Source organism: Symphodus melops (genome assembly GCF_947650265.1).
Source record: "Symphodus melops genome assembly, chromosome: 20".
NCBI lineage: Eukaryota > Metazoa > Chordata > Actinopteri > Labriformes > Labridae > Symphodus > Symphodus melops.
The window spans coordinates 3,733,509-3,837,863 of record NC_136710.1 but is presented as its reverse complement, the minus strand read 5'-3'; the positions used below and the strand labels follow the sequence as shown (position 1 = coordinate 3,837,863).

The 104,355-nt window shown below is 41.0% G+C and overlaps 6 protein-coding genes across 6 annotated transcripts; 5 read left to right on the top strand and 1 right to left on the bottom strand.

Moving 5' to 3' along the window:
* Positions 1-5,766: 5,766 nt before the first annotated feature.
* On the top strand, positions 5,767-37,112 carry ndrg2 (NDRG family member 2). Its single transcript, XM_079371700.1, has 16 exons — positions 5,767-6,164; positions 25,065-25,147; positions 28,150-28,191; positions 28,907-29,012; positions 29,180-29,300; positions 29,906-29,968; positions 31,087-31,147; positions 31,428-31,514; positions 31,739-31,795; positions 31,887-31,990; positions 32,084-32,122; positions 32,234-32,285; positions 32,764-32,811; positions 32,897-32,932; positions 33,311-33,362; positions 33,653-37,112. Exons 2-16 carry the CDS (start codon positions 25,076-25,078, stop codon positions 33,814-33,816), a joined length of 1,104 nt encoding a protein of 367 aa, XP_079227826.1. The 5' UTR covers positions 5,767-6,164; positions 25,065-25,075; the 3' UTR covers positions 33,817-37,112.
* A 1,156-nt stretch (positions 37,113-38,268) lies between these two features.
* On the bottom strand, positions 38,269-41,585 carry LOC306841640 (uncharacterized protein; the record flags this gene model as incomplete). The annotated part of the gene is made up of 1 exon (XM_079371587.1): positions 38,269-41,585. One exon carries the CDS (start codon positions 41,583-41,585, stop codon positions 38,457-38,459), a length of 3,129 nt encoding a protein of 1,042 aa, XP_079227713.1. The 3' UTR covers positions 38,269-38,456.
* A 4,394-nt stretch (positions 41,586-45,979) lies between these two features.
* On the top strand, positions 45,980-70,749 carry LOC306841639 (uncharacterized protein). Its single transcript, XM_079371586.1, has 60 exons — positions 45,980-46,053; positions 46,229-46,300; positions 47,702-47,767; positions 47,863-47,913; positions 48,208-48,279; positions 48,448-48,495; positions 49,262-49,315; positions 49,432-50,370; positions 50,498-50,617; positions 50,740-50,832; positions 50,941-51,003; positions 51,358-51,417; positions 51,523-51,558; positions 51,648-51,710; positions 51,797-51,847; positions 51,922-51,990; positions 52,074-52,142; positions 52,231-52,338; positions 52,500-52,556; positions 52,762-52,827; positions 53,148-53,213; positions 53,299-53,349; positions 53,435-53,494; positions 54,055-54,117; positions 54,311-54,409; positions 54,502-54,567; positions 54,639-54,719; positions 55,216-55,308; positions 55,385-55,432; positions 55,557-55,619; positions 56,402-56,470; positions 56,794-56,833; positions 56,922-56,979; positions 57,529-57,874; positions 58,383-58,783; positions 61,282-61,329; positions 61,941-62,010; positions 62,106-62,171; positions 62,243-62,287; positions 62,381-62,437; positions 62,793-62,858; positions 63,631-63,690; positions 63,776-63,838; positions 64,048-64,107; positions 64,173-64,241; positions 64,331-64,393; positions 64,482-64,544; positions 64,633-64,695; positions 65,121-65,198; positions 66,083-66,142; positions 66,257-66,328; positions 66,537-66,608; positions 66,944-67,018; positions 67,116-67,169; positions 67,296-67,331; positions 68,785-68,859; positions 68,949-68,988; positions 69,066-69,111; positions 69,627-70,041; positions 70,127-70,749. Exons 1-60 carry the CDS (start codon positions 46,015-46,017, stop codon positions 70,607-70,609), a joined length of 6,099 nt encoding a protein of 2,032 aa, XP_079227712.1. The 5' UTR covers positions 45,980-46,014; the 3' UTR covers positions 70,610-70,749.
* Positions 70,750-83,224: 12,475 nt separating this feature from the next.
* Positions 83,225-88,296, top strand: LOC306841729 (uncharacterized protein). Its single transcript, XM_079371688.1, has 7 exons — positions 83,225-83,370; positions 85,052-86,187; positions 86,301-86,492; positions 86,885-86,980; positions 87,186-87,318; positions 87,472-87,642; positions 87,755-88,296. The coding sequence occupies exons 2-7, from the start codon at positions 85,054-85,056 to the stop codon at positions 87,796-87,798; spliced, it is 1,770 nt and encodes a 589-aa protein (XP_079227814.1). The 5' UTR covers positions 83,225-83,370; positions 85,052-85,053; the 3' UTR covers positions 87,799-88,296.
* Positions 88,297-96,555: 8,259 nt separating this feature from the next.
* Positions 96,556-97,880, top strand: LOC306841638 (fucolectin-like; the record flags this gene model as incomplete). The annotated part of the gene is made up of 2 exons (XM_079371585.1): positions 96,556-96,655; positions 97,585-97,880. 2 exons carry the CDS (start codon positions 96,556-96,558, stop codon positions 97,878-97,880), a joined length of 396 nt encoding a protein of 131 aa, XP_079227711.1.
* A 1,533-nt stretch (positions 97,881-99,413) lies between these two features.
* LOC306841637 (rheacalcin-1-like) lies at positions 99,414-102,057 on the top strand (the record flags this gene model as incomplete). Its single annotated transcript, XM_079371584.1, has 4 exons — positions 99,414-99,534; positions 99,843-100,086; positions 101,732-101,910; positions 101,996-102,057. The coding sequence occupies exons 1-4, from the start codon at positions 99,447-99,449 to the stop codon at positions 102,055-102,057; spliced, it is 573 nt and encodes a 190-aa protein (XP_079227710.1). The 5' UTR covers positions 99,414-99,446.
* Positions 102,058-104,355: the final 2,298 nt, after the last annotated feature.

Genomic DNA, 104,355 nt, shown 5'->3' with positions numbered 1-104,355 from the left:
TTCCTCCTCTTCCTCCCTTCTCTCTGTTTCAATTCACCACCGTCAACTCTCACCAAAAAGCCTCTTTGCTTTCTAGAAGCTTCCAAAGAGGACATCTGCCCGGCACGCTCTGGTGGAGCTATTTCTGATTGTTGTTGTGATTTTTTTTTTTTTTTTTTTTTTTGAGTCTTTAATCAAGACTTGTAATAAATCCTGAGTTTAGTAAGAGAGAGAGAGTGTGTGTTAGTAAGTCTCAGCATTTAAACCGACCCTGAAACCTAAAGCGGTAAACTCTTCCATTAGAAACTACCTTCGGTGACTGGAGCTGTTTTGTAATGTTAAGGTACAGCGAAGGAGGAGCGTTTAAAAACGTCAAATAAAATAATTGTCGAAAGCCTGCGAGGTCAAATCAGAGACGGCGTTTGTCCTCTTCTATTCAGAGACGAACGAGGACGTGATGAGACAGCTGAAGTCAGATTGAGACAAAACCAGCGAGAAGACTTTCTCCCTGCAGTCAGAACATGTTACTGAAATGACACTCTCTCCGGCCCAGAGCGTAATCTGCCCAACATAAACAGAGTGCTGCGTGAGTATGCATGTGGCCTTGCTTGACACTGTGTGTGTGTGTGTGTGTGTGTGTGTGTGTGTGTGTGTGAATGTGAACGCTGTTAATCACTCTGGAAAAGTGTGTCAGCTCGGCGCCTGGAAAGCAAATGTTGTGTCTGTATTAAAAGGATTGTGTGGCGATGAGGAAGTGAAGGGCATGGAGTGGATGTGAGAGCATGAATAATGCATGTGCTGGATCCAGTGTGCACAAACGGCCACGGACGAGTAAAACCTGTTTACATGTACGATTCAGCGTTCAACACTTATGATGAGGTGTGTTTGATTGTTGGAACCTCAAAGACTTTTCGGTAACGGGGTTGCAAATATTGGGAGTAATCACAAAGTGAAATGTGTTAAGAGACCGTTGGATACAGTAAATATGAACATTATCTTTCCCCACAGCTGCCTCTGGTCTTCTGAGATTAACACTGGCCATGATATTCATTTAAGGCTGGTTTACTCGTAATGTGGAAAGCAGAAATAAAGCCAGACGGTCTTTGGATCATTAGCGTTAACGGTTTCTTTCCACTCTTGTTCTCTCAGTTTTCCATCAGCGTTCACCTCTTTGAGCTGCAGCCAGCAGGAAGTGAAATAGGACGGGTTCGAGGGTAGATGGGGTCAGTAGTTCAACTGAATCGATTGAAAGGAGCCCGATCGGGGTCCCCGATGACCCTGTGGAGCTGCAGCACGTGATCCAGTCGGACTGGAAGGAGACGTGGAGCCAGCGGTGAGATTTTTATTCACAAAGAGAAGAAGAGCTGAACGTCTGGTTTTGCATCCACGAGATGACGACGACGACGACGGACAGCCGGCTGGCTTTTGAGACTTAACAAAGAATGATGCGTTTAATCGAAAAATGAGAAGCTGAAAGTCCAACAGGATGAAAGGACTCGACGTCGGTGATTCATGTCAAATGTAAAAGGAAAAAAAAAAAAAAACGTTCAAAGTAAGGGGGAAAAAAAAAAAAGTCTGAAGTCTTTCATCTTTTCATCTGTAACCACGAAACCTGAAAAGAGTGCAGGACATCCTGTTGGAGAGGATGAAGAGGAGCTGAGGATGATGATGATTGTCCCCCCTCGGGCCAGAGGTGCTGCTGATTGGAACAGAAACAGTGATTGAGCGAAGATGACTGTGGACAAAGTATTAAAGACGTCAGCATTGCTCCCTAAGATCTTTGGACTAAAGCTTGGGAGGACATGCAGGAGCCCCCTCAGCTCCATCTATTGCAACAGTCACTTCCTAAAAGAGAGACATATGGCTGCGTGCGGGGATCTTGGAGGTCATGTGATCAGGAATGTTTCAGCATTCGACACCTGCAAACAAATCCTGATCAATGCCAAAAGTTTCTAATGTATGTTTGTATTTTACTGAAATAATTCAACGTTTTCATGGAGAGGTCAAAACTCCAAACATGTTATTCATTGTGCTGCAAGTATTTTTCTTAACCAGTCTGATGGGTTCTTTTCTTTTAATAAATATGTTTATATATTTTGGTTTTATTAAAAAAAAGTTTACTTTTTTTTTGGTGCGGTCCACCATTTTTTTTTTTTTGTGGAGCTGCTTTATTCAAATTTTAGTAATCGACAGAATATTTAAATCAACCCCAAAAAACCAGCTCATTTGGAAGTTGACACTTTTTTTCTGTTTTAATGCGTCTCTTTATTGGGATTTTAAGAATTGTTACAGGTGGAGTTCAACATCACTGACCTTGTTTTTTTGTTGAGCTTCTTTATTTAAAACAGGGCGTCACCACTGATGCTAAGCCCCCATAAACATACATACAGTATGGATACACATGGACATGCACACATGCAACCAGATGTACATAAACCTCTACCACAGCATTTAGCAAGAGAAAAAAATGAATAAAATGCAATAGATAAAATAAATAAAAAAAAGATGGAAACTGAAGGTGCAAACTGTAAAGAGTTTCATTTTGCACGTAGCACCAGTGAAATGCTCTGCAGTCACATCCTGCTCAGTGTGAAGCTGCTGGCTTGTCTTTGTCAAACGGCAGCCAGAGTTATATCAGAAAAACAAACATTTCCAGCCTGATTGTTCTCTGTGAGTTCCTTTCGCTAACCTTTTCATTGGCAGCGGTACAAAACAAAGATCTTTGTACTACTAAATGGCATGTTTACACTTTGAGGTATTTTTCTGTTTGCTCCAGTGCTGCTCGACTCGAGCTGAAAAATCCCCACAAACCGCACGCACGTTTTTTTCATTTTTTTCTGTAAAGCTCACAGAAAACTCATGAAACGTATCATCGTTGTTTAAAGGAGCACAGGTGGTATCGGTTACGCCACAGCGATCGCTCACCCGGCAGCCTCGACCCCCGGGGACTGATTTAAAGGTTGAGGCTGGTGAAGGTCACACAGAGGTCACCAGACATGGAGGTAAACACGTGCACAGATGATTCTCAGCTGTGCAGCGGCTTTGTGTCTTTAACAAATATGACTGGAGCAGAACGATGAAGGAGGGAAAGATGCACGGTTAGAGACAGAAGAAGGAAAAAATTATCAAACTGAACATCTCTTCACTCGATCTGACAACTGCCAACTTTCCTAGCTCTATGTTTGATCTGTAGAGACATAGAAGAAATGTACACAGTACAGCATAATGAAAACTAGATGGTCACTTAACTTAAAAGTAACAACGCGTCCACTTGCATCCCCATTTGACGAGTAATAATGCTTGTTGCCATCCATATAGCGCCCTCTGCTGGTGAAAGAGAAAAACTCAAATGAAATGCATTTTGACTGGTGAATAAATCTAACATGGCTGACGTTAGCAGGCACCAACCACATGCCTGTGTTGAATGTGGTTACTCGGTTCCTCTGGTCAATATGCAAGATTACCTGACGCAGCCTACAAACGTTTATATCTATATTTTCTAGATGAAAATACCCGTCAGACGGACTGCTCCTGCAGGAAGATAACATTTCTAGTGCTTGTTTACATCCAGGCAGCAGAGTGGAGAGAGTAGGCCTAATAAACAGAGCTACAGCGCCCCTAATGGCAGGTGGCTGTGTTACAGTTTGAGCACATCATTTGATTGGCTTTGTGGCTTAACTCATAAAAATGTTATTAGTTGTATTATTTATTTGTTGAACTGACCAGTAACTGGAGCAGACATGCGAGTGTGAGCTTGTTTAACCGTCAGCTAGCTGCACACATCCATCGGTTGCAAATGCTTTTTTGCAAAAGCGTCGACCATTCCCTTTGCTTTTGGGTAGCTCCCTTCATATTGAAAGACGATTTGAGCTCATACTCAAAAAATCATGCGATTTTGACGTGCATACTGGACTTAACATTAGGGGCAAAAACTGTGTTATGCTACGTCACCTGAAAGCCTTCTAATCCTGCCGGGCTGCACAGCTGGTTTGCCAAGATAAGTGATGACAAGCGATAAATAACTGTAAGCAGCCGCTGCAGTTCATGTCTTCAGATCTTTATGCACATATACCATTTCTACTTTTAAAGGAGCAGAGGGAAACCTGTTTTTTTTAAATACAAGCAGGTGAACAAATAGATTGTTTTTTTGTTTTTTTAAAACATTGGTGTAAGACTTTTTTCTGGTACCTTTCAATAAGTCTGGGATTTCACTGTGACACCAATACTTGTCTTAATGTGCGTCAGTGAGCTCGGGTGGAACAAATATCTGGCTCACCCCATCATGACAAAGGCAAGGGCCGGAGGATCATTACGTAAGGTGGTTAATTTAGGGACATGGAGGGATTTTAAACGACCAACTATGATGCAGATAACATTTTGAAGGGGTAGCGCTCCAAATCCAAACACCGCAAAAAAAACGTCCTATCATCGAAGGGAAATCATTTTCTCCCTCTAATATTTGAAAAGCACGTTTAAGATGTAGCACTTAGAGAAAAATCCTGCAAAAATTCTCAGAATTCAAAACATTCAAAGTACTTTCATATTAAGGATGAAATGAAAAGGAGGCATTAACCACCTATTCATTACAAAAGCATATTGTTGTCCTTTCCCAGTCTATCTGCAGCTGGGAAGCTCATTCAGGAAACTATGTGGTGACCCAAAGGCAACACAAACAAAAGTGTAGTGTATGTGTGTCACTCGGGGAAAGTATGAGCCGACTTACATAAGCACAGAGATGATGAGTGATGGTCTGGTTCTCAGCAGCTCTGCTCTGGATCTGGAATACAGTGCAGCGCAGTGTCCGCTGGGATTAAGTGTGTCGTGTTTGTTTCTCCCTCTCTCTCTCTTCCTGTATTAAAGAGCTCATGTTGTATTCCAGCGTGGAAAAGAGATTTATGCAAGTTCAAGTTGAAGTGGAAGAACTGGGGACATTAAAGCCGGAGAGGACTGGAGGAGGCGAGTTGAGAAAAATAACGTTTTTTTAAAAATGCTACAGGAATGTTTTATTTTACACTATTTGGTTACCATAACACATTATATAGGCCTACCATAGAAACATGTATCAGTGTTATTATCAAACCTGTTCATCCATGTTTAATAGGCCGACTGTAAGCACTACATTAAGTACTCTAAAAAAATTGCTGGGCCAAAGTTAAGATTTTCTGCATCAAGTCAAGTTAGCAAGTGAAACTAGTCAGTATAATCAGTTATAGTGTCATAACAGGTAGGATAATGTTTCAGTAAATATATTTAATTTAGGCATTTCCCTATTATTGTTTTTTATTCAGGTAATAATGATACATTTGTGTTGCCTTTTTTTGCACCTTCTAAATACTCATGGATAACAAAAAAACAAACAAGGAAGTAAACAGCCATCTCTTTGACAAAAGGGTGCTGACTGGGGGGGCCTCTGGGACCCAAGTGGCCTTGGTGACCCCCTATGAAGACCAGTCAGAGTGCAGGTTTGGACCACCCAAGTTCCCATTGTGTGAAGGTGTCATCGTTGGGGTTAGGGTTCTAATGCAAAAAGGTTTCCATCCTTTCACCCCTTTTTTTGACCACTAATTAACTCCAGGTGTGTTTGTTTACCTGCTGGCTTCTGCCCAGGCGGGAAGCTCGCGCGCTCGGCTCAGTTCCACTTGCTGAACAAGGGCGGACTGTACCACTGTGAGGTCTTGGCGGAGGGGGAGCCAGAAAAGAGAAACATAATATTGTCTCAGTAAACAGTGTCAGCAGCTCTATTTGCGAATCCTGCACGGAGAGAAAGTGTATCAAATGCAATAATTTACTTATTTGGTTCTAAATACAAAATTGGATTTGAGTTAATTTCTGATTTATAGGCTGATAACTTTATGTCACCCCTAAAAACTCCACCACTCCGTCTCGTCTTTTGATTGACCGCTCCATATTTTTTTCCCCTGTGCTGAATTTTCCTCCTGCTGGAGAAAGGAGAAAAAAAACAATACTGACTGAGGGGGAAAACTGAGCGCAAGAAAGCACAGCAGAAAAATAAAGGAGGTGGAGGAAAAAAGTGAAATACCAGGAGAATAGCGGGAAGATTGGAGGAACAGGTTTGCATAGAGAGCAAGACGTCGCGCAAGTGGAGAACGAGACTTGCAATATATTTTAACAAGTCCTTGCCTTATTTTGTGATCTTTTGTTTTTCTCATCTGAGGAATAAAAAGGTGAGTTTATTCTTTTTTTATTATTATTTTATTTTTGAAGCATTAATGCAAAGCTGTGGTGGATTTTTCGGTTTTTCTGTCCTTCTGGAGAAAGTCAGGGAGTAGCCTGTGCAGATTTTGTCATTGATCATTCAACAGTCGTGCAAGAAGGCAGCAAAACGATTTATTTTTCTGGAGGGAACTCTGAGTTATAAAACGTGCAAGGGATGCAGCATGGTTCCCTTTTTGCATTTTGAAAACAAAGTAATCAATGCCCCCTATTCGGTGTTTCCTCTTTGTTGAAATCCAGAAACATGCTGCTGTGCCCTGTCAAAAAATAACAACAATAAAAAGACATGAAACTCTGCAAGAAATTCACATTTCAAAATCAGTTTGCAGGCACACAAAGCTTGCAAGCATACTTGAATATAGCCTATGTGGATATGTTTTTGTGCATGACCTGGATAAGTGTCTGGTAGAGAGAGTGCGTGTTATTGACGCGCACATGTGGCATAGCCAGCGGGTCTTTGTTTCCCCCCCTCCCTCCCCCTCTCTTTAGCAGACCCAGGCATGACAGCTCAATGCATGGCCGACCGAATATAGGCCTATATTGACATATTGTGTCGCATAAACTTGAATCATAAATGAACCTGAACGCCCCTTTTTCTCTACCTCACTGCTTTGTATTTCCAGCCAACCGGTGCGTCGTTGCTCTTCCTTTGTGGTGTTTTTTAAAAATGGGTGTCCCTACAGAGATGCAGCAATTTCATGGTAAATTACTTTATTTAGGGTTTACCATCATTTAAACGTTGTTTTTCTCCAAGAGGAGACAGTGAGGTAGGGGGAGGGGGGTCAACAGGACTGTTTTGACTGTTGGCTCGCCAGACTTGTGGGGTATAATGTGTGTCAATGTCAAATGGAGGTGTGTCCCCCCCCTTGTGTGTGCGTTCAGCAGCCCCGCATTGACTCGGATAAAACGTGAGAGGAAATCTCAAAAAGAGAAAGACACAGCATTGCCCTGAATAAGATGCGTTTCATAAGAGTCTCCCCATATGGAATATATGAGAGCCAGGCGCGCGAGGCAAAAAAAAATGTTATGGTTCTGTGTGTCGTGCCAGACCAAGGACACACACACACACACACACACACACACACACACACACGTACACACTCTCGCACATCTTTCCTCTGTCTACACGCACACACACAGCTCAACAGACAGCTTTTCACTATGCTTGCACGCACGCATTTCCAACACGCTCGCGCGCAGATACTCTGTGAGTCATGCCGCATTTGGAGACTCGCGGCCTCACTGCTCTTTGAGTGGAGTGGAGCCCCTGCTGATAACGTGCACGCGCTGCAAACTCACACACACACAAACACACACACACACACACACACACACACACACACACACACACACACACACACACACACAGCAAGGCTCTCGTGAAGGAGAAGACATTGTTCCAGGATCGTGCGTTTAGATGTACGAATGCAGAAGGCACAAGGAGGCACGCGCATCCTGCTCTCCAAGAGCTATGGCTGAAATGAGAGTGTGGTGAGACACAGAAATGCAGCCACACACACAGATACAAACAGAAAGTACAGTGTTGGTCTTTGTTGGTTGGGTGTGGTGTCAGGAATCCTGTTTTATACTTTTGTGGTATCTTGACATTTATTTTTGGTTTGACACCAGAATGAGAGCTGCCCATTGAACATTTAAATCCCCCCAAAATACATTTACCTATTTGGACATGTAGGGGTCAGTTCACGCAGATTTGAAGTTTGGGATTTACATGACATTTCTTCTGTGTTTGCTGTAAGTTTTATGTTAAGTTAAAGATTTTCTTCTATAATACTTTCAATGTGTTCTGGAAATCTTGTAGTGAAGGTCTCAATTCATCGAATGGTCACTGTGGACAGGTGTTTGGGACAACTTCATTGGGGACAGGAGTTCCTAAAGACTGTTTGAATCACATTTTTGATCAATTTCAAAATGTCTGGTAATGGGAGGGGTCAGATATAATAAACAATACGTAAAAATAGAATATCTAATACACAGTGTACTTGCTGTACCTCCAGCAGGGGTCAACAGGGACGGATTCTGCTTTAAGTTGCTGCTCAGATCGTCCAGCGTGCTGAGAGGGTGGGTCCATCATTGTCAACAGTTCAGTCAGTTTTCTGGCCTTGACCACCTCTTCCAGTCTGACGTGCTGCGAGCCCACAACAGACTCATTTATCAGTCTGTTGTTGCCATCTTTTGCTCCTCACGCCAGCACACAACGGCAAAGGAGATTGTGCTTGCAATAGCAGACTGGTCGAACATGTTGGAGCATTTTAAAGCAAACATGACGTGACCCAAGCCTCCGCAGGAAGTGAAGCTGGTCTAGGCTCTTTCTAGTCAGTGTTGGTGGACCACTCCAGTCTGTGATCCAGCTGTACACCCGACGAGCTCCACATCTGTCCCACATATGCAGATCTGGAGGAGGAGAAGTCTTGGCTCTTCTTAGGTCCAACACCATCTCATTTATCTTCCCCACGTTCGGCTGCAGGTCATTATCACTCTTAATGCATTGATGTAAACTGGTGACAAACATGGACCATGATCAACATGGGTAAAACAAGTCTTGTTAACCAAAGCAATGGACACCTACAAAGTGAAAAGCAAAGATTTGAGATTAGAGCGATGAATAGATAGAGCTTTATTAATACTGATCAAGTACCTTTTAACCACCTCATTATACCCTAACTCTTATTAAGAGTTGTTTTGATATCCATTCCACGTGATTTAATCAAAATATGAATGCCTGTGTAAAGTAGGAATATAATAGCACTGCAAGGAGCATTGCCAACATTTATTGGGCTGCTGAAACATTAAAAGATAAACACTTAAACAGTTAAAATAAGGCTTTTTATAGTACTCATTAAGTGCATATTTATGTGTTAGGTGCACACCAATGATCCCAGGAAATGAATGCAGGATATAACTGCTCCACTTATATAGTTTTGACATCATCGTTCTCCTTTCATTCTGACACTGTAGATGTTTTGAAAGTCTCTGTCTCCATGTTCCTGCAGCTTATCATGTTGGTGGGAGGACTTCAAAGTCTCTCCCTTCACTCTGTTCCAGCATTAGATATTACACATCATAGGGTACTTGTGGAGGTCAGGATAGCACATTGTTCTGTTGTGCCTTTTTTTTCCCTTTTTTTTTTAAACTCGATGAAGTGTCGAGCTGCAGAGCCGATCTTGTGCAACACTGACTTACTGTACCAGAAAAGTCTGGCCCATAGTGAAGACTGTCGGTATAGAGAAAAGATAAAAAACATGCCAATGTTATACATATATGAAATCCACTATTCAGGTCATTCTTCAAGGGAATAAAGACTTAAATTAATGACTTTTAATAACCATTAGTTCCAGTTACTGCTCTTCCCGCCATATTTAAGGCATTGCTTTTTGTTTCATTTAAACACTTTATTGATTTTGTACACTTTAAATTGATTCAATAGAAAGTATGAATACAGAACGTTGCCATTATTTATTGAAATCTTAAAGTTTTATTTGTGTAATAAATCAAACTGTTGACAAACCAAGCAGTACATTATTTATAATGAAACATGAATCCAACTATCTTTCAACTTTGTGTAAATCAGTCACTTCCCAATCACTTGAGAATTATTTCATTTATTAACTGAAGACACTTTGAACTGTGAAGTTTGTCTTGATGTCTTCTACAACCTCACAACCATCAAACATGTCTTATTCAGCTGACCTATGAGAATGTCAAGGTTTAATCAGGGTGCTCTGACTTTGAATGATCTCTAATGTATCACAGTTTGGAGTCGGGAGATTTTTTTTTTCTTGGCTTTTCCAAAAATATTCTCTGTAGTCTGAACAGTTGCCTTTTGGTCTGATGCTACATCGCCGAGTGTTTGTGTTCTGGCTCATAATCCAAGAGATCAACTTGTTGACATCATTAAACTGTGGCGGATGGGAGCATTTCCCTTCTGAGGCATCTGCTTGAAAGCTTGCAAACATTTCCGAACCAACCGAAAAACACAAAATATCTGTCAAATTTGGAATAATATTTGAAATGTTTCATTCATGACTTGCTTTTAACCTATTTTGACTTTATCTGAAGTTTGTCCTTGTTTAAACTGTAGATGGGGATGACCTTGTTTGTAAACCAACATAGCCATTTTAAATTGTCTCTGCACCATTGACCTGGTTGCTATGGTTGCTATTGACCGATGTGGCCTCATTACAGTCTAGTTGTACCGTCATTGGACATCCCCTGTTGATTTGGATTATCAGTGACAGTTTGACCTTTTGCTCTCCAGGCAGAATCAAATCCATTTGAAAGGGTTGCTCGGGTTTTTAAAATGACATTCCTCCAACACAGGGAACACTTTTTTAATGCTTACTCTCGAACACCCTTGTTATACTAAATATAGGTAATTTATAAAGTAAGAAAGATGCAATATGACCATTTTCCTCTGTCAAATTAAAGTATATCACATATAGAAAGACATTTTCCAGATTGATTATATGCAGACAGTTTGTCTCTACAGCCGTGTTTGCTCTTGTTTCACCATTAAAGTATTGCAGGAATGTTTTTTTGATGTTAGCTTAAGGCGTTAAGGTTAGCCAAAATATGCTAGTTATTTAAGTAAATGAAGATACATCAACGTTTTTCTTCGTTTGCTTATTTTATTAGCCTATGAGATTCTTGCTTTCACTGCTTACAAGCTTATGAGCGTATGAGCAGGGAGAAGTTAGCTAAGGTTAGCATAAATAGGCTAGATATTGCTGTGTAATTTAAAGTCGTCAAGAGAAAAGATACACCAAGTGCGCTTTCCTTTTGTTGAATTCATAATCACACTTTGTATTTCTGTTTGCTAACAGCGAAAGAGGTTAGCTGAAGTTAGCAAATGTTAGCTAGGTACTGTTGTGTACATATTAACTTATCAGTCAGTGAAATAGCATACCATTCCTTTTTTTGTTTGTGAAGCAGCTTTACATAAAAGCAGCTAATATATACATTGCAACATTTGCTCCATCTGCCGAGGCATGAATCCTCTAATATTCACTTGGTATAAGTGGGAAACTTATTCGAGCATATTCAGACTGTCACCTCGCCTTGTTGACTCTCCCAATATTAACATTTACTCCCACAGTGTTTGCTAATGCATCAGGTTAGACTTCAGGGAAAGGTGATATATGCTTCAGCTGTCAGAGTGGCAGATTTGTACGGCGTTGAGATGTTTAAAGTTGAAATTGTAGTTTATTTTGACATTCAGCGCTGGAGAAAGTGGATATGGAGATTTGAACAAATAGCAAGTCATGTGTTTTATCAGCTAATATAGCCTGGCATTAAGACATTGATGACAGTGTTGAGAGGCAGATAAATGTGTGGATATGAATAAAACTAGGCCAGTAAACAGCTATTATTGGAAGAGAAGCTTCAAAGGTAGATTCAGGTCCCAGAATAACATGGAATCAAATGATGTTGTCATCTTGAAATAGTCTTTGCCCTTAAGTTGAAGAGTTAACAACACTGCAATGATCTCCATTCTAAGTGCACGCCAGCTGTCGGGTTAATACGGACCTGTCGGTGTTTTGACATGGGCACTGCATCTCCGTACAGCGTCCACCTGAGCCGCTGATTAAATGTGAAGTATTGTTGGAACAAGTGGACTCTGTTATGGTGTTTGATGGCGTTCCAGTGGTTGTGGTGTTATTGAGCTGAGCTCGTCTGTGGGTGTAATTGCCTCTTTGGAGTAAGAGTTTTGTTTACTGCTCAGTTTGATTGTCGCTGCTCATTTATAGCAGTGATCCTCAGTAGTGTTGGAAAGAGCCAGATCGGATCGACATTGTAAAAAAAGCAGCATTTAGTGTTCATGACGCATGGCCAAATTCATCCACTTCTGCATTGGCTGTATCAGCCTACTTTATAGTTCCATGTCTCAATTCAACCAGGAGTTTTAACCTCTTTCAGCTAATTGTGTAGCTGAAGTTTTCCAGCCACTAAACTCTGCTCCTAACAGCCCTGTTAGCAGCCGCTGTAGACTTCAGGTTAAAAGGCTCTCATCTATAAACTCTATGCTGCTTGTCCTGCACCCAAGGAAGAAATGCATAATATGTTTTAGCAGGTAGTTGGTGGAAACCAAAACTGAGCTAAAAGCTGAAAGAATATTTGAATTTCAATAAAAATGTCAAATTAAAGACTCTAATTCAATGCCAGTGTTGCTTTATGTTTCAGCACACACCTGAACAGTAACATACAGGTTTTCTCTGTTTTGAACATGATTGAAAACATTCCAAACAGAAATCATGACATTGCTTCTATTAATGTGTCATGCTACTCCATTGCATAATGTAAAGTGTGAACAAATAGCACATTAGCCAATAAAGTAGATATTTGATGTATTATTATTGTAGGCATAACTTGAAATGCAGTGTATATTTACAGTATAAAAATGAAATTCCCTTCCCGTCCCTTATTCACATGCTCCAGCTGTATCCAGTACGGCTCACCTGAGTGCAGCTGCTGTTACTAACACTGTCTAATGTTGCACCTCTGCCTGTTGGCACCCACAGAAACACTGATTCTTCTCTGTTGACAGTAGATTGTGTGCAAACACGACAGGAGAGACCGTGGCAAAACAAACGTTGAGATTTGTGCTTCTGGGTTATTAAAAATGACTAATTTGGATGGAAACCAAAGCACAGCAAACAGCTAAAATGTCCCCCCCCCCCCCCCCCCCCCCCACACACACACACACACACAGTCAGATCTGCATCTCTCACTGTATAAAGAGGATTTACTTAATTTTGGTAATAGCTTACGAGGAAGAAAATCAAATCAAATCTCATTTATGGATAGTAATCCATTAAAATTGTTCAATTTGTTTCACCATTCTGAGGAATTTTGATATTCCTCGTAAGTTTTAACATTGAAGACCAGCGAAAAAAACAGCCGAAGATTGGTCAGTAATATTTGAACATGTCTCCCTTTTATTCCCCGTGTGGCAGCCGTGTACACTCGACCAGGTTTTCGCAGCTAGTCTGTATTTATAGTTTAAGTTTAGTAAGGAGAACACTGAGTGTGTAGGAGATCTGTCTATTCTAAATCAATTCTGCCCATGTGAGTGTTTTTTTTTTTTTATTATCATTATTATCAGAATTGTCATCATTATGTCTTGGCCAGTTGTAGTGTCTGAGAGTCGGCGTATGAAAGTATGGATTTTTAATTTTTTTTAAATAATCTGTGTAGGTGTGCTGGTGCGTAAATCTCTCTGCATCTGGGTCAGTGCGTATGGATTTTATACTGTGGAGGTGTGTGAGAATACAGCAGTCACATGCTGGGCAGTGTGTGTGTGTATGTGTGTTGAAATGTGTGTGTTTGTGGGTGCATTGCTCAGTCCGTTGCCTGATGGCTTGAGGCCAGATACAGATAGGGCAGCCCTTACAATACCCTGTCTGTTCCCACAAGTCCAAGCCGCCCTTCACAACAGCCTATTTATAGACAAATGCTCCAACCAAACACCATTCATATTTCTGAGGTGGGATGTGTGGTTGTAGATTGTGTCGATGTACCTTTTTTTTTTCTTCTTCTTCTTCCTCCAAAGCTGAACTGCGTGGTGCAAATTTCACACTCTCTGATTTTGAATCAAAACGACCCGAGTGCGCCTCGAGTCTGGTGCTGTCAGAGGTGGCGGGTTCTTAATGTGTGTGTGTGTGTGTGTGTGTGTGTGTGTGTGTGTGTGTGTGTTTTAGCATTCCACAGCACGCAGTTACATAATCAGAAATGTTTGTCAATAGATCCACGGGCACAGGAAGAGCCAGGAGGGGCGGAAAATAAACAGCGCAAACATGCTCGCAGGGGTAAAACGTTCAACCCCCCGCTGGCCCGAGCAGTATCCATGTGGAGTGCTTCTATACGGAGGAGATTGTCTGCAGTTGTGTCACGGATCTCCTAGCAACAAGAGCTGCCGCCTTGACGGGGGGAAAAAAATGGCTGTAGGCTAGTGATGGATAAATATGTAAGTGCAGGAAAACAGCTACCTGTAACTGAAACCAGAGATTCAGTTGTTCAGTTAAGGTCTAAAAAATGAAACGTTTACTGGAGCTGTACTGAACATGTGTGACCTTATTGAAGAAAGTCGAGATTGCAGGTTGTTGGATCGCAGAAACAAATTTCGAAGGGCAATGGCTGGGTCGGAGTGTCCTCTCAACAGAAGTGGGTCTTTCTTTAAACCATGAGCATAAATGGCAGAATTTTTCACCGCTGACTTTTCCTCCCAGCCCCCGATTCAAAACCACCGTTTGGACGGATGTACTCGTAATGAAGCTGCTTCATACTCTTTCCTGCTCGCCAGGAATGTTCCTCCTCGCTCTTTTGTTGATACTGCTGTTATATTACATGACAAGAAGCAAAAGGCTTAAAATGTCATCGTCCTGTCAATTTGCCTACCGTGCATATTTGATTCCAGTTTATAAAAAAAAATAAAAAATGGCAGAATCATCAACTCTGGATGACCCCGATGAAGGCCACAAGCCGGAACGCGCCGGTCTAATTTGTTCATAAAGTTGATCTTCATACTGAAAAGTGCTGCTGAAGCTTTTTGAACTCTTCTAGCCTTTCACTCCTCATGCACCTTGATAGTTGTGCCAGAAAAATCCCACTCTGCTTCTTCAGACTAATCGACTCAGACAGAAATAACTTCACACCCTGATTTCTACCAACACCATACATCAGTGACTGCTTCGTTAAAACGTGTTATAATGAATGGAGTGATCCTTGTGCTAGTCGACTGACTAGTACTCGACAACTCAAGTTTTTTGAGTTTATAGAGGAGGGTATGAATGACTTCTCCAACATTTACACCAATAAGAGGAATGTTTTTGAATCTGCACATGGGAAACAATCGACTTCATATTCAACATCAGACACCAGGAGGGACTATAGGCATGAACCATTTGTTGTAGCACGACTCCTGTGTTTTCAAATGGCGCCAATTAATCTGAAGGTAGCTGTCAGCTAGCTTTATCCGACTCCATCAACGTGATTGAAGATCACGGCCATTTTCCCCAACCAAATTTTCCACCACACACAGAAACCGATGCAATCCCCCTTTTAATAACTCACAGGGTAGCAGGGTCATTAACTCGTGTGTACGTTATTTATCCGTTAACTGTGAAGTGAACGCAGTAATCACAGTAATTAGTCGCCTGCTGTAATATTAGCTGATAATTATTATTCACTCTACGTGGTTCAGTCGGCGCTGAGCTCTCAATAAGTCATGGTAACAAACAGGAGGATATTTAGTGTCTGTTAATCTGTTATTCATTTAAAACATATTTCATTTGTCTACATGATCAGCCACCAACACTGTTAGCGCTCGGTTATCTCCATGTGTTCCAGTCAGTAACAGACGATGTTTAACATGGATTAGTCGCGCGTTGGAAGCTGCTCCACATCTCCAGTAACCATGAGGTCTTCTGTTGTAAGGACGAGGCACCGGAGTGATGCTGGAAGATGCAGCAGCAGGCGGCCATCTTCATGGGCTTTATTTAGCGCGTGATCTATGGGATTAGCATGACTCATACTGTAGATACTGGTAGTAGCTCATGTTCTGTAAATAGTCCATGCAGTGTTGGGAAAGCTGCTTGTGAAATGTAGAGAGAGCTAAGCTACAGGTTAGCTTCACTACGCCAAAGCTAGCCACGGGATATCCATTTTGTCCTATTGTAAAAGTATCACCGTTTTAGTTTTTTGGAGGTTTGGTAGGACAAACAGTTTAGCATTTATTTTTCAAATGTTGAATACAATCATTTAAATAAAATACCACAGTTCTACAAAGAGGTGAAGTTGACACACTTGGATTAGCACTCGTCCCAGAGCGGCTTTGGCGGCAGGCCTGCTCACTGGCTGAAACCTTTTAGAAGTAAAACTAAAAAAAGCATTTTAAAAAGTCCTGATAATGTTTGCTAAATGTAAATTGAGGCTCTAAATATGCTTCTAGAAACCCGCTGAGACTTCCATTCTTTCACATGCAGGTACTGATGTATTTTTAAAACTGCGTGTTTTTGAAGTTGCTGCCTTTTTAGAAAATCTCTTTAATGTTTGGCCGCAACAACAATGAGCTCACCATCAATGAGCTGATTCTCACTTTCACCTCTTTGCAAATGGCTCCAGACGAATACGAATGTACCCTTGCTTGAAGGTCATTTTTGTGTGTTGTTTGTGTGTGAGGGGGAAGCACACAGGGAATCATGCGCTCATCATCCGTTGATTAGCTCGGACCTAAATCGAATCCATCGATCGGGCTGTCTGAGTCTCCCATTTTCTGCACGTCATGAACACACTCACAGATCTGACGTGAACAAAGGACAATGAGCTGCTGTCTTTAATGTATTTACATAATTAGTCATGCTAATTAGGCGGCTGGTTTCACTTCATGCTTCACCGTGACGCATTGTACACATTGTTGATCTGACAAACCTAAAGGCTTATGTGCCAGACGTCGTTAGGAGTCGACGTCGCAGAAGGAGAGAGAGAATTTGAATTTCATAGATAAACCAGAAACCAGTGCTGTTGTGTTTATCATAAAGAACATGTCCGTACTGCAAGTTCACCATAAAATGATGTCGAAAATGAACACCATTCCTTTGAACAGTAACAGGAAATTACAAACCCCATTTAATGTGTTGCTTTGACTTTTTCATGTTTCTTCTGAGATGCAGCAGACGACCGTTCAACACGACTCTGCTTCTGCTCCGGCTGTGTGCCAGCTGAAAGCGAGTTTTTCCTTGCCACTGTTACTTTAATGTTTCCAAGTGCCGTGTCTCATAGTTGATTAATGTTGAGTCTCCGTGTAACAGTGTTTGTATTCATCCCAAACATCCACACTGTCATGGTTCGGATGTTAGTTTAACAAACACACCTGAGTGGAGAGAGAAAAGGCGAACACACGTGATGATATTGATATTTCTTATGCTTCAGGCTGCTTCAACTATCACCAGACGTATTAAATGGTACAAGATGGGACTAACTATAACATGCACTACTGTCAGGATGGGTTAAGATTTGAGGCCAACATTTGACTGGCATTGAGGGCCAACATATAAAAATATAAATCATTAGATTAACCGACAAATTATTCAGGTGCCGTCTAGAGGTTAATTTAGTTTAATCATTTAGTTATGGGTTTATGCTAGTCCAATACATCCCTACTTCCACTGAATCATCCCATGTAGACATCAACAATGTAAAGAAATGAGGGCATCCAAGAGTTGAGCAGTGACACTTTTCTGAACAAATGGGTTCTCACTCAATCAGCCAAAGTATTTATTTTCAGTATAATCTGATACTTTGAGTATCTGAGTACTTTCACAACAATCGGTTTGATGATGTATGGGTAATAACTATTATTTGTCAAAGAGTACTTTCACTTTAAAACAGGCAGAGAGACTGGATGTCTGAGTGGAGGTGAGATCATGAGTGAGTGAATAAAAGGCGGTCTGGCAAATGGAAAGAAGAACTGAGCTGTTCTGCTGAGTGATGGACGATCGAGGATTGGAGAGGACAAGAGGACAAAGCTATCTGCTGAGGGAAAGAGGGAAAACAGGCTTTTTCTAAGCTGCTCTTTCGTTTGTTCGAGGGCCTTTGGAGAGCCAAGGTGATCCACGTTTGCCCATCCAACGCCGTGGGAATCTGCACAGGAGATTTAAAGAGGGATGGAGTGAGCTCAGGCTTGGCTCAAAGAGGAGACATGGGGAGCTTTGGTCTCCCCTCTCCGAGTCTCCATGCTGGCGGCTGCTGAGCGTCCTCTCTCTCTCCAGATATTTGTCACTCATGTTTCTGTCTTTCTTATGCTCTTTGGTTGTGAAATGTATCCAGCAGACTGAGCAACTGAACTCCCCCCAAAAAAACTGATGTTCAATGTGTTTCCTGGGGAATGGGTATGCTTACAAATGCACCGTACCCGTTGTGTATTATAGTGTAGTTTGTTAAAAAAAAAAAAAAAAAAAAGCTTCTTCCTGAGAGATGAAGTGAGGTTTGTTTCTAGTGAACAAAGTTTGATTTACTTACTTCACGACAAATGTTACAGCTCGCTGTTTTAAAACGTTCTTTGTATTGATGGAATACATTTATTAAAGGATACGCTTTAGAGGCTCTACTTGGTAGATTTTGGATTGGACCTACTTTCCACATGCTTCCAGTCAATATGCTAAGCTAAGCTAACTCTTTATGATGCTTTTTTGTAAAACTTTTTTCTTTGAATTGATGAAACAATCAATAACAATTTATGCATTTTCTTTAGAGGTGCTAGTAAGTGGAATTTGGATTGGAGCTGCTTTCCCCTTGCATTCGGTCATTATGCTAAGCTAACTCTCCACAGGTTGCTTTTTCTTAAAGCTTTGTTCTTTGTCTTGATTAAGTCATTATTATAACACATTATGTATTGAAGGACTGGCTTTAGAGGTGCTTGTCGGTGGATTTTGGATTGGAGCTGCTTTCCAAATGTGCCTGTTTATAATGCTAAGCTAAGCTAACTCTCCACTGGTTTCCTTTTTCCTAACTGGACAAATATGACTGTTATGTGGCATTGATTCCTTCTTTAGACCTTCTGCAAGGCAGCATGATATTGAGCATTAACAAACTCTGCTGTTTCAATGCATTACTGTGAAAATCTACACGTTGACGCCTATAATGCAGAAATCTACGATCCCCATACAAAATATACTGTTGTTTTACACTTTGACTTGTAAGTGTTAGAAACTTGTTTTTAGTGACTAGCGATGAGGTAGAGTCATGATACCTGTCGACACTTGCTTTCAGTTAAGCTAAGCTAACAGTCTATTTGCTGTAGCGTTTTATTAATGGAAAGACGAGTCAGATGGAATATTTCCTAAAATATCACTGAAATCTTTTCAACCACAGCAATAACTGGCTGCATTATCAATCAGAGAAGTTCAACTTCACTCTTGACACTAAAGCTTGATATGACGTTCTTTGTACGGGGGAACATAACTCTTCGAATTTCCATCTGAAAGAGAGCACAGGAGGGGAGATAGTGATTTATAAAGCATGGAATGAACCGCCATGCTTTCTCTTACATCTTGTTATTTCCACGTGTATGGCCTCCATGGATCATTGTGCTGAATCGTAAAAAAGAAATTTCATCCTCGGCAGACGGGCCTCAGGCAGAGCTGCACATCACTGTGGTGCATATAAAACTGACACCGCGGTACCCAGGTGTGACAACGGCGACGCTCTGCAGACTAACACGATTCGCTTCAGGACGGGGAACACATTCGGTCCTGAGTGTGACGCCCGTAACACCTGGGTCTCCTTACTGTTTCAGTGCATGTGTGTCAGCAGGGTGATACATATGTGGGACAAAGGACACTGCATGCTTCTACCTCCGCCCCTTATATAGTCCTGACCGATTAGTAGATTTGATTCCACGTTGGGTTTTTTTTCCGTATTTATATGTCCGTGGTGCATTGAGTGCTTTCTTGAAATGAGAAATTGTCAGGGTCTGAATACAGGTCTACATGAACCAGAGCCACAAGCGTCCTTGACGTTTGAGTCCTCCTTTGCTCTCTGCCTTTTAGTCATGCAGCTATAAACACCTCAATATTTACTGCCTCACACATTCAAACCTCTGTCCCCTCTGGATGCCCCAGGTTTAACCTTTCAGCAGGTCAGCCTACATACTCAATATAGGGGACGCTAACGCTCAGTGCCCTACTTCAGCACCCTGTTTACATGTCTGGGTGTGTATCTCGGTGTCTGGACACATGTTTTTGTTTCCGAGCTGCAATCACTGGTGGCAGCTGTACTGTTTGCCCGTTTCATTCCTGCAGACAAAGGCCTGCAGTGAGACAGGGAGACTGGCAGAAATCAAGAGAGAAACACAAATGGAAAGCCAGACGCTTGACAAAAGATAGATGGAGAGAGACCGGGGGAAGAAGTGCAAAGCTGTGAGAAATATAAAGAGGGAGAGGGCAGATGGAGAAGGGAGAGAGAGAATTTTATTTTTATTTTTTTTCTGTGTTTGACAGCCGCTTGTTACATCATCTCAAAGCACAACAATGTAGTAGATGATTAAAGACAAATAAAAGTGCATTTGAAGTTGGAGAGCTTTTCTTCCAGAAGTGCAAGGCTTTGACAAGAACTCATCTGCCAAGCTATGTGAAGTATCAGCTTGGTTAAAGGGCCCAAATTATCAAAATATGAAGCTTCGGGTGCCGTCTTGCTCCACTTCTAGACGCTGTGCTCGAGCTTATTGTTGATTTGAAGCTTCAAACTGGACTGGTTGAAGACTCGGCTAATTGCTCTAATGCTTGATCATTAGCATGCTATCGATCCACAGAAGCGTACATTTCTCGCTCCGTCCGCCACATCATTTAGAAAGAAGCCTTTTGGAGAAGAGGTGAAATATCTTCAACATCTTCAACCTGTCCAGTTGCCTTCGGACCAATTCATCAAACGACACAATTTGGCTTTTTCTATTCTTTTGGTCGAAGCTTTAAACAGAACTGAATGTCACTTTAAAAAAAAAAAAACTCTCCTTCACTAAAAACGCTCAACTTCGACGTTCTATGTTTATCTTCCCGAAAAGCGTCGGCCTGAGCCAAACATTTGAGCGTCATCATCGTCCTGTGGCAGCCAATCCTGTGCTGGCTTTTCCAGTGAATCATGGCAAGCCTTGTGCAGCCTAATAAAAAACAAAATCAGCTTCTGGAGGGTTCAGAGTGGCAGCCTGAATGTAGAGTAACCGTGTGGTGACATTGCATCAAAGGATGAAGAGAAGGGAGTCAGCGTGACGGAGCAGGAGTCGGGGGGATGGAGAGGGACCGGGGGAGGGGGGGGGAATGAAGGGATGGATTGACGAAAACAGATTGTGACAGGCTGGAATTAAATGGCCTGCTAACAGTGGGGAAATGAAATGCCATTGCTTTGCAATGATTATGAATGCGAGTGGATTAATGCAGCTGGGTCAAGTATTTAAAGCAGACTGATATCTGAGACAAGGAGCCTGTTTAGTGCAACAGATGAACCGAGCAACTGTTGTCCGACAGCTGAAATGTGGACGTAGAAAAATGGCGAACAAGAAGCAAAGCATGCTCGAGGGAAACGTTTCTCCTCCCTGGTTTACAACTCTCCAACCCTTAATGCTCTTCATGCGAATCTGTCTTTTCCTCTCCATCCATCTCCCTGCGTCTTTTTCCAACGGTGACAGACGGTGCCCACTGTGCAGTTTAACAGTTATTACATGCTTGGAGACACACTGACTCAGAGACAGGAAGAGGCAGAGATAAAGGAAGATGGAGTTAGGCCGATTAAAACGTTACAGCACCAGGAGACTGTACATGTGGTGGAGAGAGAGGGTGTGTCGGGGTAGAGTTGAGCGACTGTATGTAAGACCTGTATCAATGCCGAACGCACGGCGTAGTCGTGTGACTGTTGCGTGCCATCTTGTCTGCTTCGTAGCTTTTCTTAGCGTAGCTGCAGCTCCGTGCGTTTCCTCGTCTCACTTCCTGTTTGGGTTTGTTCCATTCTGTCCAGCTCGACGCGTGCCCGCGGTGTACGCCATTAAAAGTTGACTAGCTTAAAACCTGAGCAGAGCGTAATGGGGCTAATAGGTTCCAGCGATGGACCGCGGCGCTCGCTGTGGAAACGCAACCATCGACTACAGTGGCAGCTAACGCTAGCTTAGATCGCGGCGTTCGCAAAATATCTGTAAATTGGGGGCAAGATATCTATCCTAGTGCATTGACTAACTACACCTATTGGTTGATAAACAAACAGACAACCAACCGTTTAATAGTGAATTCCTTAAGACCCAAAAATGGAGCTAATAGAGAATTTAAAATAGGTTATATTTTCTGGTTGTTGAGCTTATGAGGCCAAACAAATTCTAACCTTTCTCAAACTCGTTGACTGAAAACTCTGTAAAACTCTGAAATTGTGCTTATTATTATATAGTATATGTTGTACTTTTTTTTTCTCAAATGGATGTGCAGATTCACACATTGACATCACACAGACTTGTAGCACAAGTTGTCCTTACCAACGCTCACATGGAGAAATACCAGAGGCCTATTAATAAACACAGAGACTCATTTGTACACGTTTACTCTGCAGTCATGTCAGGACATGCCCCACCTATAAATAAAGTGTGTGTGTGTGTGTGTGTGTGGGAGGGGGGGGCGGGGGTCAGTCAGTGAGGTCAGAGTTCAAGCTACTCTTGGGCGAGCAGCTGGCTAGCTATTTACGTTTATAACAGAGTGTCTCTGTGGTACTTGTTTCACACTCTTATAGCTCGGGGACCCTTGTGACCCTTGTTGCTAATAACGCCAGCAGGGTTACAAGGGTCGACCCCACGCTAAATTCACTCACTGTGGCTGGATTCAGTCTGTGCACCTTTGCTCCTCATTGCTTGTAGCTTTAATCAGACGGCCCATTTCAGTCAGGATACTTCAGAGAGATGTTATAAAAACTATATTTTCAATGGAAACCCAACAGTATCACTCCCTGCCGCCAACACTAAACTAAACAATGTGAAGCTTATTTAAAAAAATATCTAATCTTCATGTATAACGTCTCAGTCTTTGAGACATTCAGAAGCTCGCGCTCAAGCAAACGGCAGCTACTTTCACATAGATTGGTTTCAGCTTATTTGCATTTAACCCACACGCACACAATCTCCTCTTGTCATTCATTTCAGACGCCGCTGATTTAATTAAGCCCAGGGTGAAGTTAAAATGTTGCGTCGCTTCCGTACATCCACGCGGCTGTGTGTGGGTATCCAGAGGAAGTGCTTGTATGTGCTCTGGTGTATTTGTGTATGTACGAGATGCTACGAGCACATTAACTGAAGCGGAGCCACCAAAGTCCTTGGCAAAGCCGCGGTCCAGAAACAGGCTGGATAAGCTCGTCGGTCACGGAGGAGTTTGGGGGGAGGAGGGGGGGACAGTAAGGAAGAGCACACAGTCACTCAAATGGTTTTGGATTTGTTGGTCATGTGGTCAGGATTGTCAGTGTTAATGTCGTTAAAGATCCTGATATACTCCAGAGGATTCTGTAAATACTGGACTGCAGCTAAAGATGATCTCCTCATAAAACTCATCTGACATTTTGTTTTTCTTTATCAATGGATTCACTGCTCGGTCAAGTTAAGATTCAAGTACTTTTTTCCTCCCCTAAAATCAGATACATCAGTATTCAGTTCACAGATTCACTAAACATGGTGTTGAAAGAACCAATCAGGTGCCACTGAAAGTGGTGGGCAAGTCTAAAATAGTGATTGCTGTGTATTTATTTCAGATAGCTTCATCATCATCTGACCAAGTTGCAACATTTGACACGTGTGTGTGTGTGTGTGTGTGTGTGTGTGTTTGTGTGTGACAGAGGCTGCAGCAGCTGTCTGCATGCTGGGCAATAAATCATTGAATGTGGACACTTACTTTGAAACAGAGGAGCAATAAATATATGAATGTACAAGGAAGGCGAGGAGAGATGGATGACAAACAAGTGTAGTGACGAGTGTGTGTGTGTGTGTGTGTGTGTGTGCGTGTGTGCACGTTTATGTGTATTTGTGGGTCCAGAGGTTGATGAATCATTTCCGTTGGAGACAAACTAAGACACAGCTCCCCTGGGGCAGCACTTCAGTTTCTGATGAATGCACACGGACACACACACACACACACACACACACACACACACACACAGTTTATAAGGGCATGAATTGTTCAGACATAATAAAAGGTCCCTTATTTCATCTTGAAATGTCAGAGTGGATGTAACGCTGTGAACTGGACACAGTAACGACCTGTGCTATTAAAATGCCCTTTCAGCTTGAGGCAATTCAGAAACAGAAAAATTGTTGATGTATCACAATCAAACTCCTCAGCAAGAGAGATTTGAAAAAAAAAAGAGTTTTTCCTCAACGTTTCGAAAACAAACGGAAGGATTTTTTTAAAAAGCAGGGGAGCACATGAGCTGTTTGCTTCTTTAGTAGCCTGATGTGACAAAAATGGCTGCCCAAGTCATCAAGTTGCATAATGTGATTTGTTATCGGCGAGAACTGAGAGAGCGGTGACAAAAAAAAAAAATCTAATTTATTTCAATCTTTCCCGGATACAGGCTCCGTTAGCCCGTCGTTTGGAGGGATCAATCACGCGAAATTAACTTATCTCAAATTGACCTTCAACCTTTCTGGTGCCTTTGGGCGTGCCGGTTAATGTGCCTCTCCTGTAAGCTAACAGTGACACGCGCTGTTAGCTGTTAGCTGTTAGCTGTTAGCTTTAGAGTTAGCTGCTGAGATGAAACTCTTTTCGTCGTCCTTATCAGTCACTTATTTGTCACAGTCAGCCTCCTCTCTGGTTTGTGTCTCTACCTTCTGTGTTGTTGTTTTTTTACACCTTCATCTTGCTTTGCTTTGCGTCCTCCTTTCTCATGTCCTCACTCCTGCCTTTAATCCATCCTCCCGCTTCCTTTCCTTTGTTATATCGACCTCTTTTTTTTTTTGTCATTAAATCTGAAAGCTAGCTTACAGTCTGTGTTGTTTTATACGCTTCATGTGTTTCCAACACTCTTCCGACCCACAATCCTTTTCTGCACATTTTAGCATTTCAGCACTAATTAACTCCCGTGTTAATCCCAGAGGAAACATCTACATACTGTATTTAATCTCTTGCTGTGTGTGCGTGCCTGTGTCCACATGTGTGGGCCTTTTTTTTTTTTTTTTCATGTGTGTTTTGCGCACCTGTTCCCTCCCTCACAGCGCCGTATGTTTATGAACGATGACAGTTCAGGTGACGTGTGTTTTAATGTTGCACTTCAACACACAGAAGAGATGTGCTTCATGCTGTGCTTCTCTCGTTCCGCCTGTACAGGACGCGACGCCATGACGACAGAAATGCAAGAGATCGCCATCACGGAGGAGAAGCCTTTACTCACGGGTCAGGCTGAAGCGAAGGTCAGAGACGATGCAGCGCTCACACATCGTACACACTGTTTGTACACACACTGCAGACTGCATGTCAACAGGCACACAGGGCTGACTTCCACCCAAGAATTGAGACATAAGGGCTTTAGTTAGTTGCATGGTCGTCGGTGTGTAATGGGCTTGATCTGAAACCACAGAGAAAGTGTGTGTGTGTGTGTGTGTGTGTGTGTGTGTGTGTGTGTGTGTGTGTGTGTGTGTGTGTGTGTGTGTGTGTGTGTGTGTGTGTGTGTGTGTGTGTGTGTGTGTGTGTGTGTGTGTGTGTGTGTGTGTGTGTGTGTGTACGTGTGTGACCCAGGAGTGCAGAAAAAATGAGGGCTGGTTTGTGTCTGTTACCAGTTGTGTCCTTTCTTTGTATATGAATGTGGGTTTGCCTGTTTCACATGTCAACATGTGCTGCCAACATATCTGTTCGTGTGTGTGTGTGTGTGTGTGTGTGTGTGCGTGTGTGTACAGCTGCAGTATTGGCTTGGATGTGCGTTGACGTCAAAGCCCTCGAGGGAGCACGAGCAGCTCCTCTGCTCTGCGCGCTGATGTTGCCGAGCAGACGCGGCAACGCAGAGCACAGCTGTCTGTTTCTCACTGCTGACACCTGCTGGTCAGACTGGGAACTACAACACTTTTAAAAACAAAAAAACAGCTGCAGGGGCCAAAATATACACTATTGTGTTCTTGTAATTAGGAGTTAGTGAACAGGTCGAGGATTGATCATTCATGCAGCTTGTCAGCTCATCAAAGAGTTCAACCCATCCGCTTTTCTTTTTTTCTTTTCTCTTAATGTCGACAAATCTTCAACAAAGATCCAATTTGAGCTTCATAAGTGAATCATATCTGAGTCACCACAGTGCCTCTGTCTAACCACACTCATTGTAACTGTGTGGAACAGCTGCTCAAACATCTGGGCGCTGTAGTTTCTAGAAATGAAGTTACTCAAGCAGAGGTGAGAAGTGAATGTGTTGGGAGTGTGTGTGTGAGTGGTCGGGGAAAGTTTAGAAGAGAAATGCAACTCAAATTAAAGGAATGATGCTAAAAAGAAGAAGGTCACTTTTTGTGTCATTATGTTTTTGACTTTTCTCCATCTGAGAGCTACTTTAAAAAAACTGAAAGAGGCCAAGAGCTACGTGCTTTTATTTACACATCAGCTGAATGAAGCTAACGTTTGTACAACTACTTATAAATAATCTTAACTTCCCATCAAGGTTAAAAAATATATATATTTTACACTTCTTATTGTTCCACATGGTCAGCTATGTTACTGGAAATTGCGTTTACTGTCATCCAATTATTATTATTTTGCGTATTTGCATAATGTATTAAAGACAGTAGGAAACCTCTGTAATGGGCCCCCGTCTGACAACACTGCCCTGCTCGGCATGTGTGTGTGTGTGTGTGTGTTGTTAAAAACAAACAAACAAAGTTTGTCAGTGAAAACGACTGAAGGGGAAAATGAAGAGGAGATCTCTGTGTGGGAGTGAGAAACGAAAGATGAAGAGCATCAGGACACGGGTAGATGTGATCGTGGTTGGAGAGGCCGATGGGCCCCGACAGAATCTAGAATCACCACACGCTGACAGGATTCAAGACTCAACAACAAATGGTTTGTTGGCATTTCAATGTTAAAAAAAAACAAAAAAACGTTGACCTCTTCCCGTTGACCTTAAAGGGATACTTCACCCATTTGCATGAAGCTGTGTATCATTAGAAACATGGTAGTAGTGTTGAATGGTCGTGAATCCAGCCCTCATATTTTTCTCACCTCAGGGCAAAATGAGGGCTGGATTCACGACCATTCAACACTACTACCATGTTTCTAATGATACACAGCTTCATGCAAATGGGTGAAGTATGCCTTTAATTTAAACTGGAAAGACACCAATGGTCTGCTGCGGTGATGAATGCTCACTTTTGCTTTATAGTCGTCATTCTTACTTGCGACGTCTGAGACACGATGATGGGATGTGAGTGGCAAACAAAAAAAAATCAGAAGAATTATCAAGACGTCCATCTGTCATTTGACGTCCTGCCTCCACCCCACATGCATCGGCCCTCACGTGCTGAGCGAGATGGTCGACTTCTTTGGGTCGTACCCGCGTCCTTTCATCATACAGCCTCGCCACCAAACACCCAGGCCTTCAGGAGGACACGCCCTCCTCCATTTCTGCTTCCCACTCGAGCTAATTTCCGAAAGAGCGTGTGATGTTAGTAATTCATTAACGAGGGGAAATGGATCAAAGGTTGCAATCGAGCGTCCCATTTTCAAACCTCCCACTGACTGACTTCCTCCGACTAATCCTCCGAACCCCACAAACACCTGCTCCTCTGAAGAGCCGCTGCACGAGCTCCACATGGGGCCTGAGTGGCTTTGAATTAGGAAACAAAGGCCATATGCTCTCTACGTTAATTATGCACACCATAAAGACCCTAAAAGACGCGTTTTCATCCTCATATTCCTCATCGTGATAGTTTGTGAGAATATTGGATCCTTTAGATTTCACAGATCCAGAGATGATATAGAAATGAGCTGATGTAGGAAAGTTGTGCAAACACTGTTGCCCCTTGGCTGAAAAGGTACTTAAAAGTTGGTGTATGTAATCACGAGAGCCGGCTACTTTTTTTTTTTTTTTTTTTTTTTTGTTCATATGATGAAAGTAAAAATTTGAAGCTTCTGGGTTTGCAAATGTAAGAAAACAGATTATTATTGAGTTCTGGATCATGACACTTATACGAGGTCACATAGACTAAACTGTTTATTAAGAAGTAACGACCCTAGTGCGATGTAGTTTATGAGACCAAAAGATGCATATTTTAGACTCTATTTATCCCAATTTGGGACGACGAGTTGGAAATAAGCAACAGCTCTGAATTCTCTGTGTAGCTCTGCACTGTCATTCTTTAGACTGAAATTATCCCAAAATGAATAAATCCATTCAAGTTGATTTAGTGTCTCCTGATGAACTCTTCTTCATTTGTCACAGGACGCTGAGGCTGCTGCCAGGATACTGCTGGACCAGGGACAGGTAAGACTTCCTGTCTTTATGAACTTTATGGACTTAAGAGAACAATCAGAGTTCTTGTTTGTGTGAAGTCATGAATCGTGTCGGAACTGTTCCAAATAGTCCGTAGCATTGTGTCAGATTCTGCGATTTTGGGTATCAATAAGTCTGAGTAGAATGGTCCAATGGGGTTTCAGCAGCAGGTATTGATCGTAAAACATGAAAGCGATCTGTGCAAAGGAGACGGAGTGCGTGGGCTAACAACTGACAACATCGGAGCTTTTCTTGATTAAAAACCAATAAATCCCGCGGTGAGGGTGCACATCCCAGAGGCTGTAGTCCTCCAAGTGGACGGCCCGGGTTCTAATCTGACCCAACTCGTTCTATTCTACCGAAAAACCCAAGAACAAATCTTGAAAATCAAAAAAGAAAAAAAATCTTCTAATGTCTTCTTACAAGTTCAGCGAAGAATCCGGTCATAGACTCGGTCTGTCTTGTCGACTGCAAACGTTGATTATTAGAGCACCAGGAAGGAAGTCTTGTCCAGTCCGATGGACTTCTGATGGATCGTGTGATATAAGACGGACAGGACTTCCTGTTTCAGGTCTTGTCCAGCTGAGATTTGATCTGTGGAAGAGGGGGGGGGGGGGGATGAAACTGTTTGATAAAGGAGACTTCACTGAATGAATGTCAGTCTTGCATATTGACTTTGTTGGGGTTTCCTTCGCGCTCTCTGCAGGAGCACAGTATCGAGACCCCCCATGGTGTCCTGCATGTGACCCTCCATGGCACCCGCACCACCCGCAGGCCCGCTATCCTGACTTTCCATGATGTGGGTCTGGACAGTAAGTCTTTTTCTCTCTCTCTTTTGTCTTTTTAGTCTTCTGAAATATTTCCCTTTTTTTCTTCAACCTCCCGTTTCTGACTTCTCTCTCTCTCTCTCTCTCTCTCTCTCTCTCTCTCTCTCTCTCTCTCTCTCTCTCTCTCTCTTCTCTCTCTCTCTCCCTGGCAGGTAAGAGCTGCTTCTCCCCTCTCTTCAAGTTCGAGGAGATGCAGGAGATTGTCAAGAATTTCACCCTGATCCACGTGGACGCTCCGGGACAAGAGGAGGGAGCTGCCGCCTACCCCGTCGGGTACGAAATCCACTCTGTACTCACGTGCCGGTGTCCCCTCCTCCGTCCTCGTGTAACCTTTTTTTTTTTTTTTTTTTTTTTTTAAGTAAACTTCTCAGAAATGGAGACAATCCTCTGCGGAAGGCTTAAACCTAATCTCCTCCAAAAAATACCCAACAGTCCCATCGCTCCTATCTCCCTCTTCACTGCTCTCTAATGCGCTCTCGTCAGAGATTTAAATAAAATCCAGCCCTTTCTCTGGTTCCTCTCATTTCTTCCCCCGACACTTCCTCTATCACTTCGCGTGAGCGTTTTAAGGGCTCAGGAGGATTTTGACTCGCGCATTGTCACGGCAACGCGACTGTGACCCTCGACTCCTGCTGGCGATTCCAGGAAACGAGGCTTATTCTTCTATGTCATCTCGGTTTTAAACCCCTGAGGGTAAAAGCTACCCTATGTTCCTACTGTGAAACCACAAGACATGAAATCATCTTTTGTCATTTCCGAGAAGTACAAAGAGGTCTGTGTGGACGTCACTTCTTCGCCAGGGGAAACACTTTTCCTTTTTTGAATTGGTAATAAAAAATCGGGTTTGGGTTTCAGTTCACTTTCCTCTTCTGTTGTAGATACCAGTATCCCTCCATGGACACCGTCGCAGAGATGATCCCTGCCGTCCTGCAGTTTTTCAAGTGAGCCAACAGGATTTCTTTTGACCTCATCACTTGTAAAACATTCTTCTATTCAGCAAATGCAAACAAAAGGAATTCCCCTGTGATCCTTCCTAATGTTTAAAGGTCCCATATTCTGCTTTTCCTGGTTTTAGATGATCTTCAGTGTGTTTTCCAGGAGTCTCGTGCATGTTTAGACACATCTATGTGCAAAAATTCAAAGTCCTCAGAAACACAGCTTCTCCTACCTCCTCCTGTTAGCATTAGCCTCATGAAACACTTGGTCCCGAGCCCCCCATCCCCCCCCCCATGAAAATGGGTTTGTGACATCACAAGACAAAGATGTCACTGATTCAAGCCCATTGGCTCGTTGTAGCACAAGCTCCCCTCGGACTGACTGCAGCATTCCCAATATGGTAAAAGGGGCGGGACTTATCCAAGAACAAAGCCGAACGACTGACCAATTACGACAAAGCAGATCCGCCGACTACATGTGTAACATAAATAACATAAATTAGATATATGAACCCCAAACAGGACATAATATGGGTCCTTTTAAGTCAATGTGTTAGTTTACTGAAGTGAGACGATGTTTTTCTGCTGCTGGCACTTTGACTTTTATATAAATACAGGGCGGGGAAATCTAATCTACTTAACTCCACATGTAACCATCATGCAGTGCGTCTCAAACGTCCTCTCCTGCAGTGTGACAGGACGGCACTGTCTGGAGTCAGCTCGCACACTGAGGATGAAAAGAATCTCATTTGCACATTAATTTACGTTTCATTGAAAATTAATAGGCCAAATAATGAATTTCTTGGGAGAGACATGATCTGACTACGTCCTTGAGTGGACTCTACAGAGAGTCCCACCATTTCCTTTTTTTATTTATTTATTTTTATTAAACAGCATTTTTTGGCTACTTTCAACCTTTGAGGATAAATGGATCGATAGTCTTGTCTTGAAAACTAGACGTCATCTTAGACACTTTTTTTATCTTATTTTTTGAAAGCTTAATTTTTTTTTTTGCATGTTATAGATCTAAAATTACTAGACTGAAAATGAAGTTGTCTGTTGTTTAAGTTGTGAGTGAGCTCCATCATTATACTCTGTTATCCACTTGTTATGTCCTTTTTCAGCTTCCGTACTGTCATTGGCGTGGGTGTGGGAGCTGGAGCGTACGTCCTCTCCAAGTTTGCGGTGAGTCTCGTCTTTTGCCAATTTTTGAAGGTCTCGTCTCGGTCTCAGACTGGACGGAATCCAGATTTGAAATCAAGACGAAGAAGGAAAACGGCTCATGACTTCATGCATAATAATGGTCTTGACTACAACGCTGGCGTGTTGTTCCTTATCGTATCTGAAAAGTGTTTATTTTTTATTTTTTATCCATAACCCTGACTGATGTACAATCTGGACTATTTACAGAGTTGAACATGTCCACATGTCTCATCTGTGCTGTCCTTCTTGTCCCTCTCTATAGATGGCAAACCCAGATTCAGTGGAGGGTCTGGTTCTGGTCAACATCGACACCAACGCCCGAGGATGGATCGACTGGGCCGCTCAGAAGGTACCTTTCCTTGACATCCTTCTTCATTTCCTTTCCTAGACCAGACAGCATTACCGACTGGACAGAAACATTTACTACTTGAATCTAATTTAATCACTGTCCTGAGTTTTATGACATTATGTCTGCATGGTTTTGTCCCGAGGTTGATTTGACTGAGTCGTTGTTTATCACATTACATTTTATAAATGATGACCAGTCGCGTCGGTTTCTCCTTCGTCCTCCAGCTCAGCTCGGTGACTTCCTCCCTCACAGAGCAGATCCTGTCCCACCTTTTCAGTCAGGTATTAAAATACAAAACCATTTCCTGACCTTTTTTTTTTTTTTTTTGGTTGCAGTTTGAAAATGTGTTTTTAAACAAGTATCTTTCTGTAGGAGGAGCTGTCATCAAACACAGATCTAGTGCAGTCTCACAGAGAGCGCATCTCCAAAGCCTCTAATCTGATCAACATAGAGCTCCTCTGGAAGACTTACAACAGGTTCAAAAACACAGCTGCACACATCACTGGATAAACACATTTACACTTCACATCAAACAGGCAACAACAACAACTCTTTTCTTCTCTCTCCAGTCGCAGAGACTTGAACATCGACCGCAACAGCAGCTTCAAGTAAAAACCTTCTTAAACTTTTACCTTTTTTTTTTTTTGAAGAATTTTTTTTTAAAAAGCTGTGAAAATTGTCAAAGCCAAACCCCTGATCTTATCTTCTGACACCCTCAGATGCCCAGTGATGCTGGTGGTGGGAGATCAAGCTCCATATGAAGAAGCAGCCGTAAGTCTTGGTCACTCACGTTATGTCTGATGTGATCCTTCTAAGTCTAAGATATGTTTGGTTTATCCAAGATGTGTCCAACAACGACCTTATATGGAGTAACACTCACTGTGTTGGTCAGTTAGCTACATGGCTGGGGTAAAGTTTCAGATATATAGTTACTGTATATTAATGGTGCTGTGTTAATAAAGTTTATTGGAGAAAAAGACGTGAACATGACAGACAGCGTCCTTTGCCCAATCACATTCGAAAAAATACCAATTCTCTGCTAATAAGAGTGGGAGTGTCTGAGAGCTTTTCCATTAAGCCAGATAGTTTACTTATTCAAACAGAAATAGACCAGATTTGGAAAATGGAGATTACAGGCACTGACAGACAACCAGGTGCACTGAATGAATGTTTTTATTGTTATGTAGACTTTTTCTTTTTCTGCTGTTTGAGCAGAGCGTTATCAAGTGTTCCCTTTTGTTACCACTAGGTGGAGTGCAACAGCAAAATGGATCCAACAACAACCTCATTCCTAAAGGTAACTAACCAATCATATCCATCCTTTATTGGCTCGTTGTATTTTTTGCATACATCTCTTGACTTCCTCTCTCCGTCCCTCACAGATGGCTGACGCCGGTGGTCTCCCTCAGCTGACTCAGGTAGCCAACAAAAACAACAACAACAAAAAACACTTTCAGTCTGATTTAAAACACAGATGTAAAAATGTTTGACATACATGTCAAACCAGATACACACAGGGCCTTCAACACAAAAACACAACAAAAAACATGCTGTCACTTGATATTATGCCTCGTGTTAGCTATCAACAACAATATTAATTTTTTTTGCAAATTGAACAAAACCAAACCAAACACACCACTTGATCAAATCTAAATGTTTGAGCAGACCTTCATTCAAATAATTAAAGTTTCACTTGGCTGCTACATGAGTCATAATTATATCTATGTGATACAGCAGAATGGTTTACTTGTAAGTTAACCTGAATGTAAAACTTTTTTTTTTCTTTGTATTTGCAGCCAGCAAAACTGACTGAGGCGTTCAAGTACTTCATCCAGGGAATGGGCTACAGTAAGTTTTATATACAAAATGATCCGTCATGTTATAAACTCAGAGGGCTTGAATGTGCCTGCTCAAAATGTTCATTCACACATTTTAACAAATCCAGTGAAAAGAGCAAGACAAGAAGCCAAATCCCAGTGGAGTTTATTCTTCCTGTGAGATAGTGGTCCATAGTGGTCCAAATCAAGATCTTGTAAATGTAGACTAAACTGCTACATCATAATGAAGGCGTATTCTTTCAGTGTTTAGTAGCTTTCCTAATAAATCTAATCCTTTTCTGTATTTCTTTCCCTCCACAGTGGCTTCATCCTGCATGACCCGCTTGTCCCGCTCACGCACCACCTCCCTCTCCTCCTCTTACTCCATGGAGGGGTCCCGCTCTCGTTCTCGCACCCTGTCCCAGGGCTCGCAGGGCGGTCAGATGCCGCCCAGCCCCTCCCAAACGATGGAGGTGTCTTGCTGAAGCAAAAAAATAAATAAAAATTAGTGAAAGAGAGAGAGAGAGAGAGAGAGAGAGAGTGAGTGAGAAGATGTGAAGGGCTGAAGGAAGGGAAAGATGAAGCGTGATAGTAACGCAGGAACAAGATGAATGGGTTACTTATGTGTCACTAAACAACTACTGTACCATCATTCCCCACAAGAGCAAGATAGGAAAACAGATGAGGAGAGGGAGGGAAAGGTTTCTGAGGAATATCTTCACACTTTACACACCACATACAAGTCCACTCCTTTTCCTCGCATCTGTTTTCCAGCTGTAAACTACAGATTGGGCTGTTCTAAAAATAATCAAAAAAGATTTATATAAAAAAAGGGTGGTAAGATTAGACACCAGTCCTCTCTTCCTCCCTCTATTTGAGCAGCCAATAGAGCCCTTTAATTTAGATAAGGAGGCCTATAGAGACCGCACACTTTACATTAACCATTAGTAATAATCCTGATTATGACAATGTTCTTGATGCTGATAATGTTCTCGATGATGATATTACAGCTAATGATGATGATGATTATGATGTAACAGAAAAAAACTGTAACACTTTTCTCTTTATTAAGCAATGCGTTTAAAATGACATAGATAAAAAAAAATACTATAGCAGATATAACAATGTGTGTCTACTACTTTTTAAGCTAGTTTTTACTGTGTTTTTTTTTTCTTCTTATAATCGGATTTAATTTTTCTTAACTGTAACCTGCCTCAGCAAGGGGCCAAAGCTACTGGTTGGTTGACCTTTTTGTGTGGTAACAGCCAATGAGAGCCATTATAGTGACTACTTCCTCCTTGATGTTGCCAGGTTGTTTATGTCTTCCATTCGCCCCGTCTATAAGTGACCGTTTTGTTTTCCCGTTGATATGAGGACTCGGGCAGGAAGCTTTTTATTTTTCTTTTGCTAATTCTTCTTCTTTTGGACAGTTTGGGTAGTGCATGTCTGTTATCAGCCCATGTGAATATTGACTGGATAATATGTTTCTTTTATATTTTGGATTTGGGTGCGTATGCGTGTACGTGTGCTGCGTTGTTAGCTTTACGTGTTTGGCTAACATGGAGTACTGAGAGAAAAGCACATGTGAGACTGAGAGATTTTGTGTTGCTTTTAGCTGGCTAGCTTGTACCTGTAGTGAAACTCTCTGTGTCCCAATTCAGGGGCCCCAATCCTTGAAAGACCTAGCTTACTAAGGCTAACACTTTGTCGCCTGTGTAGACCGCCCAGGCCAAAGTGAAAGGAGACCGTCTGGTTTGCGGAGGATTTCCTGTTAGAAAGTGTATTACTCGACCACTTCAGAATCCGCCATCTCATTTGAATTGGCGTTCAATGAATCTCAGGATATGTTAGGCTATAAAGGAATGCACAGGATGGATCCTTTAGTCGCCAGGATTAGAAGGACGCTTTTGTCGTCTGCATTTGATGGATCTTCGGAGTGCAACATGGCCCCTAAATTGGGACATGGCCCAAAAATAGTGCTTCCAATATTGGTGGCAGTCTTGCACTGTGTGACATAATATTCACGTACGATGAACGACTGAACATGAAGCATTAGATCGCTAAAGTAGCATGCTAGCACGGATATTACGCGTGGCCAGAAAGGATTACTGCGTATCATCTCGTAAGCTCTTCGACTTGCCCGTGGATACCTCCTAAAATAACCAGCTAGCATACTTGATTTCAAGTGAGGTATATTGAACACACACTCTTATCAGCGAGCAGCTTTATTTTAAGCTAAAGGGGTCAGGAGAATTGTGTTTGTATGTGATCGTTTGCAATGTGTGCGTATGTCTGAGGAAAGATATGTGTGGTGAGTGGAAGTCCTTGTATCCTATAAGCACAAGTAATGCAGCAAAGAGGGCCAGGGTCCTATAGAAAACTTTAGTTTTGATTCGTGCTGAGACCAATAATGCCCCCTGTGACTTATTGATGACAATGTACCAGCCCCTTCACTGCCAAAACACTCAGAATAAGAAAGTAAAACTAGGGCTGCACCCTCTTGGAACGACCCCAGTGTCAGCTTCAAATATTTAGCCTGTTATGAGAATGAAAACCGCCAATTGAAATTGGCCGCCAATAAGAATTCTTACTGCCAAAAATAAGAGGCTGAGTTTTTCTGGGGGGTAGTGTTTCTGTCCAAATCCTGCCATGAGCAGTGATGTGAGCTAAATGTGCACCTAGCTAGCATCTTTTTTAGTGTCTCACTGAATCCAATTTTGTTAAGTGATATTTCAAATGCAAATAAACAAAGCTTACCACTGCCCTACATTGAGTAGCTATTTTTAGAAGGACCATACTCTTAAAAGTGGCCCTAGTTGGACCCGAACTGATACCCTTGGAGTGCATGTGTGGGCTATTTTTTTCTGATGCACTGTTGCATCAGATTTTTTTTTTTTTTTTGAGTGAAATAAGCAGTATCATTTTTAGTGTTGCCTATGTCATATGCTTTCTAGTTCTCTTCTCCTAAATTTATTTGATGAAGCAGAGACCGAGCAGAGTCAGATGAAGGGCCTCAGATTGGAGATCTCAATAATATGGTACATGGGAGGTATTAATGATGACAACTGTAATCTGTTGGTAACATCCCCTCTGGCCCATCACACAGTGCAGTTCACAACCAGCCTTTAAAAGGTTAACAACTGTTGCGTTAAATAAAAGTAACGTAAATCGTAAAGTTAACATGATTTGTGCTGTAAGTGTAAAACCTCGATGCTGCCATGTTTAGGGACCTTTGGTCATTTTGCAGAAGGCTGAAGAGTAGAATGTAAATGTTTGGCTTTGTCCAGACTTCAATTTAGACTCAAACAACAGGGTGCTGGAACATTTACCAAATAAGGGATAATGGGCGGAGTCTAGGAAATAAAATTGCCAAATAAGGAAGAGGAGCGGTACTTTTTTGTTCAGAGTTGAGCAAGGCTGTGCGATTGTAAATGCTTGTCCAATTTGTCTTTTGTTTGTCTCTTTTTTTTTTTCTTCCATCATATTTTTCTTTCCCCCCTTTCGTTTCTGGAATTTTCTTTTTCGGGTTCTTACCCATGTGAAGTGTTAGTTTTACCGTCCAGATGTGCTCACAAGTTAGTTAACCGTGTGATAGTTCTTGTGTAACTTTTTTAGCATTTAGAGCTGATAAGGGAGAATAAAATGAATAACAATTTTAAAAAAAAAGATAAAAGGTAAAGAGAATACAATCAGATTTACTTGTGTGGCTAATTTCTCTGTGTAATACAATGGACATCCTAAAAAAAAGCAACCTTAAATATTAATAAAAGGTTATAAGAAACATCCTGTCTACTGTCGTGCAAGTTCAAATGTTTTTGATGTAAAGGAAAAAGTATGTTTGTTTATGACAGTTTACCTTTGCCATACTTGTGTTTATTTGTTTTATTCTGTCCCACACAAACACACACATCAGGTTTCCAACTGACTTCTCATATAGTGGTGAAGTGGTGCCTGAAGAAGTAGCTGTTCTTAGCTTCCTAGCTAGCTTTTCCCCAGAATGAGTCTTTTACTGAGTCTGTCAATCAAATGATAAACGGCATCTGTTGAGAACACAGTGGCTTTTTAGACCCCTTTTGAATATTTAGTCAGTGTATACTAGCCAATTAGAGGCAGAGTATGGAGAGTCATTCCTTCACCATCCTATGAAAAAAATATATCAGCATACCACTGAATATTGTCAGTCAATGAATGGTGTGAATCAAAGGAGATTTAGAAGTGGGTATAATCAGTGTACCAGCAAAAACCCCACACTACACCTCTGTATACATGTATTAATATTTGTTCTTAAATTCATTATTATATGTAATATATTTATATTATCTATTCATGTATACTTCTGATGCATCATTTTGACCACACAGTGGCAGTAATAACATGACTTTATCTACCTACCCCTCAGCATTGTTCTGCAGCCTCAAATTTCTAAATCATAGAATTTGATCATACAATTAAATTGTTTTCTAAATGTTTAAACTGTGTAGATGTGTGTATTCTTCAAGTGGCAATGAAAATGGTTTAGATGGTATCACAAAGTGCTTTTGAAATTTCACATACATGCAACTTTATCTAAAAAATCTGTAATTACAATGCAAAAATGTTTCAGAGTTTTAAGTGCTTTTTAAAACATTAAAATGTTGCATAGAATAAAATGTAAATGAATAGTCAGTATCTGTTAATGCTATTCTGTCATTTAATGAATATAAATGATGAATTAACTAAATAATCTGAAAACCAAAATATAGTAGAAACTGGTAAAAAAAAAAAAAAGACACAACAAATGTTAAACTGCTAAATATAGAGATTTATGTGAAAAGCACAATAAAAAAGATATTTGTAAAAATATTAAATTTTTCTCATTTGAATCAACGACATCAGTTTTACCATAAGTTTTACCATAAAACTGAACAGGAGTCTGTGTGGATGAACATGTAAAAAATAAAATTAATGACAGGGTTTTTTTCTTCCTCTGAGTTTCAGTTCCTTTGGTATCACATGATTTCTGAAGACAGACACAAGTCTGATGAGGAAAGATAGAGGTTAGCTTAAAAAGCCACAGCAAGCTGGTGGTGCATGGGCCTTGTCTTTAAGTTCCCGTTTGCTAAAGATCTACATTTCCTGTCATCCTTCAGGAGTCAGAAAACAATTTCCTTTTTATCTTTGAGAAAAATCCACCCAGGGAGAACAGAGTGTCTAAAGTATAGACATGAGTCAGGCCCAGAGATTCAAGACATCTGAGTTCAAAGACAATGTCAAAGGAGGGATGACTGATGAGCTGCAGAATCTTCAGAGGGTCTCTGGAATAGATTTCTGACAATGATTGAGTTGAGAGTATTGACAAGCGCAGCAAATGCACAAGTGGAACCAGGAAGTAGACAAGACTCTCCTCCACTTTCACAGTCCCACCTAAGTCACTGGCCCTGTCTACCTTCTTGATGGCCTCATAGATGTTTGCCTTGAAACACCGCCACACTTCTCTTCTGGCTTGCATGTGACTCTCAGATCTCAGGCCCTGGATTTGGTGCTTTGAGTATCTACACATGACCTCAGTTTGCTCGCAGTACAACTCAACAGACTTCAGTGCGTTCTTCAAATCATCCAGAGCTTGGTCGATGCATTTTGGATCCTGACGACCGTTTTGTTGAGCTAAAGATGCAAAAGCACGGTTGTAATATGCAACTGCCGCCCAACAGCGATCTGTCTCGATGGCCTTTGTGTACATCTGGATACACTCTGCAAGACGTCCCTTTTCACGCAGCTCATTTCCAGCTGCAGTGTAGTGGTGGAGGTTTGATAACGGTGATTCTCTTTGGTTGAGCATTTCCACAGCTTTTTTAAGGTCTTTATTCAACGTCTCTTTTAAGACTGGACTGGACTGGTCCACCTGGAAGTTTGTGAGCAGCCACATTCCCCAGAATTCATTCAGTGCAGACAAATAAGAATCCTCTGGTTTGTTGCCCTGACTTTTGTACACTTCCTCAAGAATCTCCAGATACCGGTTGAAGAGCTCTTCCTTCTTCCTTATCTGTGGGATATCATTCTCTGAGAAGCTAGCTAGTCTTTCAGCTACTGACTTATCTCTCATCTTTTTAACTGTCTTTAATTCTGAATTTGAGTTTTCAGACAAAATATCTGACAGCATTGAGGACAGAAGTTGACCACCACCAATACCTCTTTGATAGATTCTTAAAACCCTCAAAAATAAAACCTGAAGTGTTGAAGTGACATCTATAATATCCTCCAGACAAGACTCAAGTTTCTTCAACAAAGTAAGCAACTGGAGTGGTTCTGACAGATGTTTGGAGCAGATGATGAGTTGAGCAGATCCAGGAGCTCCTTGTCGAGCAGTGCGGCCAAACGCCTGGGCCTCGACGCGGGCATTTTTCGGCAGGAAGGTCTGCACAACAAACAATCCTCCAGCTGTATTCACTGGTTCAGAAACCCTAAGATCTGTTCCCCGACCTGCAAGGTTAGTTGCTATGATGACTTCTCCTGCTTTAAGATTATAAGCAAAAATTGCAGTATTGTCACTGTTGTTGCTTACATAAAGCCTTTTCTTAGAGACTTTATCTAAAGCCTGGTGGAGAACCTTTGCTCGACTGATGGTCTCACAGATGATCAAGACGGCTCTCGGACCCCTGAAGGGTGTAGGATTGGTTTGCTTGTTTACAACATCACAGATCGTCTTAATCCATTTATCTTCACTTTCTACAATCATTCCTTCAACCTCAAACAGCTTCCTGCGCTTGAATGTTGGTATCTGGCATGTTTTGATTCCTTTGTAGATTTTCTGCAAGGTTTCAGTTTCTGCCTGTTTGCCAAGAGTCCCAGAAATTCCAAAGATCTGATCTCCGTACTTCTGAAGCATGCCAACATTGGACATGTAGTTTGTAACGGCTGTCATGTCACTCAGTTTGGACCCGTGTTTCATTTCAAGAAACTGCTGAAGCCCATCCGTCCATTTCATGTTGTTTTCAATAACACCTGTGCAGCTGTAGTCGACAGGCACTACCCCATGTTTTTCAACAACATATTCATGATCTGCTGACATGGTTTGAGCAATGAAGGCATTTTTAATCCAAACCTTGAGCTTAGATTCAACCAAATCTGAGAGGAAGCCTGGTACATAGCAAATACCTTTATCTTGGCTCAGATCACACGGTGTGTAACGTATGGCCTGTTTTATTTCTTGTTCTGCAGTTGTTTCTCTGCCAATCTCGCTGTACTGATTAACAGTGGTCCATATGAATGCCAAGAGTGGACTGAGGTGTTGCAAAGCAGGCATTTCACTACTTAGATACACCATATGAAGACCTTTATCTAGCATCAAGGAATCAACCTCATCCACTATTGCACATTCAAATTTCCGTTGCCCAAATATGTCCTTCCTTTGAAAGTTGTGCCTGAGCCAGTTTCCGGCAAAGTCCTCCACTGTACCATAAACAACCTGAGACTCAAAGCATTTCTTTAATGCTTCATCTTGTTTGTTACAGTTGCAGCTGACGGTGACTTTCAGTTCCTTATAAAAACCTTCCCATTCCTTTAAATCTCTCTCTGCAAGAACTGACGAGCTGGACATGACGTCTACCGTTTTCCCTGGCATTGCTCGAAAAGCAGCAAACATGGCCACGATACACGACTTTCCCTCTCCAGTGCCAACCTGAACTAACCAACCTGTGTTGGAAAGAGCCATTATACACCAGCTCACCATCTGCGTCAGTCTGGGTCTGTATTTCTTGACTTTTTCTACTGCCTTACAGAGCTTCAGCAGATCTTCTTTTAAGCCAGTCTCCTGTGATGCATTGTTGCACTTGCCTGCAAGATGTTTATGAACTGATGATACAATGTCTTTCACTTTACTTAAAAGATTTTCATCAATTTGGTTTAACTTTTCCTGGCGGATCTCCTGAAGAATTTCTTCCAGTGTTTTTTCGTCGTCCTTTGCGAGACATTTTTTGAGTTCTTCATCTGTCACGTTCTTGTCTCCAACCAGTTCCATTAGTGTCTTTTTCTTTTGCCAAGTGGGAGTGATGTAGTTACTCTCGATGCAGTGCAACATTTGCATCATCCATGAGTGGAAATGAGAGCGGTCATTTGTTGTTGACTCGAAGCGCTTCAAGAGAGCAGCGAACAACTCAGCAGCATCATTTGGTTTCCATTCGATGTTTGTGACCAGCCCTCTAAGCTTGTTCAGCAGACGCTCCTCATCAATATTTGGTGTCGACTGACTGTGAGCAAGGACTAAAGCTCTGAACATGCTGCTAAACAAATCTTCAGTATCTGTCTCAGAATCATCCATGTTGTTGACCAGTTGTCAAATCTGCTAAAAAAATAAATGGAAAAAGATTAAGACTTTAGATTACTTCTTTCAACACAGACACACCTTCCTACAAACAAAGAGCTGCAATCCAGTCCAAATCGGACCGCAACTGGCTTCTCCAGTAAAGTCTTATGTGTATAGTTGTATTAGTACAAAATGATCTGCACAACACATCTGTGTAGACTGAAACTGAAAATAATTACTTTAATGTATAATTTTACACTCAAAGATAGAAATGTGTCTTTGACTTAAATGTTTAAAACACATGATAATACATTCAAACAGGGTGGCCCATTAAAAACCAATAATCACACTTTTCTACATATCATTACAGATGCACTGTGGAGATTTTGTGGTTAAATTTTGATGGTTGAAGAAGTGAAACAACTCAATGCTATATTTACTGAACTGAATTCACAAACTTAACTCAAAGGAAACTCTGGGTGCCTGAACACAGTGTAGAGATAAAAAGCATAGAACCGGAGAGTTACGGGTTCACTGGTGCGGACCAACAAGCGTAACTTCTCACGAAGCATTTCATATCTTCAAACAGTGTTAGAGGGAACACATTTTCCTCTGAGAACAGTTTAAGTTTAGATTTATCAACATGTTCCAAAGAATTTTTACGTTTCTTTAAGTTTCACATTTCTCTACCAAAACGACACAATGCACCTTCAAAACAAGACTAAAAACACACAAGTTAGCGTTACAGGACATGACAAAGCAAGGCAGCAGATTCTCTTAAAGTATATACTGAAGGGATGTTAGTTCATTAATTAATAATAAAAATCACATAAACAAGCTTGGCTTTATACTGTCTTACTAATTGAGATATTAAATAAAAACTGGAAAGTTTATTTTTAAACTTTTTCTAGCTCTTTTTGTTCGTATAAATCCAGCAAATTCCCTTAAATTTCAACACATTAACAATAACTGTTACTGAAGTTTGAAACTCACCTGTTAACAAGCTGGAAAAGATGATGAGCGCTGAGAATACCTGGGGCAGTTGTGCACCACTTTTATGTGCCTTTGTTATGGTTTCTTTTTCGCCAGCCTCGCCCACACAACGCACCGAGGGAAATTCCAAGACCCAAACCTGAGACTTCTTGTAAACCGAGTTGGTTATTGTAATCATACATTTTATTATTATAATACTAGCTTGACCTTATATGCATTATTAAAACAGAACACACAAAGACAACAACTTTGTTCAATGGTGTTTGCAGATGGCAATGAAAGTGAAACTCCATTGCAATTTTTAAACAAAAACATTATTCCTCGTTCAACTTACATCTTGAAATTATCTGCTTTTTAAAAAGAGCTGCAAAAGAAAGTTGTTGTTTTTACATGAAAGACTCTCCATTGGCTGTGGGAATAAAAGTCAATGAAATTACCAAAAAAGCAGAAAAAACACTGAACCACCTGGGGTTGTTTTACTCTGTCTCAGCAACATGTTGCTTTACAGACAAGTAAGAGACATTTACCCAAACTGGAAACTAACTTTTCCTTCAGTCAACTTTCATCTGTATATTTAGAAATGTCATTAAACCAATGTTGTAGTTCTCAAATACTCTTGGTGTCAAGACCAAGACCAATTTTTACAGTCTCGTCTCGGAAAGTCAACGTTTTTCACTGATCTTGTCTGGACCTGAGATTGGACAGACTCCAGATTCCAGACCCCAGACCGAGGTGCTGCTTGTCAACAGGCAAGGCAGACAACTGTTTGTTGCCCCAGACCAGTAGAAGGCCCCCAACGGCTGACAAACTTTAAACCACAGCATTGCCTTAAAATGTACAAATTTTGCAATGACAGGAAACCCCCCTAATGGGGCCCCATCTGAAAGCACTTACTCTCAAAGCACTGTTTAGTGTTGCATGCATTATTGCTATGAAATAATAATAGACACTGGTTGGAGGGGCCCCCGATGAATGTTTGCCTAGGGCCCCAACAGACCCTAGAAGCGCCCCTGTATAAAGACCAGTAAAGACCACCACTGACAGGCCATTTTTCCACATCACTACTGGGATTAGAAGGAAACAGCTGAGTGTAAAACAACATTTTAAATTAATGTTTCCCCTGGTTATGGCTGGAACCTTCTTGTTGTTGTGGTCTGAATGAGTGAGAGGCTCTGAACACAAGATGAAGATTTTCAATGATATTTATGGCCTTGGTCTTGCCCTGTATTGGTCTTAGTCTTGATCTTGGTTAGGGTGGTCTTGACTAAACCACTACATTAAACATGTTACTCGTTGACACAGATACATTGTAACAAGGAAATGCACTCAGATCAGTTTTAAAAGCTCACCGCATCAAACTTTTACTACCTGCTGCTGTTTGAACTTTCTGTCTTGCTCTCTGCTTTTCTAAAGAGGAATTAATGACGACCAAATGTCGTGAGAAGGGCTGATAGCAAAAGTCCCGTCATGCGTTACATCTTTTATTTTGTTCCAGGGTGTTTCTTTTTCTTTCACTCTGCTAACAATCACATGACTTTCTGTTAAAAGTGACTGTCCTTTGACTCTTATGTCAGATTTCTTCAATTCAAATGAAAACTAGACTTTTTGGTAAACCTGTCTTTCCATGGATCATTGCACACTAGATTACATCAAGTACAGGGACTATTCTCCAGTATTATTTCAGTCAAAAATGGTTAAACAACCTATCTGTCAAGCTTTATTTGCATAGCACCACGACATAACAAAACGTCATCTGAAGACACTTTACAAAATAAGCAGACCGAACTCTCTGTGGTATAATGCACTTCATTGTTTGAATGGTCTCTTATTAAGGCATTTTAAAGATAGTAAATCCATTTATGAAATCAGCAATAATAAAAATATATACCAACATGACTAACATAAGCTTGATTCTCATTTACAGGCTTTAAAGATATTCTGACATCTAGTGGACAAATATTGCAACTGTGCCTCTAAATATTACTGAACGGCTGTGATATCATGACTGTTTGCATGGTAGTACTGTAAATATGTAAATGATGTCATATTGCATTATAACTAATACAAACCCAGTGTTTAAATAAACTATAAAGACACGTTTTTTTGCATTCACTTTCCCTTTTAAGGAGCATAAACAATCACTGCTTCTCTCTCTGAAGGTCCATCTGGAGCTGCCCTGAGTGTTCGTATGATCTGATAACTTTCATCAAGGAGCCGCTGTCCTTGAATGTTTTTGAATCTATAATGAAAGACATGGATGTCCATGTCTTTAGCGTGACTCCTTGAATGTCTGACCAGATTTGACAACAGATTTTTTTTTTCTCTTTTAATGCAAATTGTAGTGTTTTTGCTAATCCTACTTTCTCTCTGCCTGTAACTTTATGTTTTTTGCTGCGGACTGTTTCAGTGTCTCGTCTGTATTTACGCTCTTATGATTCATTTCAAATTTCAAAGTCTTTGTCCGATTGAAAAAGCCTGCTGAGTTTCCTCATCCATCAACACACCAGCACCACCACACCCCCCCCAGTGTTGGGCTGGGCGAGAACAACCGGTCTGTTTGCATTGAGATGCCATTCTGTGGAAAGATAACGTCCTCCTGTCAAGTTATTGTAGACAGGAAAAGTGAATTTACCTTCAAAATAATATCGCAAGAAGTATTACAGGAAAATGTATTAAAGTTGAATACACCAAATGAAAGGGGTCTGTTAAGTACACATTATGGGGTGCTGGTTGGTCTGAAGATAAACTTAAATTAAAGACAAGTGACCATAAGGTGGGTGGCGAGACTTCAGTTCAAAATCTGAAAAGAAAGTTTTTTAATATTGAACCTACGGAGGCTTTCTGGGCTTTTGCAGCAAGCTGAGAGTGGACAATGAACTACAATTTTGTTTTTTTGGGGGTTTTTTTGGCAATTCTGCATTTGTATCATTTATAAACAGAGCTACTGCTTCTGTTTGTCAAAAGACAAGGCAGGCAACTGCTTGGGGCCCCAGCCCAGAAGGTGGCCCCTAACAGCTGACAAAGTTTAAACTACAGCATTGCCTCATATTGTGCACATTTTGCAACAACAGGAATCCTCCTTCATGGGGCCCCATCTGACTGCACCAACTCTCAATGCTCTGCTAATTTGAAAATGAATGAAGGGACGCTGGTTGGAGGGCCCCCCCCCAATGTTTTGCCTTAGGCCCCAACAGACCCTAGAAGCGCTCCTGTTTAAAATCCGAGGTGGTGGTTGCAGCCTGGACGGTGCGTGCACGCTAACGACTCTTATTTTGAAATGTCTTGACGGGGACGCGCTGACTTCACACAGGTGAATCAAACCTGGGATATAATTACCTGCGTGAACGCTGTCAGTCCTGCAGACCCGCTGAGGCGTTTCATTGACTCAAACGAGGTGTGAATCAATTTGATGCCACTTGTTGTGACCATGAGAGAAGATACAACTACGGTAAGAACTGAAACGTTACATTTACGCAAAAGGTGGGATTGAGGAAAGCTTGTTTTTCATGAAGCAACAATTTTAAGTTGTCAAACATTTCTGTGAGTTTATTTGATGATAAAAGAAAACATTTAAGCTGGTGTATTTGTTGTTCTGTAATTTAATTGTGAATGATAATAATTAGGAGAACGAGGTCGGGTCTGACCAACATGGAGATGTGGCAGCAACAGACTCTGTATCCAGTGAAAGACGACCTGTAAGTCACTTCCTTTAGGAATAAATCTGTCGTGGACTCAGTTGTTGTTGTTTTGATGGTGCTGGGATTTCGGAGATTTGATTGAGAGATTTGTCAGTAAACAACACAACCAGCGTCCATGTTTATTATTTTATCCTCAAGCAGAACAACTTCCAGTTCACGACATGTGGCTCTGCACTGTTGACATTTATAACTAACATTTACACAGCGGAAAGTTTTAGCAAACAAAACCTAAAAAAACAAAAAAATAAAAACACGTAAATATTGTCATTAAACATATTGCTGAAGTACATGCTGCATCTATGCAATAGGAAAGGAGACGCACATTAATCACAATCAAAACAATTGACGTCACCAAACGTTGAGTCTTTTTTTTGGTTTTGTAAATAAAAGTGATAGTGTTCCAATAAAATAATGTTTTACTTTTTTTAACTCCTGTATCATGTTAAAAGTGTTCTGTGTAGTTTTGTTACAGAAATGTAAAAGTACAAGTACTACATGAGAAGTCATGGTGAAACTAAAAATCTCCTTGCAGCTTTTTAGCTCCCCCCCCCCCCCCCCCCCCTTTTTTTTGAGTAAAGTTCGTGTATTTAGTTTAGAAAATATAGCATCGAATTGTTTCATTTCTCTTTTTAAAAATTTCACAACCAAATCTAAATGATGCACTTTTAAGGAAAACAGACCGAGAAGCCCTAAGGAGCATAATGTCAGCTGTTGTGTGTTTTATTTTTTTGCACTGTCATGTCTGTGATGGCTGACGGCTCTTTTTGTTCAAGTTAAGCCCTCAGGGCAGAAGGAATCGTCTCTTGTCACACCTTCATTAAAATGTTCCTCTGAGTTTAGATTTATTTGAATAGCAAAGCCTAAAAAAAGACACAAAGGAACAACTTCTGATCAAAGACTAAACAATTTAGACTATAGGGTTAGTCATTAGCAATTACCTTTTTAGGATCTAATTATGCTGTTATATCGGAGTACTTTAATTAAAGCTCCTCTTCCAGTGACCAACACATATTTAATTCAATTTTGATTCTTCATTCTAACAACCAAACTTTGATGGCATCAATCCCGTACAGCAGCGTTTACAGAGATTCATAATCCTATTTGAATCTTGCGATATTAACCAAAGTTCTTGATCGTAAATAAAAGCAGTCTCATGTGTCTCTCTTTGTGCAAGCTAAAGTTAAAGTTCGGGATATGTTTGGATCTGTTTCTGGTCAGTGATTTGTACTTTGACTTGAATGGGGAATCTAGCGAGCACAGAAGTAGTTGAACTAGTTCACACATGCGCTCCATTCTTGAAGGTGAGTCTGTAGCTAGACAAACTTTGACCTCAGTCAGCTAAAAAAGAAAGAAAGAAAACGTGATCAGCTGGTGATATTGTTGGGTTTTTTTCTTCAGAGTCTTGTGACGCTACAACATATGCTAAAGAAAGTTTCCCAGAGCCCTTTCCAAAATCAATACACGGTGAGTGACTACACTCTGCTTGCACTACTATCACGTTTTCACTGAGAATACATATTTGGAAGAAATGACTATGATTCGTTTCTTTCCATACTCAGACTCTTGTTTCATCAAACTCTGAATCCAGTGGATCGTCTGCCAGCAAACAGGTCAGAAGGCAGCGCTAAGCACCAAGAGAAGTGCAGGCTGAGTGCCTTAAGTCACACTTTACCTGTGCATTGTATGGACACTCCCAGTTATTGTTTTCACAAAGGCAAGAGCAAAAAAAAAACAACTTCAAGGCTGTTGGAGAACAAGCAGCCACTTGCTTGTTGTATCGTATGAAGAGCCAGTTTACATTTCTGACAAGCAACGCGTGACTTTCTCATCCCCATGCGTGACTTCCGATGTTTACCCCTCCTTCACTACGTTGTCGCTCACCATAACATTTGCGTTGTCCGCAGGATGGCCAGTCTTTCAGAGATCTTGTAGCGGCTGCAGACGAGACGGACGAGCACAAGCTGCACTTTGGACAGGTGAAATCCACCATCTACTGTATAGAGGACACACAAATGTCACGCAGTACAATTCAAAGACACGCGTGCTGTGATTTATCTGAGAGCATGAATCTAGCAGTGTGTGCGAGAGCGCTACATTCCTGTAACACAAACATGTCTTTGTGTTTAATGGTTGTTTGTCCTCAGAGCGGCTTGGAGGCAGAGGGTACAAATATTTCTCCTGCAGCGGCACAGGTATAATCTACTCCCTTTTGACACATGACAACACATTTGATGTGACTCACTGTTATCAGGAGATCTCTACATAGTGTAGGCGTGTTTAGTTTTTGGCAGTCTAAATATATTTTCGTAGTAATGAATCATGATCAGACATCATCTCCCATGTCAGTTGTTAATGTTTTCAAAGAGATTATCTTGGAGTTTTCTCTAAAATTAACCTATACTACTTTATGTAGTTCTGAAAAATTAGGCAATTACTTTTTTTGGAGATACATTTAGTATTGTAGGAGGCAAACATTTTGCTCGGGTAGTATTTCATTCATGCAGCACAGCTTTTCTGGAGACACTTAAATGTAACATTTCTTATATGTCATTATTGAATTCTTATCCAATGGAGAGCAGGAAGTTCTCCATTTACAAGTGGTTCCTCCACAAAGTATCTAGACAGAAGCTTTGACGAAAGTCAATCTTTGAAGTCTCCCAGACTTTCTTATTCACGTATATCCTTCATAGCGGGACGTTTTCCCTGTCGGACCGGACGGGCGGAGGCCAGATGAAAGAGTCCTACACTATAACACTTACTGTAGGGGGCTGTCAGGACAAGTTTCGCTGAGGGTGGAAAACTCAGCAGTTTGAGTTAAAAAAAAAATATAGCTCATTCTGAAAACGTTGGAACATTTCAGGAGTTTTGTGCATGTGTAAAAACGTGATGATTTTTAAAATGTTCAAAGTCCAAAAGAGATATTCTCAGTCTTTATCTTCCATCTCGTTTCAATTTCAGAATGGACTCAACAGAGGTTTTGCCAGAAACAATGCTTTGTATTCGTATTATTTGGTGAGTAACAAAATTCCTGTTTCTTAAGCCAGATTACAGTATTATCTTTTTAAATACCTTCATTTTCTCAAAACATGTTCCTAGTGACCTTGTGGGTTTTTTTTGTTTTTTTTAAGGAATCGGGCAGCAAAGGCCATCTGAAGGAAGACGCAGGGAGCAAAACTTCCCAGGAACCCAACCTTGACAACATTTTTTTCCCACCACCTGAATTCCAGAGTTCAGCTCTGGATCTTCAAGCTGAAATTAAAGTTGTGGAAAATGGAGCACATTTTTCCGAACCTCAAGATGCCGTTACCCCAAACCATGTAAAGGGGCTTTTCCAGAAGTCGACATCGGCCCAAGACACATCTACCAATGGCGGTTTTCATGATGTAACCCTGAGTGCGACAGAAACACAGAATCTGTCCAAACCTTTACTGTCCCGTGCTGGAGACAACATGGAGGAGAATTTTTCTGAAAAATCTCCAAGTGCCTTTGCCAACCCATTTAAATCTCCTTCAAACTCCAAGAATCATCTGTCTGAGTCTACTCAGCCTATGGGGGCAAACCCCTTTTACACAGCCGCAAACAAGGAAGTAGATTTGTTTCAAGGTGTTCCCAATAAGAGCGGGGAACTCGCCAACGAAGAGCAGGATTTTAAAAGGTCTTCCAAAGAAATTGTGGATATATTTTCACCGTCATCCACATCTACAGTTGACCCATTCCCAAGCCCAATTCCAAGTAATTTATTTCAAGACACTTCCAGTTTGGAGGACCCCTTTGGTACGACTCCCTCAAAACAATATGACCCTTTCCAAGATGTTTCCATTGGTTCTCCAGACATCTTCCAACCACTTCCATCGAAGACTAGCTGCAAGGATGGTTGGTCAGAAACAAAGACGGATATATCTTCACCAGATCTCGTCAAGGCAACACCGTTTGATTCCAATCTGGACACCCGAGCCTTGTCTTATGACTTGCAAACTCCTGAACATAACATCGCTCAGCCATCTCCCTTCAGTCGGGCCAGGAATCTGTCTATGACACCCAGCCAGTCCCAAGCTCAAATGAACCATGTAGGTCACCAGTAATATTTTACATTTGGCCGAATATTTAAAGCCAAATGTACATTGTTGATAATCTGAGATGTATTCTGATTTATATGGCATGCACCTTTTTACCTTTTTATAACAAATCCTCCAGGTAAGAACCTTCAAACGTCCACCAAAGCCGCTTCCTCGAACCAAACTACAGAAGACCAATAAGCCACCCGTGCCCGAAAAGCCACCGAAACCAGAAAGACCACCCTTACCAGCAAACATTGTACGCTCAAAACAGAGTCTAACTTTTAAGATTGTCTGCTTGTTTACAGAAACTCACTTATTCACTTTCTATAAGTGTTGTTCTCATGGTTGATTTAACTTGTTATTTTGGGTTGTGTCTAGATTAAACCTGATCCACCTGTGCCAAAAACATCACCAAAACTATCCTTCAAAGGAATCCCAAAACCGGTTATTCGACAAAGACCCAAAACACCGGTCGGCATTCTGATTACATCTAACCTCATTATAATTACCACAGGCTACAGTTTGTGCCATGCTTGGGAAGTCTGTTCAGGTTTTCAATGGGAGTGTTTCTTCTTACAGGAAAATAAACCAACGGACCCTGAAAACAATGTTATCTACGAAGACGTCCTGCTTATCGGACAGGTGTGTTTGCATGATTCACTATACAACGTATAAATAAGTTTGTCACAGTTATTTAGTAATTAACAAGACAAGAGAGAAACTGCATTATAAATGTGAACCCCTGAGGCTATGTTAATAACACGGATGGTTGATCATTAAAAACTGAAGTCGTGGTCGTGCTAAAAATGTGAAGTTTAGTTTGACAACAATAAGAAAAAAACGCCATGAGGTCATTGAAAGCGAATAGCTGCTAGTGTGATGGCGTTTTGCCAATCAGACTTTGAGAACATTTGAATGCAGATTGGCCCGACATTAAGTAAACATGTTGTATTTCTTTGCAAACCATCTATATATACGTTTGCTTCACCGACATAGGAAAAGTGTGTTGAAGACTGGCCCGAAGACAGTCCAGAGCTCGCCCCCGACTTCAAACCAGTAAAAAACATTTTCATATTTAACCTGATTTATTATATCTTATATGTCAAACAGCAATGTTTTCTTTGAAATCCATTCTTATTGCTCTGTTCTTTTCTCATTAAGTCTGGAACATTGAGACTACGCCGAGAATCTGTCAAGGTTGAGACCCCGTTTTTTTTCTATTCAGCTTTATACTGTATATTATGAAGCACAATGACAATTCTAATACAGGCTATCATTGTTCTTAGATGAAGGAGAACTCTGATGGTGGAAGTGGGGAAGATCAAGACAGCCCCGGCAGTCATGGCAAGGTACCATTTATAACAAAACAAGCCGGCTGAGTTTTTTGATTATTTAATGTCTTTCGGTTTTCTGACCAACTTTTGCTTTCTTACAGAAAAAGGAACGAAAACTCAGAATGTCCCTTCTCTCCAGAAGAGGGTCGAAGGTAAATGAAGCAAACAGTACAGTGGTTCTGCCTCGATCGTGTGAAGGTGTTCAGTCATGATTTTGGTTTTGTAGGGGAAGTTTCCTGATGACGGAAAAGAAGGCAAGAGCAGGACGCTACCCACTTCACGTAAATCTTCAAAGGTAAGATGAAAAATATAAAATCTATAAGCATCTGTCTGTATTAAACCTGTATTTGTTGACCTGTGATTCCTTGTGTTTGTCAGGATTATTATTCAGAATGGAATTTAGCTGGAGAAGATGAAGACGGGGAACAGAATGGGATGGACTACAGAGTAAGTCAGCTTTTAAAAAGAGATGTATATTCTGTTACCGAGGAGCATCTCTAAACCAGTCCTGTTTAAATCTCTTCTTTAATAACAGAAGAAACCACTGAAGACCAAAGTCAACCAGCTGCTAAGAAGAGCATCCACTAATTCCTCTGTGCCAGATGGATCGCACATGGACGGACATTTACTCCAAGAGTCGAAGGTGAGATCGTCTGAGGCAGTTTATGATTTATTCTGTCTTTGAATCGGCCCATGAAATCTGTTGGTTTCCAGCCATCCTTCAGTCTAAAACAAGTGCATACACCTGACTTCTAAGAACAATGTCACAAATGTGCTAACTTTATTTAACCAATCCCACAACAGGAGGTTGATAAGAAAAGTCTCGGCAAGAAAAACTCCACCATACGTCGATGGTCAGAGGTAATGAACCAGCAGCTTCCAGACACTTAAAAGTCTTTTCTCTGGACTTTGAGCTTCTAAATAATTATACTTATTAAGTACTGGACAAAAATACTCATAATAAATCAGGAAAAAAAATATTAATCATGAACTTTTATTCCAAAGTACTCAAAGACCAATATGAGTCGTACTAAACGTCTTTGATTCAGTGTATCATTGTCAACAGGGGACCGTTTTGGATGGCAGCACTGGTGAGGACGAGGAAAATGGAGGAGAAGCCCATCATGTAGAGGTTGTTATAATTATATATTGTGAAGGAGTGATGTCTAAAGGGAAAACTTAGGGGGGGCTCATTGCATTTAAAGAGACAGACACCAAAACGGAGCGTTCTGAGAGTGCTGGTTTCTGCAGGGTCACAAACCTCCTCTGGTGCTTGATTCATGTTATATTTGGACCAAAGCACAGCACAGATGTTTCATTTAGAGCACAGGGGGATTGACTGAAAAGGTTAAAAAAAAAGGGGATAATATGTCCCCTTTAAAGGTAGACTTATGAATATTCTGGCATGCACTGATTTGGACAGTCTCTCTCTCTCTCTCTCTCTCTCTGCAGAAGAAGACAAAGAAGATGAAGATCAAGTTTGTACCACAAAGGGGATATTCTATCATGGTAGAAAAGGTATCAGTCTTTTACTTTACCGTTTGTTATTTCATAGATTTTTGTTGAAGACTTAATGACATTTTTTTATGTTCAATTTCTCCAGACTGATCAACTGAAGGGAGCGCACGGATACACGCCTCGTAAAAGCTCAAAGGTAGGACTCTGCATGTTGGAGTATGATGGGTTTGAACAGTGCCTGCTAAGCAGTTCAACATTTTTGGGTTTTTTTTCCTCCTCAGGATAAATTACAAGATGAGGATTTGGGTGCGTATGGCTACACACCCCGAAAAAAGTCCCAGGTAAGGATCTCCTTCAGTTCAGTTACCTTAGCTTCACCTCGTATGACAATGACTTCATTTTTTTTTTGTGTGGATGACTTGATTTGCCCAGAAGAAGTCGGCAAACACACTCATCACTTATTTAGGTGCTGAGTCGTAAAAAAGAAAAAGACTGGATATCAGTGCTAGCACCTGATGAAGAGCCCGGTCGGGCTCTAAATGTTTCCTTCTTTAATGCGTATAGCAAATAAATAAGTAAATCTTTGGGAGTGATAGCAGTGCAAACCTTTGTGCACCATATCTGATTACTTAATATATTCATGATTGGAAGTTGTTGCCTTCCATAATTATAGCAATGGGAGTTTAAGAATAGCATTTGGTACCACTTGTTTAATCCTCTCTCCTGACTCCCGACTCTATCCACTGCTGTGTCTCTCAATTGGGGGCATAGAAAGCACCAACATAGATCTAATAAAAATGATATTGTGACATTAATTCCCTTTTTACATCATGAATAACTCCCATCACGTTTCTTGGTTTTCCATATCTACATGATCACTTTCTTCCCCCCTCGATCTTAGGACGATGCTTTTGAGAGTGTAGAGGAGCTGAAACGCCAGAGTCGTCTTCAGTCAACAAGCAAGGTACCGTTATCCCATTGATAGAAATGTGGTACGTTTGCATGATGTGTTCAAACTGTACATTTTGAGTTGTTTTTTTTGTAATTATTTGCTGACTTGACTAAAACCTAAAAATACATTGTATTACAGTCTTCTGTGCTTTTAAATCAGAAGATACTGTTTTCACTCAGAGTAATGGCTTTGATTTGTTTCCTAGGCTGATATTATGGATGATGAAGAGTTACAGAGGGCGCTCCACATGTCTGCTGGATTGAATGGAGATGGGGACCCATATGGAATGGAAGATGTCAAACCTGTATGTTTCATTTGTAATCATACAGAGTTTTATTAACAGCTATGTAGCCTGTCATCATAACTTGGTTTTTTTTGTTCCTCCTTCATCCACAGAAGAAACCGACAAAGATGAAAATGCTGCACGTGGGTCGTCGAAGCTCCAAAGTAAATCATTTTTTCGTGAGATGTTTGGAAGGGATCCACTCGAGGCTTAAAATAAATGTGATCAAATGTTATTTTTGAAACAGGAGGACATGCTTCTCCAAAAGAAGAAGGGCAGCTTCTCCGCAGAAAAGTTAGATGATGACGATTTAGAGGGGATGGATAAACAGGTACATTTCAATGTGATGTGAAAGTATCTTTTTAACAATGGCGTCAGTAACAAGCTCACAGAAGCAGCTGTTTGTGTGTATAAGGGAAGTGTCTTCTTTTTGTAGAAACACCCTGTTACCCAATGCAAAGACCAAAGAAAGCACAGATCATTCTGACAGAGAAGATTAGCAACAAAACAAAGTTATCAAAGGTGCTTGTGCTGCTGAACGCATCACTGAGCTGAAAAGTCTCATTTCACAGTACATGACTCCTTTCAGACTCCCTGAATGAAAGAGCAACTCTTCGCTCAACACCAGACTGTTTTAATGAGACTGTCAGTGCAACAGAGAACAAGATTGTTTTCCAAAATAGATGTCTTTTTTTTTTTTTTTTTTCCTCCTTTTAAGAAAAAGTCGAAACATAAGAGTGCTGATCCCCCACCATGCAAATCAACGACGGCCAGACTGAACCCATTTGTTTGTTTGATGGATTACTAACTCCTCGTATATCTTGCAGGATGACTTTGAGGATTTTAACCAAAAAGGAAAAGAATTCATGAGTCCGGAGATGTACGACAGCGACCAAGATGAGCAGGACACCTGCAAACCGGTATCCACGTCACTCAATTTCTCACATTTTGATCTTTTACTTTGGGGTTTCTCATCCTTGTGTTCTTGTTTAACAGAAGAAGTCATCTAAACTGAAACACTTGAAGAAACACTTCAAGCCCAAGGTGAAACTCAAAACGTTTTGTTAATCCAGTTAAAAAAAGAAAGATTTAGCTTTTCTTGCGAGCACATCTTTACAAAAAAGTCAATGCTTTTGCTTTCCTTTTTTCTATTCCATAGTCTTCACAGAGCAAAGCAATGGATTCAGAGTGTGAAGAGCCACCTGGAGACTACCCGTCTGAGGCCGCCAAGGTGAGTTTGCGCTTTTTAAAATGAGTCAGTGCGAAGCTTTGGACAGTGATTAGTGTCAAAATGGTTGATCCGTTGATTAGTTTTGTTTGGCTCAAAGAGTAAACGACCTTTAAAAAATGACCTAGATTTCAGGAATGATCTGACTCCACCTTTGCTTTGTTTACAACGTGAAAAATTATGCAACTGGAACTCGCAATGAAGCGAAACACTGTTTAAATCGGTCAACAGGACTGCTGGCGTTGATGAGAATACCTTTGTGGTTAAAAATGTTCCAGTGAGTCAGACCTGGCAAGCCTAATGGAAAAACACAAGATCAATCAGGTTGAGAGTAATCTTGTGTTTTTAATGTGCTTGTTCAGCATTATTATCTTTGTCGAGGTAACGTAGAGCTTACTATGAAGCATCTATCATTTTACTCTTATGATATTAACTTGTTGTGCTCAATGGTTGAATATGATTTTTAGAACTCTTGCATAGTCATGTTGTTTACAAAGCAGCTACCATCATGATACTTCACGCTTTTTGACTTCAAGCTATTTTAAAAAGTTGTTTTCTCTGTTCCTGATCAGACACATTCCTTTTTAACATGTGACTGAGCCAGTTTAGCAACATAGCAAACATGCTAGCATATTAGCATCAACTTGTTTTGTTTTTTTTAAATCTTGATGTATACAAAGGTCTTGGCTAAATAAAGTCGTGTTTTGATGTCTGATCTTTGAATCTAAGTATGAAACAAAGAAGTCTTGACATATTTCCTGGTTTGTTTTCTGTCTTTGTTTCAGGCCGAGTGGTTAGCGGCTCAGATGGATGAGCAGGTTGCTGCAGGTCTGGAGGATTACGACGGGGAAGGGGTCAGTTTGTCTTCAAACTTGGACTAAAAATATGAGCATTGTTTTTTTTTGTTTTTTTTTCAAAGATTTCTTTTTGGGTTTTTTCCCAAAAGCCCAAAGGCTACCCGGAGGTCTATCTTTTCCACACTCGAGGCCGGACCTTAAAGCTAGTCCATCTGCATCCAAAACACAATCTTTTTTTCTTTTTTTCTTTTTTATCCACTACTGTATCTTTTTAATCCTGGCAGTTTAGTGTTAATCTGTTTTTTGATTTCAGAAACAGAAATATTTTATGAATCCCAAGAGGCAATTCATTTGTCATCATGTTGTTTGTTTTGTCACAGGACACGGACAGTCTGATGGAGTGGTGGAACACTGTGGAAAGTGAGTCTCAAACCACAACAGCTATGACGGGATTCTGAACAAAGAAAAGAACAAATACCAATAGTATTGTAACCTGACTTTGTTTCAGAATGGGATGAGGTGCCATCAGATGACGAGGACCAAGTCTTAAAGGAGGACGAAGAGAAGTACTTATACTTATTTGTATTTGACAGAATTGAAAGTGATAATATTATAACCAAGCTAATAGTTTAAAAAGTGTGCGAGATGATTTTTAAGTATTGTGCTGAAACAAACTGAACGGTTCAAAAGTTGTGCAAAGTGTTTTTGTGGATCGACAGAGAATATATGCTGCAGCTAAATTGATCATTAAGTACAGTCAAGCCAAAAATACCAACATTTTTTGATTGTAGCGCCCCATCATCTTTAGGACTGATGGATTTTTGATCTGTAGCGGGGTTAGGTGAGTTAATTGATTTGACTGATAGCTTGACTTATCTGGATCAGTGACATTGTAATGTATTTGACTTGGTCAGCCATGAAGGATAAGCAACCATCCAACCTCAAGATCATGAAATTTAGAGTCAAAAGAAGATATTAAGATGTGTTTTAAGGCAGCATTACGCTCTGGGTTGTAGAGTTGATGGAATATTTGTTGAGTTTGGTAAATATTGGATATATTTCTGTGTTCACACTAAACCAAATTTTGAATTTTTTCCCTCTAAAATGACTCTCAGGTCATTCAGCATCTTGGCTGATAAAGTTCAACGCGGCATATGCGTCTACAACAAGGTCTTCACAGAGCGTGCCGAGGTCCTATGGCAGTCTGTCATCAAGCTCCACGCCATCGCAGACAACATCAGCACTTTCCACCACAAGGCAAAGATTGCTGGCATCACCGGGGGCACCACCACAGCTGTCGGGGGTGTAGCAGCCATTGCCGGTTTGGCACTGGCCCCCGTTACTTTGGGGGCCTCTCTCATCATAACCGCTGTTGGTGTTGGCGTGGCAACAGCTGGCGGAATCACATCCGCCTCTGCGGCAATATCGGATAATGTCAACAACATGCACGACCGCAAGAAGGTAAGCCCCGAATTCGATGGTAGATATGTCGTATGTACATTGACTGGCAACATTTACAGAAAAAAAAATCATCACAGGACCCTTTTTAAAAATCTGGGTTTATTCAAAAGACAAAACGCAAATGATTTCTGTTGAATTTCACAACTCCAATATTGACCTTATACATGATACACTGTCTTAATTTGCGTCTCGACAAGGCTGAAGGTCTCAGATTGGGAAGCATTTTGAAAGTTCATCAACTCTAAACCATTCAGCCTAAGATTTGTCATTACTCTTTGTTTCAGATAGTTAGTCTTTGTTGGATTATCGGCAAATATTGTAAGAACATTCAGAATAACCACGATCACAATTCTAATACTTTAAGTGTTTACACCAACAACAACAACAAAAAAAGAGTTAAAAATGCCTGACAGGGGCGACAGTGACCAGGGTTGACTTCCTGGTTAAACTTCCTGTTGACTTTTCCAAGCTTATCAAAGATTCTGATGTTTCCCTTCCACTTCCCAAGGTGGAGACAGTTCTGGAGGAGAATGAGGCTCACCTTCTGGACATTGGGAAGATCCTCCACTTTGTGAACCAGGGCCTGTACAAACTCCGCGGCCATCCATTCCTCAGGTCGGGCACCCAGCACTACTCAAAGGACTGGGAGACCCGCCGGGCAGTTCAGATGATCAGCTTCGCGGACTCGCCTATTATGCGAGCGACCGAGATAACGGATGCGTTGGTGGCCGCGGTTCAAGGACTCTTTGGAGGCATGGACAAGTACTTCATCAAGGACACCAGAGAGCTGAAGAAAGGATGCAAGAAAGAGGTGGTGTCTCAGATAAAGGAGGTGGCGACTGTGCTCAATGATGGAGTAGTGGAGCTAAATGCAATCAGAGAGGAGCTACAGGAGGCTACTGGAAACGTGTGAGCCAGATTGTGATGAAAGACGCCACTTTGACTTACAAAGATCGTTGACCCCCTCTACTGGCTGAAGAAGGGAACTGTTGATTTTAAAGGAATTCATGGCAACAGACGGACAGATCTGCTGTTGAACTGACAGTTGAGGACATTAAAAGTGGGTTCAACTCAAACTTTTCTCTTAACATCCTGCTAAAAACAGACTCACGATTTGATAACACCTTTTTATTTATTTAAAAAAATCACTCAATCGCAAGTTCACTGAAAAAAAAAAAAAACAAGAAAATCACTGGCAGTAAATGAAAATCACAACCAAATAATGACTAAGAAATGTTGATTAAACCTTGGTGACTTTTGTATTTGCACTATATTGTAAGATGTTTACTAAACACTCGTGGGCTGGGCCAAGTACCAGGGAAACTGACACCTTTTTAAATTGAGCACTTTACACACTATTGTATCAATTAAGAGGTTAAACATGAGGTGAATCTAAATGTTGCACTTGAGTCCAAAGTTGTTTGATGGTTTAGACATCTGAACTGTGTTTTAGCAGCATCATCACCATCATCCACTACAGTGAAGATAAAACAAACCTTTCAGTATCATGGAGGCCAGTGAAGCAGTACTGCAATCACATATTTAATCCATATAACAGAGTTGATAAAGAAGTATATTCACAAAGTAACGATATTAAAGTATATTTTAGCTCTAAATTTGTGGAGTGTAATCAATGTAAAGATTTTATTTTAAATGTTAGATAGATGATAGATAGATAGATACTTTATTGATCCCAAGGGAAATTCAAGCAAAATTTCAATCAAATGTTGAATCAAATGTTGACGAGAATTGGGGGGGAGGAAGGAAACTGCAGACAATGAAACAAAATATGCATTGCCTTAGGGACTGTTACAGGGTTGAAGTTGAAATTAAAATAATTAAAGTTGCCATTTTTTTTAGCCTCAGGACTCGGCGTGTAAATAGTAACCTTCTGCATACTTGTTGTTCATCTGTTTCTCTCTGAAACTGAAGATAGTGATCCACAGACCAAAACTAAACGATGCTTTATAACCAGATTTCACGGCACATTGAACTCATGGCAACTCCCCTCATGCTAAATTGGTGGAAGTGGTTGACTGGTGAGTCAGTAATACACAACCTTCACCTGTTTGTATCACAGCGATTTTATTTGTCTTTTGGCGTAAGCTCTCAGCCCAACAAAAGAAAAATGGGCTCTTACCTGTCCATAAAAGACCTCTAAACAAATAGTTTTAAAGATATTGCAGGTGAATTGTTAGATGAGTGCCGTATAACGTTTGAACAAAAACTTGGTACACTTTTGGTTTTACCTTGTGTTGTCCTTTTAAATGTATGTACATGTGCAGAAGCATGAAGGTGTGCCGAGCGTCATGTTTTTATCCTGTATGTGCTCCTGTAATATCCTGTTCTCACACTTAGCTGTCGATGGGTTCAGATGCTGTAAATAGACTGTAATTATTACTCGTCATGATTGAGAAATGTTTAAGAAAAAAGTGTTGTTCTCGTACCGTTGATCCATTATCTCAGTGGCTTATCTAGTTTTGGGATCATGGGTTGGTTGGAGCCGATCCCAGCTGTCATTGGGCGAGAGCGGGGTTCACCGCCAGCCAATCACACGACCCCCACTGTATATAGCCCCTGCTTTATCTTGTCAGTGATCCACACAATCAGTGTCTTCATCATAGTAACCTGATGTTACCTGTATTAACCTAAAAAGAATGCAAAAAAAGGAAATATTGTCTTTAAATATATTAAAATATTGTGATTTAATGGTATTTGTGAATAAATATTTTATTTCAAATGAAACTGAGCACACGTGACTGATACAAGAGGATATGATGAAATTATTATAGTTGATTCTTGGGTCAAGACTTGATTCGGAAACTAGTTTTGATACTAAATTATTCTGGTTTCAGGGATCGTTGGAAATCTATTACTAAGGTAATGTTTCTTTAAGACGTATCCAATAATTCCCATTAAGGTATTTCCTTTCTTATAATACTTCCATTATTATATTGTTATTGAAAAGGTGAATCAATAATTTCTGAATAAATAAGAAACAGGTTGGTGACAACAGAAGCCTCAGCATGAAGCATAAACCAGAGTTAATGATGCTGAGGGTTTCGAGTGAGGCGGTCAGGTAAAGATGGGAGCCAATAAATCCCGGAGGAAAGAGGCCACGCCCCCAGCTCAGGAAACACAGGTGTCTCTCATAAACCATGGGACTCTCTTAACTATGCGTAGCTTGAGGCCCAGAGTGAAGTACTTGTAGGAGGTACTCGCTTTTTTTAAAACTGAATGTTCACTTGAAATCAGAGCTTGGAAGAGTGTCATTATCATCGGTAATCAAACACCTGTGAGGTATCTACGCCCTCAGTTTACGCCAAACCAGTTTGACGTCTCTGTGATGAACGGGAAGTGAGTTTTTTTTTTAATAAACTAGTTTACTCTTCTGTTGTGTGTTGAAGCAACTCAGAGTTGTCTTTTCTTTTTTATTTTTCTGGCGCAACACTGAGGTAGGCACCCTGCTTCTTTCATTGTGTCGTTTCGTGTTGTCAAACATTCCTCCATGGTCGCTCGTGCACAAAGAGCGACGCTGTTTCTGAAGCCTGTATGACGTTTTACGCCAAACTCAGTTCAAAATTCGACCAGTTCAAAGATTTGTAGTGTTTGTTTGCTCGATACACGTCGATGAAAGCGATTTCCTCACTCATCCCCGCTCAGTTTGACGGGTTTTTATGAATTCGGCTGAATCTTTTTTTTGAGTAAACCCCTACAGTACCGACACTTTGTAACTTTCCTGACCGGCTTTCATGCTCAGGCTGAAACTGACGTAAGCCATCAGCTGACGCAGTGTGCACACAGTGGAAACAACCGGTTCTTTCAGTGAAAGGTTGTTGTTGTTTTTTTACAGTTTAATGTTATTTTCCACGAAGCATCTTACACACATTGAACAACTTATCCCACACATAGGCTCACGCATCTAAAATACTAATATAATATGAGTGGAGTTTGGTTTGTCGGGCTGTCGAGATTGGGGTGAACAAGGGACCACGTGACTGTCAGAGTTTCTGATCTGTATCCTGGACTCACCACCTGCTTACCTTTTCAAACTTTTGTATTTCAGAATGAACATGTTCAGAAGAGACAAAGGCCCTCCAACAGCTCCAGATGTGACACCGAGACCCAGCGAGGCGGTATGAATGACTCGGGGAAAGGGAAGGAAGGGACAGTGTTTTGTTTGTCTTGATGTGTTTGTTTAATTCATTGAGGGCGTATTATTCATCACCAGGAACTAGACGGCCCCATCACACACAGCATGGGCGGACCTGATGCTGGGGTGGCTGAATCCAGACAGGTGAGTGTTAAAACCCAAACGCGGACCAAAAGGTGTGTCCCCCACATTCTGACTGTTATTCTCTCTCACAGGAAAATAACAATGAGGTCACAAGTGAGACGAACCCCAAAGCGAAGGTAAGAATCAGAGTCCCGCATTTCTAATATCTCAACATCAACTTACTGCTGAGTATGTCTGACCTTATTTAATCTGTTTTGTATCAACACCAGAGGACTGGCGTGATGGGTGTTATGCACAAGGTCAACCCTTTCAAATACACGTCACAGGTAAGACATGACAACAGGAGGATAAAAGCAACTTTTAAACCAACTCATTTGAGGAGTTTTTGGGCTCGTTATAAAACTGATGCATCTTTATGGGCTAAGAAAACTGACTTTTAAGAAGAGGAATAGAAAAACAGAAAAGGCAATTATATAAACAGACTTTGTTTACATTCTCTGCTGCAAAAAAAATTCCCCGTGAGTTTTGACTGGTAATAGACAACAGGGAGGTATTTACTCTGTACACGAGCAGAATAAGATGAGCAAAGAGATAGTAGGTTCTTCTTTGTCCAAGAAGAGGGGGGGACAAAATAAACCCAAAGTTCCTCACTCAAGCAGTATGTTTTTATTCTTCATTCAGGCTCCTTCCACAGCCAGCAAAGCTGCTTCCTCTGATTCACTAGATCAGGGAGCAGACTCCACACAGGTAAGAACTACAATAAAGAACTACAATACTGGTTAATGCTATTCTGAGACCTCTATCTTATCACTATGATCAAAACTTTCTTTAAAAACCTTCTGTATATGATCAGATGCATGTACTCTGCTCTCTAGTGGATTATCAGTATACTGCAGGCAGTGTAAGGGCTTTTGTTTTTTTGACCTTTTCAAAATGGCCGATGTCATGACCTCATCCGCACACTTTTAGCAGGAAAATCTTTGCTAATTTTTAAAAAGTTACAGTAAGAACAATATTTATATTGTTACTCATTATATAAAATGAATATCTTCTGTGTTGAATCAATGCATCATTACCTAATTGATTCTTTTTTTTATTATAGTTAAAAATGTGTCGGTATATACAGTCAGGTGTTTTGTCACATTTTTTTAATGTAATCTACATTAAGCCTTACATAATACCAACACACTATTTTCATGATTTAATTAATGACTGAAATGCCTTAAATCTTAAAACACATTTTTGGGTATTTTCTTAACAATTCCTCTGAAATCAAAGCCAAAAACCCTGATGTATCAAATGTCATGAAAAAAAAAAAAAAGGGATTTTGTCAAAACCTTTACTAAACGTCTCGGTTCTAAAAAAATAAATAAAAGAATTTTCTGGCTGTTTTTTAATGTCAGGCTTTATAGGGTTAAATGTATAAACCGGTGACCTGAATATCATGAATCTGCATTTCTTCAAGACTTGTATGGGGGGGGGTGCATCCAGTTCTAAATATTTGAGACGTGTGTTTCAGAACCCCGGCGTGCTGAGAGGGGTCATGCAGAAGGTCAACCCCTTCAAATCGACTCCACAGGTAAGCCGAGCGTTCTCTGCTCGTCGGAATATTAACCACGAGAACGAAGCGTCTGTGATGGACTCGGCTAAATGTTCCGACGCAGGTCCCGAAAGCTTCGTCGTCGTCGGAGTCACTGGAACAGGGACGAGGTTCAGACTGTAAACAGGTGGGTGAAAGAAGGCGAGCGACGTCATTAAGAAACCCAATGAATCCCTTTTTTTTGAATCACTTTTTTTTTAATTTTTTTTATTCAGCTTAGTTTCTTTTATTTATTTTTTTTATTCATGGACGGCTCTCGATCAGAGGACGATCATTCTCTGTCGTAGTGAATTTAACTGGACGCAGCTCAGAGTTAAGTTGGAGCTTCTGTTTCAGAACCCCAGGATGTTCAAAGACGTGATGCAGAAAGTGAACCCGTACAAGCCTCTGACACAGGTATCTGCTCTCTGCACGCAATATACCAACACCTGTCACTTAAACCACCATCTTTGTTCTGTCAGCAGCAGGTTCCAGAAAACGAGGCTCATCATCAGTCTGCAGAGACGGGAAAAGAAAGTGAAGCTAAAGAAGTAAATATAATCCCTGGATTTTAAAGTTCCAGTCTTAAAGCTTCATTCAGACGGTGTTTGATTGTGCTGTCGACGTCTCGTTTATCTAGACTCCAGGGATGTTTGCAGGAATGATGCAGAAGGTCAACCCGTTCAAATCCTCCCAGCCAAAGGTACCAGAGTATAATACTGAAGGGAAGTTCTCCTCTTCTCTTCTTTGCACTCTCAGTGACTTTGTTTGTCTTGCATGTTGACTCCCAGGTTCTCCACAACGAACTCTCCTCCAGCACTGGAAGCTTAGCAGACAGCAACACAGAGAAACAGGTAGAGCTGTGCAGTTCAGCAAAACCGGGTCTCGTTCTGCTCGTGGAGGTCGCTTGATTAAGAACAGGATGATGTCTTTGTGTTTCAGAATCCCAGTACGTTTAAAGACAAGATGCAAAAGGTCAACCCGTTCAAAACCTCACAGCCAAAGGTACCAGGACAGATATCAACGAAGCCTTTCATTCTCATCCTCACTTTCTGTTTGTAACTCAAAAACGTTCATGTCTTCAATTACGACGGGCGTTTGTTTCTTTTATCAGACGTATAGTATCGGAGTAGTTGTAGCTCTTGATATTCGCCGTCAGGGAAAGAGCGACATCTACTCTGATACTACGTCTGAAAAAAGAAACAAAAGCGCCTATACTTTGTTCGGCTGTTTTTAAAAGTTCTCTCTCTCTCTCTCTCTCTCTCTCTCTCTCTCTCTCTCTCTCTCTCTCTCTCTCTCTCTCTCTCTCTCTCTCTCTCTCTCTCTCTCTCTCTCTCTCTCTCTCTCTCTCTCTCTCTCTCTCTCTCTCTCTCTCTCTCTCTCTCTCTCTCTCTCTCTCTCCCTCTCCCTCCCGACTGTCGACGTTTCAGGACTCCAAGCCTCTCAGCAATGAGCTGTCCTCGAGCAAGGGAAGCTTAACGGAAAACAACAACCTCCCGGAGAAGCAGGTAGAACTGAATGTCCAAATAATAACAAGAGCAGACTGAGCCAGAAACAAGAAGAGTTCTCAGGGGGTCGAAGGATGGGAATACAAAGTCACCTTAGATCGTTTTAATAGGGAGTTTTTGGGCCAATTAAATTTTATTTATATATTAGCATCCTTAATGAGTCCAAGGAAATGTTCCCACTGGAAGAAATAAAGTTAATCTTGTGAACGGCTGTATCAAAGGTGAGACGGCCTGGATTTAGCTGTCTGCAAATGTTTTTTGTCCCATCTACCAGCAGATGGCGCCAGAGAAGAGGATTAAGCCTTGTAGAAAGTCTGCTTTCAAAATGTGACCTTGTTTACACTCAGAATTCAAGATTCAATTATTTGTCATTTTTCTCATGTATATGCACACATAGAAAAACACAAAATGATCTTCTCCCAGCCCCGCGTGGTGTGACATAGATGCATAACTAAAAATCTACTGAGGGATAAAATCAGATAATAGTTACAATAAAACTAGAACAGGTCAGCAGCTGTCATTGAATTTTCCAGTGTAAAGTGCAGCACATGTCCCGCTCATACTGGCACTGGTCAGTTTGTTGGTGGTCCTGATGGAAGGAGGTCAGACAGTTTGAGGCCTTACGAGCACAGCGCTGATCGCAGGAGCGAGGAACGGCAATAACTCTTCACTACCCTGCTGAGCTGCTGCTGTTTGACAGCTTTAAAACCGCCAGAGCAGGAAGTGAGTGGGAATGTTGGGTCGGATTCAGTGGTGCCCGGGATGAATGCAACACACACACACACACACGCACACTCTGCCTGTTCTTTGTTGACTCCACAGAAAGTGATGAATGATGGGTATTAACTTGTATCTGTGGTCTTTGTTGCTGGATCGTTTTGTAGAACCCGGGGATGTTCAAAGGGATGATGCAGAAAGTCAACCCCTTCAGGTCTTACACACAGGTACGGTGCAGAGCGTCAGAGTTCGTGATCACACGTCAAATTGTTGAAGCACGTCATTCTCCAAGACACGTCGTGTTAGCTGGATGCATTTCTGTTTGTTTTGTGGCGATGCAGATGCCAGAGGAGGAATGTGAAACGGACTCCGCGGAGTCCAAAACAGAGTCGTCATTGAGGACGCAGGTGAAGGTTTTACAACACACCTCACCACCAGCTTTTATAGCTAATGCTCATTTCCAATGCCCGTCCCTTTAGTGTAAAATACATGATGTATATGCATGTGGAGAATCTCTGCTTATGTAATTTGATCCTTGGACGCTAACAGTTAGCTTACTTTAATACATGTTTTTTTTTTAACAACAAAGTAAGCTAAGTTTTTTTTTTTTTTTGTTCTCAGGAACCCAAAAGTTTCCAGAAAGAGCTCTCCACCAGCACTGAGAGTTTGGACGACAGCACCATCGAGAGACATGTAAGACGTTCGGCTCCGCCCCTCCATGTGTTCGTTTACTTTCTAGTTTGAACCTGATCGATGGGATAAAATGTGCACAAGCTGCCAAGTGAGAAGCTCCTGACGAATCACCGATGACTCACAGTTCAGTGTCTTATCATGAGTCTTTTGTCGACAGTTCGTATTAATTCATGCGTCTGATCCCGGATTACACTTTTATCATCACAAGGTTTCAAATGAAAGGCTCATTGTGCTGACCTGCGTCACTGTGGGACATCCCAACAGAGCTAGTTCATATTTCAAAATAAAGCACCTGTCAGATAATCTCAGTAATGTACGCTCTTCCGCCTCTCCAGTCTGTTTGGTACACTGATGGCGACGCCAGCTGCGAAGTGAAAAGCCAGCCAACAGAGGCGCCAAAGAGAAGGATGGTACGTTCACCTGTAGTTACTGAATCCAAGGTTGACCCCTGACCTTCACACTCGTCTGATCACACCTGAAGTGACGTGTTCTCCATTTCCTCTCCAGACGTTCAAGTTCAAGAGAATTCTACCCACGGCGTTGTTCGGGTCGGGAACAAAGGTACCAGTCGGTACTTCTCCAGTGATCCACTTCATCAATCAGTGACACTACTGTACAACACGTTTGCTTTAAACATGACTGTTTGAGTTTTTACATCTTTTGTTTTTTCATCTTCTTTCTCCACAGGACTCTGCATCGTCTGAGTCCCAGGAGCTGACCCAGGTGAGAGAGAGCTTTATGTTGAAACGACCTTTCCAATAACCAATACAGCCCCTTTTTTTTTTTTTTTTTTTTTTTTAACGTGAGCTGTCAAAGCTCATCTTGGCAGAATAGACGACACGATGCACCTTCAGTTCCAAAATAAACACGAGCACAAATAAAGAGAACCAACGTGCAGCACAGACGAATGAAGCGCACGACGGTCCTCTACGTCGTCGTGACGATCAGTCGTCGGTGACGTTTGAATGTCGATGGTCCACTCTGAGCGACTTAACGTTGACACAAGCACTGATCCTCCTGCAGAGAGAAACCTTCCGGGTTCGTCCTTCAGCTACACTCGCTGTGGATGCTTGAAGCGAGGACGCCTCATTCATTTGCTTCTTAAACGTCTCGAGTGAAAGGAGCTCATGAGCGGCGGTGTTGAGAGATGTCTGCTGGAGACTCCCTCTGCTGTGATGGCATGAATTAATCCCACATGTGTTTGACTCAACTGCGAGTCTCAACCTGAAGAGAATCTGCTTGAAACATAGAAGCCGTGTTGGCGTTGTCGTGTTTCCTGATTCACTTTTTTTTTTTGTCTTTTTTTCAGGACACGAAACAAATAGTGAACGTATCGCTGCCGTGTCCACAGTCCACTTTACTCTCGCTGCTTGTCCAAGTAATCATTTCCTCTCATGCGAGTCACTTTGCAGAGACATTATGAAAGCGTGTCAATAAAAGCATACGCAGCTCACGGCGGCCTCAATAACCCAGGCAGACTCGTGTATTTATAAAGGGTGTGTAGAGACGGCCATGGTTCTATTTGCCCATGTCGTTCAAACGCATCTCTTTGTTGGGACGTTTTCTGTCCCGTTTGAACGGCATCAGCTGCCTTTTAGCTTCTCAAGTCCACTCTATTGTGCCGAGGTTGTTTTCTTTTTTATATATCGCTTTTATCATGACAACTCGGAGGCCTACGGCACATGACGAGGGAACTTTTGAAAGAACAATGAAGAATGAAAGGACAGCTGCTCTGGATGGCTTCTTGTAAAGAATAGAAATGAAGAACTCACGTCGGACTGCAGAAGTTGGTTTATTCTCTCTGTCAGGCGGCTATTTCACCGAAGTTGGATTAAAATAAAGTGGCTTCTCTCCAATTCAAGTCACAATAATGAGCCTGTAAACAAGATGGAAGACGTTCATCTTCACCCTTTAATAATGTGCTCTGAGCTTGTCTGTCACGACTCCCTGAGGCAGCTCACTTTGACTTCAAATGTTATTTCAGTCCAAACATTGTTTCTTTTTTTCTTCTTTTTTTTTTGAAAGGCAAATCTGAGTCGGATTTAGTTTTTAATTTATTGCCAAGCACATTGTCACGCACGAGGAATGTGACCGCAAGTCTTACCCCAATAAAACTGAATTGTACACTAATAGTGCTATTTAACTATTGTGACACACGTGCTCTGTGTTTGAGGAGACGGTGGAAGTTCAGACTCTAGAGATGGCAGAGATACCCGTGCCCAGTGAAGGAAGTGTTCCCGACCCTCTCGACGTAAGCCATGAGACACCACATGACGCTTTAACTTAAAAACCCTGCACATTACGTTTTTTTGTAAATGTGTTATGCTTGGTCTTTTCCAGGATGAGGACGGCCTGGTGGCGTGGTGGAGAACAGTCGAGGGTCTGTGATGAGAATATTTGATGATCTTTTGGTGATTATTGAATGCTGTTGCTTAAAAGAATCTAATTTCTCGTTAGGATGGGACGAGTGGAACGTTGCTAACCAGGATGATGCCGCTGAAGAGTAAGTATGACTACTGAAGGTATTAATTTGGACACTTGACCACTTTTTTATTTATTTTTTTAACCCATCACATTACTGCGGTTAATATTCCAGACAACGCTGTTTCACGAGCTGTTTAAATCTTCACTTCTTTAAACGCAGGGTTTGGTATTGTTTTCGATAAGCTAGCATGACTTTGAAAGTGGCTTTCCCTCAGTGCTCCATCTGAAACCACGCCCTCCTCTCGGTGCTAGCCTCAAAAGCCACGCCCCCTCACTTGCATGCACCAACGCCATTGGTCAAGAAGCGCTCCTCCGCTCGTTTTAGCAACCCTGCCTTTAAACGATAAATGGACTTCTGACTGTCCCAAACGTGCTAACGCTACATGTCAATTCACACTCTGATATTAACGCCAGCGGGAGATTTGGCGCCTAATGATGAAAACAAATGTTAAGAGTAAAAACGTTCTGCTTCTTGCTTTAGTTTGAATAAAGTTTTTTTTTTTTTTTTTTCCCCCCCTTGTTTCCTCGCCTCAGAGTGGTGGAACAAGCAGCTGACCGCGTCTTCATGGCGGCTCGTCTTTTCGTGCGCTTCTTCAACCAGCGAGGCGCCTCGCTCCAGCAGAGGATCCTGGAGCTGCTCTGCTTGGCCGACGCCGCCGACGTGTTCCACAAGAAAACGGTCACGGCCAGCGTCGGCGGCGGCGTGGCCAGCGTGGCGGGCTCCATCACGACCATAACCGGCCTCATCCTGGCGCCCTTCACCATGGGTACGTCGCTCATCGTCACTGCCGTAGGCATCGGCGTGGCCACGGCAGGCGGCGTGACGTCGGCCTCGGCGAACATCACGGACACGGTGCATTCAAAGACGGACCGCAAGAAGGTGGAGAAGATGATCCAAGACTACGAAGAAGAGATGAAGGACATCAAGGAGTGCCTGGAGTTTTTGCAGGTGAGAAGATGTTAAAAAAAATTTAAAAATTCAAAAGTTTGTGAAGCGTAAAAGCGCTTATAAGTTACCATTACTCGCCTAACAGGAGGGGATGGAGACGCTTGATGAGTGGAACTTTGAGCAGTACGCCGAGAGCATCTCAAAGAAGCACCTCAACCAGAACGTCAAGCACGTGATGAAGGAGGGGGGCCGCGCCGGGAAGGCGTTGGTGATCAACACGGAGAGCCTGATCGGCACCGTCCAGGTCCTGGGCGCCGCGGGAAGCGCCGCCAAAGCCGCTCAGGTGATGAGCGTCACAACCGGAGTCATGTCGGGTCTCTTCCTCGCTCTGGACGTCTTCTTCCTGGCCAAGGATTCGGTGGAGCTCAACAAGGGAGCCAAGACGGAATTTGCGGCCAAGATCCGCGAAGTTTGTAAAGACCTGCAGGACGGGCTGCTGGAGCTGAACCGCATCAAGGAGGAGCTGCAGAGAACCATGGATGGGGTGGAGGTGGAGGTAGAGGAGGAGGAAGTGGATGAAGAGCTGTTGAAATCTGATCTGAAGAAACTCCTTGAACTTGAAGAATGAAGGACAGAAGTTTATAAACCAAAAACAGATTATTCTGCCAAATGAAGTTTTAGCTAAATCTTATAAAGCTGTAGTTTATTTTTCTTTGTATATTTAAATTATTTAAAGTAGTTTTAACAATAAAAGTGGTTTTATGCTTATTTTTCCTCTTCCTGTCAGTTCTTCAAGTTGTGAAAGATTGGAACTTACGGGGGGAGGGGGCTCAGAGTGATGAGCTGATGCAAAAAAAAAATGCAGATAATCCTGCCCCTCCGCATTTTGAAGCACTTTAAAAAACAAAAGTCATCATTCATTACTTTGTTCAACAAGAATTTGAGGAACTCCAATTTCAGTAAATTAGAAACCAAAAGAAAACCTTTTAAAACAAAAAGTCCTACAAACGGCGTCATGTTTCTTTTTTTTAAAAAGGTGAAAAATAACCTTTTTATTTACCTATTTGTGTCTGCATGAGGAAGTTGCAGGTAACCTGATACCTCTCCACTGACGCGAGAATGCGCACGATAAGCATGCATGTTTGTCTTTGAGGTAAAGTGAGGTTGAGAAACAAACAAAGGAAGGGATGGGTCTGATTAAATGAGCTTGTGACATAAAGTAGTCATTGTTCTCGACTTTGCCCGCTGTAACCTAAGATGGTCTCAGACTAACGTCAATATGCTGCCAGCTTTTTTAGCTGTTTATATACCGGCTCCATCAGCCAATGTTCATCGAAACTGTTTGTGGTCGTGCTTTGATTTTCAGCCGGCTGCTTTATTGTAACACTGTTTTCACAGGTCGTTCAGAACGCTGCTGCCAAGAACGTAGAACCCGGATCGCTCGTCCTTACAGCTCTGATTTCCTGCTCCTCCTAAATGGTCTTGTAGTTCCTTACGAGGCATCCAGACACCCCCCCCCCCCCCTCTCCCCAGGTCCTCAGGGACGGGCTTACCCCCTCTTCCTAGAACCAGAACCAAGAAGAGTCGGGCAGCTTTTAGCTTCTCTGTCCCGTTAAACGACCACATCACATCACAGCTGTCACAGTTTGGCCAAAAATGAAAAATGTATGAAATATTATTTCAGGTCAAACGAGACGAAGAAAAGTGGCGATTTTCTCATCAGATGAGTCAATTCAAGGTAAGTAAATAGTGAGGTTTATTTATATCACATTGTTCCCAGACAGAGGCCTCAAAGTGCTTCACATCAATCTTAACATCCTCCTATAAGCAGTCACAATAATCGCCACAGTGAACCATAGAAGTGTCGGTACACTGGGTGCTGACCTGGTGGACTCTGGCCTGTCTAAAGAAGCTTTTTAAAGACGGAGTGAAGATGGGCAGGGAATTCCAGAGGACTGGTGATAAGGACTCGAACGTTTTATGATTCACTCAGTTTGAGTCACACGGTGACTTTGAGCAGCTCGACTGACCATGTGAGAGATTATAACTTCCTCGATTGATTTGACTTTGAATGTTGACATAGTATAATTTAATTCTTTTATTGCCTTGAGCTACATATATATATATATATATATATATATATATATCAACTCATATATATATGAGTTGATATGAGTTTCCATTCGGCGTTTAATAATTAGACATCTGAGTAATAATGTTCAACACCTTGTGAAATCAGTAAATGTGTAACCTTTTCTAACGCGTATGTTTATATTATTTCCTGGCTCCAGCTCTGACACCTTTCCTGACTCATAGAAGGAAGAGCTCGTCATTTCTGATAACAGTGCTCCGCGATGGAGCTCAGTAACTTCTATAATGTTGTATAAGGTTTGTATTTCCTCCTCGTTATTTAACTCGGAAAGAATCTGATCCAGCTGGTTTATATGCCTGCATGATTGATTGTGCATGAAACAGTCACACACACATGCCACCTCGTTTCTATGTGATGCCGTTTGACTTGCTCTTTTTACTGAACTCGGTAAATCTGCGTTTTTCTATTAATGCGTCGAACTCTAAAGATCCGAGTTCTTCCCTCTCTTCCAGGGTTTTAAATTGAACTGCTTTGAATGGACTTGGACTTTTATTGGGGCTTGTAGTCTTGACAGCATTGGATATGAGGGAGACCTCAGTGTCCTTTTGAAATTAAATAAAGGTTTGAATTGAATTGAAATGAAATTTCCCTATGAACTGTCGTCAGTGTTTCCCACACAGACGATACCATACATATCAGCTCTCCCTCTCTCTCTCTCTCTCTCTTTCGCTTGCGAGTGTGTCTGTAATCTGTCCCGACCCTTCTTTTTAAAAAAAGCCTGAAAACGGGCTCATTGTTAGATTTTTTTTTTTTTTTCCTGCCAACATTTCTCTTGTTTACATCTTTGGTGATTGGAAGGAGGAGTGACAGGTTCATGTCTGCTTTTGCCCTGGTGCTCTAAAATACTAGAAAACTAAAGTCCTGAATTCAGGGAATCATCATGCGGCTCTGCTCTCACTGAGCGACTTTGTGCCGTCGTAAAAAAACCAGAATAGAAGCTGTTCGGGCTGAGGCATGATACGCCATCATGCCCGACTGCACGTAGCACCCAAAATAAGAATCCAAGTCAGACAAGATTCTTACAATGTACGTCATGCTTTATGCAGAAGGATTTATTTAAAAGCAAAGCTGTTACAGGCAGGTAAAAAGGTGAATCGTGATTTAGCTTCATTAGCTTTAAAAATACTGAGCGCTCACGATGAGCAGAAAGATTTGAATTTACGCTCGACATAAAGGATGATGAAACGCATTTCTAAAAATGTCCCATTAAAAATCCTTCTCACAATTAAAGAGTGTGAACTCCTTCAGTCCCCGCAGAGCTGGAGCTTTAGTCTGACGTTGTAAACTTGGTACCAAACGTTCTTCAGTGATGGCCAACTAACCAACGCACGATTCAGCCGTCTTTGAAAATATGAATCTGTCGACGACTCTGGGCAGAATCCACTTGTGATTAAATGGTTTTATTCTTCAAGTGTAAAATACGAGCGGTTCATCAAATAAATGTCTTTATGAAAGTTAAATTGAATAAGTGAAACAGATACCGTCTTGATGACGAAGCTTTAGCACAGTCTTGCTAATCATGAGCAAACACGTCTGTTGTCCTTAACGCCAAGGGTGTGAAATAATTAACTCTTTTTACAAGAGTCCTCAAATGCTCCACGATGTCAACTTGAAAACTACAATAAAACAAAACCTACAATCTGTGCACGTTGTGTTCACAGTTACGCAGACCTATTTTGTCTTGTGCACTCTCAACAGAAACACAAACTGTGGCTTCGTTTGCGTCAGTGTGAATTCCATTCAGACAAGTTCGCCTGGTTTGGACATGAGTTCGATGCCTCTCACACCTACAGGTGCAGGGAGATAAAGGAGGACGACGGCTTTTACCCAGTGGATGCCAAACGTCTTCTTTTCAACGTTTATTGTAAACCGACAAGGAAGTGTAACGCCATGTGGCTATGAGGCCGAGCTGCATTTCTGTGGTTTCAAAGTTGTTTTAGAAGCACATAATTACAAAAAGCATATTATTATTAGTAGCATATAAATACCTCTCATGAGAAAGAACCACTCCTGTGCACAGCGAGTGGTGTGGCAGAAAGTGAAAAGCTACGGACAGAATTGTGTCAGTAATTTATATATATATATATATATATATATATTTATAAGGACAGCTGAATTGTGCGTAAGAGTTAAAGCACTTTATTAATGTTGTCTGAATAAGATTTTTTTTTTTAAAGCATTTTCCCTGTTTGTTATGAATCATCAGCGCAAAACATGAAGTGTATCCTGTGAGTCAATTCCAGAAACTTTAGAGATAGAAATAATTGTCAGGATAATCTCAAACTGGTTGATTAGAATCACAGTGAGCAAGATTTAGTGATTAAAGTTTCATCAGATGCACGTCGCCCTGGGTTTGCGCTTTGATTTAATTAAATAAAATGACTTTACTCCCACAAAATGATTGAGCAATTCTTGTTTTTTACGGTGCCGTTCCTTCACCTCCACACCCTAACCCTAATCAAAGTGCCCTGAACTTGGCATGGGATCAAACTGCAACTGTTTCAGTTGAACGACGACCTGCTTTACCACTTAGCCATGCAGCAGAAATGACTGGAATCCACAAAAGCTATCCAAACACTCCACAACTGCGTGGTGTGGCTGTGATGAGAGTCATGAGATAAGAGAGAGTGTTTTCTATTTTCTACAACTGAACTTTAGCTGAACAAACTTTTTTTTCTCCTCCATCTTAGTTTGGCACCTGTATTTAAATCACGACCTTTCAACTCAAATATATTTGAATAAACACTTGAGGTCTCTGAAATCCTTCCAAGGAACGCCTCTTTCATGTGACATTAGTGAAGTCTTTACAATAAACACCTGCCCATGAAGGCATCTGAGGTAACAGTTACAGCCACATAACTTCATACGCCCATACGTGTGACGGCTGTCAGAGTTTGTTGGGTTACATGGTTTTTAAAGCCAGTAATGGTGGAGAGCTGAAGGTGATAATGAAAAAGATTGCTCGATTGTTTAGCTGCCTTGTATAACCTGTCTGTGTTGCTTAGCAGGCTGTGTATGCGTAGGCTGTAATTATGCTTCAGGCAGCATGTCAGATGCTGTTTCAACACATTCGTTTACGTTGTGTCTTTACAAAGGTATAGATTGAGGCTACGTCCAGGTCTATTGGAGAACAGAGACAAGATCCCAGACGAGGCCCCATTTAGAACCCAGGCTCAGTGAGCTGCACCAACAAGGAGACCACAGAGTTTTTAAAGTTATTGAAGTTTAATGTTTTATTAAACACTGAGGCTAATCATCCCAATGAAAGAATGTGCTGTCTGTTATTCAGTGGTGGTTGCATAACTCTACCTGAAGGCAACCTGAGTGGGGAGAAACAAGGCAGCAGGGGAGAGCACTGACAGTCAGTCGTCACAGCCACAGTTTAGTGCAGGGGTCTCAAACAAGGGGCTCGCCAAGTAAATCCAACATATGAAGAAAGAAAAGAAAAATAATCTACCCTATGCATAAAAGAAAACTCACTCATAGAAACCTGCAACTCTAGATTTATCTAACCAGATTACAATGCCCTGGTCGACTGGTGTCAGAAATCTCATTTAAAGATAAGCATATAATAATATTAATGTACACTGCAAAAACAAAACAATAATAGGGGGAGTAGAAGTAGCTCGCGATATGTTTTATTTTTTGAAAGTATCTCTCATCCTAAAAAAGACCTTTACAACCAGCTGTACTTTGACCAGTGGTCACCTATAACAGCATTCATCATGTAGGTTGAAAACTTGTTTGTGTTGCTCCACAGACACTCCAGACATAGGCATCAGCCCTGCAACATAGACTGTATACAAGATGTGGATATTGAGTCTTCAGAAGTCAGACCAATGACAAAGGACTTTAAAACTACATTCTTTCTGTTGGTCAGCAGGAGCGAAAAACACAAGATTGAAACATCCAAAATCCAAGATTCACATTACAAAACATGTCAACAATTTGTAACAAACTGCAGTAATTCATTCGCTTTATACAGGAAAATAGTTGTCTGAGCCACGCACAATGACTGCTCTCCACTCATCGATCATAATCTCCCATTAGCGTAGACGCCACATAAAGGGCTGCACCTTATTCAGTACGCCCGACCATCCATCAAACTCCATAGCAATATACAGTCACGTACAGGTATACACACAGTGTGATAAAGAGGAGCAGATAAATATTTGGTTTTCCATATTTGCATAAGGTCTTTGATTTGTGGTTGAAAGTAAACAGAAAGACGACTCCTCTCCCAAGTGTTTGTGAGCTCTCAGTCAGAGCGTATAGAGAGTACACTGACTTTAAACATTAAAATGACAGCGATATATTCTGGTTTAGTTCTGTTTCTCAACACAGGAGTTTCACAATTTAGATTACCAGTCTACAATCTATCATTAGCTTCCAAAATGTAATAAGATTAATGATTTTCCCACTTCATTCTGTATGTCATTTATCCACTGCAATAAATGATTCTGTAGTTGAGTACATTTAACTTAATATATCTGATGAAATGTATTCAATATAAATGCGTCCTTCATTTTGAGGCAATTATTTAAGTAACTTTCAAACAAAAAGTTTGAGATAGAATCTGCTTTTTTTTGTTGCATTAAATATATATATATATTTATTTTTTTATATATATACTTTATTAATCCCACGAGGGGAAATTCGGTTTTCACTCTGCATTAAAGGAGAGGTCTCAGAGTGAGGGTGCTGCCCACAGCGGGCGCTCCGGAGCAGTTTTTGGGGTTCGGTGCCTTGCTCAGGGGCACCTCGGCAGTGCTCAGGAAATGGACTGGCACCTCTCCAGCTACCAGACCAGTTTCCGGACTTGATCCGTGCCGGGACTTGAACCGGCGACCCTCCGGTTCCCAACCCAAGTCCCTACAGACTGAGCTACTGCCGCCCTTTTTTTTTTTTATACTTTATGGTCATGTAATTCTAAATTACTAAATGATAAATGTCAATGTACTGCAAATAATACTTAGTTGTTCTAATGATTTGCTACATTCTAATGAAGGAGTTTCTTGACCGTTAAGCCCAATGGTCAGTAATGGACACTCGTTTTATGCTTGTTAGATCACGTATGGATATTTTCAGCTCGAGGTTTCTCCTGCAGTACGTTATTGTAGTACTGTGAAACAGGTTAGCACACGGACATTTTAGCATTTGCTAGCTCAGTGGATGCCTCGTCCAATAACTAGTTTAGCTAACCTGTTAACACTGTTAAGAGAGATCTGGGAGGGTGGGATCTGTTAACGTTGTATTCTGTGTCATCCAGATGAGAGAGCGGCTGGCGGACGACTAGCAGCAACAAGTCCTGTTATGACAAGTCAGCCAGGCGGAGAACCTTCGACCCAGGACAGAAACTCCTGGTGTTTGGAGGTGTGTCGTTGGAGGAGATCAGAGGCTTCGGAATAGCCGAGGTGTGGCCAAACAGCAGTTTGTTTTGGTTTAATGCTGGTGCTCAAGGGGGGCGACGCCTACTGCTTCACACCTTCTTAAATTACAATAAAAAGTTTAAATTTATGCTTTTAAGAGCAGTCTTTCTTAGAAATGTTGGACAGATGAAAACCATCCTGTGTTTGGTGGTGTAGATTTTTGTCACACTGTTCTCTTCACAGGGCGATAAAGTTCTGACTCAGTGGATGATGGACCCTCATCAGGCTGAGAAGCGTTTCAGCATTTATTTCAGTCAGCTGCTCTTTACAAGTATGTGTGTAATTCCAGGTGAACTCTCCGGATGATATCCTGCTGCCATCTCACATCAGCTCACTCTGGCTCGCTGTGGGAAAAAATACTTTGAGTCTGAAGGAGAAACTCCAGGTGAGGTCCAACTGAAAAATGTGGCCCTTTGTGTTCACACATTCAGCTTCTTTGGAAAACATCAGGAGTTTTCTGCATGTGTGAAAGCCCTATGTAATCTCTTTTTTGGCTACATTTTTGTTTTATTAAATCTTTGTGTGTTGTCAGTTTCAGTACGTTTTGTAAAGAACTTTGTAGCGTTGTTTTTTGTGCTCTGTTAACAAAGCTAATGTCTGTTTGCTTTATAGGAGTGAGGGACATTTTCTGGAGGAGAATCTCCAGTATGTTCCTGACAGTGAGGTGAGTTCTGTGCTCTCACTTAAAGCTGTGATAAACCTCTGGATAAGTAAATAACCCTTTTTTTTGTCTCCTTCTACTTAAAGATACCCTGAGTGTCTAGGACCTTCACTTCCTGGTCATGATTCACTGTTGGCCCGATCTGGTCCTTCGTGACTTTGAACTCACCACAGAGTGCGACTCTGCCTCCATGGTGACGTATGTGTTTTAAAACGTACTACAGTTGTGATTTGTGCCGAGGAAAGGGACTCGAATGATGGTTAAATATCTGTTTCACAGCCCAGACCAAAGCATGAAGATCAAGTACACTAACAAACAAGACATCTGTCAGGTATTTAAACAATTCCTTTTAAAGAACTGTGACATGTGATTTTCACGATGCTGTTCTGAACTCATCGTAAAGCTGCAGATATGATGGTTTGTTACACTCTGGATGTATCTCCTGTCTCGTCCAGACAAAAATAAACACAATCAATACTTATTACAGTGCTAAATGGATCTTCTATCCATTAAATAAATGCATGCCTGCACATCTAAGTAACATATTTTACTCTTTCTGATTTCAGGATACCATTTATTTACTTTACAGTATCTGTGTAAACCCAGAAAGGAAGGATGCATTTTATTATTGACGTGCTGCTTGATAACGATTAAAAATAAAGACAGACACACAGCTGTGTCCAAAAAAAAGTTTAAGGAAAGCAAAATAAGATCTGCACACGAAGAAGCTACGTTTTTGCTTTCCTTCCCCCGCAAATAACTACTCAGAAGAATGATAACAGTTTTAAAATAGAAAGCGGTCTTTGTTTTTCTTTTGTTTCTCAACAGAAAGTCGAGGACAGTCGACTTCTCGTGCAATCAGTTGCTTCAGAGAGGCTTTACATGGGAGCAGGTACTTAACTTTATTTGGATGCATTTCTCTGTCTTCCATTAAAAGAGAAAAATATATTATTTTGACATCTCTCTCTCACAGACTTGGTAGACGGACGAGGATGGACTTTTCTAATAACTGGCTGTCTGATTGACAATTGAATCTGTGATCATTGATTTTTTTTTTGTTTTTTGTTTTTGTTTTTGCAATAAATATGTCTCTCAATAAACGAAAAATACAAAATGCTTCTCTGGAATCTTAAGTGTTTCTTAAAACATTTCGATCCCTCTAACATTGAAGAGGTACTATATGACTGTACGAAGTTTGTGTTAACCAGCACGGATGAATACACACTTTTCCTACTGGGCGTCACATCTAACCTTATGAAGCAACTGCTCTGTTAAAACAAGTGAAGTAACAATTTCTCTGTCTCCTGTTTTTGTGCAACTGTATATCACCCAGATAGCAGAATACACTTATTGGATAATCTCAATAAAGAATTGTCTGTGTTAAGAAGCTTGACGATAAAGCTAAAATAAGACGTATATATGCTGTTTTTGTAATTTTTTAAACGGGTATGTTTGCTAGTTTTTTCAACTTTTACGACATAGGTTTGTATGTCGTTTTTTCCAATTTTTCGACATAGGTATGTATGGTTTTTTTTTTTGACATAGGGATGTCTGTCATTTTTTTCCAATTTTTCAACATAGGTATGTATGCTGTTTTTTTCATTTTGTCGACAAAGGTATGTATGTCGTTTTTTCCAATTTTTCGACATACGTATGTATGCTGTTTTTGTCTCTTTTAAAACAGGTATGTTTGGTAGTTTTTTCAATTTTTACGACATAGGTATGTATGTCGTTTTTTTCCAATTTTTCAACATAGGTATATATGTCGCTTTTTCCAATTTTTCGACATAGATATGTATGCTGTTTTTGTCATTTTTTCGACAAAGGTATGTATGTTTTTTTTTTCATTTTTCGACATTGGTATGTATGCCGTTTTTTCCAATTTTTCGACATACGTATGTATGCTGTTTAGAACAGTGACAAGCCCATACGACAGTTATCTCTCCTCTCCACACACACCGACTCTAGCAGTTTACACAGGAGCTAAAAACTAAAACAGACAAAAAAAATTTTCTGAAGTCCAACACATGGCAACACAGGGCTTCTTTAAAAGGTTGAATGAAGCTTAGCTCGCAGTGACAACAAACTTACTACACATTTTCTTACATGGTATAAACATAGTTGGGTTTCACATGTATAATAAAACATGGTGTAATGGTAAAAAAAAAAAGTGTTACTGCCGACGGACTCATGGAACTTGTCCGACTTTTCCAATGACCTCATTACCTTTCGTGGCGTCATGAAACCGTTTTCATGATGCGCCACATGCCATGAGCTTAGAGTTGTACAACTCAACGCCAAGGAGCTATAGACTCAACGTCACGCAAGCGTAAAAGAAGCGATCTGATTTTAAGTGCACTGAAACAACTTACATCAGTTTCCTTTTTGGCAAAACTGGTTTCACACAAAGAGACCGTCAAGGAAGCTCTTATCGTACAAGATGACTCACAGTCCATTCCAGTGTGTCATGAGACTGCAGTCATGATTGAGCTTATCCTGGTTTGCCCTTACTATACTTCAGTGTTGCTTTAAAGAAAACAGGTTTGTATCAGTGGTGAAACACTCGTTTAACTTCTTTCCTTCTTCTTATACGTGACAACAAACAACGGCAACAGGCACTGATCTCTATCAATAAGGAGTGTTATACCATAGATGGAGCCAGTTGTATCTTCAGGTAGTGAAGTTTCTATCAGGGGTTTTAACCTGCCACTAAATAGCAGCAGTATTATAAGTCTATTCTCTGACAGACTGTAAGCCAGTCTAAAATCCTCAGAACTGGACTGAGATCAAGTCGAACCAAGACCGAGGCTCAGGTTCTGTCACTGTTGAAACGGATTTCATTAACATCAGTGAAGCTGTGGAGAACAGTTTGAGTAAGTGTGTTGGAAATGTTAGCGTTCTGGGAAAAAGAAACACTATTTAATGTGAGGTCCCCATGACTTAAAAGTAATAAAAGGTAAAATAATAAAGTAATAAAAGGTAAAATAATAAAGTAATAAAAGGTAGCCCAGTGTGGCGTGTTCAGAGGCCAGGGTCCTCCGACAGGACGGCCCATGCTCGAGTCAGACCTTTTCTTTGCTACATGTCGTTTCCCACCCTCTCTCTCTCTCTCTCTCTCTCTTTCTCTCTCTCTTTCTCCCCTATTTCTGACTGCATCGCTGTCCCATCTCGAAAGAAACTGCGCGAGCTCATCAGCGTTTCACTCGGACGTCACATGACTCAGGCAGAAACATCTGTCACGTTCGTGACGAGTTTTCTGTCTTGGTTTATTGCAGGTTAAATAATAAAAACGAATGAGAGTCGGAAAGATGACACCTTCTCTCCATCACACATCATCCCTTTCCCACTGTCCACTGGGAAACTGCTTTGACTTGCTTGGCTGTTTTGAATTGGAATTTCTCTCCCGTGTATTAAAATAAAGTAAGTGAAGGTATGTCATGCCTTTTTACTTTTTCAGGGTTTTTTTTGGTCGTCTGTTTTAATATTGGGGCGTTTGTTTTGAGGAGCGGGCCTCTGCTGATTGTTGTGTTCTAATATTAGGGTTGCACATGTAAAACAATGCAAAACTATAAGCAGAGCTTGACTTGCCCCTTGTATTATTGTTGATGTTGATATGCAACCACAGAACACAATGGGCATATTGAAACCCTCGCAGGAGCTTGCTGGGTTACTGACAAACCAGTTCTTGGCATTGTGTTGCTGGTCTCATGACTGGTTTCATGTACCAACCAGTGCACGCACAACTCAAGCTGCCTCTTATTGAATAAGGGACACACGATCTTGGATATTTGAGGCCCCCTTTTGGCACTGCCAATTAGCACTTTCTTTTTTCTGTATGGTGATATATTCTGTATTCTTGTGCAACATAAACAATGTGGAGGGTTTTTTGTAAATAAAAACTCGACGTGTTGATATTTGGGCGTACAGGACGTGTATGGTAGTCGCTGTGGTGTCGAAACATTCCTCAGTATTGTTTGACATTTCTTGATCTTAAGCTGCTATCATTACAACCCTCGTATGAAATTATTTAGGAGTCTGATTCTTTGCAGAATTCCTGAGAACTCTAACTTCGGTTGTTGCAAACCGAGACGGAAAAACAAACTCATTTCCTCCATAAAGTTTCCAGCGGTACTCGGCCCTCCATGCCGGCTTCCCAGAACAGCATCAAAAAGACACTTTAGCACAAGATCCAAACGGCTCTTTCTGTGTTTGAGGTTTCATTTTCTTTTCTGGTAGAACATGCAACCTTAAATTTTTATAAATGTGACAATTTCAGTGCGTTTAAAGAAAGCATACTCCAAGCTTTGACTACTGAACTCTTTGGTCTTTGGCGTCATAGTCATTATCTGGATGCTGAATGAATCAGTTTCATAATGCTGATATATTTTGTCTGCGTTACATCTCACAGATTTCCTTTTTTTTTTTTAACCATTAAGTTTTTTCACAGGAGTCCTGGCCAAGGCAGCCAATAGAAAAACACAGGAAGTGACAGACATGCAGACTGCTCCTTCTAATCTTTTGTGGAATATTTTCTTATTGGCTTTTGTCAGATTGGAGTTCATATAAACATAATTTCCCCCCCAAAGTTAGTATCCACAGCTTCACCCAGACAGTAACAAGTCTAAATTTACATGTCAGAGTCATTGACATTGCTTCATGACACCATCACATGAGATAAGACACCTGTCCAAGAATACATTTTTCCCGAGCAGATGGTGTTTGTTTCCTTGATCGTCATGATCGTCTGATAAGAGAAGTTACGGGCATTATGAGCGCTGAAGGAAGCAGGACATTCTTTGACTAAACTCCACAGAGAACATAAACCTGAAAGTGCAGTGACGAGGCAAAAATTCAAGTTTGGTTTCCATCACTCACACACCCTCAAGCCCTGAGTTTCCACCTGACCCCACCCCGTGATGTCAGAGAGGGTTTTTTTTTTTTGCCTCCAGTGCCTGTGCTCTAACCATGAACGAAGTTTAAATAGTGACACCAAGCAAACAAGTGTCACATCCTCAGCTTGAATCCGGTAAAGAAGACCAGCACACCACACCTGACTAAAACCAACACAGGATCTTTACATCAAGACACGGCACAGATCATTACGCTTCTATCCATCCATCTGGAACAAAAGACAAGAAGATCTACAGGTAGGTTATTATATTATTAATTATAAATAAATAATGCTGAGAGGATTTCTACATGACTTGAAATGAGTTTCTGTAGATATCTCAGAGAAGGTTTATCATTTACTGTGTTGGAAAATAATTTCTCCAAGGTTGTTTTTTTGTAGTTTCTGAAAGACAAAAAGCTGGTGTGAATTCTTTAATACATATTGGAATTTAGAAAATCATATATTCATTATAATAAAATGACGGTTGTTTCTTTAAATAGGATCATTTTAACAAGTCAGTAACTAAGAAAAAGTATAATTTCTTAAAAAAAAATGAATATCTTGTATTATAAGAAAAAAAAATTTTTTTTGACAGTTCTTTTAATGATGTGTAAGACTGACACTTCTACAATGTCAATGTTCATGATTTGAATGTTGATTGTTGTCTTTAATTAATACTCAACTTAATACTTTGATATATTTTGAAGGGTCTTTTTCATTCCCGATTTCTCATTTGATTATTTTCCTATAATTAATACAGTTCTTGAACACTGTAACTTTTACAGCATGTATGAAGCTTTTTATTTCAGTCACATCTTTAATGTAGTTTCTTCTAGTATATCCAACAATCAAAAGGCAAAATACCAACAGTGTTTCCCACACATAGACAACACCTGGGCGAATGTATTTGAGGATGCCAAACTTTGATTTTGGACCATTTTTACTTTTGTCATTCTTTACTTTATAGATCACCATCCGTGTTTAGTTGACTCTCTCTCCTCGCTCTCTGCCTTGTGCCTGACACGAGCCCTGCAGGTGATCAGATAGAGAGAGACAACATGAACTCTGTCTCATACCACTGCTTTTATAATTAACGTCAACACAGTTATAAGCTGTTGTCACAAGAGAACATCGAGGGAAAATTTTCAGAACAGGATTTGCATTATATAGTCTTTGGAAACATTTATAGACTGTGGTGCAGATGGGTGCAGATATCTGATGCAAAAAGATGAGACACAAGCATGCGTGTGTGTGTGACTGCGCTTGCATACCTATCTAAAAGGGGTCTCTGATGTCGTTCCACACTCACAAACAGGGGACGTCGTTTCTTAGGTCTGTGTGTTTTGGTTAGTTTGTGTGTGTACATGTATGTGTGCGGATAAATTGAACTGAGAGGAAGTAAATTACAAAGTAATTGATGCCACATATATAAGTTTAGGAAGAACAATCATTAATATATAGATACTAATACTAGTAGATAATCCAACTTAACGTTAAATTTGTGATCAATTTTAATGACCAACCACTCCCTGGGCGTGACCTCCATCGCCGCAGGTACAGGTTAATTCTGTGGGAAACACTGACCTCGGTAAAAAGAGGATAAAACTGCAAATGTTTGATATATTTTCTAAAAAGCCAAAAAAAAGAGTATGGATAATAAACAATATATTACGTTAATGGAAACGTGTTTTTGTAGGGTTTGAAAAATGTAAACTACATTACTCATTAAAGCTTATAAAAGGTTAAATCCTGCTAACCAAACATGTTTGTAACAGGTCATTAACAAATTATGATTACTGAGTTTGGTTGTGAAAAGCACATTCATATTTTGCTTTTTGGTTTTATCTAGAACCTGAACTTCTAGACCTGCTACCACGTAACTCAAGATCAAGAGTCCACATGTATTATTAAGCTAATTTCCACTCTTCTTACTCTAGGTATGGACAACAGACTCATCTTTACTGTCCTGTTTGTGACGCTGTCCTGGATATCTGTTGGCACTTATGCTCAAACAAATGCAACAACAGCGTCATCAATGACAACAGCAAACGGCATGACAAATTCAACAATGGCACCAACCATGACTACAGCAAACAGCATGACAAACACAACAATGGCACCATCCATGACAACAGGAAACGGCATGACAAATTCAACAATGGCACCAACCATGACAACAGGAAACGGCATGACAAATTCAACAATGGCACCATCCATGACAACAGGAAACGGCATGACAAATTCAACAATGGCACCAACCATGACAACAGGAAACGGCATGACAAATTCAACAATGGCACCATCCATGACAACAGGAAACGGCATGACAAATTCAACAATGGCACCAACCATGACAACAGGAAACGGCATGACAAATTCAACAATGGCACCAACCATGACAACAGGAAACGGCATGACAAATTCAACAATGGCACCATCCATGACAACAGGAAACGGCATGACAAATTCAACAATGGCACCAACCATGACAACAGGAAACGGCATGACAAATTCAACAATGGCACCAACCATGACAACAGGAAACAGCATGACAAATTCAACAATGGCACCATCCATGACAACAGGAAACGGCATGACAAATTCAACAATGGCACCATCCATGACAACAGGAAACGGCATGACAAATTCAACAATGGCACCAACCATGACAACAGGAAACGGCATGACAAATTCAACAATGGCACCAACCATGACAACAGGAAACAGCATGACAAATTCAACAATGGCACCATCCATGACAACAGGAAACGGCATGACAAATTCAACAATGGCACCATCCATGACAACAGGAAACGGCATGACAAATTCCACAATGGCACCATCCATGACAACAGGAAACGGCATGACAAATTCAACAATGGCACCATCCATGACAACAGGAAACGGCATGACAAATTCCACAATGGCACCAACCATGACAACAGGAAACAGCATGACAAACGCTACAAATGCAACCATGGCAGCAACCACTATGGTAGCAGCCACAACAGCAGCAGCCGCAACTACAGTAGCAGCCCCACTAACACCTAACAATACAGTCTCAAATCTTGAGGTGAGTGATACAAAAAGTAGAATAGAACAAAGTAGAATCAAGAGAAGTTGCTTTTGTTGATCGTGTTGACCTTCGATTTTTAAATACTCAAATGTTTCTCATTTCCTTTGCAGACATCTTTTAATAGAAGTGGTTGTGGAAGTGAAAGTCTCTGTGCAGCTGAGCCCTCTGCGTGTGACCCCTCCAATTCAGGAACATGTTTCTTTCTTGGTGCAAAGAGGCAGAGTGGTCAGAACTTCGAGTTTCAGTTGTCAGGAGAGTCACAAGGCTATATTGGAGCCACCCTGTCAAATGACGCCTCACTGGTTAGTCAAGTTCTCTCACTCACTCATAAAAACATGTACAGTCAAGTCTCAAGAACTTTGCTCATCGAGTCCATTACTTTCCTTTGAATGTTGTGTCAGTCATGTTAGCATACTGATACCAAAACCTTTGCTAAACATACTGCCAGCCGCTGTTTAGGGTCAATTACTTTGTGGAAATTGTTGGTGCCAGTATAGCCAGCACCATATTTCTAGACGGACTCCATCCTGTATTTTTTTTCAAGGAGTAAAAGAGCCAGAAAATCATCTTTATTAATCAGATAACAGATGCAAAAAACACATCTGAAAAAACAGTCAAAGGCCTGAAACCAGTTTGTTTGGAGTCATCTTTATGAACACACTGTTTTGACCATTTCTGTTTATTTTTTCTACAGGGGGGAAACGACACCACGTATGTCTGTGCAAATAACAACGGAAACGTACAATTCTTCGGCGCTCTCCTCAACAACGGCATACTGACAAGGACTGGGGTTAGTTTTACTTTTATTAAGACTAACCAAGACAAAACAAATGTTCAAACAGAGTATGATGTAGTTTTTTGACATGAAAGCAAAAGTACTTTAATGGTCTGTAGTTCCAGGTTGTAAATCATCTGATTATTCAAACAGCGTGCACATAAAAGCTAATATTTACGCAGAAACAGTTTAATATGTGTATTCCTTCGATGCTCTGCAGGTCAACGCAAACTCTGTGAGAGGAAGGATCAATGGAAATACAATCCAGTGTACTTTTGCTGCCACTATACCAACCCCACAACAAAGAGCAACAACTACGACACTTGGAATAGTCACCGGAGACTTCAACAGCAGTAAGCTAACGCAACACGAAGTTCGCACATATCGTATAGGATATTACTTTATTGATCCCCAGTGGGGAAATTCGGGAAAAAACCATCAACATTCACAAAGAACAAGACTTTTATATTATAATAATAATATGATTCTTTTGCTTGTGCTTTCAGCTTCTGGTGCTTTGGGAGCCACAAACACCCAATTAAGGAGCAATCCTGTTGACCTGGGAAATCCTAATGCCACTGTCACCAATCAGAATTCCTCCAACACCACCACCACTGCCACCACCGCTTCCTCTACCACTAGCCATGCCATTACACTCCAGCAATCATTCACACATGGTAAGCTTAATAAGTTAGAAAGCAACGTTATCCAAAATCTTAGAGGAATAAGATGTGTTTGAACAAATCCTAATCCTGTTTCTTCCCCCGGCTCTTCCATCTTCCTCTACAGCTCTGCTGATCACTGTGAGTGTGCTCTGTCTCGCCATGCTCTGAGGAAACTGAAATCAGTGAAGACAAGAAGACAACCATCACCCCCCCCTGCTCTTATACAAATGCTACTGCTACATATAAGCTGTTCAACATGTCACTGGAGGTTTAATTCACACATTATTTGCATCATGCTTCATTCTGTGTTAACTCACAGCAGGAGGAAAAGTAAAGGTGGAGGGTGGTGACTCTTAAATATCCTTCTTACTGCTTCCACTTCTTTTAAGGGCTCTAAAACAAGTTTAAAGAGTTTTGATTCACTGTTATGTTTGAGCATTGTATTGTTTTGCAACTACAGGACTGCTGGATTTCTGTCCAAAGAGTTGTTTAATGCAGAGAAAAATGTTTGACTGTCTGATTTGGGCACAGGTTAAGCTCAGTGTCCCCTCAGTGTGTTTTTTTTTCTGGGCAGAAAAGCGCAGGCTGTGACCTCTGGAGCGCTCGTATGAAGCATTTATATGCTGAGAATAAAAGCGCTGCAGGTCCATCCTGTCTCTCTAACAAGGTCCTGTGGACACTGCTTTGCTGCTTATTACTGAATGTTTTATCCATGATATTGTTTTTATCCCGATTCGACACAGCGGCAAAGAGGATGTACGTTGCAAAGAAATATGGGGAATAAATTAGGTCCTAATCTTTGCAAGGCAGGAATCTTTCAAAAATCATGAATACTAATCAATAATTTAAAAAAAAATCACTATCAAATGAACCAATACCTTGTTTTCACCAGCAGAGGTCAGCAAAAGAAAGAAAAACAGCAGCTGTGTTTCTGAAATATGTTCACTTTGTTATTACTGATATATTAATTTATTTTTTAGATGCGAATGTGTAGGCTGTGTAATCTTAATGAAGCCATAACTGGCTGATATATATTGTGTGTGTGTGTGTGTGTGTGTGTGTGTGTGGTATGAAGAAAATACACAACAAATGCATATGAGCATTTACAGTCGAATAATGGTGAAATTGACTTCGCACATTGCATTATGTTACAGTTGAGTTTTATTTGTATATATATATTTTTGAAATAAATACGTAATATCAAAATGTCTAAATGGTCATTTGTTGAATCTGAACTTTTTAGCATTATGCATTTTTTTATTTTATTTTTTTCTCAATCTTGTCTTATTGAACTAAACTAAAAGATTATAAAATCTAGCTGAGGACTCGACTAAGTTTCTTGCACACAAATCCCTCCTGGAACATCTAAAGTACTCCTATGTTTGGGAAACCAGAGTCAATAACTCTCAAACCCTTTAAAAGTTATTTCCAATAAGTAGAGGTATCCAATTTGTAACAAACTCCAGTAATTTATTCGTAACTCTACAGGAACATAGTTCTCTGAGCCATGCACACTGACTGCTCTCCACTCATCAACCATATTCTCTCGTTAGCGTAGACGCTACATAAAGGGCTGCATCTTACTCATCCATCAAACTCCTTGGTAATATACAGCCAGGTACAGGTATACACACAGTGTGATCAAGGAGGAGCAGATAAATATTTGGTTTTCAATATTTGCATAAGGTGTTTGACTTCTGGATCAAAGTAAACACCGAAAGACGACTACCGTCCTAAGTATTTGTCCACTCTCTCAGAGGTTTCAGAGGGAAACTTTCTTTTTCCCACAGTTCAGTTCTGACTTTTAGAAAAGTGAGCAAGAACAAGTCCTGGGATCGAAGATTATAAATCTCTGTACTTTTCAGGTCAGAAGGTCAGAAGGAAGTAGAGCTCAAAGAGACTTGTGGATAAGAATATACAAGTGCTTAAGTCTGCACAGGGTCAATGAAGTCCATCCCCGTTCAAACAACAAACCGTGATCAGTGAGGATTTTAAACTGTGGTGGGTGTCACCAGTGAGTCCAGCTCTGGACCCACCACAGAGCCAGCCCTCCTCACCAGTCTGTCCAGGCGTGCTGCGTCCCTCTTCTTGCAGCTTCCTCCCCAGCACACCACTGCGTAGAAGAGGACGCTGGACACCACAGACTGCTAGAACATCTGCAGCAGCTTTTTGCAGATGTTGAAGGAGCCCAGCCTTCTCAGGAAGTACAGACGACTCTGTCCCTTCCTGCAGGTAGTGTCCATGTTAGGTGACCAGTCCAGCTTGTCATCCAGCTGCAGTCTCAGTAGGTCCTGACCACCTCCACGTCGACCCCTACGATGGAACCAGGTTCTAGATGTGGTTTGTTTCTTTGATTGTCCACCACCTTCTCCTTGGTCTTGGTCTTTAGCTGCAGATGGTTGGCACTGCACCACGTCACAAAGTCCTGAATCAGGCTCCTGTACTCCTCCTCCTGTCCATCCCTGAGTTATACTGGAACTCAGAAGTATACAGGGCAAACAAGACAGGGAGAGCAACCTCACCCTGGAGGAAAACCAAGCCAAAATATAGGGTAGCAAAAAAGTAAGAATATATTTTACATTTCAGCGTCGTTGATATACTATGACATTATTTAAAGTGACACCATCACTTCAGACAAGACACCCATCCAGGTGTACATTTTTCCCCAAGTAGATGGGCTTTGTTTCCTTATCGTCATGATCGTCTGATAAGGGAAGTTGTGGGCATTGTGAGCGCTGAAGGAAGCAGGACATTCGTAAGTTAAAATTTCCCATTGGGGATCAATGAAGTAATATCTTAAATTCCAACAGAGAACCATTGGTTATCAATGAAGTAATATCTTAAACTCCAACAGAGAACCATTGGTTATCAATGAAGCAACATCTTTAATTCCAACAGAGAACCATTGGTGATCAATGAAGTAATATCTTAAATTCCAACAGAGAACCATTGGTGATCAATTAAGTAATATCTTAAATTCCAACAGAGAACCGTTGGGGATCAATGAAGCAATATCTTAAATTCCAACAAAGAACCATTGGGGATCAATGAAGTAATATCTTAAATTCCAACAGAGAACCATTGGGGATCAATGCAAAATTGGGGACCCAATGGAAAGTGCAGTGACTTGGTTTGGTTCCAATCACACACGCAACTTTGAGCCCTGAGTTTCCACCTGACCCCACCCGTGTGATGCCAAGGAGTTGTTGTTGTTGTTTTTAACATTAGCGTCTTTACTGTAATCATGAACGAAGTTTAAATAGTGACGCCAAGCAAACAAGTGTCACATCCTCACCTTGAATCCGGTTAAGAAGACCAGCACACCACACCTGATTAAAACCAACACAGGATCTTTATTTCAAGACACTGCACAGATCATTAAGCTTCTATCCATCCATCTGGAACTAAAGACAAGAAGATCTACAGGTAAGTTATTATTACATTATTAATTATGAATAAATAATACTCAGAGGATTTCTACATGACTTAAAATGAGAGTTTCTATAGATATCTCAGAGAAGGTTTATCATTTACTGTAGTTGTAGTTTCTGAAAGACCGTTGTTCCATAAAAGAAAATAAGGTTGGTGTGAATTCTTTAATGTGTACATATTGGATTTAGAAAATCACATATTCATTATAACAAAAGGAATATCTTCTATTGTAAGAAAAGTTTCAAATGAAATGTTTTCACAAATAAAAACACAGTTAAATGTTGATTTTTTCTACAATTAATATTCTACTATATGATGTATTTTGAAGGGTCTTTTTCATTCCCAATTTCTCATTTGATTATTTTCCTATAATTAATACAGTTCTTAAACACTGTAACCTTTACAGCATGTATGAAGCTTTTTATTTCAGTCACATCTTTAATGTAGTTTCTTCTAGTACAACAATCAAAAGGCAAAATACCAACAGTGTTTCCCACACATAGACAACACCTGGGCGAGTGTATTTGAGGACACCATCCGTGTTGAGTTGACTCTCTCTCCTCGCTCTCTGCCTTGTGCCTGACACAAGCCCTGCAGGTCATCAGATAGAGAGAGACGTCTTGTCATACTCCCGTCAATACACTTCAGGGGTGTGACGTCTCGCGTAATAGGCTGCGTTATTTGGCTGTCTTTAGAAAAGTTCATAAAGTGTGGTGGAGATGGTAAGTTTAATGTCAAAAGATCCGACTCATACAACATGAGGACGTAGGGTGAACTGTGTGTGCAGACAAAAAGAGCTGAGAGGACGTGAGGTGAGCAGGTTAAAGTCTTTGTGCCACCATATACATGTGGGAACATCCGACGGACCTAATACCTATTACCTTTTATATTCCATCATATTGTTTATACTGTATTTGTTCAAGCTGACGAACCACTACATGGGCGCAACCTCCATCGCCACAGGTTCATTCTGCTGTGAACAACAGACCTCTGTAATAAACAACCCATAATTTTAATCAGCAAAAACAGAAGAGTTCAAATAATAATCAACTGATGAATTGATTCTGTAATGCTCAATGACTATAGATAAATGTCGAGGATAGACATACACTAAGTGGTTCATTATCAAGTAAAAATAGGTTTTGGTGTGATTTTAAACATGTATACTACATTATATACTTATATAAATATTACACATGTTAATGCCTGTAAAAAAATTTAAATCCTGCTTCCCAACCAAGTGTTTAAAAGGTTTTCTGAATACAGTCACTGATACACTATGGTTCCTAAGTTTGGTTGTGTAAAGCACATTTATATTTTTCTTATTGGTTTTATCTAGAACCTGAACTTCTCGACCTGCTACCACATAAATAACTCAAGATCAAGAGTCCAAATGTAATATTAAGCTAATTTCAACCCTTCCCTACTCTAGGTATGGACAACAGACTCATCTTTACTGTCCTGTTTGTGACGCTGTCCTGGACAGCAATCACTACGGTAGAAAACACTATGACAGCGACCACTAATGCCGCCCCCACCACCACCGCTGCCCCCACCGCTGCTGCCCCCCCAACCACCACCACCGCTGCCCCCACCGCTGCTGCCCCCCCAACCACCACCACCGCTGCCCCCCCCACCACCGCCGCTGCCCCCCCCACCACCACCACCGCCACCAAGGCCACCACCGCTGCTGCCCCCCCAACCACCACCACCGCTGCCCCCCCCACCACCACCACCGCCACCACCGCTGCTGCCACCACCGCTGCCCCCACCAAGGCCACCACCGCCACCACCGCTGCTGCCACCACCGCTGCCCCCACCAAGGCCACCACCGCCCCCACCACAGTTGCAGCCACCAATGCCACCACCAACGCCACCACCACCGCTTCCTCTACCACTGTTAGCCATGCCATTACACTCCAGCAATCATTCACACATGGTAAGCTTAATAAGTTAGAAAGCAACGTTATCCAAAATCTTAGAGGAAGAAGATGTGTTTGAACAAATCCTAATCCTGTTTCTTCCCCCGCTCTTCCTTCTTCCTCTACAGCTCTGCTGATCACTGTGAGTGTGCTCTGTCTCGCCATGCTCTGAGGAAACTGAAATCAGTGAAGACAAGAAGACAACCATCACCTCCCTGCTCTTATACAAATGCTACTGCTACATATAAGCTGTTCAACATGTCACTGGAGGTTTCATTCACACATTATTTGCATCATGCTTCATTCTGTGTTAATTCACAGCAGGAGGAAAAGTAAAGGTGGAGGGTGGTGACTCTTAAATATCCTTCTTACTGCTTCCACTTCTTTTAAGGGCTCTAATTGTTTTGCAACTACAGGACTGCTGGATTTCTGTCTATTTAATGCAGACGGTTTGACTGTCTGCTTTGGGCACAGGTTAAGCTCAGTGTCCCCTCAGTGTGTTTTTTTTTCTGGGCAGAAAAGTGCAGGCTGTGACCTCTGGAGCGCTTGTATGAAGCTGAAAATAAAAGCGCTGCAGGTCCATCCTGTCTCTCTAACAACGTCCTGTGGACGACTGCTGTATGACCCACACTGCTTTGCTGCTTATTACTGAATGTTTTATCCATGATTTGTTTTTTAAATAAATACGTAATATCAAAATGTCTAAATGGCAATTTGTTGAATCTGAACTTTTTAGCATAATGCATTTTTTTTATTTTATTTTTTTCTCAATCTTGTCTTATTGAACTAAACTAAAAGATTATAAAATCTAGCTGAGGACTCGACTAAGTTTCTTGCACACAATTCCCTCCTGGAACATCTAAAGTACTCCTATGTTTGGGAAACCAGAGTCAATAACTCTCAAACCCTTGAAAGTTATTTCCAATAAGTAGAGGTATCCAATTTGTAACAAACTCCAGTAATTTATTCGTAACTCTACAGGAACATAGTTCTCTGAGCCATGCACACTGACTGCTCTCCACTCATCAACCATATTCTCTCGTTAGTGTAGACGCTACATAAAGGGCTGCGCCTTACTCATCCATCAAACTCCTTGGTAATATACAGCCAGGTACAGGTATACACACAGTGTGATCAAGGAGGAGCAGATAAATATTTGGTTTTCAATATTTGCAGAAGGTGTTTGACTTCTGGATCAAAGTAAACACCGAAAGACGACTACCGTCCTAAGTATTTGTCCACTCTCTCAGAGGTTTCAGAGGGAAACTTTCTTTTTCCCACAGTTCAGTTCTGACTTTTAGAAAAGTGAGCAAGAACAAGTCCTGGGATCGAAGATTATAAATACCTGTATTTTTCTGACTGATAAAGGTCAGAAGGTCAGAAGGAAGTAGAGCTCAAAGAGACTTGTGGATAAACATATACAAGTGCTTAAGTCTGCACAGGGTCAATGAAGTCCATCCCCGTTCAAACAACAAATGTCACCAGTGAGTCCAGCTCTGGACCCACCACAGAGCCAGCCCTCCTCACCAGTCTGTCCAGGTGTGCTGCGTCCCTCTTCTTGCAGCTTCCTCCCCAGCACACCACTGCGTAGAAGATAAAATGGTGGAGTTTTAATTGTCAAGAAAATGTTACTCACATTTGTTTGGAGATGAAACACTTGTTTCAAGAACAAAGGAATATTTTATCATCCAAGTTGACATGGGCTGTTTACCCGTCTTGATGTTTTGACTTTCATGCAAACTTCCTTGATTTCCAATTTGCATATTCTTATGTAGCAAGACGAATTATCCAGTAAATCGTGTAGTTGGTAGTGCTCATGGGTAAACTGGAAATACAGAAGGAGAGGGACAGTCTACAAAGTGACTGGTGTGTATCCTTCTTGATTGTCTTTTTATTAAAATTATTTTCACCTGGACTCTTTGCTTGCCTCCAAAGCTATGAATGTAAGTCAGTACATCTGGATCCTAAGTGGTGAGTCGAAGTATTTCAAATTACACACCCATTATTGGTTAGTTTGGTGTTAATTTCAAAAATCCAAATTTTTTTAATTTAATTTTTATTTTTTTTCATTTTCTTTACATTCATTCATAAAAGTACTCTATGACACATTTAGTCAAAAATATTTTTCGTTTGGTTTTAAAGTCAAGGTTGCAGTTGCTTTCGTGCTGTCATATCCAGTCGACTTTTTTTTTTTGGCATCATTACCATTATGTTTCCGTGAAAATTGAAAAATATATTTTTTTAACTTCATAGTCTCCTGAAGAATTCTTTTTTTTTTTTTTTTTTTTAAGGCAATTTTGGGCAAAAACAACTGAAAAAGAATAATCAGAACTGTGTATTAAGTATTATGTTTTTGCACTTTTAAAGTTCACTTGACACATTGTTCATTAAAATATCACTCAGTGTGAGTCTAATGTCAGAGCTGTTTAAAAGAAACGCGTTGCTTTTAGACACAACTTGTGTTTTGTTTCTTTGTATTTGGTCACATCAATGTTAAATAAATAAAGGTTCCTTTTCACTTTTTTCTTTATTCATTTACATACCTTAATACTTTTTGTGTATAAAAAGAACACATAATCGTCTGTATTATTTTAAACTGAGAGAACATGTTATTATTACCCTCTATATTTATTTTAACTGAGAGAAAATCAATCTCTTTACTTACCATTTATTTTACTTATTACCGTTGTCCTTAAACCGTGCTATTTTTCTTGCCTAGTACTTGTGGGTGTCATTGCACCAAAGGGAACACACAAGGGTGTCAAGGAGCCAGCGCTCATCTCACTCACGTACTGATATGTTTGTTGTCTCTGACGTACTCCAGCTGCTGTTTGGTTGTCAGTGTATGCATGGTCTGGGTGGACTAAACTTCTCACTGGGTTGTCGATTCACTTAACAGGCATTTCCCTCATAATGACATCTGGAGCACTGGCAGGTAAACTGTTTATCTTTGAACTCACTTCATTGTATTTAAAGTGTTGATCCATTTCACTCTACTGTAAAGACATCAAGGGTTTGGTTGAGTGTGTTTTTTAATTTGTATTTTTGGAACGCTTGATGCTTAAGACTTATTTTGTTGTAGTATTTTTGACTGGTGAACATTTGTTTGCTTATCTAGGTGTTCTTATGCAAAATGTGGCTCTGAATCAGATTGCAGTCCAGTCTTCAACCTACATCGTTGCCAGCTTTGCCAAAAATGCTGTTGATGGAAACCGAGACCCAGATTTTTTAAAAGGATCCTGCTCACATACCAAGACAGAGTCCAATCCCTGGTGGAGGGCAGACCTGCAGAATGTGTACTCAGTTACTGCTGTGATGATAACAAACAGAAATTCAAATGCAGACAGGCTAAACGGTGCTGAGATCTGGATTGGAACCTCATTGGAGGACAATGCAGCTAAAAGATCCAGGTGCTTGACACAGACTTCCATAATACATCCCCCATTTGGAGCAGGAAAAGCATTTGCCTACCTTACTTTGTGTTTTCTTTTCTGATCCTTTTCTTAAATTTAGGTGTGCAATAATCTCTCACATTCCCAAAGGACGCACACTGTGCTTCCCATGTAGCCAGATGGAGGGACGCTACGTCACAATTTTTCTTCCAGGAACACTGAAGATTCTTACTCTCTGCGAGGTCGAAGTGTTTGCTTTAGATTCAGCTTATGCTAGTGGTACGTACACGTGATTCAAAGAAGATTTGAAGTACTAGAACTCTTCAGTGTTGGGCAAAGAATGTTATCATCATCGTGGACAAGGGTGCCATTATATACATACATTACATTACATTGACATGTGCCTCCTTCAGAATGTGGAGGAAAGCTCTCTGCACCTCTACTAAGCACGGACTGAGAATTCGTCTTGATCGAGCTTGTTTTGACCTTATATAGATGATTAGCTGGAGGCCTTTAGAGTTTGATTTGATGCCAGACTTAAAAAATGTAAAACGTAATTCACTACTTGACAAATGTTCCTCTCCGAATGGCAACTTCAAAAACAAAACAAAGAAACTGACATAACAGTTCCAGACAGATGTGGATGAAATGTTAAGTTGCTAATTTAGCCCTTAATAGTACTCTCAAAGTGATATCTACTTTTATGATACTACTATTATTTACAGTCACGTTTGAATTCCTTCAGTAATCCTGTGCCACAGTTACAACTAACTAGGTATAATGTGCCGTCATTTTACATGAGATTCAGTTAGTGGAGGAGGGACAAATTGTGCCTTTTCATAGCACGGGTCTCAATAACTTTAATTAGCAGTACTGTTATTGCCTGTTGCAATTAGTGTTTGTCTTTGTGAAATAAAAGGTATTTGCAACAAGGCCTATTTGCATTGGAAGGGGAACATTTTGGCCTGAATTTTTGAATATTCACTGATGTACAAAGATGCAAATAGGATTGGTGCACGCAGGACACAGTCTGCCTAGCTGTGCTGTTTGTGTGACTTCCTTAATAATTTTGACAGCAACACTGTCAATAGTGAAGTTGACCCTCTGAAATGTATGTCCCTTCTCGACATGTAACAAAGCAACAATGTTTACATATTTTGGACTTGATGCATCATTGTAAAGAAGGATGTCTGTCTTTTGTTTTAAAGGAAATCGTTTCCCCAATCTGGCACTAACAGGCAATGCTTTCCAGTCCTCAAGTAGACCTCATGGTCCTGCGTCTAACGCTATCGATGGGCGACGCAATTCCTTCTACTTGAACGGGTTTTGTACCCACACTCTCTCTGAGGCAAACCCATGGTGGAGGTTGGACCTGCAAGAAACACACGCAGTCACGTTTGTCAAAGTAACCAATAGAGGAGACTGCTGCGCTGAGAGGCTGGATGGAGCTGAGATCCGAATTGGGAACTCGCTCGAGAACAACGGAAATTTTAACCCCAAGTAATGACCACAATAAGGAGCATTCAGCATTAATGTCAATATCATTTTAAAATAAATCCCATCAGACTAATATATTCTTTTCATCAAGCAGTATAGCCACACTGTTATGACCCTGAGACAGATATTATTACTTAGTATGGTTGTGTCATGGTTCCCAGAGACTGGGACATACCACTCCCAAAATAGCTGCTCAATAGCTAATTGCCCAGCTAGCCAATTCACCATATTTCTGAACTTCCATATAGACACTTTGATTTAACCTTATGTACTCACATGTATCAACCTTCACTGGTCACACAAGGTGCCCTCCTGAGCAAGTCTTTTAAGTTTTTCCTCACTAGCGTTTGCTTTACTGAAGTAGGTAGCAAGAACGCTACAGTCTGTACCCACCATTTGTGTTTGCTGGTTTTCATATGGATTTGAATGTTGGCAGATCCATCTTGACATACTGAAAATGGACACTTGCAGAATATGTATTGGCTGGCACTTTTCGAAGTGAGCACTGGAGCCCTTTGGAATACGCTGATTCCTTACAGCTAGCCTACCTGTCATTACAAATGCATTCACACATATTTTAAAGGTAATCTCGAAAAAGGTTTCTCTATAAAACCTGCACCTCACAGGGTGATGGACAGCCAATGTAAGGCTCCAGTTAGCTTTAACGCTTGAAGATCAGGTGGTGTCACTTTAACCATTCTTCAATTTAAATTCAAGCAGTAATGGCACAGAGTTGTTTCTGTTATTTTTATAGTATCTTCTTATACATGCTAAATGACTGTAAAAATGTACATTCTTTCATTATAGGTGTGCTTCCATCTCCCACATCAAAGCGGGTAAAACGGTCACATTTTACTGTGAGGGAGGCAGCATGGTGGGTCGCTTTGTAAACGTGATTATCCCTGGACTGAATAAGATTCTCACTCTTTGTGAAGTGGAGGTGTATGCCGCTCCAGGTACAACTGTCACTCGTGACTCGTCTTGTTTTTTTTTATGAGAAAGTCTGAGAATGGTTCATTCCTCTTTTTGTTTTCTTTTTTTTTCACTTTAGTGGAACCTCTGTCAAACGTGGCCCCAAACGGACAAGCAATGCAGTCATCCTTATATACCGGCTATGAAATTCCTTCCAATGCTATCGATGGGCATACCGGAACACCATGTCCCCATACTGCATGGCAATCCAATCCTTGGTGGAAATTGGACTTGTTAGCTGTGCACAGGGTTGGTGCTGTTACGCTCTTTAACAGGCCAGACTGTTGTCCCGAAAGGCTCATCGGAGCAGAGATCCTGATTGGGAACTCTCCGTCAACCGACATCTCCCAAAACCCCAAGTAAGGCGACTGATCTCTTTAAGAAATAACTCTTCAGCCTAAGTCTTGTAGCATAATAGATGCATAAATTCAGTTGAGCTTATTGCTCAAGCAGCCATTAAAAAGCCTTAGAAGCGCCATTGTTGATGAAATTCTTAGCTTCATATATAAACTGACAAACCTTTCCATGCTTTTCCTCCATCAGATGTGGCACTGTCGTGTCGGTCGAAGGTACATTAACACACACTTTCCATTGTGGAGACATGGAAGGCCGTTACCTGGTTGTGATCATTCCAGGACAGACCAAGCTTTTGACACTCTGTGAAGTAGAAGTTTACGCTTCTCCAAAAGGTATGTTGCTTCTTCTTTTTGTCCATAAAATTTTTTTAAAAAAAGATAAAATTATATATTTTGATATGTTGTTCATAGGATTTTTTTTTAAGTTTCACAGTTTAGTATAGGTAACATATTAGCTGTAGCAGTAGGCTTTGCGAGTTGATAACGTTTACCTTGTGCACATTTGATGTTTTGTATTCTGCTGCTGAATCACAAAGGAGCTCTGTGCTAGTTGCTTTTGGTATTTAAACATCAGCCACGGGAAAAAACAACAAAAAAAACCTTACTTCTAGCAGAAACCTAACGACGCCGTTTCTCAGCAGCGCCAGAAGTGACCACTCCTCCTCCTCCCACCGTTCCTCCAGCGACTGAGAGCATGCTGCTGAACGGCAGGAACGTGACGGTGGTGGGTGAGCACCTTTGCTGGTCCGATGCTCTCCTCTACTGTCGACGTCATCACTGGGACCTGCTGAGCCTTCGCAGCCAGGAGGAGCAGAGCGAGGTGGAGCAGCTGCTGAGCCGCGGTTCTTTCCCGCTCACACAGCATGTCTGGCTGGGTTTGCGCAGGTACTGTAGTCCATGACGACAGTTTAGGGGTTAACAGTTGGTGCGCTTGTTCAGGGTGGCTGTATAAATGACCTTTGGATTTTGATCTTCAAGGTTTCACTTTACTTTTCCAATCTCCTGTACAACATCCGATTTAACTTAAAGGTTGTTTAAAGGTTTTGCTAACACTAATCTGTGTCCTTAGTCAGTCTATAGCACCGCAATGATGAGGAAAGTCCATCCTCTCCATCTTTGCCTGCTCCACTTTTCAGAAAATGTGTGCTGGAACAGGCCATTAGAGGTCACATTAATGAACAGTAACCAGTAAATGTATTAAATTGTATAGTATAGTCACTGGGCAGGTTAGTGCTACAAGTGAAATGTTATTCAAAACAAACCTGGATAAAGTGTTTGTTTGCATTTAAAGGGACGGAGACTTCACAGACGTGATTTGGGAAGCTCTGAGACTACCAGCCAGTAGGGGGCAGTGTAACTTTACAACACGACGCGCGCGACACTCACCAGCACAACCACTTCCTCCACAACATCCTCCTCAGCGGCTAGTTCTCCCAAGTCTTACCTAAATGCTGCGTATGGTCGCCCTGCACTTGGGTAAAGGTTGAACAATTTGCCGCAAGTGTTCGATGCTCTTTCGGCGGCGACATACACGATGTATCATGTCAAGGTTCTGTTTATACCACGCAAATAGCTGCTGAAGCACATAGCACAAGCGAATCCGCCGCCATTGTTGTTTATTTGTTCTCGACTACTGCGCATGTCCAAATGTATGCGGGGGGAGGTTGCTCTGTTTCGTTCACATGGCTGCGATACGCCCGCCGTATCAGTTTCGCTCCACCCTGGAGGTCGAATTCAAAAGCTTGCGTTTTCACCCCTGTGAAACACAGACGCCGTGTGAACCAAAGGCCAATCCGATACTCAACTGTTTCGTTTTACTGTCACAACGGGGCCTTATTTAAACCGGCTGGAAAGGAGGAGAATATGTGACCTTAAATGTTGCAACAACATTGTCTATTTTACGTTCAGAAACATTTGGACGGCAAAAGAGAAGATAGATAGATAGATAGATAGATAGATAGATAGATAGATAGATAGATAGATAGATAGATAGATAGATAGATAGATAGATAGATAGATAGATAGATAGATAGATAGATAGATAGATAGATAGATAGATAGATAGATAGATAGATAGATAGATAGATAGATAGATAGATAGATAGATAGATAGATAGATAGATACTTTATTGATTCCCCCCGAGGGAAATTCAAGCAAAGCACTCTTCCTGATAAAGACTCTCCCTCAACATATTCAGAGGGCTTAAAGATTTAAATGTTGCAAATGTATTCTGTCTACTCAAAAGACACAGGTCTTCAAGTCAAATGTTGTGCGTCTTTTGTTTTTGTCCCATTTGCATGCATGCATTGATAACAGCGTTCATTGAAGCCACACCTCAAAAAACTTTAGAAACAATCTGAAATCTATTTGCTGCTAACAGAAAATTACAACCCACAGTTTGCCTTTCTTTGTCTTTAGGCATTGTGTTCAATATATTTGACTGTGCCAGAATGTGTTTGAGACGGGACAAAGCATAAGTACCTTACCATGGCACCTTTAATGTGTAAATCTGTTTATGTGACTGGGCAGACAGATAATGGGGGACAGCTGGTTCTGGATGTCTGGTGAAGACATGGATTTTACCAAATGGCAGGACGATTCTGCCCCCGAACATCTGACTCACGCCTGTGGAGCTGTAGCCAGAGGAGAGAGCTTCCTGTGGAAAGACAGGCCATGTTTGGAGCACCTCAACTTCATCTGCCAATCGGGTGAGGGCATCACCTCCCACGCTTCATATCTGCACATTCTGTATTCCAGCAGAATATCTAAAGCATTCCTTTGTTTGTGCCTCAGGTGCCGTGGAACAAGCACACAGAGTGTATTTCTACAGCAGCCGTGCAGACACACATACTTAGTGCTTCAGGGTCACATTAAAACCTACAGTCCAGTAATCATCTTCTCACGTACAGCATATTGACGGTGGTGGTGTTTGACTTCCTGTGAGCCAGCCCCAAGTGGACACTTGAGGAACTGCTGGTCATGAAATCATCCGTCCTTCTCAGCTAACGCTTCTATTCTATTCTCAAACTGTTTCACGTGTTAGACCAAATTCAATATCGCTTTCATGAATCCATTTTCACTGAGTTTGAATCCTAACTGCAAACTCATTATTTATACTCACTACGATATTTATATATCAATTCATAAATAAATAGACTATGCAAAGGTGTGACATTTGACGGCCTGTTGAGTGCACATGCTTTAAATGAATATTGAGCTTTTTATCACTTCAGCTGGTGAATACTGTGTGAAATATTCCTTATTTTAGAGGTTCAGACTTGATTTATAGAAATAAATATTTATTGCATCATTATAATCTTATTGCTTTGTAATAAATAGAACAGGTTAAGTTCTGTACATGTGTCCTGTTATTGTCTGAATAGCCTGTAGAAAAAAAAATCTATTTATAAATAAAGTGCTTGTGGGTTTTAAGATGCATGTATGATATATGATGTGATTTTGAAGGCTGTGTAAGGGAAGCTGAAGAAGGAAACAGGAGAGGGATCAAGTGAATACTAAGGAGCCTCAGTGATTCTCATTTACCTGCATACATCGTTCCTGCCTGATCTTACAGTGACAGTCCACTCTGTATGTATTTAACTATCCGATGAATTTAAAAGGCACTGGGAGCTTTGAAAGCAGAGCCACACACACACACATGCTCTGTGAATTAGAGGATGCATTGCGTGAGGTGTGGCACAATCCTGCAGGTTTAAAAGATTTGCACGAGTGTTTAGGTGTGAGAAAGGACTGCGATCACAACAGGTTTTAGAGATACAGATGCAGGAGGGGTTGACACCCAGAGGTGGGGCTGGACGGGGATTTACCTCGTTCTTTATGTCCTACATGCTGGTCTTGTGTTATGTATGTGGGTGTGTTTGTGTGCGTGGGAATTTTTGTCAGCACTTTTCCGAGAGAAAAAAAAATAAAAATGGAAACAGGCAGGCTGTTGCTTCTCAACAGGCATGGCAGGTGCCAAAATGTTCAAATGTTTGCAATACTACATAATAACCACAGGGAGGAGCTGTTTAACTATGGCAGTGGAAGATCAGAGAGACTTCATTCCTTCAGTTAGAACAGTGGTCTATAAACAAACCATAGAGTTTATATTTAGGAGTGGTAAAGCAACCAGTTTGGTTGGCATGGGCCAGTGCTGCAGTACATGGTTTCAGAAGCAGTGAGTAATGGCACCTCAAGCCAAAAAACGTGACTTTATTTTAGACGAAAAAGGAAAAATGTTGTGATTTAGACATGTCTCCGCGACAGCTCTACTGGATGGTGTCATAGCAAAGCTTCCATGGCTTCATTTTATTTGTCCTCTACTGTCAAAAAGGCGTCAAGTTCACAGAGAGTTGGTAAGTTTAAGGAGCATTCGGTGGTGACTCGTGTGGTGAGACATGTTGATTTAAAGGGCAATGTCTCTTAATAATTAACATGAAATTAAACAATAATCATGTAATCTGAATGTTACATCATGTAATCAGTACTCTCAAACACTTCCAAGCCTGTAAATAATTTGGTAACTGGGACGGGATTATGGTGCGTTCTGTTTGTGAACGTGAGCGGAGAGGGGTTCGAGGTGTGACGCTGGAGGAAAGCGCAGGCTTCAGGATAGCAGAGGCCTCAAGCTTGTTTTGGTTTCACGCCGATGGCTCAAGGGCGACATCTACTGGATCAAAAAAAGTTGCATATTCTTCCCTTAAAGAAGCGTTCAAGTAACGGTCTGTTTATGCGAATGGTGAACATGTGAATATTTGTTATGCATGACTGAGGGAGCTGCCCAAACAGTTAAAAAAACAAAGACCTTTTTTGATAGAGCACTTTTAACCCTTGCAAATATTTGAGGACACAAAATTCTGACTCATACGTCACAAACAATTCATTAGGAGCATGGAAGACTCCAGTCAAGTCACTTACAGAAAAAACAGAATCAAGTTGCATTATGGGAAATGTAGGATCTCCTGATTCTGGAGCTCCGACTTTGTGGACACAAAAAAAACCCCCTAAATATTACGACCCCTGTTTCAGCAATGATGACGATTCTTTTGAAAACGGGTCTGTTGAAGGTCCCAGAATGTTTCTAAAGTGCAAAACAAAAAATGTTGGAGTTGTCCTTTAAAACATGTTTTGATCATATTGGCGGACGATGCCAA

What these genes read in the sequence shown, in the direction of transcription:
- LOC306841729 (XM_079371688.1), top strand. Translation starts at nt 85,054, where the DNA reads ATGGACAACAGACTCATCTTTACTGTCCTGTTTGTGACGCTGTCCTGG. An exon ending in ATACAGTCTCAAATCTTGAG is followed by an intron (nt 86,188 to 86,300) that starts GTGAGTGATACA and finishes TTTCCTTTGCAG; the next exon opens with ACATCTTTTAATAGAAGTGG. An exon ending in GCATACTGACAAGGACTGGG is followed by an intron (nt 86,981 to 87,185) that starts GTTAGTTTTACT and finishes GATGCTCTGCAG; the next exon opens with GTCAACGCAAACTCTGTGAG.
- LOC306841639 (XM_079371586.1), top strand. Translation starts at nt 46,015, where the DNA reads ATGCCACTTGTTGTGACCATGAGAGAAGATACAACTACG. An exon ending in ACAAGCTGCACTTTGGACAG is followed by an intron (nt 48,280 to 48,447) that starts GTGAAATCCACC and finishes GTTTGTCCTCAG; the next exon opens with AGCGGCTTGGAGGCAGAGGG. An exon ending in GTGTTCCCGACCCTCTCGAC is followed by an intron (nt 68,860 to 68,948) that starts GTAAGCCATGAG and finishes GGTCTTTTCCAG; the next exon opens with GATGAGGACGGCCTGGTGGC.
- ndrg2 (XM_079371700.1), top strand. Translation starts at nt 25,076, where the DNA reads ATGACGACAGAAATGCAAGAGATCGCCATCACGGAGGAGAAGCCTTTA. An exon ending in CGGGTCAGGCTGAAGCGAAG is followed by an intron (nt 25,148 to 28,149) that starts GTCAGAGACGAT and finishes CATTTGTCACAG; the next exon opens with GACGCTGAGGCTGCTGCCAG. An exon ending in GACCGCAACAGCAGCTTCAA is followed by an intron (nt 32,123 to 32,233) that starts GTAAAAACCTTC and finishes TGACACCCTCAG; the next exon opens with ATGCCCAGTGATGCTGGTGG.